Raw genomic sequence first — 144,179 nt, forward strand, 5'->3', positions numbered from 1 at the left:
AACATTCATAAAATAGCATCCCAACTGAAAAACAGCCATTATGCCACAGTGGTGACAGGGTTTCCTTTACACATAATTGAAACATTTATGCTGTGGTACAAATTGATATTCACGCTAACATCTTTACTCTGGAATGCAAGGACACTATCCTTGCATGCAGGTTATGAGGCTACTGTATGCATTAGAGAAATCCATCAGGAAGAAGGCATTGCTTCTGTTCAAGGCAGTATTGGGACTGCAAATGATAGCATGTGTGTTTCTAAATAGAGATTAATTAATCAATCTCAAAATGTTCATTACAATAAATGTACATTTCCAGATCAGAGAGTCTGGACAATCAGTTTGGAAAAAAGTCACCATAGGATTTTCAGTACTTGCTGATTTTGAGTCTTCAAATTACTTTAGGAATTGTGGTCTCAAACTGAGGCTGGGACAAGCTGAAGAAGACAGATTGTCAAGAGCAGCCAGTTCCCTGTAAGTGGCCACTAGTTTTAAGAGCCTAAATTCCATTTTCAAAAGTGACTTAGGTGTTTAGAGACTTCAGTCCCATAAAAGGTCAATGAGGTTTAGGCTTACAAATCTAAAATCAAGATTAGGTGGCTTTTTCCCTCCCTAAAAGGTATACTCTAACACAAATGAAAGTTGTGACCTATGTGCTGCTTTCAGTAACTCAAGTGCAGGGTTTCCAATCTGTCATATTTTTGGCAGCCCTTTGTTTATTAGAAAAATGCATTTTCCCTTTATCACAGTTTGGCTAAAAAATTACATGTAATCAAATATTGTCCTTTTAACTACTGTATAGTCTTCTCCAATCCATTCATGAGGCACAATTGAAGGCTAGATTGTGACTTAGATTAAACACCAGTGCAGAGGAATAAGGAGGAGTAGGGTCCTCCATTGTTTCCTTATGCACAGTCCCCAGACTATAGGTCTAGATGAGTAGAGAAACAGAGTTATCCAGCCCATTATTACCTCCCAGAGCAGATGAGTAGGAAGTGGAAGGCAGATAATGGGTAGGAAAATAGGTGAATCTTTGGCTTTACCCAGCTGACTTGCTCAACATAATAGCTGAGCAGTCCAAAGTGGCTTAACCCAGCCATAAATTATGCCTAGTCTTGCTCCCTAGGGAAGTACTAGAGTCATAGATATTAAGGTCAGAAGGAACCATCAGATCATCTAGTGTGACCAGTGGTGGCAGATGACAGAACAAGGAGCAATGGTCTCAAGTTGCAGTGGGGGAGGTCTAGGTTGGCTATAAGGAAACAATTTCACTAGGAGGGGTGGTGAAGCACTGGAATGGGTTATCTAGGGAGGTGGTGGAATCTCCATCCTTCTAGGTTTTTAAGGACCATCTTGACAAAGCCTTGGCTGGGATGATTTAGTTGGGGTTGGTCCTGCTTTGAGGAGGGGCTTTGACTAGATGACTTCCTGAGGTCTCTTCCATCCCTAAACTTCTATGACTCCATATATCTCAGGCCATCATCACCTTGCACACCAAACTCAACCACCACAATTAGACCGAAGTATTGCAGGAGATTAAAGTATTATGTGCCATGGGAAGAGAACAAGAGGGACTGAGGTGCACCAATGCGCGAGGCCACTGCAATGACAGGGGATTATTTAAAATGAGATATACCCAGAATATCCTAGAAAGTGACCAACACCCTATGCTTCATAGGAAGGTGAAAAAGATCCAAGGTCCTTGTCAATCTGACTTCAGGGAAAATTCCTTCCTTGCCCTAATATGATGATCAGTTAGACCCCGAGCATTTGAGCAACACCCACCATCCAAGCACCAGTATCACCTCAGAACACCTTTCTATCCTGTCCAATGTCCCATATCCAACTGCAGCCATCCCGGATGCTTCAGGTGTCTGAATCATAATGCCACCCTGATCTGTTCCTGCAGCTGTGGTGTGGCTTCCTCACTCCCCCTTACCTAGGACTATGCCTAGAGTCACAATCTAAGCCTGAAAAGGAAAGGGAAGATTCAGTAATTTATTAATATAAAAGCATCTGAGTCCATTTCCTGTTAATTGTCATGCTGTTACTAGCATTTAATATTTATATAGCAATTGTGCTCAGAGGCTGCGGTCAGGATTAGGGTCTTCTTGAGTTAGGCATATCACCAACACAATGGAAGACAGTCCCTGCTCCAAAATGCGTATAATCTTCATTCTGTCTAGAACAAAACAGAAAGCTTAAAGGAACATAGTGGGGCCCAGATGTTTTTTTATTAATTATTATTAAACGTTGGACTAGTCTCTCTCCGCTCACAATAGCATGGACCTCTCTCATTTAAATGCTATTGTAATGCTACTTATTATTATGGTAGGACTTATTCTGGTTAATAAAATAAGTTACTAACACAACACAGTATTCTAATGTTAGAAAGGGAAATTACTAATGTAAAAATGGGACTGAGAAAATGTGATGGATATTAGGAAACAATTTTTATCAGAGGGAGTCAGAGTGAGATGTATGCGAGACAGAGCCTAGTACATGGGGGGGGGGGGGGAGGAAAATCAGATGAGGCATAATAGCTTGTCAATTAAAATTATTTAAATGAAAATTCACTACCCCACCAGCTATTTATCTCCCAGGAAATTTGCATCACATTATTGTAAACTGAAAGTTCACCCTTTGAATTGGTAAATCTGATTACCTGAGGATTAAAGTAGGTGAATTTGCTTCAGATATCTTCTTGATGGATTTTGAAATAGCCATTTATATAGTCAAACTCTATACATTGTACATTTGTCACTCCCATATTGTCCACTTTTCTGTTCTTATTTACAAAGCTATGCATTGCTAGCAGTAAAGGAAAATGTCAGAGACTAATGATAACTATATTTGCTAATCATCATTAATTCTCTAATGTCTAAAAGCAGTTAAGAACCTACAAAAATTTGGAGCATGATAGGTTTTAAAAAAATTGCTAGATCGCAGCTGAAGGGTGATTTTTGCTAGGTCTATTTTATATGCTTTGACAGATCTTCAAGTTAATTCTGGAAGAAAGAATTCCCCATCATTTCATGCACTATCTGTCTCAGAAAGATCTCCTACTATTTTCTCCATTTCATTCTGACCATCAGCCTCACACAATATTCTCAAGTCCATGTTCATGCTTATTAAATGGTGATGGCTACATCAGAGAGATGTTTTTTCTGGAATATTAGCACTGGAGAGGTGCTTGGACAATTTTGAAGATTGGCTAGAAGTAGAGCTACCACTGTAGGGACAAAGTAGGGAGATTAGAGGGAAAATGTTCCACAGTCCAGTCACAGGCTGTTCTCATCTTGTAAGTCACCAGTGGAAAGGAAAGGAAGTTTTAATGCTGCAGAGTAATGTGATTCTCAAGTACAATTCTGCTCAGTTTAAGAGCTATATCACTGAACCATAATTTTTTCGTTTCTCACTACTTTTCATTTTTTCCAGTGCAGTTCCACCAAAAGTGAACATGTTATATGTAGATTTATATAGGGCAAAACTGTCCCTTGCCCTACTTACCTATGCTTACAGTACCTCCTTACTCCCCTGCATGGGATATGTGCCCTGTGGGTCCCAGCAAAGATGGGAGAGTAGTGTCCATGATGCTTCTTCTACCCATCTACTACAGGTGACTGGAATAGTTGCCCGAGAGGGACAAGGCAGAACCAAGGCTGCATCCCACCCAACAGATTGGTCAGCATAGCTGACCAGACAGAGAAGGATATAATTTGCTTTAGACTTGTGGATGATTAATTCCCTAGAGCAAAGGCAAAGCCAGGGATAGTTCGCTCCTGAATCTGCACCTGGACAACACAGCTAATCTGTCACTTGGCAACATGTTCTCAGTAAATCTAGTCCCTACATAGCAACCACATCAAAAAAGTAGAGTGAGCAAGCAGTAAATGGGATATTTGGTGAGTAACAGTATGGCTGGTTACCAGTGTTAAGTGTAGCGAAGAATTATTGAGAAGCAGGAACATGCTAGGAATGTTGCTTCAGATTACCAGATGGCAACAACTCTAATTTATATTCTTGCCAGGACTGCTAAAAAGTAAGTGAATGTAACATACTATAATATTGTTCATAAAAAAAGAAGAAGAAGAGCAGGGAATATCTCCAATAATTGTTCCATGATTCAGCAATTCAGTCAGTTAACTGCTCCCAGTCAAATACAACTTCAAATAAATTTGAGAAGGGCCTCACATGTATGCCATCTGTTAGGATAAATCTAAAACCCAAGGATATAATTGGAAAAGCTCATGAGCTCCATGCAAACCTCAAGAAGGAGAGAAGGTGTGTGTGTGGGGGGGAGGAGAATACAAATTTGCTGTGTTTGTTTTAACATTATGGATATGGCAATTTTATTATTATTATTATGGACTAGTGGCAACCAAACTCTCAGCTCCCCAAACATATGATTACCACTAATTCAACAGAATAGCTGCCAAATCTAGAATAAAACAGAAAATGGAATTTTTTTAAAACCACAAGACATATAGACTTTTTATATATGCCTGACAAAACAGCAATGGGATAGATTCTGCCACCCTTACTCAGACAGAGGAATATTTACTCTGCTTATAATATCACTGAAATCCTTAGGCCTACTTCTGAAATACTTAGCAGAATCTAGTGCTAGATTCAGATCTGAGTTACAATGTGTAACATTCTGATTCACTTCATTCATTTCAGTGGAATCACTCTCCTTTTACAATGGCATAACGGATTAGAATCTGGCCTCTAGAGTTTTAATACCCACTTATATTTAGTGAGCAGGAAGGCATTAGCTTCAGACAAGAATTGTTAATTTACCCTTCTTTAGTCAGACATAAAAGCAGATGTGCTTGTGTATATATTTATATACAGTTATGTGGCTGAGTATTATTCAAAATGCACATAAAGCTGCAGAGAGGATAGCGATTTTTAAATTCCTTTTTAATACTTGCAATTGAGGGTACAACTTTTATTTTGAAATACATTATTTCCATGTCTTTGATCAGCTTTTCAAAAAAAAGCTTAAGGGGATAATAATGTTTTCTGTATAAGTATTAAATGTTAACAGCAGTTTGCTTTTGAGAATATTCCTTCCCTGCAGAGTCTTTACAACTAAGTTATCAAGAAAGTTATCTAAAAATATTATTTAATTAAATGGGAACTGTAAAATTAAGTCCATCATAATAATATACTCATCTTTTTCAGCCCACTCTTAACCAGCCCTCCTGCTTTTATTTGAAGTATATTCTGTTCTCTATTTTGTTTAAATTGTGATTTTTTTTCCCTCATGATAGTGTCTAGTGAAAGGCTTAGTGGATGAATCTCTCTCTCTCTATTCCAAGGCTAAACCCTCTGACACCACTTCTTGGCTTCCTCACCACCCTGTTTTTCCATGACCCAAACTCTGTCCACGTCATCAACTTCACTGCAAACAAAAGTGACTGGATTCACCACTGTCTTTTGAGTAATATATACTATATATTTTAGTTCAGTGGGGTCTTTTATTGTAAACTAAATTCAGCTACCAAACTAACTTAAGGAGGAACCTCTTGGATCAGTTCTGGCTAGAAAATCACTAATCACTAGCATCTCTCTCAGCAATATATTTAGGAATGTCACACATGAGCAATGAAACCAAAGAAATCAAGGAGATGCCATGTAATGGGAACACTCTTTGGTCTTCAGATTGTTGGGTAGGCCACTGCAGCCTTGCCGCTAGTTAGAGGTGAATATCCTTTTGGAGAGCATTTCAGATGGTATGTGCGAGGACCCTGCTGTTTGCATGCTCTTTACAACTCCTAAGAGGAGCCTGAAGAATGGCTTGCTTTTAAAACACTATGCAATCTGTCACAAAGCCACCTTAAACATTGTGCCCTTAATCAGTACCTATGTCATCTATAACAAAATGCTGAGAAAAATAATCAGAAGGAATATTTTCAAAAAGAGAAGCAACACAGGGTCCCAGACATGGTTTGCCTAAGTTTTGTGGCTATTTTGTGAGACCTCGCAGGATTGCAACAACAGTGATAACATTGTAGGACCAAATGTCCCATCCAGGCATAATGACATGGCTAAATAAAACAGTGAAATACAAATGCAGAAATATGAAACACATGATCCTGCATAATGCACCACCCAGTGCCTGCCAAAATGCAGATACACAATTCCCCTAACAGGCTGTTATTTAGTCCTTTTCTATATAAACACAATGAAAATCAAGGTGGACTGGCACTATTACTCTCACTTCCATAGCAGTGCAACATTCATTATGTGGTCTGGAGCTCATCCATGTTCCTGTGTTCCAACTTATTGTTCTTCTCAATGTTTTATTTTGTTTTTTGTTGCTGTTGGTTTTTTTTCCCTCCTAGGAAAACCATTTATGGAGGTGCAGAAATGAACAAGGAATGAATTTTTTAAAAAAGGTTGAGGCTCTCACATTCACTTCAGCTAGACAGGCAGACCATTGGCCAAATGCATGATTTCATTCAGACATCTCCATCCTGCCAGAAACAAGGAGATGCTAGAGGGTATGATGCAAAGCCAGGGATTACCAATAAACTGATATTTGCTTGAATGAATATGAATTCAATTTGAAAGCATAGAAGCATTATTTTAGTAACATTGGCAGAAAAATATGGCTTTCCAGCTAATCCCTGAGTCCAAAATTAGTGGAATGTTTGATCCAAGTTTCAAGGGCAGAACTGAAACCGTACTTGCAGTAAATGCAGGCCAGTTAGGAAATTATCAGGGGATATTCTAATATAAGCAAAATATTACAGGTCATACCCAACTACCATTACCTTGTCATTCTCCTCAAATTTCTATTACAGGTTGAGTGCTTGTCAGGAATCCAAATATTTCCAGTTTCTCTGAAAACAAAAGCAAATGAGGGAATATTTATATCTCTAAAGATGCATCAAGACAGGGAGGAAGCTGTTACAATGGCATTTATGGGCATCATTAAGCACAAAACATTTTGCCATCGATGCAAAGCAGACCATCACTGTCAAGGCAAAGTCAGTCTCCGTCTCTGTCTGTTGAAGAGCATCTTCGTAACGATCAGGGTGCAAGTGAATTCCCTTTATCTATGTACTTGGAAAGTTGCCTAGGGGCAAGTTTTATGATAAACACTGTCTGTTATGTTCCGCACATACACACAGAGGTATTATGACATGTGACAGACTGAATGACTATTAGTGCAGGCAACGTGCAGTGTCTCATTTCCCTCCAAATAAAAATTGCCCAGACGACCCACATCTATCCTTCTGGCTTGCAGGGGAGGGGGAAAAAGAAAAATGGAAGAATAAATATGGTTCCACTCAAACTTCAAATGGATTCCCTCTACAGGAGCAGGTGCTTTGCTTCTTTGCCTGTTCCAATACTGCCAACCTCAAGCATCCAAAAATCATACATGAAGCCCTAAAAATTATGAGATTTTAAAAATTATGAATGTAAAAATAATACTTTTTTAGCCTTCTAATATTGGAATGTTTTGGGCTAGTGTTTTCAAGCTTTTTATCCGTTTCATGGGAAAATTTAGTTGAACTTTGAGACAGGAAATTATATTAAATTATATGTTTCATTGTGTTAAGGTCAAAATATTTTGTTTTGATACAGAATATTTTGACCTTAACACAATGAAACGTATAATTTAATATAATTTCCTGTCTAAAAGTTCAACTAAATTTTCCCATGAAACAGATTAAAAGCTTGAAAACACTAGCCCTAACATTTCCTTGATTTTATTGTTTTGACTATTATATTTACCACAGAAGTCAAAATGATAAAGTCAAACCAAAATATTTCAAATTATTTCATGTCATGAAAAATCCAGAGATTTTGATATTTTGTCTCAGTTCAGGACAAAACTAATATTTCAAAATCTCAGAATTTCCCATGAGATAGAAATTCCATTTTCCAACCAGCCCTCATTGTCAGAGATTTCTTGCATTCCTAGAAAAAGATAGCAAAGGTGTCATATTTATGGGATGGACTTTTTTATATTTATTTAACAACAGTGCTAGCATATTATACTCAGGGGGAGGTATTTGAAATAAACAGGCTTTGAGAGTCTCAGACAGACACTTTCTAAAGACCAGGTGTACCAACCCCACAGGCATTAGTCTCCTCTCCTGTGTGTGACTCCAGAGTCCTTCCCCTCTTTTTCCCTCCCCACCCCCACCCATCTCCCACAGCAGAATTTCACCTGTTCTGCTTCACATGCCTGAATAAGAAAGGGTTGGATTTGTCCCTAAGGGAATAAACACAAGGAAAAGGCATAGTTCATACATCATAGTTGGTCATTTAATTTTTCAGTTGCAGTTCACTTTTAAGTATTTATGATAATACTGCTCTTCAGAACGTACTAGTACAGGGGTCGGCAACCCTTCAGAAGTGCTGTGCCGAGTCTTCATTTATTCACTCTAATTTAAGGTTCCGTGTGCCAGTCATACATTTTAATGTTTTTAGAAGGTCTCTTTCTATAAGTCTATAGTATATAACTAAACTAGTGTTGTATGTAAAGTAAATAAGATTTTTAAAAGGTTTAAGAAGCTTCATTTAAAATTAAATTAAAATGCAGAGCCCCCCGGACCGGTGGCCAGGACCTGGGCAGTGTGAGTGCCACTGAAAATCAGCTCGCGTGTCGCCTTTGGCACGCATGCCATAGGTTGCCTACCCCTGTACTAGTAAATGTTCTTTAAAATATTTTGTAAGAAATGATGTCGTCTTAGGAAAAAAAAAATCTCACTACAATCTGTGTCAATACATCTTTTCTCAGAGGTGGAGCGAGATAGACAGTTTTGGAGCAGCAGTTTAGAGGAGTTCCACTGTATAATTGATATTCATAATTAACATACATCTTTCCTTTTAAAGATTTAAATTCACCCTTATACAGGTAGCCTTGTATGATTAGTTAGTTTTCAAAAGATTGGAAGTGAACAAAGAAAGATAAAATGTTTAGATAAACAATACATCTAATCTCTACATTAATCAGTCAGGCTTCCATAGTGCAGTGCATGTTATACGTCCCAAAACCCAGTACAGATAGGAATCTGTAATTAAAAAATGATAGGTAATTGGAGAAAACTAATTTAAGCAGAGGAATTGTGAAACCTTTGTTTTGAAGGTACTCTGGGAGCTAAATCTCTAATAGCAGCTGTGGAAACTCATGGGCTTTTCTGAAAATTGTAGATTTGTGAGGAGAAATTGTACATATAGCCAAGCTGAGCAATGGCCAATAAAATAAAATAAAATAAAATAACTTCCCCGTGGAAACTGAGGGAAGTCCAGGTTGCACTTAATAGGTCAAGACTGAAGTACAGAAATTGGACAGAAGTTTAGCATGAAGCTAATTTTTAGCAAAGTGAAAATAGAGCCATGTTTGTAGGGTCAACAGAGCCATGTGTATGTGGAGACTCTGGCAGTTGAAATGTGTCTGTGCAGTAACTTAACTTGCTTCTCATATTCCACTGCGGTGAACAGAAATATGCAGATAGGGAAAGCGATCTCTGGGCAAAAGACAACTTCAGTTATGTGGTGAATCTGGTAGATCTAAGAATAAGGAAAGCTTTTGTCTTTGAGAGGAATGGGCTGACCCAATTAAACTCAAATGGGAAGGGAGATGGTTTTAGCTTTTTCCCTTTGCTGAATCTGCTGAAAGATCATTAACCCTGCAGCCCACAAACAGAAAGGACCATAGGAAAGAAAATGATTGAAATCAGGGTGTGCTCTCTTCACAGCCAGTTTTTAGATGCCATGTTAATCCAGATCTAGATCAGAGGTACAATTTTGAAAAGTACCTAACTAAGCAATTTTCATAAACGTGACTTATGCAGTTAGGAGTAGAACTGTGTGAATAACAGATTGTTTTGTTTTGCTTGCAATTCTGAAAAATTGGGGGAAAATTTACTTCACATTGAACCATGAACAAGATTTTTAGAAATTTTCAGAAGATCAAAAAGGAAAAAAAAGTGTTTCAGGTCAAATAAAATGTTCTGTTCCAATTTCAACTTTTAAAATAAATTTGAATGAAATAAAGATAAAAAAGTTTTAAACCCCAAAATTTAACTGAATAATTTCAACACTTTCTGAAAAAAGATAAGATGTTTCACTTAGAAGGTATATGGTTTGTGGATCCCCCTCCACCAACACAGACAGTTCAGCAAAGCTGACACACATTCCCAAAATGTTTCTGCATTGCTGAAAAAAGATTTTGGCCAAAAAAAATGTACCCAGCTCTATTTAGAGAAATTAAATCCCAAGATTTATACTTCCAAGGGCCAGATTTACAAAGACATTTAGACACCTATAGCAGATTTGTAAAGGTATTTAGGGACCTAATTTGTATATAGATGCCCAGTGGGATGTACTGAGTATATTACGTACCTAAATCCTATTGAATCAATGTGAATTCGGTACCTAGCCTGCTTAGGCATTTTTGTAAATATCACTAGGCTCCTACCTTCATCTTTATGCTCCTATATACATTTGTCAATCTGTCCCAAAGTGCCTTAATTCTTTTGAAAATGGGACTTTGGTAAAACTTTTTCTGAACCTCAGAGATAATATGCCATATGTCTGAATAATTGTTCCTTTTGCAATTAAGCATCCTACTGCATTATCAAAATCTCTGGCTTAGCTTTCAGTAATATATGAGCATACTGGTACTCTAATCAGGGATCCATAAGCAATTTTACTCATATTGGGTAGTGCCTACCAATTCAATAATCACTTTGGGGGTCAGTGGAAATAGTTGCATGATTAAGTATCAGAGGGGTAGCCGTGTTAGTCTGGTTCTGTAGAAGCAGCAAAGAGTCCTGTGGCACCTTATAGACTAACAGACGTTTTGCAGCATGAGCTTTCGTGGGTGAATACCCACTTCTTCAGATGCATCTGAAGAAGTGGGTATTCACCCACGAAAGCTCATGCTGCAAAACGTCTGTTACTCTATAAGGTGCCACAGGACTCTTTGCTGCTTGCATGATTAAGTATCACTCAGTGTGAGTACGTGTATATTGGGCACATTTTACATATTTCCTTTACTGAATGTGACCTTGTATATAAAGTCTAGGATTTTCAAAGGTGAAGAGACATAGGCATGTACTTCCCACTGAAACTCACTGGGAAGAGTGCCTAATTCCCTTGGGCTACTATGACAATCCCAACCTGTGTAAATAAATCAGAGGTGAAATCCTGACCCCACTGAAGTCAATGAAGGTTTGGCTATTGACTTCAATGGACTCCAGATTTCAGGCCAGGAATATAACACTTTTGACTGCACACTTTAAGAAGTCTTAGCATATCACAATAGTACATCTATTGCAGGCATACATGTTTTTCCTCATTAACTGAAACAAACAGAACAGTGGTTATAGTATAGACAAATCACTTCAGGTGTCTCTTCATTGTAAGTTTAAGACAAGCCAGGGAATCTGCACTGCTTGTGTTACAAGCCTGGACATCCATTACCACAAGAAGATGACCTAAAAGGACCTGAAGTTGAGGGAACTTAGATAGAAGCCTGGGAGAATATGTAAGAGTGAAGTGGGACTGGATGTTGAATAAAAGTAGGTCTATACACAGACCTCAAAGAATGTCTACAAATGAAAGAGAAAAAAAACCTCATCCAGCTGAGTTATGATCCAAAATGTGGGGAAAGATCCACATACAGTTAAGTGCTATACAACAGAATATCTTGGTATCCACATAACAATAAGAAGCCAGAGCATGAATCTGTCCATTGAGCTATTTATTACCAAAAAACCCTCTAGGCTGTAATATATAATAGCAAATTCAGGATTGTGAATTCAGTTCCAAAGTATCAGTAATTCATTTTCAGTATTTTTAAACCCATTGCCAATTTAATTGCTCTGTTTTTATAGCAAACTGCATCTTTTTTTTAAAATATTTTCCCAAGTTGTCTGTGTCACCTGGGTACTATTTAAGGTCATCAGAAACCTCTTACATTTAGAGATACTTAAGTCTCCCAGAGCACATCTCTAATTGAATATTCTTTTTGGTATTCATGGATGAATAATGGTAGGCCCCAGGCCATTTATTGCTGAACTGTAGAATTATAAATGAGGAGGTTATGGTATAGGTATTTACAAGATCAAGTTCTGTGTAGTAATCAGAAGTTTGTCTGCAGAAGGATCGTCCCCAAGAGAGATTCAGCAGAGCATATTTAATAACAATAATAGTAATGAATGATTGATTAACAGTCTGTGTAGCAAAATGATTGCAACAAACCAAGGGGACATAATGATATTGATGTCAGAGAGCAAATTTAAATAATACGGGTAAAGCTTGAAAATTATTTTACAACACTAAAATGAACAAATCTTTGACATTCAAAGATGGTGCCCCATCCTGATAAACCAAACCAAAACTTCAGTAAAAAGGCATTGCTAAGAGACTATGAAGTACAATGGAGATGAAGGAAATATTCTTCAACCTCAATATATGCTTGTTATCCCTCATTTTCTTTATGGCTGCCCCATAGCCAGAGAGCACAGGTTCTGGGAGATAGCTGATAAGCTGCAGTTCTCCTCTAACCTGAGCAGTATTAATATCCCCTGGTCATGCCCACAGTATGCCAGCTCCTCACTGTTTGTGCCTGTGCGAGTGTGCTGGAAGCTAGCCGTGGAGCCAGCACTCTGGTCACTTAGGCCTCAATCAGCAAGCTATTTGGCTGATGTGGCTGGGAGGCAGGATAAGCCAGTTAGGCCATCAGCTGAAGGTCATAAGGAGGACACCGGAAGGAAAAACTGAGAGAGTAGCCAAGGCTAGCAGAGCCCAGTGTGTGCAGAGATCTCAAGGAAAGGAGGCCACTATTCTTCCCCAGCCTGGTGGAAAAGAGAAGCAATGCATATAATGTTGCTGCACAGAGACCTTATTGGAGTTGGTGATGGGAATAAAAATCACACAAAGTTGCCACTCAACAGATAGAGTCGGAGAGGTTCCTGGGGCATCTGAGGAGAGGGACAAGCATATGCCCTGTTATGGGGCAATGGTCTAATATAGTGCATAGAAGATACACAGTTCCCAGCACATAGTATATGCTCTGCTTGGCTCTCAAGCATAGCACAAATGTGGCTTTTCTGTTGCATTTGAGCCTCATGGAGAAATAAGTGTCACTTCTGATTTTGGCCCATTATGCCCTTATTGTTTTGCTTCACACTCTTAATATCTTGGGGAGGTGTCTGTATAAAAGTAAGAGAAACATGTAGTCTTTCTGCAGTTTGCAGCTTTCTAGAAGACCCTTCTTCAGAAGACGAACTCAGCAAATCTAATTCTATTTGCCCTTTGGATCCTTGCTCAGATGGGATATTCATATCCTTTCCCCCTTCCCCTCCGTAAAAGTATATCAACGCAACCCTGTCATGCAAAAAGAATTATCAATAAAAGAACTATCAAGGTAGATGGATATTAAGGCTGTGTGCACAGAAGAATTTTAATACCTAATAACACTGGTCTACAAATCAGTTAAAGCAGCTGATTTTGATGTATTTCAATAGCTAGCGCTTGGGAAAGGATTCCAAAGATATTCAGAAATGACATTATTATGGATGCATTTTACATACTTGAAAGGCTACATGGTAAGAGCCCCTCCAAGAATGCCAAGCTCTGCAAATTGTTAGCCTCTGTGCCTAATTGCTTTAGCTGCATAGGATTTGCATTTTAACTGCTTCTCTGCTATCTTGCTTGTCATATGCAACATGAAAATTCTCCTCTCTGATGTTTTATATCACTAATGTCAAAGGAGTTATTCTTGATTTACAGTAGCATCAGAGTGAGGAAAAACAGGCCTTTTTTATTTTGGGGACCCCAAGTTAGGACAGCCAAAGCCAAAAGTGTGTGAGTTTTCTGACTAGGCAGATTAACAGTGATCACCAAGCCTCAAAATGTTGAGATATTCAACTGCAGAGTCTCCCCTGGTGTAAGCTGTCATAGCTCCATTGACTACAGTTTAGTTCCAATAATTTACATCAGCTAGGAAGCTGCTCTTCAGTGTGCATAAACCCTTCAGACGCTTTTCCATATACATTTTGGTCTGGTTGCTTTCTTACCTGGATTTCTGGAACTTCACAGCTCTTCCTGAGCTGGAGCTACCCAGAGCGCAGCCTTGCTGTTTGAAATCCTATCCTTACAGAGATGTAGTTGCTTTGTGCCTACTGTCATTGCAGGTTCCACGGTGCTTAGGCGCTATTTTGATTCTGCTCTCTTTCTAGTAAAAAAAAACAGAAAAGACAAGAGCAAAGAACAGCCATGTAATGGTTTGTGCAGACTAAGGTTATGTGACAGGGTCTTTTGTTGTCATCATGTAAAAGCTCACTGGTAAAATGCAGAGTATGAAAATTGCAGAGGGACAAAGCTGGGGAGCCATCTAGAGCCCAGAAGAAACTAGCCAATTTTGTAGAAAAATCTTGTGTCTCTTTATTGCATGAGCCCTAATGCAACTGCCACACACCTACCTGCATCTGTTCTTTCCCCTATCTCCAGCCAAAGTACAGCAGGCTTGCTTAGTATGACTTATAAATAATCCCGTTAGCTTGAACTCTGGAAAATATTTAATCAAATCTAATTTCAAAACAATATTAGCTGTAATAGAGTAGCAGATTCACAACACTAATCTGTTTTCAAAGACAGATTTTAACTGAGGCAGTGCTTAAAAAGAGGCATTTTTTTTGAAGCATTGCAAGAGTACTTGGGAATCTGATTCCCCTATTTGTTCCATTTCACTGTTTTTGATCTGGAATAGAATGGTCATATAAATGCAATAAAAGGTGTATTTCATCTTGTTAAGATCAGGGAATAAGTGTGCATGTGTGTGTGTGTGTGTGCGTGTGCTTGAAAGACAGAGAGAGAATTGTCTTTATCCCCTTAGGCTAAAGTACATACTGCGGCCCTAGCATTTACTAGGCCTTTATAATGTACTTTGCTAGATTTATTATCTCCATCTCCATCTACTTCAGCTTGAAGAGAACAGTCCTGAAATTGCCCTTAAAAGAAGACAATCATGTTTCTTAAAATAGAGCATCCTTTCACAGCAAATCAAAAGTGGAGAACAATAGCAAGGGGGCTGCCTTTCCAACCGTACTGTGTGAAGTTTTTCTGCTGGAAGCTTTAAATTAAATAAAGTCAGACTTTGACTACACTGAACCCTCACAGATAATAGCTTTGGAGGAGGACTTTGTGGGGTTACCTCTTTTAAACTTGACTAATATTATGTTAGAAATTGCAGAGAATAAGAGACCCAACCTCCCCTTTGTGACAAGAGCTGGAACCCTAGCTGAATGTCACAGCAGATGCAGGAACAGGCACATGCATTGAATTATTCTCTGAACCTTATAAAGCAATGGTCTCATCAGGTCAGGCATGTTGACCCAGTGGGGCAGGAGAGGTTGAACTCTGGTTTGCCCCTGTTGCACCCATTCTGAGGACAAAGTAATTTAGGGAAGAGGGGGAAAAATGAGGCTGCAAAGTGATTTGTCTTATTCTTTACTCTCTCTGCGACATTTTGATAGACTCTCTACCCTTTTTTATATAGCTGTCTTCTGATACTCTTACACTGTGGCACCTCACTGCATGAATAATCCTATTTAAATCAATGGGACTTCTTGTGGGGCAAGTCGCTGCCCAGCATGATTCAGTGTGTTGGAATCTGTTGCTATTTTTATGAGAAGACTCAATAAGCCTTTTTGGTTAAGGAGATGCTGTAGGTGGTCTGAGGCATCCCACTCAAATGCATCTCCAAGGTGATCTGCAAGAGGGTAAGGGTTTGGGTCAGGTAGCATCTAGATGTCACCATGTTTCATCAGGACTTCCAGTCCTTGTCCTCAAGAACCCTAAAAGCTTGGTTGAGATTGCTCAAATGCCACAATGAAGCGGCAAGGCAGAACATTGGGATGCTGCTGGAAGAAAGCTAGATTAGATGCAGATACTCACCAACAGCATTTACAAATATATCTTTATCTCATCAGAAGTGATCACCATCATTTTTACAGGTGGTTGGGGTCTATTTATAAAGGTTAAACTTTATGGCCAACAGTGCCTCAATTTTGGATGACAAATCTGAGCTTTCTTAAAGCAGCTGAGCACCTGCCCTTTGAAAACCCAGCCCCTTTTAAACAATGTTGCAAATTGGGCAGCCAAAAAAATCACTAGCCGTTTTTTAAAATCTATGCCCACAAGCAATACAACCAGCATCTGATATATCATCATATATATTAACACTAGCTACTCTTGTACCACTTCTCTAATTCCAGAAAGAGAGTCATAAGGGAATATTCACATTATTCTCATTTATTCTCAGAACTGTAAGAGGCTAATTCTCAGGACAAGAGAGACTCCTCTAGATGCTCTTGATTTTATGTCTTTCCACTAGTGACAGAAGTAAAGAAGCCAAATTTCCTGTCTTGGGATGTAATTCTGTCCTAGAAATGTTAACGTCATCACTTTGAGATACTGATCTTTAAATGGTTTGTCCCGAGGCTTCCCAATGCATCAGAAATGTGCAATGTTGTGCTGCTTGACTTTTCTACAGTACATTTCTTTCATATTCACTATAATGACTGAATTTGCATCCCAAACAAGTTTGAATATTCTTGAATTCTCCACCCTTCCTCTACGTTACTGTATCCCACAGGGGATTCATCTTGCACTACAACATTTATTGCCAGATGATAATTGAAAACTGGAAGAAATGACTTGAAGGGTAAATGGAAGAGAGACAGATAATTTTAGGATTCAATTTTCTCTGCATTATTTTACTGGTAGGCACAGCATAATACTGTAATAGAATCCAATCAGAATTTCTCTTCTGTGCTCGTCAAATTTCCCTGAGCTAGCAGTGGCATGTTAAAACAGCTCCAAGTCTGGAAGACTTGTTTGCGCTAGAACTAGCAACAGGATAACTAAAACTTTGAAAGAGACTATGACAAGTAATTGTTAAATAAGTAAAGGTTTTCAAGTGTATTTATTGCCAGCTAAATTTGCTTTTTTTTCCTGCACAACATCCACAGCCTTATCGTTCATAATTTCTTCAGGTATTGTTAAGAAAATTAAATAATTCACCTAAATTTAAATGTTGACCGACTATTGTCACAATGTTCTCGGTTAGTTCATAAAAAATGCCAGAACCTGAATCCACCGAATCAAACCTGAATATTGGGACATTCAGTTAGGTTCATGACTAGAGCTGTCCAAGCAGAAAGAGGCCCAGATATGGTGTTCTCTCTTTGGCGACTCCAAAGATAAATTTCCAATCAAACCTGTGTTGTATGATTCATTTCCATCCCCTATCTAACTACAAGTTCAATTCACTAACTCTTTCATGAAATCAAGCCTCATGGGATCCACGTGGCACTTAATGACAAGAAGTGCATTTACATCCACCATAGGTAGGTGCACTAGCTCAGAAGAATCGGCATTCTTGGTTTTGCCCTCAGAGGCTATGTCTACACTGCACACCACTGGCGGTGGCACGTAGGTGGTGTGTGGCTACATGCCACAATGAAAAGCAAGCTGTAGCTATGCTGCGGTGCAAAACTACATGTGCTCGGGCAGGCAGCAGGGAAAGGCTCTACCAGGGGGCAGCAACTGGAGCCTTTCCCCGCAGGAGAGAAACACTCCAGCAACAGGACACCACACTGCTAAAAATAGCAGCATAGGTGGGGAAAGGCCCTGCTTGGGCACATAGAGAGCCATGTTTGGTACATACCCACAGGGCTTGGGTGTCTTTACTCTATTCACCCAAGCCACGCCTCACAGTCTATGCTGCTATTCATACCCATGCTAAGGGGGTATGTACTATACATGCCACAGTGAGGTGTATGCAGTGTAGCTGAAACCCAAAGGAAGGAGGGCAGGCTGTGTAGCTTTAAGACACCTTTATGGACTCCTGAGCCTGAGCTGTTGTTCTGGGGGGAGGGGGCTGCACAAGTCCCCAGAACAATTTAGATAGAAGGCTCCCAGGACTAAGTTTGATCAGCCTCTCCACACGGCCCTATAGATCATCACTCTGCCTAGAAGCTCAGCAGTGATGCTTGCTGCAATCCCACTCGCAACATCCTCCTCCCTCCCCCTGCACATCAAGACTTGGAAGGGGGTCCTCAGGATTGCCTACACTGGAGCAATCTTCCTTTGGCTGGGCATTCCAGGGTTTTTACTAGCCACAGAGGAGCTGGAGTGGGGAAGAGAATCTTCTCTATGGCACTGACTCTCTCCTGCAACTAGATGGGTTTGTGAGCATGGACACTTCTGGGCCAGCAATGCAATAATGAAATCATGACAGAAAGGAACTGTCATCCAAAGATGTAGCTTGAGATGATTGACAAAGTTTGTGACAGATCCTGTCCCACATTCCAATATTCTGCAGGATTATCTACACCTAATATGTCCCATCTATAATGTTAACTGTGCTATCTCTTGTAAACATTTATGAACATTCATTTCAGAGACTTCAGAGTTTTTTTTTTATACAAACATCCTATATCCTCTTTGTGAAAAATACTACATAACAATGTAACATCATACATTAATATTTAAAACTGAAGGAAAGAACACCAAAACAAGGATTTTATTTCTCACTTTGCTAACTGTCTTAAATTCATTTGTGAGTAGAACGGGAAAACACTGGAAGAAAATGTTCATGTTGTTCTGCTTATTTTAGCAAAATGGATATTTTGGGGGAATGTTTGCTAATTATAGCTTTTTTTCCCCAACACTAAAGAATTTTCATGGAAAATGAATTCTGAATTCAGTAGCTGGACCAGTAATCTGATTTATTATGATTACCTAATCAAGAAAGGAGGGAAAAATACCATATAGCCTATGTATCCCACCAAAATTAAACAAAAAACTGCAATTTGAACATCAAATCAAATACTTGCTATTAGAACTAGTTGGGAAACTTCAAGGAAAATAAAATATGGAGGAAATATGGAAACACTTTTGTGACACTTTTATTTCATTTTCTGACCAGCTCTATTTGGAATTAATTGCTACAGCAACATATGGACCAAGAAATACTAAATGAGATTATCTGGAGTATAATTTTGAATAGCTGTGGAAAACCACAAATCGGTCTGCAGACACTTCAGACAGATAAATAAGCCTAGTTCTTTGAATAAAATATTTGCTATGGATTGTTCACCCAGCACTGTTTGTTGGAATATGATGACATATCAATTGTACTGCTTAATGCCCAAACACCAGCTTATTTGGTAGCTTGGCCAGATTTAATTTACTGCTGCTAGATTTCCTGTCTCTGTAAAGATTCAAGAAAGCCTAGGAAACTCAGAAGGAAACAAGATGGGGTCCCAATTCCCACCTCTGGCTAGGATCAATGGATACAACCTGTGGTGAGGAAGAGGTGGTAAGCTTGTCTCCCTGAGCAAACTGTTCCCTGTGGAAACTGAGAGCAGCCTGGAAAGTGCAACAGCTGCAATGAGCCATTTTGTCAGCAATAGCCTGGCTGTGGCCCTTTTCCCCAGGCTTGGGGAGTGTGTGTAGTAGAGGATATTAGATTGGCTCTGTACCACTCAAGAATCCCTGTATGCTAGGGGATCTTCTGACACAGCATGTGCCAACTACATTGCAATGGAGAGTTGAGCCCTATGTTGAGCTTGCAAAGTTAAAATTAACATTTAATTATTAGAGATCTCCCTGGCTAACAGCACTGTAACTACTGGGTAGGTCCCAATTAGATTCTAGTGACAGAACTCATTTTCACAAGTTAATTTTAGTCTTTTTGTTTTTAAAGTTTTTCTACTTCCTTAGACTTACATTCCTGCATAGTAATTAAAATACTTTTTATATATACACTTTTGTTCGCCAAAAGCATTTATGTGTTATTTTCTCACGCCAAAAAGATGGAACAGTATCCATTCTCAGAGACATTCAAAGTCATCCCAGAGACATAAGACACATATGTAATATTTTAACATGTTCAGAACTGAATCTGCCTCTCTCATGTTCAGTAGCCGCTTTCTTGAGGACTTCATTCTGATATCTCACATTTCTACCAAAGGTGGTTTCCCCCAACCCCAGTATACGAAACCCTTTTTCAGGAAGGACCAAATTCTTGTAGGTGCTGATCAACTGAGAGGCACTGAGCAAAACTCCAATGGACTTCAAAGGGAATTGCAGGCATGCAGTCTCTTCAGGAATCGCTGAGCACCTGGCATGACAGCCTCCTAGAACTGTCTATTTTTCCCCCCCTCTGCTTAGCTTTTAAAAATAAAATTTTTCTTTTCATTTTCCCTAGGCTCCAGTGGGATCACTAAAACACAATTTACAGTTACCGCAAACCCAGGGCAGTTTCTTCCATTCTTACTTGGCTGCTTTGGGATTTGCAACTTATTGCCTTTTTTTCCTTTTTTCTTCTTACAGGAGGCAATGTGTCCCCCTAGATGACTGCCTACATAAAACATATTTTTGTTTAGACCTAGGGTCAGTATGCAGGTGTTTCAGATGGTGTTTAGATTTGGAATTTTTTTTTAAATGTATACTTGATTAAAAGAAAAGGAAAAATTGGATCTAATTTTACTTAGAGATCGGCCCAAATCACAAACATGTATTGAAATACCCCTGAAAGGTAGGGTGTTCTATATTTGATTTCTGATGAGCTGAACAAAGACTGTGGATCCAAACATGCATGAAGCTTTTTAGACGGTGAGCACTGAAATTTAGATTTCTTTCCAGAATGTTACTTGTTTTCATTTATATTACAGTAGCACATAGAAACCTCAATTAAAATCAGAGACCCTTTGCGTGAGCACTGTAAGAGACAGTCCCTGCCCGGAAAAGCTTACAATCTCCGTGGACAAGATAGACTAATGATGGGAGGGGATATAGAAGCACAAAGAGGTGAAATGATTTCTGCAGTCACACAGCAGGTCAATGACAGAGCTGAAAACAAACCCTCGGTCCCAGACTGTTGCTGTGTCTATTTGACCTAACTCACTTTGATGCTGCTTTTTAAATGAATGATTCTATAGATTTAGCACCACCTCAGATAGAGTTTGTAATTTAAATGGATATGGTAATGTCCACATTGACTCCTCCATGATGTGCATAGAAAGAAAGAATGCAGCTGCATCACTATATCAGCATCAGTCTTCATGAAGTGTCTCACATATATATACGCACAATAAAATTATTAATAAAAAATGGTCCACTGAATATGCAAAATTATATTAACAAGAAATAACGTTACTCCTTGGGGAAGGAGGAAAAATACAGCGCATGTCAGCTGAATCCATAAATTAACTTGTGTCATGCTCACTTAGTCAAATATACCTTGACTTGGCTTTTACTAAGCATCACCTCTACTATTCCTGTGTCATTGTTTGCATCATTGCACATAATTATATTTTAATGCAGATGGTATACAGAATGGTCCTGCATCTTGGAATCTCAATAAGTTTGTCACATCTTATTGCTATCAAATGGCAATTAACACCAGTCCCACTTACGTGAGACACTTCATGAAGAATGATGCTGATATAGTGATGCAGCTGCATTCTATATATATAAAATGTATATTATAAAATTAACATTAATGCCTGGAAGGCCCAATAAACATCAGGGCCTCACTTCATTAGGTGCTGTACGTTCACATAGTAAGAGACAGCTTCTGCCCAGAAGACTTTACGATCGAACTAGACAAGTCAGACAAAAGCTGGGGAAAAGGAGGTGGTATTATCTCCACTTTACAGATGTGCAACTGAACCACAGAGAGATAAAGTGATGAGCCTAATGTCCCACACGATTTCTGTTGCGGAGCTGGGAAATGAACTCCAGATCTCCTGAACTCCAGTCCATTATCTTAATCAAAGACTATGCTTTCTTTCTCCCCGTTCAGGGCACATTGTCTTCTACATACCTGATTGCTCTAACCAGTTGTCCAAATGACTCTCATTGTGCCTGGTCTCAAGTTTCAGCATTGAAATATCTCTAATCCATAGATATGTCTTCCTCCATGGCATACTGCACCTATATTTGTTTGCTAATGCATGCTCTGGCCTGTAAAATGGGATAAAGAGGCAAATGGATTGCTCATCAGAGGTTGGAAGGAACGGGCTTCATATTTCATTCAGCAATCTGATTTTGATTAGATCAAATAGTGTTGTAGTTTATGGGATGGAGCAGAATAAGAAAAGCCAGGGCATGGGGATCAAATGATTGGAAAGGGACAGAAAACAAGAGAGAAATAAAGCAAGGGAAGGACTGGAAATGGACAACAAACTTTATTGCTTAATGACCCTACCATATTCATGACATAGCTTTGAACATTTGAAGAAAGAAACTCCTTCTGTGGCATACTGTGGAGAGTGAAGTCATACTGTGTTAATCTCCTATGATAAAGGAACGTACTCTGTTTTTTAAAATGCCAGGCCAAAGTGATTTCAAGCATTGATTTGTGATAGGAAAGCTTTCAAAGTAATAGGAAAAAGAATTGGACTTAGAGAGGCAAAAGGAATGATTAGTTCCACTTTGCCTGCGTTCAGAAATCCACCTCCACCATTTGCCAAAAAGTCTCAAAGCTACCCCAGCCACAATACTTCTAGCTTCTAGGATGCAAAAAGAAAAGGATTAATGATAACTTCCTTGCTCAATTTTTTTTTTCCTAGGAGAGTGATTGGGTCAGGGGCATCTACAGGGGTACATCTATGCAGCCTGCAACAGCAAGCCTCCGAGCCTGGGTCGATACGCTTGAGCTCACGTTACCAAGCAACAATAGCTGTGTAGGTTTTGTGGGTCGGGCTGGGGATAGATGAAACTCTGGAGCTTAGGAAGGGGTGTGGGTTTCGTTTCAGAGCCACAACTTAAAAACTGTCTACACAGCTATTTTTAGCATGGTAGCAACACCTTGAGTCCGACGACCCGGCCTTGGAGGCTCACAGCTGCTGGCTGTGTAGATTTACATTAAGAGGTCTGTTTATTCAGGGTACTTATACTAAATGGTCTGATGCTGCAAGGTGCTGAGTGCCCCCAAATCAGTGGCTGTGTCCTGACTTGGGTGGAAGCTGATATAAGCACTTCCACAAAAGGCTAGAAGTTGGAAGAGTGCTCAGCACCCACAAATCAGGGGCCAGCTTTTCAAAACAGCTCAGTGTATGTAGCTATATGCAGCACACTCCAGCTATCCTCCTGCCCACTCCCAACAGATCCCTTGTGCCAAAAGCTGTCGGCCGTGCTATGTAGTAGCTGGTTACATAGGAATCTCCAGCAAGGGATTTGAAGGAGGTTTCCACTCCCATTGTGCCACCCGAGTGACAAATACAGGACAGATTCTCTATCCTGTTCTGCTCTTTAACACTGATTGTAGTCCCTTAATCTTTTTAAAGTAATAGATTTGGCTCTTCGGCTGGAAAGGTTGGACACCAGTGGTGTACTTCCTATCAATATGTTCTTAATAGAACTGACTAAACCAGCAGCTGAGCCCATCCTTAGTATCATAGAGAAAAAGTATGCAGCACAATAGCAAGAGAAAAATTACACAAAACACAGTAAGAGTATTTTGCAAGACACATTGTAAAGAAGAGGTTTAATGCCAGCCGTCAGATTACTTCTTGCATAAATTTGTTGTTCTTTAAATTTATATCATTGCAGTCACAAAACTGTAATTAACAGCCACGTAAATTATTGTTTCCATTTTTTGCATAATGGCAATTTTGAAACAATACATCAATATGGAGCACCACACAGAAATTGACTGTTTTCAAAAGAGTGGAGAAAAGATTTCATTCTATGATCCATGTGTGTATCCCAGCATGAATTATTTTACGTTTCTAATGGCACCTCATATCAAACTAGTCCAGTCTGCTTGCTGATCATGTTAAGTTGTTGCCATGGAAATTTGAAGTCCCTATCACACTCAGATGTTAACTATTAAAGCACAGTATTTTACCCCTGTGTGTCTTATTTGCTAATAAATTATAGATTAAAAGAGCAATGCATAGCAAAGTGGAATTTAGGCCTGGTCTACACTAGAAAATTAGGTCGGTTTAACTATATCAGTCAAGGATGTGAAAAATCCATACCCTCAAGTGGTATTGTTATGTTAACCCAAGTTGCCAGGTAGACAGCACTAGGTTGACAGAAGAATTCTTCTCTACATAGCTACCAATTCTCAGAGATGCTGCAAAGACAATGACATGCAACCGTAAGAAAATCCCACCCCACACCATGAGTAGATTGTGAGAAAATTGGCAGACAGCGCCACAGATAAAAGATTTAGTGATGAATTAGTCCTAGTCTTTTTGTGGGCATCATGTCAAATTCAATGGGGAACAGGGCACATGAAGGGGAGGGAGACAGATACAGCAGCAGCTTCCATGGCACACTATTGTAGCCATTAGATTTGGAATAAATTCTAAACAGAAACTATCTGCTTCTGTAGATTATTTTAAAGAGACAGAGATGGAAGGTTTTTCAGAAACAATCATCAGTGAGCTGCCCTTGAGGCAACAGATGATTCTGATGTGGTACATAAAGAAAGGCCACAGTTGAGACAGACGTTCTATATGAAGCCAAATCCACAAATTATTCAAGTGCATAGTAATTTTATTTACATACTTATTGCTATCCTATCTGACAAGAATCTGAAGCACAGAGAGATTAAGGTCCAGATCCTCAAAGGTATTTGGACACCTAACTCTCATTGAAGTTGAGTGACCTTGCCTAAGTGATTTGGCCAAGGTCACACCAGAAGCCTGAGTCAAGAACTGAACCCAGATATTCTGAATTCAGTCCAGTTCCATATTTACAATACCATCTTCCCCTATCTAATGGGATCTGTTATACTACTCACACATGTAAAGCAAACAGGATTTTGCCATGGTCTGGAAGAGGAAAATATCGCTAATCAAAGCCAGCTGGCCCAAGAAAGCAGAGGTAACAATTACTATAAATGAAGACTACAGAAATAGATGAATGTGGTTACAAGGTGTTTGCAAAAATATCCACTGATTCTTTTCAGGGCAATTCATGACGACTTGTTTGTCTCCCTCTTTCGAATGGGTGGGGGGGCAGGGTGGAAACTGTGCTCGCTTGTATGCACAAGAATGTTGACCCAAAAGGCAAAAAAAAAAAAACCTGATGAGTGCTAACATGACCAAAAATTTGTTAGAGAATTCACACAAGAGGTGTGCGAGATGTCTGGTTTTCAAACACAGCCTTATAAAGGGGGGAACAATGCACTAAATGTTCAGCAAGTCATGCTGATCTATACAAGTAATGTTACTGACAAACAAAGCTTCAGCAGCCTATTCCAGGCACAAGTCTCACTTTTTAAACATTGACAATATGACTAAAGGGCGGGGGGGAAGGCCTATGTGTTCTTGGTACATTTAATCATTTTTAATATTTCTTGCCTGTTCTTTCTTGTATTACATATGATAAACACATGCTCATATTACTTCATTAAAATTTGCACAGACCAATTACAGAGACAGTTCTGAAAAGAGAAATCACCTTGGTGATTTACAAGTGAGTTGTATACTTACTGTATGTAGTAAGCATAAATCAACATGGTAGGTCTCTTGATGCTGAGATAATTTGTTTTACAATCTTTATCTTCCAAAAGCTAAAGAATTTGATTTAGAGGACCCTAAAAGCTTAAATGAAATACAACCTTGGAGAGTGCTTTCCTCAAAATGTATATCAACTCTTTACATGTAGTGAAAAGCCTAAATCTTAAAAGTCTACATTTTTTTCCCCCTGGGATAAATGCATTGCAGTTTTGGGTTTTTTTCAGCCACAATAGAAGTTTGGCCTATGTTGTCAAATGCTACCGGTGTGGTGCTCTGCTCTGTTCCTCGTTAATATCACTCGGCTGCATGCGTGTGTTCCCTCTTTGTGCTGTCCCAGCTCTTCGAAGATAGCTGACACAGCAGACCCGAAGAGAACCCCCAATGACCACAGACTCTAGTAAGGTATGAAGGCACGTCGGCCAGGTTTATTGTCGAAGAGAAACACAGTCTCCAGCTCCCTGGCAAACGTAGTCCAAGGTGCTGCTAAGGTGCAGCTAGCCAGTACTTATGTGCTCCCTGGCAATGGACTCAGCTCAGTCAGTGGCGGGACTTTCCACTGCCCCCTAGGCTGGACAAAGACACCGCCCCAGGGATGCATTCTTATACACAGGTACAAACAAGTCATACATCACTCCTGACGTATGAGGTGCAACCCCTCTACGCAGCAAGGTACAACCCCTCTACGTAGTAAGGTGCCGCCTCTCACCTTGTACATGTCGGTTCGAACAAAACAACTCTATCATATTACCCTTTTGCCCCTGTCATTGGGATGGGTTAGCCTGTTCCTTGTTATCTGTGGAATGTTCCAGTATTAGAGTGTCCTGGTACTGTGTTTATACTTCAATACACTATATGGATATACGTTTATGCAACATCAGCCCTTTTCTTGCCAGCTTCTGTGAGCAGGGCCTGCCTCTAGCTCACAGCTTAACTTTGCTTTATGTTAGCCAAGTCTTGACCATTACTTTACCTCAGGCCTCATACCGGGCCTTTGATACCAAGGTTTATATCTCAGGGCCTCTTCTTACTACAGCCTGCATTCTCTCTGAGGAGGAAACTCAAGCATTTATTAATCAGTTTTGCCAATCTATACACATAGCCATGACTGGAGACTTTGAGAATGACCCTAATTGAACAGGTTTTGACAATGACCCCTCACTATGATTCATGTCACCAAAGGTCTAAATGCAGCACTGGGAGCCAGGAATCCTGTCACACATTCTAAACTTGGATTTGCCACTGATTCTGTCTAAGTCCTGCGAGGGGTTAGGGGGAATGTAATTTCTATGGGTCAGTTTCTCCATATGTAAAACGAGGGTAAATACATTTCCTTATATCAAACACATATTGTGGGGATTAAAAGCTTCTTATCATAGCATCACTCTTGCAAGTACTCCTCTAGTTTAATACCGTTTCAAACTGCACTACATTAGAGCAAACCATGGAATTTTAGTGTGTACCAGTAAGGACTACACAGACCAATTAGCGCACAACACTTTACTGCACTAAAAAAAACAAAAAACAAACCTGTAGTGCACATTCCTGCACCATGCAAATGTGCCCCAAGTGACTAACCAAAAGTCACACAGGAAGCACAGCAGGAAGTTGAATCCAGGTCTTCTAAATCCAAGGCTAGTGTTCTAACCTTCGGATTTCCTTCCTCCCCTCAGGAATAAGGCTCAGATCCTTGGAGGTATTTAGGTGTTGCTACCCTCAGCATTACAAGGCCTAAGTGACTTAGGAGCCTAAGCCACATTTTCAAAAGTGACTTAGGCATCTAGGGGATTGACTCCTAAATCACTTCAGCTGAGTAGAGCAGTACCTTTAAAATGTGGGACTAAGTGTTCAGACTGCAGCTAAAAAGGACACATACTTCAATCTATTTTTCTGCTGCATGTACTGAAATGTTTTGGAATACGACTTATTAAACAACACACATTTATGTGATTCTCTATAGTGAATAGCATTGGATTTTGTCAGTTTTAGCTCAAGTTTTAGCAAACATCACAGTAAGAGGCATAATCAGCATGCTAGGAAGTTCAGGATGCAGCTACAAGAATATTTCTAGTGGCTTTCACAATATGGTCAAGATTTTCGAAATTGGGTGCCTAAAATTATGCTCCTAAATATGTATTTAGACAACTAAAGAAATGGCCAGATTTTGGATTAGGAATTGCTCAGCACTTTTGGGGAAAAAGATAAATAAATATAAGCTATTATTTAAATGCCTAAATATAAACTCGAGTCCAGCTTTAGGCACCCAACTTTGCAAAACTTGCCCAGTGTATTTAGATTTGTATTTTACCACTATCTGTAGCACCTAAAATGCTTCCAGAGAAAAGGACAATTGGTGACAGGGTGGGAAGCACAGTTTGTAAAAGCTAAGGATGGAATTTAAATTAAAATAAACCCAGTCTAACTGCTTTTTTAAGTCTGTTAAAATGAGAGGATTGCATATACTAATCATATTTATTGATCTAATCATTTGAAGGTAAAAGATAAAAATGTGAAAAATAAGGATTAAGCAGAATCCTATATAATCATGCCGGAGGGATTACTTAGGGCACAAGATTTTTTTCTGACTCATCTTGAAATAGTAACTTAAAAGTTTTGAGCTTATATGAACAGATTAATAAACTGCATTTGAAAGAGTTTATTAAAAAAATAAACAAAACAAACCATTCTGGCTACATGGAACCTACATCTCATTTTAAGAAGAAACCCTAGGGCAGCCCCAGCACATTGATTACCTCCTATATCATTCCTTTATGTTTTTCCTGCGTTCCAGATGAAAATCAATGTGATAATTTGTCTTTATAATAGCAGAATAACAGCATGACACCAACTCTATCAAGGTGTATAGTCAAATACACTCCTCTGAAATCTCAGCATTAAAATAATTTGCACACACTCAGAACAAAGAGAACCAATCTGTTTTCAGAGAGTCTGTTCTGTCTAAGATAGAAATCAAACACACTATAAATAAGCTGTATGGGCCAACATTTCAGGAAGTGGACGTTGGCATGAGAAGGGGACAAAGATGTGATCATGTAGGTTACAGATGCATTATCTTACAAAAAAGCTTAACTATATCCTGTTCATTCATCTAGAATGGAAACATTTAAAATTGTAAATACATATCTCAGACTGAATTTGGCTGGGGGTCAGAACAGACACAGGATTGGGGGATGAGAAGGTAGGAACATATTTTTAATGAATATTTAAGCTGAAGATTTTGCAAGCAGGGTATAATTGAACACACTAGGGGTGAGAGATTGTGGATGGAGAAGCAGAGAGATGGATAAATCCACAGGATTCTCCAACAAAGAAAAATATTTAAAATGTTATTCAAGTGAATAAGACAGACAGTCATTTATCCTCACCTGCACTTATCAGCTGCCAACATTTCAAATTGTATTGCTCTTACTGGAGTGAAACTTCCACTGTCCCTACACTGACTGAAGCTTATCTACAATGCTAGAGCACAATGGAACTACTTAAAGATGCAGATTCTCCTTCAGTTAGCCTTAATTTTGTTGGATTGAAGTCAAACCCTGAGGGGTATCTTATACTCCTAGTGCATGCACTTGCTTTTGACAGGTTCATCAAGAATAAAATGTACCCCTTTATTATCAACAATACAATACAGGGACAGCATGAATAGCTGATATCAATCGCTGTGTTCAGGCAAAAAAGGAAATATTTCCAAATAGTTTTTAAGGGGGATTGACGGTAACAGCTAATTCCCAGGTGCTGGGTAAACGTGCTCTGCACATTAAGAGAGTATAGTGTAGTCTTTCAGATACCAATACCTCAGCTCCAAAAAGGAGAAAAATTAGCATTGGGAGTGTAGAGACATATTGTGTCTCTTTCCTTCAGGAGAAGACCCACTCCAAAGCCCATTCTCCTTAATAATCTCCTGCGTCAAAACAACAAGCAGAAGGTTAAGAAGCAGCCCCTTGTTGCCCAGACCATACTTAACTGACATACTGCTTTCTGGGTTTATCATGCTGCAATCACTGAGAGGCAGCCAAATATGACAATGTCTCTGTTTAAAATATCTGGCCATTACTTGCACTGCCTGTCCTGCAGGCAGATTCATGGGGAGCATAGATTGTGGCAGTGCTCATCATACCACAAAGAAAAACCCTGGAAAGGAATCTATTGCTTGCTCTGGTTTACACTTCTGATCCCAGAGAAAGCTGTTTTGAATGTGCAGCCAGTGGCTTAGCAGTTCCTATTATACTGACAATGCGCAAGATTTTCAAATTCACACGGGGGGGTGGGGAGAGGGGTGATTGTCTCCCCACTATCCAGGAACTGCAAAAGGGGGCTTCCCTATCTCTTTTACAGCCATGGATCTGACCCAGTAGCTCAGATAGAGATTTCAGAGAATTGTTATAAAAATGAAGCAACTGTACTCTATGTACCTTCCTCATAGGCTGATAAAGCTACATTAACAGTCTGTAAAGAACTTTAAGACACTAGATAAAAGACTTCCGATAAATACAAATGATTACTACTGAAAGATGATGAAATACAATAGATTTTTCTCTGTGCTTTTTTAAATTCAGCATACCGCCTGCTCTCCACCTGTGCCCTACAACACATAAAATACAACTCTGTGCCACTAAGAAAACACAACCCAACAATTTGAGTGTATGTAGAACTGTCTCAACATGAAAATGGCATAATTAACTGCATGTTTTATATGACACCCTTATAATGGATCTAATGGCCCAATTTATTCCTTACTTTTGTCTGGTAAGAAATTGTATCTGCAGAATCAATCAATATTTTGCATACATAAACCACCTCTCCCCCCGACCCCATCCCCAGCCCTGTTAATTGGACTGCTGTAATGCAACTCTTTCTCCCTCAGTGCAAAGTTGAACTGAGGTCACCAGGACAATGACCAAGCTTGCAAAAAGATACACTGAGAATAATGCGCTATTCACTCATTCAGAGCAGTTTTCCACATAGAGCCTTCATGGCCATACTGTATTTGCATTCACTTCAGGCAAATGCCAAGGTCTTGAAAAAAATAAATCTATGCCTGAATGTCCAAGTTAAATTGTTCACTTGCTCCATGAGAGAGAAATTCATCGTAGTGTAGAGGGTGAGCACAAGGATCTTTGCACCATTTTAGTACCATATTGGGTAGAGAGGAGGGAATTGTGAAGTAGAGCTGCCATGCCCAGAAGCTTTCTGCACAGGTCTAACCAGAATCCTTCCGTCTGTATCCCTGGAGCACAAACTGTGGTAATATTATTTGAAAAATTTGATGAAGAAAAACCTCAAGATTTTTTCACATTTTCACCACCAAAATTTTCCATTTTAACAACAAGGCCAAATAGTCACAGTCTAGTCCAGAATACAGATGTGCTGTGTAACACCAACCAACAGACCCTGGTCGTCAGCAGGATTGAACCTAGAGCTTTTGGAGCTTAATGCATGAGTTTCTACTGCATGAGCTAAAAGCCATATGGCTGTTAGCTAAGGCTGTAGAGCAGACTCATTAATCTCTCTCTAATTGGCCTTGGTGCCACTAGATGGGACAGAACACCACACCCAGAAGGTGTGTGGGTTACAGCTGCATCAGCACTGCAGAAAATGAGCAATGACATCTCATCAGAAGTTTCTAAGACTAGCAGCAGTATCTTTTGTATACATCTATTCAAAATTGTCAGCTAACAATACGAAAGTGGACTGACCAACTCTTGAATAACTTGGGCTTCATTCTCCTCTCCATTATACCAGCGTTAGCAGGTCCACTGAAGTCAAGGGAATTCCACCAGCATCAGACCAGTGCAACAGAGAGGAGAATTGGGCCCTTAGAGTGAAATTCAATATAGAAGAACTAAGTGAGGCTTTGCAGAAGATGGAGAGTGGATATGACAACTGCTAACACTCTTGTAAAACTGTTTGAACATCAACATTATTATTTCTCAGACTTTGTCATCTTCCCTCAGATATGGTTGCCGTGATATTCCCTGAAGCGATTGACCAAATGTTACAATATTAGATTCTAAAAAAAAAACGTTGTGGTAAGGAGAGAGGAAGTCTCCATGAGATCAGATAGATCAGCTGTTACGATTTATTGGATGGAACAAGCAGATGGTTCTAACATAATGTACAAGGATTTAATCTTTGCATTTCTGTGAATCTGTGTCCACAGCAAGTCTGGTAAATTTTCACACTTGAGTGGCAAAATTTCTTTGCTATGGCAAAACTGATTAATAGTACTGTGTAGCATTTAAACATTCAAGGGCTATGTTTTAATTAGAAATGATCAAACACTGATCTCCAGTCACTGGAATATTTGCAAGAGTAGTACTGAAATGGATAGTAGAAGTAACAGATTTAAAATTATATGTTAAAACCCCCAAACCTTAATCTAGGCCACCATCTCAGATAACAACTAAATAATATTTTAAAATAAGATCTGTATTTAGACTATTTATGCTCTTTTACTCTCTGCATCTTCTTTGCTTTGATTTCGTCTTACATAAGGAAAGAAAGGAGTGAGAGCAGCGCATAAGAATAAAGACAATTAACTTCAAAAAAGCAGACTTCAGTGAAATACAGGAATTGGTAGATATGGATGCAGGGGAAGAATATCTAAGGGAACAAGGAGTTCAAGAGAGCTGACAGTTACTAAAAAAGAAATATTAAAGTCTCAACAAAAAACTATCCCAATGTAGAGAAAAGCTAGGAAGACTAGTAAGAGACCAATATGGAGCATCAGGAGCTCTGTAATGACCCGAATAGCCAAAGGAAATATCCAAAGTGAAAAGAAGGACAAGTTGCTAAGGTGGAGTGTAAAAGAATAGCACAACATGTAGGGATAAAAATCAAAAAAAGCTGAGGCAGAAAATGAATTACAACTAGCAAATGGACATAAGACGAAGTTCTATAAATACATTAGAAGTAATCAAAAAGACAAACAAAAATGCAAGTCAAACAACAGTAAAGGAGAGCAAGCCACAGATAAGTCTGTATTTAATGCCTTTTTTCCCCTTCAGTTTTTCCTAAAAAGGTTAATTGTGACCCAATGCTTAACACAATATTAATAACAAGGGGAAAGAATATTCAAACAATGATTAATTTTAATGTTCTCTGACTTTCTTTGAAAACTCTGCATTCATATGCACTCAAATACATGAAGTAAATAACTTAACTAGAAATTAATAACAACCAAAAGCAGTGGGGAAAAGAGATACCTAGAAGGATTTTACTGAAGACCTAACTCAGAGTGTTTCCAAGCAGCAGTCTGGATTTTGATTAATATTATAATACAGCTTGCTAAAACAGCACCTTATAAATATCCATGAAGCATTTTATTTGAGATGATTGTAAATACTTAAAATCTTGTCTTGCAACCCATCAGACTGAAAAAAAGGCACCTGAAAGCATTGATATATGGAAATAAGGTAAATTTTTAAGTGTTGTTTCCTTAATATTACAGTACACCGGTCCAAGTTATACAGGAGAGTGTAGACCATTACACACAATTGAAAAGTGTGTTGATTTGCTTTATAACTGAAACAGTAGGCCATAGCAGAGAGCTGGACAGCTGCAAAGAAAGATTGGGAGAAATAAGGAGGATGAAAACATGACAATTACCCTCACCCCCCCTCCCATTGCCCCCTTACTACAAAAGGTAAATAAATAGAACTCTCCAAATGAGAGGTGGGGGCTGGGAGCTTGAGACTACCGAAATGTCTGTCCCAGCAATTTACTTTTACAGTCTTTCACATCTTGTATGTCTTAACAGTATTACTACAGCTAAGCATCCTGTGACTTGTAGAGCCAAAGAACTTTAATTTAAGGTCCATCTATTTGAAATTTTGGTCATCTATCCTCCAATTTCTTGTCCTATAGCAAATATTTATGTGGCCATTGATAATGCCATTCTGTGCAGCACTTCCACTGTTTCCTCTCCATTTTAATTCCCTTAATGCAAATTTAGAGTTCATGAAAGGTGTCAAGTAGACAGCCCAGAAAACCAAAGTTATAACTTCTTAAAACTTCAACACCCATATTGTGCCTTATCTCTGACCAACAAACCACTTCCAGTGGTGAGAAACTCTATGGTCTATTCGAGTCGTCAGCATCACTTCTGAGACTGACAGACATTTATGATCAAACCTACACTGTTAGAACTGAATTGTGATGGTCTCATTTCATAAAGCATTGAACAGTTGCCAGAAGGTAATTACTGGAGCTGGCCAAATAATACAAATAGGACCAGGTTGTGGCTGGACTGTGTTGCAACTGCAGGAATTAAAGGAATTTGTAGGGTTTTTTTTCCAGATGCTCTGTCCCTCCCTAAGGTCCCCAGAGAAAAGTAGATTGCTGATGCTTTGCTGTTGGCATCAGACCGGCACCATGAGATGGAGTCGTGGAGAAACGGGGAGTAGAGTGCCCTATAGGAGACGGTGTTTGGTCAAGTGGTGTACAGCCACCTCTTCTCCCCACTTTCTTTCCCTTAGATCCTGTGCCAAATGCAGCTTAGCCAGACTTGAGGACAAGGGCTACTCTATTGGGATAGATGTTCCTCATGCCAGTCTCTGTAACAGACTTTCTATGGCTTATTAATACAGGTAAAATAGCCGTTAATATTGATATATCTATCCAAGCTGTTGGTTGGATGACGACATTAGTGCTTATGAGTTTTAGTCAAGTCTCAATACAAAAATTCTCCCCATCTGCAAAACCTATAGACCCAGATTCACAAAGGTACTTAAGTTAGATACAGTCAAACAATTCACACACACACACACACACACCTGTGCACAGAATTTGACCCTAAGGTATTTCAGTGCGTTTTGCTAAAAACAGTCCATGAGCAATGCAATTTTCCTGGTCTTTTAAGCCACTTACCATCATCAGGTTTGTCTCATCCTTGAGTTCATCATAACACTCCTCTAAGTCTAAATCCTACTTTTAGGCTCCACTGCAATTCACAAAACTTCCGCTGAACACTGTAGGGGCCTAAAATCACTCTGTGCCTGAATTTTCAGAGTACAATTTCTCTAGGCACCTATGTTTCTGCCTCTGAGCATGTGTAGTGCTGCCTCCCTCTAGGCATCTGGGCACATATCTCCTGCCTAAACCCCAGATGTTCCAAGAACTGGAGAAGCTAGGCATTCACCTGCTTAATACCATGAGGGGCCTGATCTGTTGGGCATGCTCATAGGCCGCTTACCAGATGGGGTTCTAACTTTTAATACAGTGATTAAAGCACTCATCTAGAATGTGACACCCAGTTTCAATTCCCACTTTACTAGAGGGGAAGAAAGGATTTGAACCAGGCTCTCTAACCACTGATATCATTCTCATATTTTCTCTGTCTCCACCGGTGACTAAATATTGGAAGCTGTTCCACAGTGTATAAATACTTAAGAGTCAGTGGTCCAGAGAGAAAGAATGACTCTATAGCCTTGTGATTAGGTCACCCATCTGGGAGGTGGGAGACCCAGAGTCCAGTCCTCCTGTTCCAATCACACTAAGCATTTATCCAATCCGTCATGTTGAAGCTGTTCTAGATTGGGTGAGCCCCACATCTGAATGTCTTATAGCTCAGTTGTTAGAGCACTCTCCTAAGAGGGAGACGATTTGAGGGGGAAATTGAACCTGGACTTCCCACATCCCAGGCAAGTGCTTTAACCACTGGCTAAAAAAAAAGTTAAAGTGGGCTCCTCCTCCTCAGGCTATTTTGCATGGAGCAAGGCAGGTGCCCAATTCATTCACCAAAGAAACTCCTAAGGCACCAAAGCCATCTAACTCTAGGTATCAGGTTCCTGTTTGTGAATCACCATTCATTGTACAGGAAGCCTAAATACCCAAGTTGGCTCTGTGGATTGCATTGCTGTTCCTTTGATTTTCTAGGCACCTAGAAGTTAGTCCTAGTGTTGTGATGCCTAAGTTCTTTGGTAAATCGAAACCTGTATGCCAAATGTAGGCTCCCAAACCCATTACTGTTAGGATAAACACCTAAACAAAGCTGCAGACAGGTATCTAGGCACCTAACGGCCATTCATTTCACTAGATGTTAGGTGCCTAAATACCTTTCAGAATTCAGGCCCTGGGGACCAAGAACATGGTCCCCTTTACATTTTCTATACTTAGATGCCTAAATAAAGGAGTTGTGGATCTGCCTGGTATCTAGATCTTAGGTCATGTCCTTCTAATTATGAGGGCTTAAAATCGACCTGTTTTATTTTCCCTAAATAAGAGGTTTGCATCTTTTAGAACCATTAGATTCATAGATTCTAAGGTTGGAAGGGAGCTTTGTGATCGTCTAGATGGATCTCCTGTGTAACATAGGTCATAGGACTTGCCCTGAATAATTCCTAGAGATCTCTCTTTAGAAGAATGCTCCAATCTTGATTTAAAAATTTAAAAAGTAATGGAGAATCTACTGCAACTGTTGTTCCAATGGTTAATTACTCTGTTAAAAATGCACCCCTTATTTCCAGTCTGAATTAATCTAGCTTCAACGTCCAAATATTGAATTATGTTATACCTTTATCTGTTAGAGTGAAGATTAAATGTTTGTTCCCCATATCGGTACTTATAGACTATAATCAAGTTACCCCTTAGCCTTCTCTTTGTTAAGCTAAGTAGATTCAAGAAGCTAAATCTATCGCTATAAGGCATGTTTCAAATCCTTTAATTGCTGATAATGCTGCATTTGGCTGTTGACATTGCTTCAACATTGAGCAGCAGTATTCTCGGGCCTCAAGACTCTAACATGGTGGGGGGAGGGGTGCAGAGGAGAGAGACAGAGAAAGAATTGCATCCAGAATGTTGGCTGTCAAGAGATTCAGTCCTAGAAAGAACTTCAAGTGTGGTCAGCTGGTTGGATCATCAGTTTCCCTGGTATGAACCAAGTACTCCTGGAGTACCCAATGAGAATGCTGATCCATTGCCTCCCCTCCCTCCATCTTCTGAATGTGTCAAACACCCCAAATGAGAAGCATGTCAGATGACAAGTCTATGACTATTGGTGTCCATTCCTTTGGGAAATGCCACTTGACAACTCATAGAGCTGTTCACAGTCACAGAGTTAGACAAAATATTGAGCGATATTAGGAGTGCCATTGCTGCTGGCTATGACAAGATATCACCAGAGTTCTTGAAGCATCTTGGAACTTGTGCTCATCAGTGGCTGGAGCAGTTCTTTGTGTGAGTGGTCAACAAAGAGTGACTTGCAAAGATGCGGTCAAAAGGCATTGCTCTCCTGAAATGGGGGAAAGGCCCACATAATAAGCTATCAACCAATATCTCTGTTGTCTGTGCCACTCATGCTGCTGGAGCAACTCATTATTCAGTGTGTTTCCCCCAAAGTGTAGTTAATACTCATCATTGGCTAAGCAGGCTTTCAGAAAGGTCAGAGCACCAGCTATCAAGTGCTAGTTCTGACAGCATTCATTGAAAACAGTTTTCAGAAGATGGGAACCATATTTCTGTGTCACATGCTTCTGTCAAGTCCAGTCTGGCACACTGGGCTCTACACAGCAATTAAACACCTGTGGCTGGCCAAGGTCAGCTGATTCAGACTCCTGGGGTTTGGGCTAAAGGGCTGTAAAATTGCTGTGTGGACATTGGGGCTTGGACTGGAATTGGAGCTCTGGAACCCTCTCCAAGGGGGGACAGTCCCAAAGCTTGGGCTCCACCCCAAGCCCAAACATCCACACAGCAATTTTTAACCCAGCATTCCAAATCAGCTGACCCAGGCCAGCCAGAACTGTGTTGCAGGTCTTTTATTACAGGGAAGTCATATTCCTAGTTAAATTGTCAAGAGAACTCCCAGCATGGATAGTCAACATCATCGACCTTCTCCTCCACAACAAACATTTCTGAGTACACATGAGAGACAATTAGCTTGTGGAAGGGACAGACCAACGATCTACCCCAAGACTCTGTGTTGGCACCGATGTTGTCCAACCAGTACACAATCTTTTGCTTATACAGTCCCACAAGTTCACATATACAAATGACTGTGCTTTGATGCCTAAGCAAATGTCATTCCTAGAACTGAAAGATGCCCTAATCATTGACTTTATTAAGATGGCAGAATATTGCAGTTGGTGGCATCTGCAACCAAGTCTGATTAAGACAGTTTCAAGCGTTTCATCTTTACAATGCTAGACCAGTCCAAAAACTGAATATCTTTCACAATGAACATTACTTGAAACATGAATCACACCCAGTCTACCTCAGAGTACTTCTAGATAGATCTCACACATACCTTAAATCAGATGAGGAAAACTGTAGCTAAAATGAGGTCATGTAACAACCTTCTAAGCAAATTGGCTGGCACTTCTCCAATGAACCAGTTTAGCCCTCTGTTACTCTGCTGCAGAATACTGTGTTCCCGTCTGGCTCCATTAGTCTCACCTCAAGTTGTCTGACACGCAACTACACTCCACCATGCGCACTGTAACTGGTACAATTCGGCCCACACCTGTGTTAAGCAACATCACTCCTCCTACACATCCATACTTGACATGCTACAGCCAGAATGGTTGAGAAAATCGGGGCAAATCTGAGCCTAATAAACACTGTATAAGCATCTTTTCAACCACGCAAGAGTGCATTTGTCATTGAGGATCCCATTGTGGGCCCACTTGCCTTGCCTGGATTTATAGGAGACATCAAAGTGGCACGAAGAATGGTTGCACTGGATATCAGAAACAAGTCTTTTCAGCCTGAGCCAACCATACAGGTACCTGGCTTTGATTTGCTACAGCACTCATGGGACTTTCTGAACCAATTTTTAATTGGGTCAATGTGCAGCCATCCTTCACACCCAGAGCCAATAAGAGGATTCCGCATGCAGTCATGACCACAGATAGACATCATCCAATATCAGTGATGTCTACCATCACATCTGGTCAGAGGGCAGTCTGAGGGCTCTGCACTTTACAGATGTGATTGCCACAAACTGGCTTGGCAAGCTCTGCATCTGATAAGAAGAATAATCCTTTAATCATTCTTATGGCTCTTCTCTGTACTCTCTCCAATTTATCAACACCCTTCTTGAATTATGGACACCAGAACTGGACAAAGTATTCTAGTAGTTGTTGCACCAGTGCCAAATACAAAAAAAAAATGACCTCACTGCTCCTACTTGATACTTCCTTACTTATGCATTCGTGCTTTGCATTAGCCCATTGCTCCACAGCATCATACTGGAGAAGCTCATGTTCCACCAACTATCCACCATGAACCCCAAATCTTTTCTGAGTCAGTGCTTTCCAGGATAGGAGCCACCTATCCTGTAAGTACAGCCTACATTCTTTGTTTTTAGATGTATACATTCATCCACATTGAAGCATATATTGTTTGTTTGCACCAAGTTTACCAAGAGATCCAGATCTCCCTGTATTAATGACCTGTCTTCATTATTTACCACTCTTCCAATTTGTGTCATCTGCAGTGATGATTTTTATGTTTTCTTCCAGGTTATTGATAAAAGTGTTAAACAATGTAGGACCAAGAACCAATCCCTAAAGGGATTCCCCTCAAAACATACCTGCTTGTTGGTTTCCTGTTTACAATTACATTTTGAGACCTATCAGTTAGACACCTTTTAATCTATTTAATTTGTGCCTTGTTAATTTTATATCATTCTAAGTTTTGTTATTTTTAATCAAAGTTTCATGTGATACTAAGTTTAACATTTTACAGAAGTCTAAGTATACTTCATCCACAGAAAGATTTTTTTTGAGGTTGACACAAATTTCCATATTTGAAATATAGCCACATAAAAAATGTTCTGTCTGAAATTTGTGCCAAGCATATGAACATAATGACTGTGTAATAGGGCTTATTACTTGAGAAGTCTTCATATTGTACAGTATAATTCTAATCTTTTTTGTGAATTAATCTATTCTGTCTCTTATAACATACAACCCCATCTGCTGAACAATCTTACAATTGAGCAGTAACTTTGTATAAAAGCCAGCACTTTTCCTTTTACATCATACAAGGAAAGCTAAATCCCCACACAGACCTGTTGCAAGATTGCTGGACTATTCCTTGGAAAGAATAGAAAAAACGGAAAGGACAAAAGTCTCAGTAGAATGCAGAGGGGCAGATGACTGGCAATAGGATACAAACCTCTAGATCAATGGTTAAATAGGGCTCAGACTAACAAGAGCCGGTTGGAAAGATTCTGTTCAACTTTTTCCAGTGAGAAGGCGGAGAATGGTAGCATTATATTTCCCAAGAAAAAGTGCTCATATTTTAGCCAGCTGTATTAATTATGAGTATCAATACTGTGTGATGACTCCAGGATCACTTCCCGGACGCTCTGTTGGTGGACTCAGTTTATTCCTTGTACACCATATCACAATAACCACTATTTAAACTAGTGCTAATTATCATCCTTGTCAGTCTTAGTAGGCAATCTATCACTGGAGTTATGGGCATGGAGGCTGACCTACCTATCCCATCAACTATTTATAGGTAGTGCCTCCAGATGAAGATCAAGGTATTTTAGTTGGGAGCATGGGGAAAATTCACAGGACAAAGGGAATGCTGTCAATCATTATTATTTTGTATTTGTTTTAAGGAATTAAGGTGAGGAAAGGTGGAGTAACAATAGTCAACTGCAAATGTAGCCTTCTTTCCTGAGCAATAACATTGAGTTTTAAAAAAAAAGTAATTCAAGGGCTTGTACATGGACAGTGCATCCCACAGTACAGTTCTAAGAAGGGGTGCTTCAGAAAAAACTACTTCAGGTACAGCTATAAGCAAATAGAAATAGCTTGTCAAAAATGTAGCACAGGAGGAGTTAACTCACGATTTTGGAGCATTCTAATCTAACAGACTGTTAAACAGTGTGAGAGAATTAAGTGACCTGAAAATGGCATAACTAATGGCAGAATCTTGAAAAAAATAATGGTAACGCAGAGGTTCATGAAATGTGTATGAACTGTATCACATATTCATGCCCTATTACTGTGAATTCTGAAGTGTCTTCCTGTTCAAGATAATAGACCTTGATTCAATTCAGTCTGATGTAGAATGAATTTCATGCGCTAATTAGTAAAGCATTTCTTAATGATTAGGAAAAAAGTAGATAATATCTGATTGAAAACCTAACTGTCAGAGATAAAACAATGATACAATTCAGGGTGGAAGCAATGCCAGTCATGCTGAATTCAGGTGTCTTAATTATCATAATTAATGATTGTATTCCCTATATAAATGAACTCAACCAACATGAAAAGCATATTGTAATTAAAGTGCTTTTGAAAAGTAACATTTAAACAAATGTCATTGGTAATATTAATTACTTTTCTCATTTCAGTTTCACATTTAATTGCCTTGGTTCACTAAGGAGCTGATATGGAAAGACTTTGAGTTACCACAGTTCCCATTGAAATCCCACTTAGCCTTAAACTAATAACATAAGAGTATTAGAGTACTCTAGTGTTACTCTAGTTCTGATAACAACCTGCTGCTATGTCACTGCCCATAATGACTGGATTTCCTGAAGTATAATGAAAACATTCTACCATTAAAGAACTAATGCATGACACTTTCTATTCCAATGTGCTGTTAGAATAGGTTTCCTCTCAGTCACTAGTCAAGCTGCAATCAGGTGTGATTTCAAAAAGGCTAAAAGAAATGTGAATTGACAGGTTGGAGGTCTGGGTCTGTCTATAGCAGGGGTGGGCAAACTTTTTGGCCTGAGAGCCACATCTGGGTATGGAAATTGTATGGCAGGCCATGAATGCTCATGAAATTGGAGGTTGGGTGAGGGCTCCGGGTGGGGTTGGAGTGCAGGAGGGTGCTCCTGGCTGAGACTGAGGGGTTTGGAGGTCAGGAGGGAAATCAGAGCTGGGGCAGGCTCCAGGCAGTGCTTTCCTCAAGCTGCTTCCAGAAGCAGTGGCAGTATGTCCCCTCTCCGGCTCCTAGACAGATGCCTGGCCAGGCAGCTCTGTGCACTGCCCTGTCTGCAGGCACCACGCCTGTAGCTTCCATTGGCTGTGGCAAAACTCCTATTGACTTCAGTGAAGCCAGAATTTGACCCAAATGGCACAGAAATATTGTGTATGTGTTTCAGTGATGAGATCTTCACTGTGAGTTGGTATATAGCTGTGACATGAAAAAGGCCCAACTGACCAGTATGAGGAAGGTGGACTATGGGTTTAGCATCCTTCTTCTCCCCAGGAACAAGCCAGCTGAGCTGACTAGGGGCTAAAGGGAGTGCATAAGACAGAGGATAGTATACCTTCCACTGCAATGTGCGTTCCCTTAGAGCCCCCAGGAGGAATTTTGATCAAGTCAGTACTGTTCTTCCCAGGTGCTTTCACTGTAGCACAGACCTTCTTCACCTCCTCCAGACTGGACCATGCCTTACCAAAATAGCCACTTTTATGCTTATTGTAGAAAAGAAAAAAAATTACGTATCACTAGTCAACAATCAGAGAAAATGGGTATATGTGGAAGATGATATGTCTTACAGACAAAGATCTTTACTTTCAGCATCCTAGCAGCAAGGAAAGGTTTTTTTTTTTCCTTTCTCCCTGACCAGATTTAGTCCTCCTGTTGCCCTGTGTATCAAGTAGTTTCAGTGTTCATTGTCTAAATCCTGTATTCTGTTTGAAAGGACGGTGGTGTTTGTCCAGTCCTAAGCCAACATTTACCAATTAAATACCATCCTAGAGTCAACATTTAATCAACCTTTGGCTTTGTCATAAATCCCATCAAGGAGTTTATATGTTCACTGCTGATTTGCATTTTAAAAGTGTTTCAGTTCTGCAAAGAAACAAACCACCATTCTAATTATTCACACCAACTTCCAGGCTAGAAAGACAATTTGAAAGACTATTAATCACACCAGAAGGGCATTTGGAGGTTATAGTCTTGATTTACAGATTCCAGATACTGATATTAACCTTTACATATCAAAGAATATATAGGCCTTGGTCATCAGGTAAGTAAATGAGTTGGGGGAGGCGGGGTCTGTTTGGTGGACAGAAAAGGATCAGTGCAGGCTGCAGTCCCTAATCATTACAGCAAGAAAATCCATTCCTTTGTCACTAGTAAATAGGGATAGATCTTCATCCTGAACTTTCTGCTTAAAACATAAAAGTGCAGAGAAACTCACAGTTTACAATAGACTGCAGGATCAGAATCAGAAAGGTAGCATTCATCAGCAAGAGGCTTTAGACTGTAAGGTACTGAGTAGCTTCAGTAGGAGTAGAAGGCACAGAGCACGTCACCATATCTGCTCCTTAGTAAAATTTCAATGCCACTAATTAGTAGCATCATTCTCTTCCTAAACATTATCACTGTCACCTTAGGCTAATCATCCCATTTGCCTGAACAATGCCTTTGGCTACAGCCTCCAGCTAGGGTACCACAGAGTTAATATTGATCCAGCAGCAGTTTCCTTCACTACAAATAGTAACAGCTAAATGTTCTTTCTTCATAAATGATGTTAGTGGATTACTTAATGCATTTGTATGAAAGGAGTGTTTCACACCATAGTGCTAAAAGATAATTTCAATTTCTGAGAAATGTACACATTCGCTAAAAGCCATTTGAGATGGAGGGTGTGGAAAACTGACTGAAATAGATGAATAGATGTATTGTTCTTTTATACAACATCTGTATATTTGTGTTTGTGAGTGAAAAATAATATTGCTTATTTGAGGCATATTTCACTCACAGACAAAAACAAGAGTCCTAGAGCTTGTAAGCAGAAATCAAGGATGTATTTGGAAGCAACTTCAAAAATGCAGAGTGCCATTTGGTGCTCTATTTTCAGGTGCTTTTCAGTACAAATCTTCAAGTAGAAACAGAGCACACATTTTTCATATTGCATCCATCACACAAGAGGAAAAAGAGCCATTGCCTAAAAACTTTCATTTGTCAGAGCCAATAGCACCCTAGACACTCATGTACAATTCAGGATTTGTTGCTATGTAATGTTAGTCATTTATTTATTTATACAGATATATTAGTACATGGAGAAAATGCAGATATTTGTGGGTGATATACTGAAATGTATGTTCAAAAAAGACAGTGTACCAGACTCTCAGCAGGCCCATGAGTTCGAAAAGTTTCTGAAAACATAACAATAAGGAAGCTGTGAGCCTTCTTTTTATATTGATTTGAAAAACAATCTGTTCCTATTATTTTTTTCTAAAACAAGTTTGTTAAGCTGTACGGTGCTGTCTCTTTAAAACCTTCTAAATGCTGTAGTCTTTGAAAAGGTGGAGCAGTTTAAAATTGCTCCCTTTCTCATACCCACATTTCTCCCTCTATCATTGGTGGATGCTGATGCTTTCATTATGGTTTCTCTTGCTACACAAGTGTTTTCAGCTATTATCTTTTATAATTAAAAAAATGTGTTCATATACTCCCATACTCCCAATTTAACCTTTGCTAATAGAAAACAGGAGCAGAAAATGGCCTATCCACTAGTACAACTGCACTGAATGGGAGGGCAGGGCTGGCAACACAGCAGGAGGGAAATTACTTTGGTGCTCATGTTTGCAATCTGAGGCTTCTATCTTGCAAACATTTAGGCCTATGAGTAGCTTTACACAAGTGAATAATCCCATTTAGTTCAAAGGGACTCCTCACATGTGTAATGTTACTAACTCGCTTAAATGTTTGCAGGCTTGAGGCCTAAATTATCACTGGGCTGTCACTTGCAGAGTAGGCAGCTTCACTTGTGGGAACACCATTTTTTTCATTTGTTCTTAATTGTACCCAGAGCAGCAGTATTGAATTCCCCTGACTAGCATAAGAGACAAAACAAAATTCTGTATCGTCAGAGTGCACAGGAAGCTAAACTGAAAATAGCAGCTGGTCTTAAATTTGAGAAGGAAACATGATTGTAAAGAAAGTAAAAGAGGCTGGCTAGGTCAGAGCACTCTCTATAGCAGCATCACTAATAGTTAAGGTTGTATTATGATGTCTGTTTAAAGATTGACTTTTCTAAATGCTCTAAAATTGACATGCTTAGTCAGATTCCTTTGACACTTAGTATGCCTCAGGAAGGTGGAGAGTAGGGTAAGTGACCCCAATTTGGGGTTATTTGAGCTAGGAATTGCAAAGATATAGGCGGTGGCGGTGGGGGGGTGTAGGTAGGTATTTTTTTCAAAAGTTTTCCAGGTGTTTTTGCAGAGCTAGAGATCAAGCTACTGATGTGCTGTCAAGATACTCTAAAAGCATTGAGTTTTGCTCAAAATAGTGCATGTCACCCACTAAATCTTTAGGGGACCCATGCTGAGAACAATATTTAAGAAAATGTACTTTTTTATGTACTTTTATAGGCCATTTGAGAAAAAGAGCTAGAGGGTTTCTATTCTCCCCATTTTATGTGCTTTAAAGCCTGACTCTTGTAAGTTCTTTAAAAGCTGAATTATTAGTTGGATTGCTTTGAAATTTGGCATGCTCCTGGGAGCATTGGATAGCATTAGGGACCCGAATTTGAGGTCATTTGACCAAGGGATTCCCAAATTACAATTACCCAAACAGTTGTCTACTACCTGAGAAGTACTAAGGACTGAATGGATCAAAGGCCTTGTTCAGACTGATGGCGGTGAACACACCCTTCAGTTCATTAACACTGCTAAGGATAAGTTACTCACAAATCCTCACTTCAGATGGAAGGAATGTTGGACAGAGTAGCTGGCTGGCTGTTGCTACATTTTGTGAGTCATGGGTGGCAATTTTATTTTGATGGGGGAGGGGGAATGCAATCAAAAAAATTTAGTGTGGGGAAAGGGAATTAGACATGTGAATGCTTCCTGGGAGTAAAGGGTTATTAGAGGGTGGAGTACTTTGGGAATAGGGGTTTGGGGCTGCAGAAATGGGAGGAAGTTAGGGGGACGGTTAGAGGCTCCTATGAGGGAGGTATGGGGCTAAAGGGGTACACTGGTAAGGGGGGTGTGGGATGAAGTGGCAGAGGGACTGGAGGAGATTAGGAGGAGGGGCACTTGTCAGCCCTACATTCTCCTTTGTTGGGTGAGTGTCCAGATCTGGGGCAGCTCTCTCTTACCACTTCAAAAGTTATTTTTCCTCCCTTGGTATCCTGCTGTTAATTGATTTATCTCATTAGACTGAGCTCACACTTGGTAAAGCAACCCCCATCCTTTCATGTATTTATACCTGCTCCTGTATTTTTCACTTCATGCATCCAATGAAGTGGGTTCTAGCCCACAAAAGCTTATGCCCAAATAAATTTGTTAGTCTCTAAGGTGCTATGAGGACTTCTCATTGTTTTTGCCCCTCTAGAGGCATCTGAACACCTCTCCCTGCTCCCTTACATTATATGGGATCCTTGTCCCTATAGGGGTGTTTGAGCCCCTCATGTGGTCCCCTGTGTGTATGTGCCGGGACCTAACTTAATATTTAAGAAAATATTCACTTTGCTTGCGTAGATGTGCAGTCTGGAAGGATTACAATGTACTTGCACCAATAAAGAAAACAACAGTGAGAGGACTTCAGTGCTTGCGTGGATAGTTCAAGGGAATGTGTTGATACCATTTTCCCCTTGGTGAACACATTGCCACTGAAGTTTTTAGTTTGAACCTTTGTACACCTGTGCAGTAAAGATTTAATATCTTGTTGCTTGCTACAAGTTGTAATATATATGGAGAGGTTTACTGTGAACACAGCAGAATAGTCAGCAGCAGCTGGTCTAACCAAAATTTGTGTTATTTTGGGTAGAAATAAGCCAGAGAACTGGGGTGGAGGAGATGCAGATAAAGTGTTGTTGCTGGGAAATGAGGACCAGTGGTTCTTGAACTGTATGCATGTAGTATTATTTCTTAGTAGTTGGTCAAGTGTGTAAATGAACTCCAGGATCTGGAACCACCTTAATTTTATAGTGCCAAGGTCCAGTTAGAGTGTGTGGGTGCATTGAGGCACTGCTTGAAGAGGGTAGAGGGAAGATGGCATGGGCACTTTTTTTGTCCTTTAATAATGTTAGAAGGAATATTGTGGGTGAGAGTGAATGGGTTGCAAAAGGAGGTGAAGAGCTTGTATTGTGGGGCTGCCAGAGTAAACATGTTTGTGTTAAGAGGCTTGGTCTACACTACCAACTTATGTCAGTATAACTACATTGCTCAGGAGTGTGGAAAATCCACACCCCTAAGTGACCAACCTAACCCCCAGTGTAGACAGCACTATGTCAACTGGAGAACTTCTCTTGTCAACATAGCTGCTACCTCTTGGAGAGGTGGAGTACTATGCCAACAGGAGAAGCTCTCCCATCAATGTAGGTAGTGTCTTCACTAAGAGCTACAGTGCTGTAAGTGTAGACAGCCCCAGAATATATTGGAGCATTGCTGACAGAAGCTGGTGTTAAGGTTGCAGGGGCATCCTTAACTGTTAATTTCCTGGTTTTCAGACATTTTGAATTTTGTTCAACTTAAAATCCTACCAAACAACCTTAATGCTGCATTAATGTAGTCATTTTGCCATTTAATATAGGTGGTACCTTCAGCTCCCATTGACTTCAGTGGCAGCTGAGGATACACAATACTTTGCAGAACTAATGGAATATTTCTGGAGAATTTTGTGCTTCATGCAAACATTACACTGAAAAAATGATGATATACACAAACACCGCTCCTCCTTACCACTTACTATGTTCATTATCTAATAAAATTAACCTGGAGGCAGGATATACTTTTCCTGCAATTGTTTCTGTAGCAGGAAAACAGATGAATAGAGGTGATAATGGGCTAAAGTGATAAGTCCAATTAGTTAATATTTTTAAAGGAGCATACAAGATTTCTAGCAAGGTGTTCTACAACAAAATATAAATCTATCTTGGTTTGCTTATGTCTACGGCATACCAATATTTTCTTCAGTCACTCAAATACCTTGGTGGCAGGTTCTATATAAACACATTGGATTGCCACCACCTAGTATGACTCAAAAAGACACGATAGCACACTTCATATTTGAAACACCTTATTCTACCTTGTTTCTCTTGTTGGATTATTATTTTATAGTACCTCAGCAACATGAGGTTCTTCCCTTGCTCTCAGATATGACTGAAGTAGAATCATTACCATTCAGGCTCAACCTGTTTGGAGCATAATAGGGAAATTTTTCTTTTTTGACTATTTATTTATCTATAGTGTGGGAACAACTTCGTTATAAGCTTGTCCCTCAAATGCAGTGAATCAATACTGTCACCAGAAAAGACAACAAAATTTGTTCTTAAACCACCACTGAGAAACTATCAATGAAATGAAGAACACAAACAGGGCTGATTCTCCTCTCAGCTGCACTGATTTAAGTTGGGAGTAAGTTCATTGCAGTCAATGGAGTTCTACTGGTGCAAAACTCCTATAAGTGGGAGGAGAATCAGACCCACCTGTAGGGAAATATTAAATCAGACTTAGGAAATGTTGGAATGAATACTATCAGTCTTACATAGAGATTGATGCATTCAAAATCACGTTGGCATCCAATTTTCTGTTTCAGGTCATTTGGTAGTTGCCTTGTACATTAACTGCTAATACAATTAACATTACATAAACACTGACACTTTTAATTTTATTTTACTTGGTTGATCAATATTAAGCATCAATGTAGCTTTATGTTATAATCACTGCTGGAGGAATTATAGGGCTTCTTTTTGAGCTATTCTAAACTCGGGTTAACAGTGTGGCTAGAGATGCTGCATATATACTAGTTCTCCACTGCTTTGCATTTACACCTGTGCCAACTGGATGTAAAATATTCCCCTTCCAATTTGGTTAGTGTTTGAGACCATCTCTGCACAGGTGTGAATGACGACACAAAGGTGCAAGACGTTGGAGGATCAGCTCCTGGATGTGGAGATTATGATCAAAGCAGAATGGAAACATCACTGCTGACATTTTATTATTACTACCATTTATCTCAGGATCTGGAGCCCATTAAGTAATTTTCTAAAAGTGAATTTTGTAAAGGTCTAAATTGTGTCCTTTCCATACTCATGCAAGGGATAGGACTAATCTGGCCCTGAATATTACAGGGAAACTTCTTGTAGCACCAGTTGTTTAGTTCTAGAAACTTTTGTATCTTAGGGGTCCTTCTCTCCATATTCTCCTATTCTGGTCTTTTATAACTGTTCAACAAAAGTGATACAATTACAAAGAAATATCATCTTTGCCACCTCCATTCTCATCAATATTTTATCACAGTAACACAAGAGCCTTACTGAAGATATAATTGTTTTGATTCCTACTGTGACCAAATGTCTCTTATAAATATTGTGCAAATAGCTCCTGAGCTGAGTTTAGCATCTTCCTTGCTACATGCTAAGGGCTACATGCTAAAGGCATTAAATATAACTAAACCCCCATCTCCAGCCCCTCAAACTCTTGGGGGTTGGATACAAGGGGGCTCTCTCCCCTTCTTTACATTCAGTCCCAGTCTCCTTGTCCAGCCAGTCCCAGTTCCTCCCTCTTGGCTTCTCCTCTGATTTCTCTCTCTCCTCCTACCCGGCTGGTTCCCGGGCCTAGTCTCCCTCCCTAGGCTCCTTATTCAAACTTACTCACCCTTCCCACCATCTCCCTGGCTCCTTATCCCAGTCTCCTCCCTCTCTGCTCTCATTTCCAGTGTCCAGCCACACCGTGGCCCAAAGCAGCCATTACAGGTAAAATCCAGCTTTTCCCTGTGATCCTGGGCTGGATGGAGCATGCCGGAGGATCTGGGGATGGATCATGTGGAGTCTGTTCAGCACTAGGAGCTGGGAGGCACTGGTGTATGCTCACTGAAGACAGAAAGTTTGCTGATTTTAGCTGCTAACATCAAATCTCTACTGAATGTGTGAAAACTGTGATTTTCCAAAGGCTTAAAACTTGGCCAAATTTGGTTGATTTTAACAAGGATGGCAAAAGGCACCTCCCAAAAGACCGACCTCCTTCCAAATCCCTGCTCTAAAGTATGGAGTCTCAAAAGCTGAAAAGAAAAGGTCACTAAAATTTTTTATATGGACAAAACATTTTCCCCAATCTTGGTCTAGGAAACAGTGGATGCGTTTTGGTTGAAATTTCCCCCCTCGCCATTCCTGCCAAAAATAAACATAAAATAAAAAAAAATCAATTGGAGGCAGACACCCAGAGTGGGAAATTATAGCCCAAATGATTAAAGCTTCGAAAAGTAATAAGCAACTGAAAACAGGATCTTATGATGGTAAGTGTTGAGAAACCTTTATAATAAGCACCATCGATAATAAATGCTTAAGGCTAGAAACTTCTTTTCTTCTTTTTCTTTCCCCCCATGAAAATTGAGATTTTTCTGTAATCCATTGAGACTGGGAACTGGGGCTATAACAAAAGGGGGTTGGTAATATTGCCACTAAAAACAAACAAACAAACAAAATCCCAAATCCTGGATTCTCTCTGCAATAGGTGGATAGACTTTTTTCTAGTTCCTCTCATACCTAGCCCTGGCACAAATGCTATCATCACTCTTTTTTCCTGTTCAGTTTTCTCTCCCTCCTGTCTTTTCTATCTCTCTTCCTCCCCTTTTCATCCTGTTTTATTACTTTACTGTTTGTTTGTCTATTAAAACCCCAATAAACTCTTTGCCTTCTAGAGGACTCCCAGTCCTTGCTCCTCACTTCCCAGAAGGCTGGAGCCTTCCGGAGATGGAACTGGAGGTGGACCACATGAGATCTCTGTGTAAGGGGAGCTGTGAGAACAGAGGACACAAGTTCGGGGGTGGGCTGCTGCCATACAGGTATTGGTATAATTATAGGGAGAATGAAGGGGTCATCTTCCCTTCCCCACAACTTTCAGTCAGCGGGAGACAACACAACCTTTTCCCCCTTTTGGCTGGTTGTAAAGGAGAGGGAGGAGAGTCTAAGGCTTCTTTGGGAAGCAGCATTCTCACAGCCCTGCCAGTTGCCAGTAAGCTGCAAAGCTAATAGGCTCAGTAGGTGGGAGTCAGCTCCAGCTCCAATCTCGTGCCATCAGGAACTGTTATTTCCCCCCTGCACTATGTGGAGACTATAGATGTGGCACCTGCAAGCAAGGGGGATATGGGCACCGGGGGAGGGGAGGAAGGGGCACTTGTAAGTGGTGTTTGAAAAGGAGAAAGAAGGTGGCAGCAGCATTTGTGAGAGGGGAGAGGAACTGGAGAGAGATCAGCTTCGGGACAGGAGAACTCTGGTGAAAATGCCATACAGTGAAAGATTTAAAGAGCTCAATCTGTTTGGCTTTTCAAAAAGGGGATTGAGAGGTGACTTGATTACAGTGTACAAGTACCTTCATGGGGAGAAAATACAGGGTACTAAAGGCCTCTTTAATCTAGCAGAGAAAGGCATAACAAAAATCAATGGCTGGAAGCTGAAGCCACACAAATTCAAATTGGAAATAAGGCACCGTTTTTTAACAGTGAGGGTGATAAACCATTGGAACAATCTGCCAAGGGAAGTGGTAGATTCTCCATCTTTTGATGTCTTCAGATCAAGACTGGATGTCTTTCTGGAAAAAATAGCTTGAGCTAAACAGAACTCATTGGGCTCACTCAGTACAGGAGCGACTGTAATTTAAGGGCCTGTGATATACAGAATTTCAAACTAGCTGATTTGAGGCCCCTTCTGGGGGAGGGAAGAATGTGATGAGTTTGGAGAAAGGGAGAGGATACTGGAGCGAGATGAGGGGGTTCACAGAGAGGGGAGACTGGGATCTGGGGAGAGATCAGCCTGGGAAGAAAAGAAAGGTGGCTGGGGGGAGCCAGAGGAGACATGGGAGGAGTTTGGGGCAGTTTGGGAGTCTGGAACGGTTTCACACAGAGAGGAGTCTGAAGGGGGCAGAGCAGGGTCTTGGGGGATAGCAGGAGGGTAGAAACACTGAAGATGGCTGCAGCATAGGATAGGAGCTTGTAAATTGTGTAAATTTATTCTTTTTTGTAGAAATTGTCTGGTTTGGCCAACATAAAAAAATAAATGGACACAAATTGGACATCAGGAGTGGTAACATACAAAAGCCAGTAGGAGAATACTTCAATCTCCCTGGACATTCCATAACAGATTTAAAAGTGCCTATACTTGAACAAAATGCTTCAGAAACAGACTTCAAAGAGAAACAGCAGAACTAAAAATCATTTGCAAATTTAACACCATTAATTTGGGCTTGAATAGGGACTGGCTCATTATGAAAGCAGCTTTGCCTCTCCTATTGACACCTCCTCATCTATTATTGGGAGTGGACTCCATCCACCCTCATCGAATTGGCCCTGTCAACACTGGTTCTCCACTTGTGAGGTAACTCTCTTCTCTTCATGTGTCATTATATAATGCCTGCATCTGTAATTTTCACTCCGTGCATCTGAAGAAGTGAGGGTTTTTTACCCACAAAAGCTTATGCCCAAATAAATCCATTAGTCTTTAAGGTGCCACTGGACTCCTTGTTGTTCTTATGGAAACAGCTAATTCCCTATCATCCTGATAGCAAGAAAACTCAATTTTTTTAACTAGATTCCTTATAACATTATGTCTAATAAATCCTCTTCCATATTTTACATATACACAAGATTTATACACAGGATTGATAAGTTGCCTTTTATAATATTTTTTTTCCTTGAACTAAAAATATCACATTTCCTATAGGAAGAAAAAGTTTTCCCTCCTTACTTTTTTCAGTAGCTAAGTTCTCAAAAGTGTCTGAACTCTGAATCCTATAAGGAAAGAGTCCTCAGTTCACAATAACTTCTTTAGCTGATTCAGTCAGTTAACCTCTTCTTTTCAGATAATATGTAGATCATAGGTTTGAAAGTTTCAGTTTCTAGTTAGCACCCAGTTATTTTTGTTTAAATAGTTTCCCATCAGAATTTCACATATTAAAAAAAACAATGAAATAAAATTATTTGAATCTTCTACACTTGACTTTTCTTCTTCTAAGACAAAACCAAGAAATGGAGGAATGGATGCAGTAAAAATGTATTAAAGTAGACTTAGAGGGGGGGCTGAATCGATCAAGGCACAGATGTGATGCCTTTCACCTTTAGTCTACTGGTTCAAATCCAGGTAAATTCACTGAGGATCAGAGATTTTGTAGTTATTGAAATAGGCCCAAGGAGAGAAGTTTGAGTCCAGGTTCAGATCCCAAACAAAACTCTTGCAATGTTCAAGACCATCATGTTGAGTTTGGTATTGTTTGGGTCAGCAAATTGAAGCCAAAGCTTCAAAGCCTGGATCCTGTGCTAAATCTGGATCCAGAGTTTAAGGGTTTAGATCCCGATCTAATGTTCCTGTTCAGTTCCATCTGTAGGCAATTCCTCATGTCATAAAGACAACAAGTGTTGTTGTCACACTTCTTAGTCTCAGCAGGTAGGAAATGGACTGAATAGGCATAGAAATACTACAGAATTACTGCAAGAGTCTAGAGCTGTATGTCCATGGTGTAGCATCTGCAGAATGCTGTCCATACTTTATTTGTAAAGGAATTCAGGTTTCAAATGTAAATAAGAAAATGTTCATGAGCACCAAATATATATTTATATAAACATTTTCATATTTATATTTGAAAACTTAATTCCTTTACAAATAAAGTATGGATACCATGCTGCAGAAGGTACACCACTGATACAATTCTGAGATCTTGCAGCATTCTCTCTCTCTATTATTGTGATATGCTGGACTCTTTCTGTCCTAGATGGACGTTACTGCCTTTAACATTTTCTGCATTGATTTCCAACTTGTTTTCTCATTCTGTGAAGGCAACTAGAGGGTGTTTTCCAATGGCTTAGAAACATTTAATATCCTGGCATTCCTATGTCAAATGTAAAGCACTCAGCTGAATGTCACCTTTACACCGTATGTCTTTACAGTGCTGTGTAGCTACCACAATCAGTGCATGTTCAACATACTTCAATAGCCAAAATATATATCTGGATGTCCATATATTCAGTTTTCATGGGTATTAAGAAGTTATTTTGTGATGCATAAAATCTGGCACTATATTTGTGGCAGCATTCCCTCCTTCAGTTGAGGCTTCTTTTCGCTGTCAAATAGAATTCAAGTTTATCTGAAGACTAGCCTACCTAAAGGAGCAAGTGAGACCTGTCTGAGACCTGTGTACATATTCTCATTAGTTACATCAAAGCTTTCTTTGGGATAAGAAGTGGCCTTTGGCTATTTCCCATAACTCACAGACTGCTCTCCAACACACAATAGTCTCCCCCTGTAAAATGCTATAGAGAAATGAAATATCACTTCTACTTTATCTGCAAAACATGCTGCTTCTGTTGACTTATTTCTATTGTTTCATAGTTTCTTTCCTTAAAAGAATGTCACACCTTTCCCCCCAAAGAATCATAAATCATAGTTTTTGTTTTGTTTTGTTTTAAATATATTTAATAATTCTTCCTAGTGCTATAAATTAAGTTGGAGTAACAGTTTGATGTGGCAAGCAATAAATGAACTAGCCCATTTCTGTTTCTGTTTATGCCTTCTCACTTCTCTGGAAACCAGACAGAATTATAAAACTTCTGAATGTCTCATCATTTTATCATTTCATCTTAGATTAACTGCCTAGAGTGCTTAGGTCAATGGAGACGCAGAAGCAATCTTTTTTTCTTGGAAAGCCTAGAGGTGAAATGCCCTTTTTGTTGACCCACTGTATTTTGATTTCACATCTGGCTGCAAATACACTGCACTAAGAGGAGAATGCTATACCCATAGGTATCACTCCTAGCTATTATAAATATTTCCCTTTTAAAAAACTTGGAAAGGATTTTTTTCAAATTTTATATTTTGCCAATTCTTATTAAAAGAAAACAAGTCAGATTTTTGTGGAAGCTTAGTATGGTGACAGACCAAAGAGATTTCTCTCTAGACAGTATATCTAACTGTCTGTCTGGAGATTACTTTTCAAGTAGAAAACTTTTAAGAATGCTTGTTGAAAAACTGGCTGATGGTAAGATGTAACCAGGGTTGGAAGAACCCCTCAGCGTTCCCCATTGTGTTTCAAGGAACATTTTTAAAAGCTACGTGGATTTCTAATTAAATGGAAGACTGTGCTACGAAAACAATAAATTCTTGTTTGAAAGTAACTCTTGCTTCCAGAACTACTGGAAAATATAGACCTCAAACCAAATGGAATTTTATCTTGTAAGTTTCAAGTTCAGTTCTATGCATACACCACATAATGAATAGGTTCGAAACTTGGCAAGATGAGGTCTCCTTTCCCTACAGCTGCAGGCTGGGTGCATTGCTGTTTGCTGGACATCACCTTTTCAGCTCAAGGGAAAATCATTAGCTAAAGAGAAAATTCCTGTCTTCAAGGCTATAAGCCCTTGAAGAGTAATGGGCCACATATTCAACTCGTGTTAATTTAATGGTGACTTCAACTAAATTATGCTGATTTACACCAGCTGAGTATCTGCCCATTTCTCATCTCCACAATCTGATGGTGGGTCTCCATTGGTAGGGGGCTCTCCTTTCTCTCATCTGTGTGAAGGGTTACCTATGAAGGAAATATTTCTGGTTGAATTTGCTGGATGGGAGAGTGGTCAGCCCATTGACACCCCTCCTGCTCATACTAGTTGGGCTCAGGAAAATGTATGGAGGTCCTTGGGAATGTCATCTACTCCACATACATTTTGATTGACTTAAAAAAAACCTGTTACATGGACTCCATATTCTGGTATAAAATACCTTCCCATCGGAAGTACTGTGCTCATGCTTATGCAATACAGTAGACAGACATCAATGGAGTGACATCAATTTACATCAGCTGAGGATCTCACCGGCCTGATTTTGCTTGGTTTATATGTACATCTCTTATTAAAACCCAAAGGTCATTAAAGGATCTATAGTGCAATTTTTTAACAGTGAGGGTAATTGACCAGTAAAACTACTTATGAAGGTTTGTGGTGGCTTCTACATCACTAGAATATTTTAAATCAAGATTTGTTTTTTTCCTCAAAAAGAATATACTTTAGTTCAAACAGGCATTAATACAAAGAAGTCCTATGGCTTGTGTTATACAAGAGGTCAAACTAGATGATCACGGTGGTCCATTCTGGCATTAAAATCTATTAATCTATTTCTGCCATCTTTGTTCATGTTGAGTAGTACCTTACTCCACGAATCAGCTGATTGACATTAATCAGTAAGTATTGCTCAACACTGATAAATGCAGCAGAATCTTGCCCTAGATCTTTTTTTCCCCCAAACTTGCCTTAAAGCACATTCTTCCTTGAGGATTACAATGCAAAGTTTTATATTTTTTCAGCTGTTTTTGAGCTACCCAGGTGTTGAAATAGATAGTCTGCTGAAAATAAAAGGGGGAAACAGCTTAAGAAAGAGCTCTCTTTCAGCTAAAAAAAAAAATCTGACCTAATTTTGTTCAAAACTTCCTTTTTTTTAAGAGCCCACCTCTGGACCGAGAGAGAGCCTGGGAAAATTCATCATGAAAGAATCATTTTCTAGTAAGTTATGCTCAGCTGAAAATAGGGGATTTTGGTGGAAATACCCTCTCAATGTTAACTCTGTTTGCTCTGTATGCTATAACAAAGTAAAATCTACAATTATACAATATTACTCCAGGGATTACAGTTTCTTTTTAATGACTTCTGCAGCCACTCTCCTTTCCTTTTTACTGCTCTTGAGGAGCTTCACATTTAGTACAAAATGAAAGACAAGATTGTCACAGATAAGGCAACTTTCTGCAATATTTTTAGACGTCCATATTGTATTAAGTGAATGAATGGTTCATGTAATATTGTGAGTCAGGGATTATAGTCACTCCATGGGAGTGAGGGCGACCATGTCTCCTTCAGGAAGTGAGAACCATAGGGGATGATTAAGGCAAATCACTCAGGATATAACACCTACAGAGAGCTACCACCTCCTGGGGATGTGAGCAGATTCTGGTTCAAACCAGATTCTCCAGAGACCAAAAGACAAAGAAAGGATTTGTGGATAAATAACCTACTCTTGAACTGACTCAGGGCCTTCTTCCTAATCCAGCAAATCAATAGGACTTGCTGCCCGGGGTGTCCCATCCCTTGTGGAAGGGTGGTTTAAACTAGAGGGGGCTAATGTCAAGACAGTCTCACACGGAGAGGTCCTAAACTGTGGAACTCACTTTCCGCTCCCTGGGACGATCAGAGTAGATTTAATGAACATCAGGAGGCAAGACTTGTATTTTTTGTTCTGGTAGATGGCATCTTAGGAGCCATATTCACTACATGTGCCCTGCTCCACCTAATATTCTGCTACACCTACACACACCAATAAACACACGCACATGGAAAAATAGGTTAAGTCTATTAAGGCTGCTTTGTTCAACTGATGGCAAAAAACAGCCCATGTGTGAACCAGGCCCATTGAAAATTGCAGTGTGTCTATATCCTGTTTAGAACAGGTTAGGTAACTCAGAACTTATAGATGGGCAGGAGTCTGTGGCAGGCGTTTCTTTGTTTCCTATGAGAGAGACAAGGTGAGTGTTTTGGGTTTCAGTTTGTTTGTTTCCTATGTCATTCCCAAAAGAAGTATTTTGAGTTATGTCACTGTGTTGGAAAAACTAATTAACTAATGTGTTGATAATGCATGTCATATGGGTGTATGTACCCCATGCTCCCCTGGCAACCAAGGAGTTAATGCAGGAACTGTGGCCAGCAGTGATTGGCAGCCTTCCAGAATCTGGGAGAATAAAAAAAACAGAGCAGCAGTGGGCTAGGGTGGCTGTCAGAGGAACAAGCAGGCTTGAGAAGGAAAGTCTTGCCAGTAAACTGGTGAGATGGCACCCAGAGAATGGATGACTGGATCTACAGGCTGGAGAAGTCTACAGACCCAAGAGAGGTAGGAAGGAGCTCAGGGTACAACAGGAAGAGTTGTTGAGGCCTGATTCCACCTACCTGGAGGTGGAGGTCCCTGAGCTAGAACCCAGGGGAGCGGGTGGGTCTCAGTTCCCCTACCCATCCCCCAACAAAGACTTAAGCACCAAAAGGGGTTTCCAGATCCCCTGCAGAGCAGGATCAGTTAACCCTACCAAGTATAAGGGGAAACCTATACACCCCAGCAGGGCTGAAACAAACATCCTTCATAGCCAGTGATGAGCTGCCAAAATATTAACAACCTCCTCCTCACCCAACGAGGGGGTCATGCCCCCACCCCAGGGACTTCTGCCCCATCCAACCCCCCATGTTCCTTGACAGCACCCCCCCCAGGACTCCTGCCCTATCCACCCCCCTTCCCTGTCCCCTGACTGCCCCTGGAATCCCTACCCCTAACTGCCCCCCACCGCCCCATCCAACCCCTGCTCCTTCCTGACTGCCCCCCCGGGACCCTTGCCCCTGTTCAATCCCCCTGTTCCCTGCCCTCTGACCACTCTGACACTAATCCACCCCCCCAACTCCCCTGCCCTCTATCCAACACCCTCTCCCTGCTCCCTTACCATGCTGCCTGGGGTGGGGGCCAGGCTGGGGCTGGGACCGGAGCCGCCCGGCCGAGGTCGGGGCTGGACCTGGGGACCAGGCAGGAGCCATGCCGCGCCGCCCATCCGAGTTTGCAGCCGGACCCGGGGGCTGGGTAGGAGCCGTGCCGCACTGCCCGGCGAGGTCGGGACCGGACCCGGGGGCCGGGCATGAGCCGCGCCGCCCGGCCTCCGGGTAGGGCCGTGACCTCGCCGGGCAGCGCGGCGCCTGGAGCCCTCCTCCCGCTGGCACCCCCGGCCCCAGCTCAAGCTCACCTGGTGGAAGCCGCTGCTTCCTTCTCAGCCCTCCCAGGCTTCCCGCGCGAACAGCTGATTTGCGGGAAGCTGGGGAGGGGGAGGAGAAGCCGAAGGAGTGTTCAGAAGAGGAGGCAGAGGCGGAGTGAGGTGAGCTGGGGCCGGGGGAAGGGCAGGGAGCTGCTAGAGCTTTTGTTAAATTTAAAAGCCCTTTTGGAACTAGTTGTCCCTCGCGGGACAACCGGTTCTAAACGGGCTTCTAAATTTAACAACCGGTTCCCGCGAACCAGTGCGAACTGGCTGCAGCTCACCACTGTTCATAGCCCACAATGGGACTACCAAAGACATTCAGGCAAGAGGAGCTCACTGACAACCCTGACAGACTGAATGGACTCTGTGCAATTCTCTGTTTTAGCAGAGGGGGTGCTGTTGTGTTAGTACACCAACTCATCTTGTGCCTCTGCCTTTCTGACTTCCCTTCATTTCCCCACCATTAGTGTATGTTTCTATTTGTCATGTCATCTCATAACTCTTCTATAAATAAAGGTAAGATACTGGTAGATGTTTCTAGCCTCTCTAGAACCATTGTAGCTTTTAGCCACACAATGGCTGTGCAAGTGTAGTTTGAAATGAATGTATTATGGAATGAACCATGCCAATATATGCAATGCATTCTATTCATTTGCTCACCGGATATGAATTTTGGGACACTGTCAATATGCCTGATAACAGTGCTGGAAGCACTCAAATTTTAAACTAGCTTCAGAAGGAACGGTTTTGTTATGTAGATTTTTCTTTTTGTTCCCAAAGATTTCACATACTTTCTCTGTGTTCCTTTAAATAGCTCCCTAGCATAGGCAAGTATGTTTTGCTTCATTTTAAAATCAGTATTGGATGTCTTTCTAATTGATTCTAGGTCTAGCTCAGCTGAGAAGTTATGGGGCTAATGGAGGAAATACTAGGTGACATTATCTGGCCTGTGTTATACAGAAGGTCAGACAAGCTGATCATAATGGCCCTGTTTAGCCATAATATCTATGAAAATGTGCTAGCTGCAGATTAGTATTTTCTACCTCTTGTGCGTTTCAAACTTACTTGGCCTTCAATTAAAGCATTGACTCTCTTTGGTCTTTCAAACAAATTCAACCAATGTGCTCATCTTGTGCTATGAACCAAAAGGCAATTGTTCAATATCATCTTCTTTCTGTGTATAGTTTTAAAATTCAGTACTATTTCTGTGATGGGTAATTTGTGATGGATATGTAATTATATAAAGCCATGATAACCGCGGTTTAAATGCCATGTTATTTCTTCTTTAAACTAAAAGAAGTAATTGGCATGTCTCTATTATAAACATTCTCACAGTCTAAGAAAATATTAGCAATTCTTTTTAAGCTTGGAAGAGTAGCAAAATGTTCAAGCTTTATGCATTTAGTGCCCTTTAAAAAATATCTTATTGTTTGTTCCTGATAGGAATTCAGATGTATTCAAATATATTGCTATAACATATACCAAATGATAATTTTATTAAATTACTAGATGTCACAAAGAAATGCTTGATATTAATGGCATAAAAATGGTTTGCTGAATGAGTTTGTGAAGGAGCTGCCACTTGACCCATAGCAGAATTGGAAGTTTGAGAATCAAATGGCTAAGAATAACACTGTTCCATTTTCAGTGTACTAAAAGCTTTTTACTCAGTGGGAAACTAAGTTATTAGAAAGGGCAGTCTGAAAATGTACTGCTAGGAGATTTGGGAGTAGTAGTCCTTGAAGTGAAGATTTAGTTTTGTAGATTTTACAATTTATCCATTTTTGGTGGTTGTGATGTGAGAGTCACAGGGGTAATAAACTTCAAATAGGTTGAAGTAAAGTTAAGCACTTCCTGGTATCTTCTATTAATTATCTGTGGGATAGAAGAAAATAAATTAATGTAGAGACATAAGCTCATCATGGAATAAAAGAGGAATACATTCTTATTGTGGTGATTTTTACCAGAATCCTTTTCAGAAAAGGCTGAATGATCCAGAAATATTTAATGTCTTTAGATTAGTGATAACATTCTTTCTTATCATTGTTTAAATTTAAATGATGAATGTAGCAAAAAAATGAGAGGTGGTTGTTACAGACCCAGGGTACAATCCAGACTAGTGAGTAGCTATGTCAACCCTGCCATCTAACCTGGAGTACCCTTCACACTGCTTTGCTGTGGTAGCCTCCAGTCAGGACTGCTCACAAACCGCCTCCAGCATATAAGTAACACCCAGCTATGTCTCTGTGTGCGCTGCATACACATTGGCTCTTAGTAGCCTGGTTATATTGCAGGGTGATCTGAAAACACCTCCAGTGTTGGATTTCCCCCTACAAATGTATGTCCTATACTGCCCAGCACTCTCCTGCACAATGCACGTTTATATAAAGTCCTTCATTTCATTAACAGAAATGATGTGCACAAGTCTTGTCACCTCAAATGGAATTTCCCAAACATTTCAACTGAAACACACTGGATTAGATAAAACAAGTTTTTAACAACAGAGAGAGATATTTTAAGTGAATACAAGTAACGAGGCATAAAAGTCAGAAATGGTTACAAGAAAAATAAAGATCAGACACAATTTATCCCTAACTTAACCAACTATGTTAAATTCAAAGTAAAGATTTTCTCACCGATGTTCTCAACAATCTTACTGGCCAAACTTCTGTATAATGGCTGCTTCCTTTGTTCCTTCTGATGCAGTGATTCAACAGCCAGACAGAGCGAGTAGGAGGGGGTCCTTTGGGGTGTCTCCCCTTTCTCTTTATAGTCCTCTCTCCCTTTTTGATAAGCATCTCCAGCTGGGATCATGATGACTGGAAGTCTCACAGGAACCCCACTCAGTTTCTTTGCTAAGATGTAGATTTTTCTCCTCTTTCCCATTTCCTGCAAAAGAATGGCCATTTAGCAGGTAATGGCCCATTGACCTTGTTTACACCTGGCTAGGCATTAGTTTGCCCTTTGTCTCCGAGGAACTAGTTTGGCTACTCCTCAGACTTGGAACGTGTTTTAGTAACACCATACAATGGAATCTTCTAACTCTACATTCAGGCCATGTCTACACTACTCACTAAATCGGCACCACTGTGATCGATGGAGCGGTGTCGATTTAGTGGGTCTGGTGAAGGCACACTAAGGGAGAGCATCTCTCATTGATATAGTGTGGCGTAGACACCGCTGTACGTAGACCTAAGTTATGTCAGCTTCAATGATGTAACTTACATAACTGAATTAACATAACTTAGATCGACTTACTGCATTGTGTAGATCAGCCCTGAGTGTTGCTATACATATTTTACCAGGACAATAATGATGAGTAAATTATTAGTTTTTGAATGATACGTGTACAAAGATTATTACAATAGTGTGCATGGGGTGAATGTGGTTGTATAGTTTGTCACTGTGTGGACTAAGAATATCGTAAACAGATCTAGTGCAAGCTTTGTGAATTCATTGTGCCAAAGCTGCAGGTCAATCCTAGGCAGCTGGGATTACCCACTGGAGATTTTTCAAGACTATTTCATGCTTTTTTGTTCTTTTAACCCCAGAGTTCTTTCAACCAAAGGTAGTAGAATGAGACAAAACTTTGTCATGTATGTGAAGGTCCTGTAATCTTGGAGACAGTTTGTGTGCCATTGATCTAAGATAGCTCAAAATAATAGGATTGGTGATATCCCAAAACTAACTGACCAAAATAATAAGCAGGAAGACAGGAAGAAAAACCACACCACCCATCATGTTACTTAATTCTAAAAGAGAAAGTCAGATTTCTTCATTTCTCAAGGACTCAGCATATGAAGATGTTTTAATAGTAAGGGGGGGTTGGTGAGTTCTGTAAGGAAAGAAGGCAGTAGCTATATAAACAGTATCAGACTAGGTCCACAAACTGCTCAGAATTTGCTGGATGTCCATAGGGTTGGGTAGAACCTGGATCCATCCTGACTTTGTATAGAATTAGAGTTCTATTTCACTTGTTTGCACAGACTTCTTATGCACTTATATGCATATGCAATATGCATATGCATGTAAATCAGTTATTCAGAGTCTCACTTACTCGATTTGCACTCTAAAATACGGTGTTTCCATATGCCAAATATGTGCATGGTAGTGTAAATACCTGCTTCAGATTAACTGAAAATTAGACTTTATGGTCTTTCATTCTTCAGCTGATCAACATAGCTAAGATCCTACATTTCTTTGTTCAACTTTGTAGCTCTTCTCTGGATAGTCTCCAATGAATTCACTTTAATCTACTGTTTGTAACTTCTTGGCAACAATAAAAATATTTACCTCAGCCTTGCAGAGATTTGGAGAGCTGAAAATAAACCATTCCCTCCTTCGTCCCAGATTTTTCTTAAGTACAGCAACATTTTTGTCTGTTTTAATCATAATCATATTTTGTATTAGGATCTGACTTTAAATAACCCCCCAAATATGAGTAGGGTGTGAAGAGAAAACATCAATAGACTTGTAATCTCTGTTATTTGATATCCAGACAAACATGTTTGGGTAGATTGATGTCATCTTTTCTTTCCCCTCTTAGAAAAAAATCCTATGTCCTATTTGGTGGTATTATTTGTCTAACCTAGAAAAATGCTTCTAGTGGTTGACAATTGCCATAGACACATAATACGTGTATTGCTTTGTGTCCCTTGAAAATATAAAATATGTCCAGCTAGGTAGACCCCTTACAATAACAGATGTCATCCTACTCCATTATATTTAGTGATGTCTCTCTAAAGCAATTTACTTTTCCCCAGAGTGTGTACTCCATACTGGCTGGTACATTGGGTAAAATAGAAATGTGAAGATCTGCCAAAGATTCCTAAAGTTTTTGATGTTTTTTCAGTTTAGAAAATGTATTATGATGAGGGACCCTGACTTTTTCCTCCATGTATCTTTAACATAGTCTCACACAGAGCTGAAATTAAACTAAAGTCTCAGTAGAGTTTCCTTTCACCTTGTTAGGATTCCTAGATCAGTCTTCCACATCCCTAGCTAATTATCAACATCATCTCTCCAGATAATCTTATCAGAAGATAATGGTGTCACAAGATAATCTTGTTAGAGGATAATTTTGCCAGAGGATCATCTTGTCACAAGATAATTACATTTCAAGAGTTACCCCATCAGTATCTCCCAGGAAGATGGTTCATTTTCAAAAACAGTCATACAATGGTTTTCTGGAGTGTAAATACATGCTAAACTACATGCTGTTAGGCTGAATACAAATGAAAATCAATGTACTGATGTTTTATTCTCTAGGTCTTCTGTAAACCATCCCATGCAAAGATGTTTATATAAAGAAAACTCTAAAGAGTAGCATTTCCGGTCCAATATATCTCTATTAATTCATAGATGCCTATGCCCTGGTTAATATTAGTACTTTGCTTTTAATGTTCCTTTCAGTTGAATTTGCACAAGCTTATCACAAAACATAGGGATCACAATGCCTAGATGAGGTAGGTGTATATATAACACCTTTTATGTATATACATATATATTCATGGCTAAAGTGGCTTAAGTGATGTAATCAAAGCTAATCACAGTGGAAAAATTCACATTGGTGCTATAGCCAGATAAACTGCAATGGTAGTAGCACTAAGGGGATTCCTAGTGGAGATAAAGCACCAGCACCTTTTGGTGTTTTCACCACTCTGTCAGACCTCCAGAGCTAGTGCCCTGCTCTAAGTGCTAGACTGTGCTGCCTCCACTTAGGGCTAGTCTACACTTACGGTGAGTTCGACTTCTCGGAGTTCGAACTATCGCGTCTAATCTGGACGCGATAGTTCGAACTCCGGAAGCGCCGCGGTCGACTCCGGTACTCCACCACTGCAAACAGCGGTGGCGGAGTTGACCTTGGAGCCGCGGACTTCGATTCCGTGGCGTCTGGACGGGTGAGTAGTTCGAACTACGGTACTTCGAATTCAGCTACGCTATTCAGGTAGCTGAATTTGCGTATCCTAGTTCGACCCCGCTTCTTAGTGTGGACCAGCCCTTAGACATAGTGGGAACCATGCAATCAGATGTCACATTTTAAATTATCTTACTTCCTTCTAGAAAAAGGCTGACATTAGTAATCAACCGTTATACCTTAAGAGTGGACAGATTTCCATTACTTTAGCAGGTAACAGGTTTTGTCTTTCTTTAGTTCTATCAGGGAACACAGGACTTAAACACCAGTCCACAGTGTCTTAAGGGCTAGTTGGTTCCAACCTGCCACCAGGCGACCTGCTAATCAGAAGCTGAACTCTGACCAAGGATCCAATGTGGGAATCTGATTGGTTCCCAGCTCTTATTTAATCCAAGCAGAGGAACATGAAGTTGTCCATGCAATTGGGTTCTCCCTGCTTAGAACTGCTTCCCCTGCAATATTTGCTCCTGATCTCCTGGTAATCTGACACCTGAATCCCAGTTTGCCCTTTGGCCTGTCTTGGGAGTATTTAGTCTGCAGAACAGAAGAATGAGGGGCGATTTGATATCTGCTTTCAACTACCTGAAAGGGGGTTCCAAAGAAGGTGGATCTAGACTGTTCTCAGTGGTAGCAGATGACAGAACAAGGAGTAATGGTCTCAAGTTGGGGGGTGCGGGTTAGGTTGGATATCAGGAAAAACTTTTTCACTAGGAGGGTTGTGAAGCACTGGAATGCGTTACCTAGGGAGGTGGTGGAATCTCCTTCCTTAGAGGTTTTTAAGGTCAGGCTTGACAAAGCCCTGGCTGGGATGATTTAGCAAGGGATTGGACTAAATGACCTCCTGAGGTCCCTTCCAACCCTGATATTCCATGATTCTGTGGACTCTGACCTTCTGGTAACCTAACCCAGCCTGACTCCCAGCTCCTGCTCCAACCACTAGATCAGGCAGCCCACACTTTGGTTATGACAAGTTGTCATAATCATTTGTTAAGTATGTTGCCTTTAATAGAAAAAAAGGGAACTGAAGATAAATATTTATTTATTTATTTATTTTTCCAGTTTGACAATAATTCCTTAGGAGTATTTCTATACATTTCTGGAAAGAATCTCATTAAGCTGTACCACTATCCTGTTGATTTAAAAAAAAACAAAAAACAATCCATCTACTTAAGCAACTAGGCCCTGATCCTGAAAAGACTGATTCATGTGCTAAACTTATGTACTCTGAGTTGTTCCATTGACTTGACATCAGTAAAGTCACAGGTATTCCACACGACTACAGTCATACATATATGCAGACCAGAGCTTGCTTATTATAGAAGCTTCTTTGAAACTTTAGATTGGAACTCATTTGTGTTTCTATGTTTACCTGCTTTCACCTTGTAAATAACTTTTGTTTCCTGTTCCTAGTTAATAAGTCTTTAGATCGTTTATTATAGGATTGGCTACAAGTGTTATCTCAAAGACCAAAGGTGCAATTGACCTGGGGTAAGTGACTGATCCCTTGGGACGGGCAGTAACCTGGATATTGTTGTGATTTTTAATGTAAGGGACCAACTATCACAAAAGCAAGCTTGCCTAGGTGACAGGATAGGAGTACCCATGGTTAGGCTGTTATAATGCCTGAGGCGTTTACACTTGATATATGGTCGGTAAAATCATGAAAGCATGGAGCTTGCAACCACTTTGGGGGTTGTGTCCTGCTTCTTAACACTCCACTCTGAGTTTGGTACTTGAGCCACTGCAGGACAGCTTGACAAACTCTTTCTATTATCAACACCTCTTCTTTGTGAATCTGCATGCATCCTTAAAAACATACGCTTCTTATCCCCATTTTCCCCTCTTTGTTTTACCCATCTTCCAATTATTCTTTTTTTTTTCTAACTTTTCCTTCAACTACCCAGCAGTTTGCACATCCTAGTGTTCCTTTATTAACTAATGCGCTGCATTTCTACCACAGCCCTCACCTCTGCTGAGCCAGCTGCCCAGTTTCAATTTATTTGGGGATAGTTTCTTCTTCTTTTCCCTCCTGACCTTCATGAACCTATTCATGCTACTGTAAGAAGTAGGAAGATTGTCTCACATTCAGGAATGAATTCAGCTTGATATTAAACAACTGACTCTTGAAAACACATCAAGTGGTAGTTCTCAGCCTTTCTGACTCAGTTTGTGCTCCGTCTTTCTCTTGTCACACACACAGTCCCATTTTACTTTAACAGTCTTCATAACTACTGTAACTTTTGTGTTAAGTAGTGCACTTCTTTGTAATATTTTTAATGATTTAAAGAAAAACCTATAGTTTGTGCTGAGTAACTGTTTACCTTGACAAGCTTCTGCAATTCATCTGGGATGAATAATAGTTCTTTCTGCATCTACTACCTTTCTAATAACAAACCTCAAGAGAAATAATGAAAATCTAAAAGAAAGAATGCTTGGAATTGTTTAAACATTGTTTTTCTCTTTTTTGAAACCCGTGTTTGTAAACACTGTCTTTTGTTTACATTGGACCAGTTTGCTAATATTAGTTGGTCTTGGCTATAGAATAAGTAACATTGCATTCTGGCATCAAAATGAGACTACAGAAAGAAAACACAAAATTGTCATTTGAAACAAAGGAGAGAAAATGACTATTCACTCCTGCTAGTGTTTCATGGGTTTTTTTTTGTTTTGTTTTGTTTTTGTTTCTTTGGATGGGGGTTGCATTTTATGAGGAGATGCAGAGCTGTACAAACTCAGAAAAAATATCTCAGAAGTCTTACAGAAATCTCTGTGTAAATGCAAAAATGGCATCATAATTAGTCTTAAAAAACCCACCTAAATGTTTTCTTTTTACTGTGGGTTCATGCATTCTGTATTTCACCAATGAATCCCTTTTGCTTTACTGACAGACCCATTTAGCACTGAACCCTTCTCTTTGATATTCAAGCTTCTGGTGTATCTGTTCATATTTCATTCATTTTAACCCACTTATTTGAAGTTACTCCCTAAAACTGGATGGCTCTGATTTTTCATAGGTGCAAAACACCCGCAGTCTTCATTGACTGCAGTTGGAATTTAGGTTCTCAGGGGACCTCTGAAAATCAGGAGCATTGACAGTTCAAATGTAACCACACCAGAAAGGAAAATTCACTCCTGTTTTGTTCCCTGCTAATACTTTAACAATGTATGAGAGAGCATTATTCTATAGAACAGACACACAACACGCCACCAAAACTTCTAGAATCCTGGCCATGCTCAAAAGTCTTTGTGTCTCTTTGTGCCCCACTATACTTAATTGTGATTTCTCAAAACACCACTTCATGTTTACAGAAATTCCCCTTTAGAATTCAAATCATTCTTAGAGGTGCTGACATAGTATGACCCTGAAGAGTTCTGTGGCACTCGAAAGCTTGTCTCTTTCATCATCAGAAGTTGGCCCAGTAAAAAATATTACCTCACCACTTTGTCTCTTTCAGAAAGATTTCAGACAATGCTGTACAGACAATTAAAAGTAGCCGAATAGACCATAAAATAAAAACTGGACTGAACTTAAACTCAACCTTTTGCAGTTTGTTTAACCTTCTTCATAGATTAAAATTCTTTTTGTTAGAATACTCTTTAAATATTAAAATAAAAAAGGAAATCGTTTTGGCTGGTATCTTCAGATCTTCTAATCTTGCATGCTTCTGTGGGTTAGAGGAACCTCAGAATGTGTTGAATTCCTCTGACCTGAAAGTCTGAAATGTGAAGCCAACAAAGGGGCCCTTTAACCTGAAAACAATAATGTCCATTTAATTTGTGTAACTTTACAGAGTATTCTAAAAATGTAATTTGAACTTTGAATACATTTTTACAGTGAAGTGCCATAGGTTCCATGCAATGTAAAGGATGCCAGCTAATTGGAAGGATAGACAAGAAACAGATAACACTGAACACTCTCATTGAAGTACACATTTTTTGTGACAACCTGTAAATACAGAACACTTGCAGAATTAGTGTTAAAATCACAGTATTGGTACTACTTAGCTAAACTTCTAAGATCAACAAGTCTGCCTTATGAAATCATCAAGTATTTATTTAGGAAGATTTCACAAAAGTCCTTGGATCACATTTTTTACAATAAAGGTTTCATAAAGTGAGTGTGCATCCTAATTGTTTATTTACACAATATTAATATTCAGACAGAAGGATCATGGAAGCTCAGTTAATTAAATATAAATTAATGTGGTGGAATATTTAATTATCTATTCTACACCTCACAACTAATGATTATGTAAATGCCTTGCATTTATTCTTGTTCCCAGGAAATTAACTTAATGGCCTTCAACAAATGAACATTTTGTATGCATTGCAGGACACTTTATCTAAATTTTAACAGCATGGTATTAGTTTCAGATAATAACATGATTACACAATTTAAAATGTAAATGTATACAACACTTTTTTGGTTTTCTTGCTTTTACACTGGAATATAAAGTAGAACAAAAATCTTCTTATGGGAGTTAAACCCTGAAGTCCCATGGTCTAGTTTGTGGCCAGCCCTTGGATTTCTTTCTTTTATCCTCTCTTCAGAGGCCATCTACAGCTGAAATCCTTGTGCTCTCCTACTCACAAGGACTGGTCCTAGTAATTGCTGCTAGCATTCTCATAAGGGCCTAAGTAGCACTGACAAGAGGGACAGGGAGAAGGGGAGAAAATGGCCTACCCCACCATTCACCCATTCCAGTGGAGCTGAGCAGTCACAGAGAGATGTCTGCACAGAGTCCTCTTCAAGGGTGGCACAGAAGGTAAACTTCCTAAAAGCTCCAGAACACATAGTGGATCTCTGAGGGTCAGTGACTTCCAGAGTTCCTGCTAATGGCTCTTCACCACCCTAATGCAGGGCTCTGAATTAATGCTGCAATTTACTGTTAAATATATTGCTCAATGGGCTTCAAAAAGAGCCTATGTTTGCAACAGACAAGGAAACTAAAAAAATTTTTTTGAAAGGCAAGTGTGTTTTCCGTAGATAGTTAAATCGGTGCTTACACACAAAGTCATCCATAAAGGAAACCATTTGATATTTACGTATAGAAAATACATCAGCGCACTGCAGTATTTTCATCCTCCAATTTTTTTTTTATTTTTTTTATTATTTTTTTACGTTTTATTTTTTGAATTATCAGGCAGTTTTGCATGTGTTCCCCTTGGAACCAAAAATACTTTCAACTAATCTGAGGACGAGATTACTGTAATTACTACAAGTACCATTAACTGCCACTAAAGTACATACCGGATATAGATTTAATTTGCCAGGAAAAAAGTTCCTTGCTACAAACTGTTGTAATTAATATGCACTACATCACAGAAATTAATATAGAAAAGTTATGCTGCTCTAGAGGGGAGGAGTGGAGGTTATTTAGGTCTTATGTATGACTCAAAAAAGAAGACTGCTGATTACAGGCTATACATCTGTAGGCCTAGAAATACCAGTGCAGACAACCAAACAGAGCGTTTTCCATCCCAGAGAAATTATTGGCTGGATGCACTACAGTGAGAGAGGCAGACTACTGAGGGCCAGATCCAATACATATTGGAGTCAATAGAAATACTCCAACTGATTTCAAGGGGCTTTGAATTAGCCCTTCCGTGACTAAGCTGAAAATGTAACAGAAAAATTATACTTACATTTTCAAAGCATTTTCCTTATTTTACCATAGTGTCACAATGCTGAAGTGTCTTTGAGCATTGGGATCCAATTTCTTAGATAGGTGTGAAAAATGTGTAATTCCTTCTGCGTGGTGCAGTTCCTCACCATACCAGGCAACTTATTTCAATGCAATCATTAGTTTAATATTTTAATTGATTTTGCTACGATATTGCTTCATATCTGTAAGATGGCAAGTGTTTGATTTATTCAGGATACCACAGGAGTATGCCAAGCGCCTATCCTCTGAAAATCAAGCCCCACTAAAGCATCTCAAATGGAGCTCCAAAAATCACTAGTCACATCTGAAAATATGTCAAATCCCAGAGCTAGAAGGCTTAGAAAGATAGAAATCTCTGCTCTGTCTACAGAGGATGCGGGAAAAGTCCGCTCTGGCAGCCTCATTTACATGAATTACAATTAGGGCTTTTGATTAATCACATGATTAACTAAAAAAAATTAATTGCGATTAAAAATATTAATTGCAGTTTTAATTGCACTGTTAATAGAATATCAATTGAAATTTATTAAATATTTTGGATTTTTTTTCTACATTTTCATAGAGATATTTTGTGTTGTAATTGAAATCAAAGTGTATATTTTTTATTCCAAATATTTGCCAAATATTTGCACTGTAAAAATGATAAGCAAAAGAAATAGTATTTTTCAGTTCACCTGATACAAGCACTGTAGGGCAATCTCTTTGTCATGAAAGTGCAAGTACAAATGTAGATTTTTTTTTTGTTACATAACTCCACTCAGTCCTACTTCTTGTTCAGCCAAACACTCAGGGTAGGTCTATACTTACCTGCCGGGTCGACGCGTAGAGTTCGACTTCTCGGAGTTCGAACTATCGCGTCTAATCTAGACACGATAGTTCAAACTCCGAACGTGCTCCCGTCGACTCCGGAACTCCACCACCGCGAACGGCGGTGGCGGAGTCGACAGGGGAGCCGCGGACTTCGATCCCTCGGCGTCTGGACGGGTGAGTAGTTCGAACTAAGGTAGTTCGAGTTCAGCTACGCTATTCGCGTAGCTGAACTTGCGTACCTTAGTTCGACACCCCCCCCAGTGTAGACCAGGCCTAAGACAAACAATTTGTTTACATTTACAGGAGATAATGCTGCTCACTTCTTGTTTACAATGTCACCTGAAAGTGAGAACAGGCATTTGCATGACACTTTTGTAGCAAGAATTGCAAGGTATTTACATGCCAGATATGGTCAACATTGTATGCCTCTTCATGCTTCGGCCACAATTCCAGAGGACATGCTTCCATGCTGATGACACTCATTAAAAATATGTGTTAATTAAATTCGTGACTGAACTCCTTGAAGGAGAATTGTGTGTCCCTTAGTCTGTTTTACCCACATTATGCCATATATTTCATGTTAAAGTAGTCTCAGATGATGACCCAGCACATGTTGTTCATTTTAAGAACACTGCAAATTTGACAAAACGCAAATACGGTACCAATACGAGATTTCTAAAGATAACTACAGTACTCGACCCAAGGTTTAAGAATCTGATGTGCCTTCCAAAATCTGAGAGGGACGAGATGTGGAGCATGCTTTCAGAAGTCTTAAAAGAGCAACACTTCGATGCGGAAACTATAGAACCTGAACCACCAAAAAAAGAAAATCAACCTTCTCTGCTGGTGGTATCTGACTCAGATAATGAAAATGAACATGCATCGGTCCACACTCTTTTGGATTGTTATCAAGCAGAACCCATCAGCAGCATGAAAAAATGGAATGTTGGTTGAAGCATGAAGAGACATATGAATCTTTAGCGCATCTGGCACGTTAATATATGCCATGAGAACGCCTGTTTTCACTTTCAGGTGACATTGTAAACAAGAAGTGGGCAGCATTATCTCCTGCAAATGTGAACAAACTTGTTTGTCTGAGCTATTGGCTGAACAGGAAGTAGGACTGAGTGGATTTGCAGGCTCTAACATTTTACATTGTTTTATTTTTGAATGAAAGGTTTTTTTGTTTTTTTTGTCACATAATTCTACATTTGTAATTTCAACTTTCATGATAAAGAGATTGCATTACAGTACTTGTATTAGGCGAATACTATATACTATTTATTTTGTTTTTTTATAGTGCAAATACTTGTAATAAAAAATAAAGTGAGCACTGTACACTTTGCATTCTGTGTTGTAATTTAAATCAATATATTTGAAAATGTAGAAAACATCCAAAATAAATGGTATTCTATTATTGTTTAACAGTGCAAATAATTGTGATTAATTTTTTAATCGCTTGACAGCCCTAATTATAATATTGGTTGCCCATAGTTCCACATACTGTATTTTGTTCCACTAATAAGAATTTATCAAAATTGTTACTGTAACTGCATTCAGGGAAAGGCTTGGGAATTATTGTGTAGATCACCCTGATGTTACAGGGAATGGACTCTGATTTGGAAATGGAATTTCATTTCAACAAGAGTGGGCAGATGTCTCAGACTTGGAATGCAGGATCTCTGTCCCAGGAAGCTGAGACTATGTGCCAGGGTAATGTTTTGCTATGGGTTCCCTGCCTAGAGATTCTGAACCCTGTGTGGAGCAATTCTGTGGGCCTGGAACAGCAGTTGTAAAGAGCTGACATCACAGTGAGGCCTCAGGGGACCAGTGTTTGTGGCACAGACCTGGTCTTCATAAGATGGCCTGACCAGACCAGCAGTGGAAGAACTGGATTCAGCACTGGACCAGTTAGCTGCACATCAGAGTGGGACCTGGTGGTGTGGCCTTTGCTGGACTGAAGTAGACAGGCAGAGTACAGCAAACTCCTGATGCTGAAAGATTACAACTCAGTTCAGTTGGACTTATCAGTGCAGTTTCTGTGGGTGGGAACTGCTTTGTGACTCAGGGGTTTGGATGTCAACAATCCAACAATTCCTAAATTGGAACTGTGGGATTGGCCATCCTCCTGATACTCTGATTGGATTGTGCTCCTTTCATTGTATGCAAATATAGATAGCTATCCTATTTTTTCCCTTGTTGTTCCAAATAAAAGGTGTTTGGAAGTGGGGAAGAACTATTTGCAAAGATGATCAAGGAGGTTAGATAGAGCCGGTCAAAAGAATTTTTGGAAAATGCAGTTTTATTGAAATCAGAACACTTCACAGATTTTTTTTTATGAGAATTTCTTCAGAAAAAAAATGAGAGGTTTTGACCAGCCTTAGTTTAAATGGTTGAAGTTGCAAGGAACCAGACAAAAATAGTAGAAAGAGAAACTTCTTTGTCAAAACATCCGGAGTTATATCATTGGTGGGACGGCCTGAACCACAACTCAAATTCTTTGAAATAATGGACTCCTCTACGCCACAAAGTTAACAGTAGTCAAGCAAAAAAGATTAACCTGGTTTGAGTTGAACTGTATTATAATAACATAGACAAGATAGATGAGGTAGTAGCTTTTATTGGACCAACTTCTGTTGGTGGAAGGTACAAGCTTTCAAGCTACACAGCTCTTTTGGTCTAGGAAAGAAAGCAATCAAGCAGAGTGTCTGAGCTAACTACAAGTTGGGACAGATGGTTAATCAGAAGGGTTAATGTGGGAACTGGTTACTTGAAATGAAATGAGCAATCTGGGGGTTAGATTGTTGTACATAAAAGGTTGTACATAAAAGGTTTGAATTGAGCAATTAAGGGTAGCAGGCAATGTGGTATGTTACAAATTGTTGTAATGAACCATAAAACCAGTGTCTCTGTTAAGTTCATGACTGATGGTGTCTAGCAGAGTTATGAATTTAATTTCCCAGGCTTGCCTTTTGAAGGTGTTGTGCAGGTTTCCCTTGAGGACAAATATTGAAAGATCAGATATGGAGTAACCATTTTGTGAAAAGTGGTGATAAGGTGTTTTTGTCTTCCTTCATTTTTCTATGCGAGTTCATTTGAGAGTGTAGTGGTTGTCAGATTTCATCCATATAGTTGTTGTTGTTGGGGCATTTGATGCACTGGATGAGGTACACCACCATTTGTGATAAGCATGTTTAGGACCCATGAATCATGAAAGGCTTATTGTAGGGGAGTGGGGTATTGATCATTGTAGCAGTGGAGTTATGTCTGCAAGTTTTGCAACTGTTTTGACAGGCTCTAGCACTGTTTTGAGTTGGTGTGCCCTGGTCTGTGGGGAGCTTGCTTCTGATAATGAGGTGGGAGGATGGGATTATTTGAAGGCCAGAAGACAAGGGTTGAAAAAGATTTCTTTCAGGACATTGTGCCCATCAAATATGGCTTGTAATTGTTTATGTGATACCCCATATAGGTTCCAGTGTGGGGTGGTAGGTGACAATTAGGGCTGTGGAGTCATTGAAGCAGGTTATCCAGGAGTATTTGGTTGGCCCTTCCAATAATGTGATCTAGTTCTCTGGTGTGTCCTTGTTTAATGAAGGCAGTTTTAAGTGTGTTTGTGTATCCCAGACTGTCTCCTCAGAGCAAACTCTGTGGTATCTGAGTGGCTGGCTGTAGATGACAGAGCTTTGGTGTGTCTAGGGTGGTTGCTGGATCTGGGGAGATGTGATGGTGATCAGTTGGTTCTTTGGAATGTTCCTTCCATTTCTAGCATTCCACTGTTGAAGCCGATCATGTTGTCCAGGAAGTTGATGCTTGTGTTGGAGTGTCATGGCCGGGTCATGGTCAGCCAGACCAGCTAGTCAGAGCCACAGTCTGCAGTCACAAGAGAGGAGTTGAATCAGGCCAGGTCAGGATATCAGGAGGTCAAAGGCAGGAGACAGACTGGAGAGCAGAACCATGAGTCAGATGTCAGGAGTCAACTGAAGTCAGAATGCCAGGAAATCAAGGCAGAGGAGCGGGAGTGGGAGGCACAGAGTTCAGAGTAGTGTGGAGCCCAGTTGTTTGGCTAGCTAGCTGCTGCTAGCTTAAGTCAGGTTGGCCAATCAGCTGCTCTGGGAATCTGCCAGTTGGACCTCAGGAGCAAAGCCTCACACTGGGCCTGGGCTTAGTGGATCATAGGTAAGCAATTGTCAGCAGGGGAGTGTTGCCAGAGAAGTGTTGGAGTGTGGCCATTCCCATAAATGCTGCAGGCTCCGACTGAAGACCCCTCTGTCATGACAGAGTGTAATGGGTGGGTGGTGGCTGTTGAAATTGTTGTAGAAAGCTATGAAGGAGTTTAGACCTGTCCAGAGGATGAAAATATCAATGATGTATCTTAGGTACATTGTTGATTTCCTGGTGCTTTTTTCCAGAAATTCTTTCTCAAGGTGGGCCATGAAGAGATTGGCATATTGGCGAGCCATCTTGTTACCCATGTCTGCTCCCATGGTATGGGATTAAATGGATGAGTTTGCAAATGTGTTTTGGGTGGATTTCCAAGTGTTGTGCATTATCTTGGTTGTATATGAGGAAGACAGCAATTCCCACGTGGGGAGGTTTCATCGCTGGTGGCAAAGATAGTGTTCTGGGGGAGATTGGTAATGCTGTGGAGTATAATAACGTAGTATGTTTCTGTGGGTGGAAGTAAACTGTGTGTTATCTACAGGTTAAAAAATTGTGCATTAACTTGGGTAGCTAAAGCCCAACTTTGTCATATTTCTTTAACCTGGTTATAAAATAGTTTGAGAAGCAGGACATAAAAACCCTGCATTAATAGTCAATTGTGCAGCATAGACAGGCCTAAACATTGCCATTTGTCTTGATAAAAATAATAAGTGATTTCTCCTGTTTTGTTCCGGACCAAAGAATGTACCAGTTCTGTTTGCCATGTCCTGCTGACATTTGGATCACACTGGTAGAATAGATGTAAAACTGATTTTTACTGTCATTAGCAGAAGAGGTGGGAGGGCGTCACCTGGCCCATTCCTTTGCACTTTGTGACTAAGCTTTGACACAGATGGCTTTCCCCTGCATGGCAGTAGCCTGTGAAACCCATTGAGAAAATGGTCTAGGTGATGTTTGATCCAAGACAAAGGATAGAGCAGCTTGAAAGTGAATTCTCCACACATGTCATGTCAAAAGGCGAAGTATTTTTACAGCTATGAAGCATGGTTTGGGGAGAAGGAGGAATATTTTTTTCCTCCACTTTGAAGTGATATTCTTCATCTTCTTTTTTGTTTTAAGATGCAATGGCTGTAATTAGAAAGAGGAATTCAATTGGAGATAAAGCTGGAGAACCAAGGGACTGAATTGGTTGAATACTCACTTTTTAATGTATTATTATTTATTATTAATTATTATTATTATCTTATGTATTTATTTTGTTAAAACATAAACAATGGCTGAGATATGGGGTTATTTTGGAGTAAAGGAAATTGGGTCAACACTGCACTTGTAGAGCCACATTTTCATAGGCCAATGAACCTGTCTTCTAAATCAATTAACTGTTATTGCTAATAATAATCCTTAACCCTTCTATACTTGTAAGTGTTTTTCATCTTTAATGCACTTTACACTAGAGATTGGCCCTGAAAAGATTACTTGGGGATATTTGGATTTGAAGTTTGCAAGTCAGGCCAAGCTCATTAATGGGCCAGTCCAGAACAACAAATACAAACACAACCAAAGTTAGGGAGGTCTGGATTCATATTCAGTTCTGTAGACAAAGTTTGTAAGTGTGGCTATTTTACACATTATAGAGAGAAGGTGGGTCAGATGGTATTTTTTTCTTTTACCTCTCTCTCACTGACAGAGGTTTGTCCAATAAAAGATATTGCCTCACCCACCTTATATCTCTAATATCCCGGGACCAACATGGCTACAACAACACAGCATACTTTTACACCAGTTAGCTAATTACTAGAGATGATCAAAGATGGTTAACTAAAATATTTTTGTAAGAAAGTGTTGATGACATTTCTAAAATTGAAAAACCTTTGACTAGCTCTACTAATGAGTTAATTTTCTCCACATCTTTTAGAGGTATGTCTGTTACCATTTTACGGATGGTTGTCTAATGCAGATTGGTAAAAGCTGGGTGATCCCATTCCCAGTTTATTCATAGACAAATCATTCAGACCGACATTTTCAAAAGTGCTCACTAATTTGAGGTGCTTTTTTTTGTCTTTTTTTTTAAGAAGTCAAAAATGTGAGAAATTTGAGAAACTTGGTGTCTAATTTTCAGAGATGCTAACCACCCGTATCTGAAATTAAAAGGATTTAAGAGTGCTCAGCAGTATTTTTCAAACTATTGGGCCCTAGGCATCTCAATTTGAGGTATTCTAAATTAGTAGATTATTTTAAAAAATGGTGCTAGTGATTTGTCTAAGGCCGCACAGAGACTTGGTGTCAGATCCAAGAGAGCGCCTATGAGCTCATTGTCCTCAGAACCTGGGTAAGATTATTCCTTGCTTTCATCTGCATGTGCAAAATCCAGGGTTTTGAATAAACAAATGCTGGAGGCATACACAAATCTGGGCTTCTGTATATGTATGCAAATGATTTCACCTGCAAGCCTTAGGTTGTAAATTTGGAGAACATTTTTTAATTTTTTTATGTTGTATGTTCCTAAAAGCTCATGCTTCATTGGCCACCTGCAGGGGTCAGGAAAGAATTCCTTCCAGCTGTCCCTCCCCAACATACTCTGTTTGGTTGGTTTTTGCCTCCTTTCTCAGAAGCATCCCACCAATTTATTAACAAAAGAACATTGGCTAAGTGATCCAAAGTAGAAGGAATAAAGTTAGAAAGAGTTACAAACAAAAGTAAAAATACACTTTCTCATGGCTAAGACCTAACTTAACAAGAACAATCTTTCTTCAAGGTTCTTACCAATCTTCCATTCCCAGAGACTTCAACCCCCAGGGTTGAAGGACCCATCTTTCTCAGAAGCATCAGAGATGACCATGGCTGTAACTGAAACACTGGGTGGGGTGGGCCAGTGCTCTGAAGAGCCACCAACCATTCTTTCTCTCTCTCTCAGGTGCTTGGCTGGTTAGTTCTCTCTTACATGCTCAGGGTTTGACTGCTGCAATGCTTTGGTCTAATGTCTGTTCTTTTGTGCTGGGAGTAGCCTGTGATATACTGGAGGTCAAACTAGATAATCTGGTGGCCCCTTCTGTCCTTAGCCTCTGCGATTATGACTCTAAAATGTGGACTTAATGTCTTGTCAGTTTCTAATTTTATTAAATCTTTTATTAATCAAACCAATTAAAACACTATGTAACACAATTCTATTTCAAAATATTACAATTAGTTCATTACCCCTTCAAAAGGAGAGAAGGGTCAAAGCCTTCACATGGTCCACCCCCAGCCTCCAGCTGTGGGAGCTGTTGTCTCCATGAATTAACAAATCCATTTTTAAACTAATATGAAGAGATGACTATTTTTAAAGCCTCTTCACTAGAACCTGATGCGCTGTTCTAGGGTGAAATAAAGGATAGTAGCTTTTTGATTAAGATCATTTTTGATAATGCTAAGTACATGTTGAAAACACTTTGTTCTTCAGATTCAGAAAATGTACACATTTATACTCATTCACTTGTCATAATTGTCATCCAAAAATCAGTTGAACAATCACAGTGAAGTGCAGCCCATGAAAGCCCATTGATCAAATTAAAATTAATTAGTTTACATTGTATTCTTTATGCAATATGATCCATCCCAGACATCTTGTTCAGGGTTACACATGTGTCTCTGAGATAGCTGTGTGTCTCTGCAATACAAATGAGTGAAACTACAGTAAGTAACACACAAGGTCCAGAATTTTACATCTTGCCTCTTCTGAATCCCTTGCTGATTATGTTACTTGGTGTATCTACTATGCATTCAGATGCTAGAATAACTTCCATTTTCTTTTATTTTTGTGACAAATGAATGAGTCGACTAGTTCTTTCTGAAAGTGAGAAATGTTTATCGTAATATTGCTTAGAGATGAGCAACCTCTCGTGATGAGCTTAGCAAACAAGACTTATCTCTCAAGGAGAGCTGAGTGCATGCAACAATCCTGTGGGGTACTCAACGCTTTGCAGGATCAGTCCTCAAATGAGAAATGAAAAGAAGGAAGCAAATGACAAAGAGGAGAAAAATAATTGTTTTGCATGTCTGTTTTAGAGACCAGTTCAACTTTCACTCTAGTCAATGGGAATCTTTCCACTGAGTATAATGAGAGATGATCAAGCACTTAATTAACTTTCTGTAACTCTGAGTGCTGTACCACTTAAACATCTACCTATGCAGAGACTGTTGTCGGAATGGCATGGATTTAAGGCTTTGTCCCTTAGATATTCTGAAGTGGGAGTTCTGTGTACAGAACAGCTACAGATGTCGCACTCATAATGGATTGTCAGGGTAATATTTACCTGACCCCTGTTCCCCTAAGTGTTGGAACTCTGCAGAAGAGATTAAAGGGGACACAATAGGACAGTAGCAAGTGATCCCAGGAGAGTTTAGTTTGAAAATAAGTAGCAATGAGGCTTGGGCAAATCTACATGGCAAAATGATAAAAATGCCATCACAAGACTAGACGAGAGCTCACAGCATTATTACCTCTGGTAGTATGGTCTATTCCCGGTTCTCTGGCTGAGGCATCAGTCCTACACTCTGATCTGCACAGAGTCCCATTTTAATGTTAAATGAAATATTTCTTCACAGTTGATAACTCTGTAAATATTTTGCAATATACTTTAAATTCCCCCAAACAAGCTAAGGCTCAGAGGCAGGAGCAGGTTGCAAGAAAGTAACAGTTGCCACAGTGCTGTCAGAGAGGGTACATGTTAATATCAGAGAGAACTCCTAGCTACCACTGTGATGATAGTTACTCCCTAAAATATAATAGGTTACTATTACACTTTTCATTTCACATTTGTACATAGTACCTATTGGACTATGAGGCATTTATCATCCCTTTTCATACATATCAAACAAGCAGAGAGTTTATCAATTCCTATGATTTCCAAGGGGCTCGCTGAAATTTAATGAAATCCCCATTTAAATTTTGGACCAAGCCCTGCAATCATTTCATATTTGTAAGTATTGGACTACTAAATCAATATGAGTACTGAGCATAGATCCTGACCTTGCAAATAATTACTACTAGGCATAGTGCTTATTACTGTGAATAGTTTTATGGAAGTCAATGCACTATTTACAACAATGTGGTAAAATCAATGGGAAACAGGATGAGGCCCTATGCCTGATAGTAAGTATTTCTAGGATCTGGCCCAATGAGACCAAGGTAAATACCTAATTCATATGAAACTCTTCACATTAAGTTTTGATGGTGGTGGTGGGTTTTTTTGTTTTTGTGTGTTTAGTATTGTTCACTCAAACACAGAGCTAATTCTGCACACACATTCTAAGTGACTCTTACTTAATCAGAAATAAGCTGAACTATGTATTTCATAATCAACCAGCAGAACTCTACTGTATGTGTTCATCTTGTCTAAATGCTAAAGTAAACACCAAACTTCTGTTCTCTGACTTGCAGGAGCTAGGCAGAGCAGTGGGGGTTTCAATTAAAATCCACAGGAAAGGAAAGGAATATGTCAATAAAACCACAGACTTGTAAGTACTGCATACTAGTTTGCAAACAAACACAGCAAGCATTCTTGGAGTACGAGTCTATTACTGTAAATTTAGACTGAATGCACGATGTTGAAGGTGACTGTCCCAGCATGATCTTCCTTCATTGCGTGTACAGTGGAATGCTCTCTAGCTTCGTTCAATAGCTCGATTTAGACATAGTGCAATGAGACTATTAGTAATCGGGAAAAACTCCATGAAGAGGAAGAACCACTTGAGGAAGATTAGGACTGTCTTGTTCTGTTTTAAAAGCAAATGCGAAGTAAAAGAATATGAGATGTGGATTGATTTTCAGGCACTATTGATTGTACATTACTTTTGTTTAATGTAGACATTGGTTGAACAGAAATGTAAATGACGTGATTTGAATGATACCTCTTTTGCAAATATTAGTTGTCATTAGAATAGATTATGTTGATAATTAATTAGTTATAGAAAGGGTGTAATCACTGTGTAGAAAAGATTGCATATTTTACAGTGACGGAATCTTGAAGGAGGGCAGCCAAGGTGAAGGGAGTATATCAACAATTTACAGTTTATAGAATACTATATACTCTAATGCATTTTTTAAGTGCAATGCACCCTATGGTGTTTTTTATTGCAATCATATTAAAGAGATGAACCATTTAGAGCAAACAATATGGTTTACCTAATTAATTAAGTGCAGCTTAGGCTTAGTGCAGGTTAATAACTAGCATTAAATATACTGGCTTCACATTATGTTTGAACTATTAATAAAGTAAACTTATTAACTGCCTAGAATATTACAATTAGTTCTGAACTCATAAAGAAAAATTAATCGCTCCTATAGCAGAAAAGGTATAGAAATATGCAACTGGTTTTTTTTGTTTGCTTCTCTTTAAGCAGTCTTTCTTTCTTTCTTCTAAACAGCTATATTTTGAGGAATTAAAAAAACACAAATAAAAAAAACTCAGCTTTGAAATTGGCAGTACAGCATTTGACGCCACTGTGGTTCGATCTCCCTAGTGATTTAGGGAGTCATTTTCAAAAGTGCTCAGGCTTGGATTAACTCTGCTCCCATTGAAGTCAAATTTACCATTTGCTGGCTCACATCTGAAAATCTGTAGAGGAGGTGTAAAATCCTGCCATGTTAAGACCTCAATTTTGCAAAGATTTATGCATGTGCTCAATCTTATGCACTGTGAACCGTCCCATTGGAATCAACATGCCAGTCTATGCAGGAAGCCTAAAATGTCAACACTCACTTAGCACAACAATAAATGATTTGACAAGGTTCAAGGTAGTGGAGGAAAAGGCCCTGTGACATAGGCTGCAAGATCTCTTGAGATCAAGAATGTAACTCATGTTCTGTCATAATCTAAGGAGAGTCATGTGTAGTTATTTTATGAAACTTCTACATGAACTTCCACTGTTATACAGATGGCCAAGGGAAGCAGCTTCCTATGCACCCCATAAAATGATGGATATCAAAGGGCAGTATCGAAACAACATCTTAGTAGCATGAGGGAGCACAGTCCTGATGGCTATACTATGTTTCTGGTGAGATATAAAAGCAAAGTTTTGGCTCTGTGTAGTTAAATAAATAAAACAAAACTCCAATGTCACTTTTCATAAGAGTTCTAGAGTGGGTATCCTTGTCAAATTCCAGCTGGACTAGAATATGCATCCTACCTAAAATGTCACCTGATATTTCAGCTAGCTATGGCATTCTTCATGTTTTATCCCAAACTGTTGTTGTTGTACACTATTTAGAGAGTAGGTATTCTTCCTGTAGAGTCACTGATCCTCTGCAATTCAGACCTGTGGCAGGGTGACAACTCATTGGCATGGCGCCTCCTGCTGGTCATCTCGGGAATTCGCTCTTTCCAGCCCAGAGCACCCTCTGCAGGCCAGTGTCTCTTCTGCCACTGGCCCCATGTCCCTCCCAGACCCCGGTGCCCTTTACCCAGGGTTTCTGCCCTCTGCAGCACCCCCACAGTCTCTGGGTCTTCCCACCCAGGGGACCCCTCAACCCTCTATCCTCCCCTTGCTTCAGTGGCTACTGCCAGTCATTCTCTAGCCCCCTCTGCAGCCCTAGTACCCTTTTGTGGGCCCTTAACTAGGCCTGCAGCCTGGGGCTTTGCTAGGCTGGAGCTCCCAAGCGCTTCCCCAGCACTGCTCCACCCTAGATACCCTTCTCAGCTTCCCAGGCAGCCAAGTCCTTCTCTCTCAATGAAGCTAGAGAGAGTGTCTGTGTTCTAGCTTCTGGCCCACAGCCCTCTTATAAGGGCCAGCAGGTCCCTTTTTAAGCTGGCCACAGCTGTGGCTGCTTTCCCCATCAGCCTACCTTTTTCCCAGCTGCAGCCCTTTCCACGGCTGCTTTAACCCCTTCAGGGCCTGAGCGGGGTGACCACCCCGCTACAAGACCTAATATCTTTTCATTAATATTCTTGAGCAGGACTATTTGATGAACCTAATGCAAAGCACATCATTTTCTATTTTCATCTAAGTGATCTTATGACTTCGTTCTGGTGCACTGATGGAATGTAAAATCCAAACAAGTGCTATTTGACATTATTTTGGCCTCCCCTGTCCAGACTCCAGTGGCATTTGCCAATGACTCCAGTGCAGTTGCCAATATATGACAGCAGGGATTTTATTTAGAAAATTGGTTTCTTTAGTGGTACTTTAATATCTAGCACTATTGGTCCCAACCTTTTTCACCATATCAAGATTTCCTTCTCCATGGTGAGGCTGTCCCAGGATTTCCTTCCCACCTATCCAGGATCCCACTCCCATTTAGCAGTATAACAAGGGCAGATGGACACTAGTTCACATGCACCTGGTACTGTAGCAGTAATAAAGGTTTAGCTCACAAGAGTGCTAACAAGAAATGGAAACTTTGTTTCTTAGCTCAGTAATATCACCTTGGTAGGGTTCTGAAAGCAAATATGTTTATCACATTACAGGGGTTGGTATCCATTAAGACCAGCAGTTACTGTTACATCTTCCCTGTATTGAAAAGGCAAATAAAACATAACAATCAGACAAGGCAACTAATACAGCCAATTAATGACTACTCACTAGGTATGCAGCCAATTCTTGTTCCTACAACAGTTTTTTTTTTCTGCAAATTCCTGTTAAATTGAGATGGAGCCACTATCTCTGCTTGCTGACCCTGTTAGTTTTGTTGATGTAATCTCCACTTGTAGTTGGCCAACTCCTGGAACTGTGGACTGAGCCTCTAAGGGGTGCTACCAAATGAACTACAACAATAATGGCTACCAGAGCCCCCTCTCACCATTTCACAACATTCTGGAATTCAGGAGCGGGGGCAGAACAGACTAGAAACTCCTCTTGAAGCCAGCAGGGATGCTTCTGTATGGGTTGATATGGACGAGGAGTTTGCTGGGCCATTGCTAAGCCCAGGGCTGCTCAATTCCTCAGCGGGCTGGGACAGCTAGACCTTAAGACAAAGACAATTTTAGTATTGATGTTTGACTTTGGGAGCTCAGAGAGAAGCAGAGCAGCTCAGGGGTCGCTGATTAACTCCCTGTTCCCACATTTGAGCTTATGCTCAAATAAATTTGTTAGTCTCTAAGGTGCCACAAGGATTGTTTCTTGCTGTTGTAAACAAGGGTGTTGAACTAGAACCTAATGGTGTGGTAGGGCCTGGGCTACCCTATCTGCTCCAGCCAAGGACTTTGGAGAAGAAGACTCTAAACCCAGCAGACCTAGGGCTGTCCAGCCCCACTAGAATGAAACTTTTGACTCAACATTATCCTGAAGGGAACAGATTATTGAGGATCTGGCCGGACGGCTGGGTCATAACAAAGACTTGGTGAACACAGAAGTCAGTGGGGTGGTAAAAGGATGGAGTAATTCCTCATTTTGCTGCAAAGGGGTGCTACAGGTTAAGGCCTATATGCCAAGTACCTTTTGTTTGTTTGTTTAAGATGGCCAAAGGTCATAGTGCTGGAGTATTCATCTTTAGACTCATCCTCAGCCTACCACCTGCCAGGTAAGGTGCCAGAGAGAAGTCTGGAAAGAATTTTGAGTGTTGGGAGTGGGAGATTTGGGGTGGGGTGGGGAGGGCTTAGCATTTATTAATTAATCCTAATCTTTCCTTCATCCAGATCCTATTTTCCTCATCCTAACGGATTTCCCCTTTGTTGTGTTTGTTAGCGTTGTTGTTTCTTTCCTGGGATTTGCGTTTTTCTTAGTGTGTGCTGGGTTTTATACTTTTTGCCAGCAGTGATAGTGTTATTCATTTTCCCAAGGGATAGCAACCCTTGTATCCAACCACAGTTTGGGTGGAGGCACCAGGTGTCACAAAACAGAACCCAATGGAGGTGAGGAGAGGGGAGAAGTCACTCCAAGTAACAAGCCTTAGAGAAATATAGGTATTTCAGTAGTATATAAGCAAGAACACAAGAAGCATGAAAGGAACTCTACAAAAACAACAACAAAAAACAATTAAATGTTAGTGAACCTGAGTGGGAACCTTTCCAGAAGAGAAATGAGACAAAAGACTTTACAGGATCTCTTGATCTTCCCACAGGACCCGTTTGCCTAAAATAGGGTTAATCTCTGAGATGAAAAAGTCATCCACGATACACAACCTACTGTCTTACAACCAGTTCATGTGATGACACACTGTACCTTTAAAGTGTAGGTCAGAGTTCACATGTATAATGAAAACACAGGGGTCTTGGGAAAGCTCATCTTTGATCATGAAATAACTGTGTATATAGCTCAGGGAGCTTATCTATCCATTGTTTATAAACATAATTATGTATTTTTCCTTTGTGTTCAAAGGCTGTGTTGTAACTGAAGAACTAACATGACCTGAATCTCTTTATTAATATAATTAAAGTACTCTAGAGATGCTTCAAATGCCTCTGATTCCCCAAATGGTGCCCTTGGTAAACTATTGGTCTTCAATACCTAAAATATAGATTATTTAATCAGTTATTAAATAGGTAGGTAGATAAACTATTGTGACAGAGTCAGGCCGGATGGCTACAGGAGAGTGATAGAAGGCAGATATATTAGCCCCAGGTTAAGTAGGGCCCCTTTCCCTGGGTAAGGTAACAGGGAAGGTTCCAGAACAATCAGGAACTTTCTGGAATCAATTAAGGCAGGCTAATCAAAGCGCCTGGGTTTAAAAGGGAGCTCACCTCAGTTTGTGGTGTGCGTGTGAGGAGCTGGGAGCAAGGAGCTGAGAGTGAGAGGGTGTGCTGCTGGAGGACTGAGGAGTACAAGTGTTATCAGACACCAGGAGGAAGGTCCTGTGGTGAGGATAAAGGTGGTGTTTGGAGGAGGCCATGGGGAAGTAGCCCAGGGAGTTGTAGCTGTCATGCAGCTGTTACAGGAGGCACTAAAGACAGCTGCAATCCACAGGGCCCTGGGCTGGAACCCGGAGTAGAGGGCGGGCCCGGGTTCCCCCCAAAACCGCCTAACTCCTGATCCAACACAGGAAGATCTCTGAGGCTAGCAAAATCCACCAATAAGCGCAGGACCCACCAAGGTAGAGGAGGAACTTTGTGACACTATGTAGGTTCCCTGGGGCCTCTTCTCCTTCTGCCCATGTATCTTTCTGTTGAATTGAAGACCAAACTATGTGAAAAATTAATTGGTGATGGTAAAATCAACCCTATTCAATGGGAATATTCCAGAGTCTGCTGGGTTGGGTTCACAGTTTGGGACCAGGGCACAAATGTTGCCTTTTTTTAAAAACATGTGTGGCCAAAGTTGAGTATGTATTAGCTAACAGGATTGTCCCTGTATTTCCAAAACTCCAAGCAGAGAGAGATATATACTTTGTTGGCTGTACTCTTTTTAAGATATAAAATGAAGAGGCTTTACCTAGGGGGAAGTACAGTATGTAGGTATTCGTAAATATCCCTGAAATTGTTCCTCATTTTTCAAGCATTTAAAAAAAAAAGATATTGTAAGACATTGTGCCCACACCAGGATACGTCATTCAATCCCTTGATGGATAAATGGGGAAGAGTTGTCAGTAGTCCATTGAAATTTCAGTGTGAGAAGGCCTGCCAGCTGGCTAATCACAACGGAATAATAAAAATTGATATTCTGTGAATATCGCTACAGGAGCAGCCATTTGCTAAAGGACATTCAAAATCAAATGTCCAATTGGCAGCTGATACCTACTTGACCCTTGAAGGGTTACCTCATGTACACAGAAGGTAAAAAGACAATTAGCTTATTGCTGCAGCAAGCAGTACATTTGGCTGTGTGGTCACAGAAAGAAACATCTACTATTCCACTGAGAATAACCACCTGGCAAAGCAGCCACTGTTGGCCAATGGGATCTGAAAGAGACCAACTGGCATCACTGTTTGCTTTATATTTCTCCTTGGTTTGATGCTTGCCTGCTCATTAGTGGAGGAATGTTTGGTGGAGTGTGTAACAGCGCAGGCTTCGGTAAATTTGCTAATGACTAAGTACTGTATTTTGATGTTGTTTAGCTGAATAGGCAAAGTTAGATAGCGGTTGATTAGCCAAATGACTGTGTCAGTTAGAGTTTGTTGCTAATGGTTCGAGCCAGTCTGTTGCATATGGGCAGCACAGAAGGGCTTTGCCCAAGTCAAACACAATGCACACAAGAGAAGGGGCAGTATGGGTGCTGTGACAGCCTTCACTGTGTACTCCATCCCATGTGTGCACACACAGTCATGGCTAGCTTGACAGGCATGACCCTTCTGCGTCTCCTCTGGGATGCTTAGATTTCAATGTGTCAGTCAGGCCACACTGGAATGAGAAGCCCTAGCATTCAGAGCAGTGTAATGATGCTCTGACTGACCCCGGTGTGAATGTATGGGATCGGGAGGCTTCCTGAGTCCTATGGCCACTTTGTACTCCTGCACAGTGATGGAGATAGTTTTGCCTTAAGGTTATTTGAAAACACACCATTGACAGGCAACAGCAATCAAGGAAAGCATGGCTTTGCATTTAGTCTGAACAATTGGGCCCAGATTCGCCAGTACCTCCTGGATGCATCTGGTTCTGGCTCCCTGATCCTGAGGCCAAAGTTTTGCCAGCCTGGTTCAGGTTGGTGTTTACAGCAGCCTCTACGATGCTCTAAACTGTGACTAGCTATGGCAACTGAGGTTGGTACATCAGCTAGAGCCTGCCAGAGTGCAAGCAGTGCTCTGGTCACACCCACAATATGTCCCCTACACTTGGGGCTGAGAAGATGGCAATGAAGGAGGCTACTTCACAAGCTTTATATTAGCTGAGGATTTCCCCCATGCAAGAGAGTTCTACCAAATTTGCTACCCCACTGTAACAGCAGACTGGTATAAGTGTGGGGACTTCTGGCTCTTGAGTTTTAGATTTTTTTTTTAATTATTTAAAATGTAGTTTGAACAGGTAAACTTCTACCTGCTGTACCCACTAACACATGCAGAAGTGCAAGAATAATTTGAGGGCATTTCACAACCGCTCCAATCAGTTACTGTGAAAATGAATAATGACTGCTTACTGGACCATTGCTTGATGAATTGGAGGTATATATTTACACCCACTTTTCTGTAATTATGGCTGTCTCTCCATTTATTTTGTTAGTTTAAATGTGCTTCCTGTTATCTTACCTTGTGCGGGGAGGGGGGGGCAATAAAAAGCCTTACATTAAAATGTATCTTACACTAAAAAATTCTATGGTGATGTCTTAAGTTGCTCAGTAGTTTGAAGCAATATCACATTCCTTTTTTCCGCACCACCTATGATGAGAACATCTATTGTCTGCTTTTTTCTTTATTTAAAATTCCAGAGTGTAGGCTTATTTCCAAAGAGAACTTCTCTAAATTGGATCATTAAACCATTTCACAATTCAGCAAGGGATTCTATCTGTGGCCCCAATTCTGCAATCTGACCCAGGCAGGCAGAGCCGTGTGCCTGTGCAGCGCCCCCGTTGAATTTGATGGAAGCATATGGTCCACCCACACAGATCAGATTGCAAGATACAGCTTAAATATCCATGTCATAACATGCTGCTTAATGCTATATATATTACAGAACATTTCAGCGGTTGAGGGAGAGCTCACAGTATTGTTAATAGAGTTGCATGTCTAGTTCCTTCCACCGTATTTATCTGAATATAGACACACACATCTTGTGTTAGGTTTCCAAAAGCAGTGATGGAGATTTAGGCCCGTGCTTTCCATGTATTTTAATAGAAGATGGTGACTAAATCCCCAGCACTGCTTTGAAAACCTCAACCTATATGCATTACAAGGAATTTATGTACTTGCATGGACATGCCCTGGGGAGTATTTTGCACGTATACGATTAAAGACGTAGTATTACTTTAAAAGTTACTAAGCAGTTACTGATTTTTATCTTGTTCACAAGCTATTTGTACATCCTAGTTCACTGGAAGATTAGGCATATCTCTAGTATTTTAAAATATTACAGTCCTAGTTCAGGGGCCTCATCCTGAAAATCCTTAATCATGTCCTATTGAAGCAAATTGGACTAAATAGAGGGCCTAAATTAGCTGTTACCACTCAAGAAAGAGATGTTAGGGTCATCATGGATAGTTCTCTGAAAACATTCACTCAGTGTACAGCAGTCAAAAAAACTAAATGTTGAACCATTAGGAAAGGGACAGAGAATAAGACTGAATATATAATGTCACTATATAAATCCATGATAGCGCCACACCTTGAGTACTGGATGCAGTTCTGGTTGCCCCATCTCAAAAAAAGATAGAGTAGAATTGGAAAATGTATAGAAAAGGGCAACAAATTATTAGGGGCATGGAACAGCTTCCATATGTGGAGAGAGAGACGGGGACTGTCCATCTTAGAAAGGAGATGAGAGTGTGGAGAAAGTAAATAAGGAAATTGTGTTTATCCATTCACATAACATAAGAACCAGGGGTCACCCAATGAAGTTAATAGGAAGCAGGTGTAAAACAAACATCAGGAAGTACTTCTTCAGGCAACATATGGACCTCATTGCCAAGGGATGTTATGAAATCTAAAAGCATAACTGGGTTCAAAAAAGAATTACCGGTAGATAAGTTTGTAGAGGATAGGTCCATCAATGGCTATTAGTCAAGAGGGTCAGAGTTGCAGCCCTTGATCTGGATGCCACTAAACCTCTGACTACCAGAAGCTGGGACAGGATGACTAGGGGATGGATCATTTACTATTTGCCCTGTTCACTCCCTCTGAAGCATTTTGGCACTAGCCACTGTCAGAAGACCAGATACTCAGCTAGATGGACCTTAGGCCATATTTATATTCTTAAATAGGGCTCTTTTGTAGGGATGGACCTCTGTATGGTTCAGACTCCAAACATTATCACATCAGATATCAATCCATGAGTTTAGCTATGCTCAAATGAAATGTTCTGAATCCAGTACCATTTAGAACTAATTGGGGCAGGTAAAAAAGTGAATACTCAGAGCTGCCCATTTTACAAGGGGAATTTTTTTATTACCTTCACCTTTAAAAGTCTTAAAAAACTTGACTCTAATGAAAAACCTTTAAATAAAAATCTGATCATTCTTCTCAGTCCCAAGTCAACCAAGTTCAAACCACAATGAGAATGTTAGCAGTTGCTTGTTCTACACGCACAAGGGCTTTTTAAATGATTCATGAGGACATTAAAGTATTTTCTTCATTCAATCAACTTTAAAAATAATAATTTGATTATTTCACTAGAATTTCCATTCAGTAATTAAATAATAATTTCATTTGATTGTAGTTAACTCCTTAACCAAATGCTCTCAAATGTTTAAAAATCAGTCGTTTCAGGTTCTAGTTAAATAAATTAAACATTTGTGTATTTTATTGGTTGAATAAAGTGCGAGGCCTCACATGCAGCTGCATGGTATTTCTGTTTGTTTGTAGCACAATACTTTCTGAATGCTACACCAGATCAACTCCAAATATTCAGGGAATGTTCTAGGTGTCAATGGGTAAAACTCTAGTGAAAAAATATAATAATAATCAGAAAACATAAAAGGAGGAGACACAGAGCCCCTGGCATCAAGTTAGTAGAGCCAGCAGCTTTAACCACCTCTGTCATTGATCAAAGAACCCATTGAATGGAGAAGTGTCAAGGTGAGATGCAGGTTGGTTTCATGCAAAACAAGCAACCATATAATCTTATTTTCTGTATCCTTCCTCCTCATTCACCTCTCTTTCTCTCCGTTATGTCATGATGAAAACCTGCAATACTTGTGGACCTCAGTGGCACTTGGCTAAGGTGCTCAGCCGGAAGCAGTAGACTCATGATTTTAACTCTGGACATCCTAAGTTCAGTCGCTGCTGTTGGTCTTGGCTGTCACACTCAGCAGCTCACAAATGCTGCTCAGCACCTTATAGGATTGTGGATGTTATGAATCATGCTTCCAGGTTGCTCACTGCAGTGTGCTACTTGCATCTATAGTACCCAAAGAGCTAGATTTTAAAGGTAGGTGCCTAGAGGGATTTTAAAATGCATCCAAGTGCCTAATGCTTAGGTGGTCAGGCACTTTCGGAAATCCCACTAAGTACCTATCTGCATCTTTTGGCTCCTAAATACCTTTTAAAATGTGGCCCAACATGCTTTGAAATGGGCAAGCAGTTAGAGTGCAAAAGTTAAGAATCAGACTTTCTGACTAGGCACTGCAGGATGTAGCAGAGAGGAAAGAGAATACAAGGAGGTCCATATCCTAACTCTCTATTTCTATGCACCCCTATGGAAAGGCTGACCAGAATCCCATTTGGTTATATAATCTCTACTCCTTTCTAGCATCTCTGTGGGGAATACAGGTGAAAATGCTGGCCCCATTTAAGTCAATGGGAGCTTCCCCAGGATTTCACCCTAAGTTTCTGCAAGGGAGGAAGGAGAGGTGGCATGAGGGAGCAGTCATGGTGGTCTCTCACACACCAGTGGAGTCTGCTGCATCTGTTTAAAGGTGGCCCAGAGGCCATAAGGTCAGCCAAAGTTCTGAGTTGGTCATGATTCATTTCGGGGAGTTCTGCTACAGCCTAACCCTTGCATACTTCTAATGTGCCTGATGGCACCTAGGACATAACTGTGCACAAAAAGAGGGGGAAGCCCCTTTCATCTTTGTGGAAAACACAAAGTCTAATCTGGCACACAATGCTACAAACATCACCCAGTCTTGATTTTTAAAATGTTAATTTATCTTCCCAAATTACCATGCTCACATATGGCTCATAATTGCAGTATCATGGAGTGTCAATTGAGCAAAACAGATGTATTTTTTTTTAAGAGTGGCACTGTTTGCAAAAGCACTCTATTCTCCATGGGTGTGCATGCTGCTTCTACCTTCTGCTTCAGTACCTAGATATTGATATTGCTGAACTAAATGCAGTTTTCTGCTTCAAGTATATAAAATATTAAAACTTGGGCCAGCAAAGGCCTTTATTTTGAGAGCATTTAGAAGATGGGGATAGTGCTGAATAAAGCTAGTTAAGGCAAATGTTTACATATGCAGTAACCAACTTCCATTTCTTATTGTGGCGCCAGTCAGACCAAAAGCCATGAGAGGTTGTCAGATTACCCACAAATTAGGAAAAAAGACCTGCATTTCTCAGAATGATGTATGAAATAAATGTTGTATTAGTCTCAGGAACAATAGAAGGGAATGATTCATAATGCCTGCCCTGGTAAATTAGGAACTAATCCTGTCAAGGGCTGAGCGCCGTCAGTTCCCATTGACATCAGTGGGAGTTATAGCTACTCAGCAGCAAGGATGAATTGCTCAGAAGCGCAGAAATGCTCTTTAATGGGGTCAGCATCCACCTCTCCTGAGTGCAGCCTCTAGTTGGGTGTATCTGCAGTCTTTAAACCAGTCCCAGCCCTGGTGTGGGGCCACATCCCCAGGGCTTCCTCCCTGGAGACACTGTCTTCCTGCAGGCCTCCCCAGGCTCAGTCCCTACAGCCAGCCAGGCACTCCTTCATTGCTCCTCTGGTCCCTGCTGGCAAACTGCCTTTGGCTCAGTCCTAACAGCCAGCCAGGAGCTTCTTGCTCCCCCAGTCTCTGCTCCCCACTTAGTTGTCCATTGCGCTGCAGTTCCTTCAGCTAGCCAGACATGCAGTCATTTCTTCTCTAGCTTCCAGCAGGAACTAACTATTGCTTTATTCTGCAGCTCCTTTTTATAGGGCCTTCCTGGGCCCTGATTGGCTGCAGGGGATGCAGCCACTCTAGCCTGCTTCAAGGATCTCTCCACTACTCCTTTCCTGGGATGGGTGTGATGGAGACCTGAGGCCTCCAGCAGGGGCCTTTGGGCCTAGTCCACCCCATCACAGGTCCCCATTGACTTCGGCTGGATTTTCAATTTAGCCCTCTATGAGGTGCTGAGCCCAAGATTTGAATGAGGTGCTGACCCCTACCTAAGGGACCCCCCTCAGCTCCTGATGAAGTCATCTTACAAGCTTGGACCCTTAAAACTGTCCCAAGCCTCTGGACACGTGAATCTTAGGCAAATTGTTGGCAAAACTTTATCCTTTGTCCATCATTTTGGCTAGTCTGCTGCCGTTCTGAGTCAAATGCGCATAGTTCCGTTTTTACATAAATCTCACCTGTCCTGCAGTTAGGGCATGTCTTTGTCACAAGAATTCAAAGTTATTCAGTGGAATTAATCCCACAGGACAGGGAAACTTCTTTAAGAGAGGTGGGATTTTAAGGCTCCAGGACTGTAGCAAACTCTTACTAAAAATGCCCAGGTAGTCATGGTAACTATATCCATGGAAGCTGCTGGCATCCGACACCCATGACAATCGATGTAAACAATGTCATTTTGTGAGCCAAATGTCTGAAAATGAAAAAAAATCATACACTATACATTTACCCATGAATTTGTCATCACAGATCACTTTGTACATATGTACCCACCCATCTGTATAATGTATTTTCATGATGTCAAAGATATACGCAAAGCTTTAGTCTTATGTTTGTATTGTCAAAGGTTCATTCCTTTGTTGGGACTGATTGTGTTGGAGAATTTCAATGGGAATGGAGGGTGTCAGTGTCTTGTAGGAGCCATTTAGCCCTGCACAGAATCAGGTCTACTATCCCTGCACCATCCTGACTAGATCAGGATCAAATCCGGCATTGGAATTCTTTTGTGTAGGAGCTTCCTCAATATGCCTTGGAACCTTTTTCTCCTAGTTAGAAAGCATTCCCTCATCCTTAACTTCTGTGAAATTCCTGCTTTCTTCATTCTGAAAAAGAATTAGCTCACAAAGAGTTTACCCGAATTCCTTGTTTGTCTCCATATTGTTTAATCCATTATTTCTTTACTGACAATAAACTAGGATATATCTGGCTTTAAGAAAATCTGTAACTAAAAACACTTCCTTACACTTTGTATGAGTGTCAACCTCTAGAAATATTTTAACCAGTATCTTTAAAAAAATGGAGAAATACTTGAGACTTAGTTTTTATGAAAGCTTCTGAGAATTGGACAGTTTTAACTCCCTGATGGAGAGGAAGGCAATTATGTCCCCTACAAATATTATTATTCTGAATTAAGTTCTCTCAATTTCCACTGCTAATTATTTACAGCAACTTGTCTTAAAGCTCTGTAAAACAAGAGGTCTAACTAATCATTTTTGCTTTTGTACTAATTTAAAGTTTAGCTTTCAGATAGCTTCCTGTATATTTTTTCCAGCAGAATTCATAGTGGTATCTTCTTCATACAAAGAAGAAGTCTAGAGCCATGAATATATTTCTGAAACAGCATGTTATACTGCTGTTATCTTTCAGCTCTTACACAAGCAGAGCTCCAGTGGGAGTTATGGGAATGTGAGAGAGGATTTGGCCTATGTATACAAGCTAGGGTCTTACCAAATAAAGTCAAAGTAAGAAATAAACAAAACATTTATTGCTATAATAATACACTTGTAATAAGTTGAGAATATTTTAGAATATCCAATCAGACTCTCCCTTTCTAGCTGGTATATTGGATCACTCTAAAAGTGGCTTTTACTTTCAGGCTCAATGCTGGAAGTCTCTTCTTACAGGCCTGCTACAAAAATAGTCAAAAGGGTTGTACTTTGATCCTTACTCTCCCACTACACTTCCACTGACTCCAACGTGGGCTAAGCTGCTAAGCTCCTTTTAAACTTTGAGAAGGATGCAAAAAAATCACACTTGAAAATGGAACAGTTTCTAGAACTGTCCCTATTTGATGCAGCATCATTACCAAGAGCAAAGCTCTGCCACTCTAATTTGTACTTTAGGATAGGACTTTATTGGATGTGAGAGTCTGATTTCCCATGTTAAAATAACACCTTTGCAGACAGTCCGTATTGTCATTTTTACAGTTTGTGTCATTAAGAGATGTAAGATGCAATTACAGATTTTTATGCTGTCCTTCCTATCAGATATGAAAGTTTGAACTTTTGCAAAATGTCACCATCAGGAACAAAAGGCAAATCTGATTTATTGTATTGTATAATGTGTTACTATCTGGGGTGAGGTTTGATTCATTTTTTTACAATGCAGCATACCTATGTGGTGCAAGAATCTGATTTATGAGTCTGCATTAAAACCTCACTCACTTTTGAGATTCTGGTTAAATATTATATGATATGACACAAGTATATTGAAAAATAGCATTTCAGTTTCTTATAATGGACTATTGCTTTCTACCTTCACAGCACATTCACTTCAGTATTGTGCAGGGTGTCCTAGGTCTCTGGGTTTTAATATGTGTCTTTGGTAACTGAGAGTTCAATTAATATGACACAATGCATTCTCTATCCAAGAGCTACCACCTCAGATATGAAGATGAGTCTTCCTCTTTTGGAAGTGTCCAATGTATCACTATGTGCCAATCTAAATTAATATTTTATTATATGCCACTATTATGCATGAGCCTCTGGCTCTCTGTTAGATGGATATGTGTAATGCTATATTCTGCAGTGATTCTAGATGTGGCAACAGTAGTTAGCTGTGATTTTTTTGGTTCAGTACTTTACAATGTGTCTTGACAAAATGCAAGATTAATGCAATTTTAATTATATAGGAGGGTCCTGATCATGATTAGGTACTATGGTAATACTACTAATAATAGGGTGATTAGATTGTCCTTAGCACTTACTTGGCCATAGAGAGAATCAAAACCCCACCTTACTTCCCGTGCTCAGGTTGGAGTTCTGATCAAGGGTAGGGCAGGGGTAAAGCAGAGACTGTTTATCCCACATCACCCACTGCAAGTTAGTGGATGAGAGGCCTATAGAAATGGGCAGGGCCTCAGAGGAGTCCTGGCTCTGCCTTCCCTACTCATCAGCCAGAGTAGCTGGCTGGATGGACATGGGGAATAAAGCGGCACCTGGAAAGGGGGTAAAGTAACTTAACGACACATGCACAGAGCAGGGAAGAAAATATAATTACGCAGCATAATTCTTTCCCAGAACTCCGCCATGGATAGCACATGGATAGTATTGTCCCTTATGCAGGGCTGAAACAGTTTGTCTCTGTCTGGAGTCTTACTCATAACCCTGATCAAGATTTTAACCCAATACCTTTTTAAAATCTATAAGTAAAGGCTAACTCATAGCAGTACTAAGTGCACTAGCTACAGCTCAAATAAAAAAGTGAAGTATAATCAAACTATGATGAGGATGGGTCTATGGAAGCCATTTACTGTCAACCAAGCCAGCTTTATATGTGTCCTATACCATTGCTTAAGCCCTACATAAAGGGGGAGATCATTCCACCATTACTGTCACAGGTAGGGACATATTCAGGGAAGTCCAAAATTGAGGCCAAATCCTGCAGTCTATACTCATCCTTACTCAGGAATATGTACCACAGTCTTCAATACTTGCTAAAGATTGTTAGATGTGCCCAAGTTTATGCAGATATTTTCTATACCTACAGCTCCATATTTATGTGAGTAATCCTTTCTCACAGCAGTGGCTCCACTGAATGATAGTCATGGTGCTGATTTTGCCACCCTTACTCTCACCAAAGAATGGCTTGCTCCACTCACTCTCTGTCCCTCCCCAACCACTTGCTCCAAGCACATAGCAAAATGGAGTCTGAGGAAGCTGAAGGGAGGGGAAAGGTATCTTGTTGCCTATTATGACTCTGTGCAGGTGTGAAGTCCAATACTCAACCTGGCCCAAAGGGACAATTTGCAGAGAAAGGGTAGCAGAATCAGGACCTACAGTTGTATACATGGATTTTTGGAGGAAAGAAATAAATCTAATTTATGTTCATCTTGCTCACTCTCTGTGTCCACAAATAAATGGGAATTTGTTAGCTCATTTGCTGAAGTTACTTTCCTTTTTTTAAAAAGAGGACCACTTTGTCAGTACCAGCATGCTGAACTGGTAATAGTGATGGTTTTATTACCTATATTTTTTTTCCTAATTTTTAGTTGTAGACATCTTATTGTAATAGTCAATTGCAAGTAAACTGGTGGCATGTTAGAGTTAAACTGCAAGTATTTTTTTTGTAATTTAAAATCCATTAGCACATCATCTAATTACTTAGAGTTTTACACTTCAGTTGTTGTTGGTTCCCAAAAAGAAAACTGAGCACATGGAATATAATTTGATTTAATTTTGGTCTAGGTTTAATCTACCTGAAATATTGTTATATCTTAGGGAAGTTTTAACCACTTACATCTTGTCAAAATTTCCTGAGTGAGCAAAGCATTTAGTTAGTTAGTTTTATTTTAAAATACATGAACAATACATTTTCAATTAGTTCTTCATCCATTTTCAATTAGAAGAAAACAGATAAGCAAAGAACCTATGCACACTATATCAGAGGAATATGCATAATATTGCTGGAGCATATGACCATGCGGCCAAAAATGATAACTGTGGTACAACAGGACAATGTGTTGACATAAATGAACACTTAAAAATAACTGATAACATTAAAAGAACAAGGTAAGAGAAGTGCATTGATGAAATCCTTTTACAACTGTCAAGTAGTATGAGAAGACATAGGCATGCTAGTAGTATACGCTTATTGATAGGGGTTGTTCAATTAATAATGTATTACATTTTATTAAGAAAATATAGCCAGACTCTCAGCTGGCATTAATTGGTGTTGGCATTGCGCAGGCTGTGTTGTCTAAAGGTTAGACCATCTTCTGTGAATCAGATCTGACTTTTATTACTGACTGACACTCAGTGTTTGACATTGTTCATAGATTTTAAGGCCAGCAGGGACCATTAGATCGTTGGCACATTCTGGGGTGCAATCCAGACCAGTGAGGGGTTGTCACTGCCTGTCTTGTAATCCTAAGTACTTCAAAAGGCTCCGCTGCTGTGATTCCAGCAGCCTGCTTGTTACCCCCTAGCTGCACTCTGATTATACCTGGCAAGATGACCCTAACACACTCCCTGTCCCAAATTTCCTTAAACCATCTGCTCTGAAGTGTCCAGTCCTCTCCTGGAATCCTCAGAGAAATAATAAGGTTTGTTTGCTCCTTTTAAAGAGACAAAATCAAATTACAGGTTACTAATGTAACTGGCTAAATACACCTTTCCCTTCAAACACAAGATTGAGTTGTTTTATTATAAAAATAAACTTTATTAACAAAAGAACATAGGTTAAGTGATACAAAGTAGAAGGAATAAAGTTAGAAAGGTAAAAATACCTTTTAACAAAAGTAAAAATACACTTTCTCATGGCTAAGACCTAACTTAACCAGCAACAGTCTTTCTTCAAGGTACTTACCAATCTTCCATTCCCAGAGACTTCAACCCGCCAGGGATGAAGGACCCATCTTTCTCAGCTTGGAAGAACTGTGACCCCTTGTGCCTGTCTAGCGATGGATGCCAAAGATGGTTTCTCTCCTAGCTTATGTCTTCCAAAGTTCAGCTGATCAAACGGAATCAATTATTGGGCAAAGGTTACAAAGAATGTCAACAACAGGATGCGGTCTTGGCAATAGCAGGGTGTATAAGTCATGTAAAACAGCATGTGGTTTTTTGGTTTCGGGTTGTTAGTCTGGCAGGTGTAAATATATCCAGACTACCTGTTTTTCATATATGTTCACCCCCACACTTCAAGAAAAAAGAGTGTCAGGTTCACCTCTCCTCCCTTCTGGCTTCAACTTAACTATGCTAAATGACTGCAAATATCTACTAAATAACTATTCCTAGCAATAAGCAAAATAATTGATAGTCCATCCCGATAGTTGGTAGTGGCAGAGGCACCTAGTGGTTTGTTAAAATACCCCTGTACAGTACCATAAGCACAGAATAGCAGCAAGCATAATGACTCTGGGAGGAGTGAAGTATAGGATACATCTACACTAGAGGTGTAATCTCCAGCTCTAGTTGATGTGTGTGGGCAACTTTTGATCATTTTACTGTGCTTAAAAATATCATTGATATTGTGCGGAGGGGATGGGCTAGCTGCCTGAGTGTGTACCCAGCATCTAGGATAGGAATGTACTGAGGGTGGCTAGCCTGTCCTGCTGCCCACATTGCTGCAGCTACGCTGATGTTTTTAGTCCACTAACTCAGTCAAAGCTAGTGCATATATGGCTACCCAAGCTGGAAATTACCCCTCCGACATGGTGTATGCACACCCCATCCCCCTTTGGGACAGGACAGGGTGGTGATCTCACCATGGTTCATCTCTCTGGTGGCCCTTGGGGCGACCTCTGTAAGGCCCAGAGGCCAGGGTTATAGCATAATGGCCAGAGTCAAGATGGTGGCCCTCGGAGGCAGGGCAGCACAGCCTAATGGTCAGAGTCTAGATGTCTGGGAACCGTGGGGGCTGCCACCAAGGGGTGACGGTCCGGGTAGGGGGGGCCTGGGCCTGCCTGACTCCACCAGGCCTCGACCCAGGGCCCTAAGAGTGATGGTGCAGTCTGTCACTGGGTCAGCGGGGAATACCACTGAAACATGCTGGCCTCACTCAGGTGGGAGAGACCACTTACTCACTCTCGCTGGTCACTTCCTACCGTAGTTCCAGAAGCTGCTGTCCGTGGGGTGTCAGGGTCTCTGAGCTCATCAGCATGGAGGATCCTCCGGGGCTCCTTAGGCTCCAGGCCTCCATCCCAGCTCCCAGGGTCTCTGGCTCTTGCAGGCAAGGGCTGTGGCTGCTCTTCAGCTGGAGCTTCAGACAATGGTCCTTCCCCCTCTGCAGTCCACCCAGAATGAGCTGGGCTGCTCCCTTTTATACTGCCCAGCACAGCCTGAGGTGCGGGACTTCTGCTGCCCATAGTGTGAGGTTAACCTTTTCTTATGCACACCCCATTGCACCCTCCTACTCCAGGGTAGATGTGCCCATAGGGCCCTCTCGTGCTTACCATCCCGCTATGAGGAGACTATATCCTGCCCCCACCACCCTCATACATACCCTCTCTAGGGTGTTCAGCATTTCTGACAACATGAGCAGAGCACTTGTGGAACCGGGACTGCAGTAGACAATGACTTCTTCCTGTTGAAAGAATCATGGGGAAGGGGAACAGTAAAATGCTCCCTCTCCAGCCTCCAGCGCTGCCAGGTAGGAACAGCAGTACAACATTCATTTTGTGAATGAAAAGCAATTCAGAGTCTTCATCTGGGGTGATTAAATCTGAGAAAGAATCTGTAATTCATCAGTTCAACAGAAGATATTCTTAAAAATGACTGTTAGGTACATTATATTTTTTCACAAGCTCAGCAAATGAGTAAAAATGTTCCTGTGTTATCATATCATTTATAACCATTATGCTTCTAGAGTGAGTGGTTTGTTGTTAATTCTCAATTTTACACTGTTCCAGAGGAGGATTGAGAAGAGAGAAACATTAGACTGGACTGGAATATGTGAGCATCTCTCAGCAAGGCACTGTCTTTGACCATGCCCACAATGCCCTATGGCCTGGTTTATTTTTTAACAGAATAGGTCTAAGGGGGGAAAATAGAAGAGGAGCAGGAGAAGTTTTAGGATATAAAGTAGCGTAGATAGACAAGGGCTCATTATCTGCCGACAGGAATAATGTTGTCTACCTTCAAGGGAATAACCAAATACATTGATTCTGATGGGTCTTCTTTTCTCAGTTAGATATCGCTTGATGTTCCAGATTTCCATGAATCCTTATTTTGGTTCCTAAGCTCTTTGTAAAGAAAATCAAGTTGCCCTTAAAAAGATGGGGATAGAAAATCAGGGTAACAAATATGTGCCCCTTTTGAAAGAAATTACAGAATTTACCAACATATTAGTAAATATGAGTATACTGTGAGCATATTTGCTTATGGCAAGTTCTCATCAGATAACCTGTGTAAGGTTTGGTACGTTCATTCCAGAGGACCCTAGTGCTGCTGCTGAGCACAGCCTATAAGAAGGTATTATATGATAGGACTTGTAGTAATTTCTGTGAGCATTCAGCATTGAATTTTAGTGCCTAGGATCACACTTAAGTACCAGTCATCTCATTCTGCCCAATGACACTGCCATTTTGGCTACTCAGTACAGCTGGGGCTTTTTTTTAGGGTGACAGAAGGACAGCAATATGGGTACCCTATTCAGCAGAGAGTGGCGGCTGCTGACCGGGCACCCATCTCTGAAGGCAGCACTACCACCACCAGCAGAGCAGAAGGAAGGGTGGCATGGTATGGTATTGTCACTCTTTCTTCCATGCTGCTGCTGATGGTGACACTGCCTTCAGAGCTGGGTGGCCAAAGAGTGGCAGCAGCTGGCCGGGCACCCAGCTCTGAAGGCAGTGCTGCCACCACCACCACCACCAGCAGCACAGAAGTAAAGTGGCAATACCATGCCCAGTGCAGTGCTCTACCCCTGCCATTTTTTCATCATTTTTCTGTCTCCTCCGCTCCCCCCCTCCACCCAGCTTTGTGTCCTGGGTGACTGCCCCACTTGCCCTGCCCTGGTTATGGCCCTGTCTGAGTGTCTCACAATTTTATAGTGTTTTTAGTCTCACTAAACCCTGGCCAGGTAGGAAAGTGCTATTAGCCTCATTTTCCAGCTGGCAAGGTGAGGCACAGAGAGGTTAATTGTCTGAGTTTTAAAAGTATTTAGGTGCCAAAAGATGTAGATAGGCACCTAATTGGATTTTCAAAAGTATTTTGACACTTAAAACTTCATCAGTTGAAACCAGTGGGAGCCAGGCACCTATCTGCATCTTTAGGTGCCTAAATACCTTTTAAAAACCTGTCCCTAAGTGACTTACTCAAGGTCACACAGGAAGTCTGCAGCAAACTTGGGTTTGGTGTGAGGTAGGCATTGGTGGCCAAAGAGATAGAGAAGGTCAGACTAGATGATCTGATGGTTCCGTCTGGCCTTAAACTCTCTGACTCTATAAAGACGTGAATTCAGGTCTCCCAAATTCTAGATTAGAGCCCACTCTAGACAATTGCTGCGCTGTCTCTGAGTAACAGTGCTTAGCACCACCAACTCTTCGGTGTTCTATGTCCTGCAGGCTGAGACATAAAGCTGGTTTGTTTGTTTTTTCAAATCAAGAACTGTAACAGAAAGCCATGTAGAACTTAACCTGCCCTATTTTCAGTGATACACTGCAGCAGAATTGTAAAATGTCTTGGTACAACGGCTTTGAAACCATTGATCATTAATGAAAACATTATGGGAAGTTGCAACTGTGCATGCCCAGCAGTTCTTTTAGAAAGTTAACATCTTAGTTCTGTCAAAACCACTTATAAAATATAGCAAATGAGACTTGTCTCCATGACTGACTAAATCCTGCAAAATCTGCTCATTTTTAAAGTGAGTATAACATTTTTTGGTATAACATATCTAAAACAGTGTTTCTTTTTCTCCTTCGTTGCTGTCAACAGTTAAGCTATTGGTCTCCATTTTAAAATAAGATGCATTTTCAGCTGGCACCTCATATAGTAAACCAAGCACCAGCAGTATTTATTATTCGAGAGCTGTTGAACATCCCAAATTGAGGTTTACATTGATAGTGCTGATGCACATGTGGGACAAACCACACTTAGCTCATGAGGGCATCGCTGGTCATAGCCCTGGGCCTTGACCAAATGTATAGGAAAGAAACACATGGGAAGGTAATTTCTGTACACATCAGACCAGGTTCTCATCTGTACTTGGTATCTGGGGCTGGTTCAACGCCAGCCCCAGCATAATCTAGAGAAGACTCAGCTAAGCTTTAAGGTACACTCACTGGTAGAGGCCCCCAAAGCATTGGTTGCCTGGTGGAGGATTGCCAGAGCACAACAGTGTTCCAGCCATTTCCCACCTCTCTCTCTATATATGTGCACTCCTATAGCAAGAATGGCACAAAAGGCCACAGAGTCTAGCCTATCGTCTTTTTTAAAAAATACTGTGTGTATCCTGGCCTTTTTTAATGACTTCTGTTCCTGTAACAAAAGGCACTTGTGAACATTAAAGATTAGCAATAGGTGTGTCAATTTGGCTAGATCTGGTGCAAAAATAAACTGGAGCAAATAAAACATATCATATCACGTAATTAATAAAAGGCTTAGAAACATAATCAAATTACATACAATCTAGAAAGCTGAGAGCGTGACCCTGCCACCTTTGAAACGGAGTTCAGCACAAACAGGATCCAACCTGTACCTCAAGTTTTCAAAGAGGATATATTAATTTTTAAGTATAGTGGTATAAAACTAAAATAATTGTTCCATCTCAGTCTCTGAATTCTAACTATTGGTATCTGCTGAGTCATGGACAATAGTCTGGTGAGCAAATATTTGTAGAAATTGCATCTCCTTATTTCTGTGCAGCTTTTTTTTTTTTTTTTACTAGGAACTTGTCCTTGCAAATGACCCTGGAAAGAAATCTTTGTTTTAGTTTATAACCCATTAATCACCACAAAGAGAGGGAGAGGGGAAATCAAACCTTTCAGGAATTAAAGTTCTCATTTTAGTGACACTTGTTTTTATATGTTCTTTTTTAAACTCTATTTTAAAGGAAAATTTTATAATCATTCAGATTAAGTATATTACATTGTTTTGTGGAAAGCTATTTAAAGGATCAGTGGCCAAATTAGAGAGCTAGCACAGAAATTAGAGATTGATTAGGTCTTTTCCATTACATAGTTCTGCCAAAGCAGGATTTTCTCCACAGCATAATTTACACTTCATTCATTTATCAGGTCAATTTTTAAAGACTTTCATAGGGTTTGATCCTTCTTTGATTGACGTTAGTGGTGGCAGATCATGCCCATGATTGGGCTGTCACTGCCTCTTTTGAGGCACATTTCCATTCTAAAGGTCACACCATTAAGAATATTTCCTCTCTATTCATCCTAAATTTACCTCCTCTTGATTTTATACCATTCCTCATAGTGTGATGCCTTCATGTACCACAATAAGCAGTTTCTCTCCTTTTTTGTGTTTGCAGCCTTCAAACCTTTATAGATGTTTATTATAATCCTTCTTCCCTCTCATCCTTTATTCATCAAGAACAGTAGACTCAAAGTCATTTATTCAAAGCTAGACTGTGAACCCTTTAATCCCACTGGTGAGCAGTGATACACGTGACTAATCTTTTAGGAATAAAGTACTACACAACATAAGTAAAGGATGTGGCCCTAAAAAGAAACTATTTTATTCATTATTTGTTTTTAAAAGAAACCAAATATTTCATAGTGACAAATGAGACCAAAGGTGAACTAATAAAGTACTAACACAATATGGAATAGGAAAACAGCATGTGAATGAATTTTAATAGACACTAGTAGTCCTTTTTGGGTTATTTCTTTTCTTTCAGTTGCAAGGTTGTTCTACCAAAATGATTTTCCAAGAGGCTAGTGACAGTCTCATTTTTCACTATCCAGTAAATCTGCATTATCTGATTATGAAGTTGTCTGTCTGTTCCAACAGTCCATTATGATATTGTTAGGGGGAAATGGCATTGTAGAAAGCTTACAGCAATGAAAGAATCACTTCTTTTAATAACATTTCTATAAACATAGTGTTAAAATTCAGCACATCAGAGGCAAATAATTCAGAATAATAAAAGTAGATATGCCACGTATGTGGAGGAGAGAGATGAATTTAGATGTAACAGGCCAGCTCCTGAGTCCTGCTCTGGCCTACACCGTAAGAGGGATCACTATTCCTCAGCAATTCCTCGGTGACAGAATGCTCTTCAAGGCTGCTTTAACTTTTGATGGGGCCCAGACCCTCACTAGCCGCAAAGCCCCTCCTGAGCTGTATAGAGCACAGCTCTCATGCCAGCCAAGACTGAGGCCAGAATGTGGTCAGCTCTACGCCCTACTACCTTAACTGTTTTTAATGAGAATGTTTGTTTGAATTTACATGTTCTTTTTTGCTTTGTTTTTAGTCAACTTAAAATTGAAGAAACTGTAAAGAAGATACAGAGACTGATTGTCAAGTTCAATCTTGTTCCAAGGTTCCACCCCATACCTTCACCATCCCTACCATAAGTCTGGGTCAGACAAATCAGGTCTCAGGTTTATGAGAGTGAGATTGTCCTCAGAGTGTGAAAGAGGAAGCTGTTCTCAAGTACCATATCTTCCCCCACATAACCTCCTTAATGGATCCTGTAATGTTTGAATGGGGTGGGAAATCTCATCCTCGATAGACTGCCAGGTGTGTAACTTCCAACTGCACAAATCTGTTAGCAGCCTTAGCCCCTAAACTGTGTGGGGCTCACTCACTCTGATGAATTGTAGATGTTTCACTGGACCCAGACTTGAAGCAGAGAGGTTGTTGGGGGAAATTTGTTGTCTTGGCTGCAGCTGGTCACAAAATAGCCTCCACCACCCTCCAGATGGGGTGCCCATCCTACACAAGGCCTGAATTAACCTACAGACTGCACTGGCCCATGACGTCCAACTGGGGAAGGAGCTGGGTTGCGCTTCTAAAGCCAGGAAGCTGGCAACAGAAAGGGACTGAAGCATAGGTGCCAACTTTTCCCAGCGCCGGTGGGTGCTTGACCCTCGCCCCAGCCTCGCCCCGACTCCACCCCGCTCTGCCTCCTCCCACCCCTGCCCTGCCCCCATTCCAACCCCTTCCCCAAATCCCCACCCCAGCCCCACCTCTTCCCTGAGTGTGCCGCATTCCCCCTCCTCCTCCTTTCCTCCTAGTGCTTGCTGCCGCAAAACAGCCGTTTTGAGGCAGCAAGCGCTGAGAGAGAGGGGGAGAATCGGGGATGCGGCATGCTCAGGGGAGGAGGCAAAGGTGAGCTGAGGTGGGGTGAGGAGCTACCGGTGGGTAGCTCCAGCCCCAGAGCACCCACGGAGTCAGCTCCTATGGACTGAAGGGAAATAGTCTGCAGTCACTCCATGGGAGGAGGAAGGTGTGTTTGAGGCTACAGGGTTCAGTAGTCTGTAGTTAGTCCCTAGGAGGAGAGAGATTGAAATGGTACACCCGGGAGATGGTACACCTGTGAGACGGGGGAGGCAGCAGCTGTAGGAAGGACTCCAGGGAAGGAACAACTGGGTCTGAAGGAAAGCAGAGTCTTTCTTTCAGACCCAGGTGCCAGGTATAGGTTCCCTGGACTGAAACCTGGAGTAGAGGACAGGGGTGGGTTCCTCTACCAGCCACTGTGGAAGTGGCACCATCATGGCAATGCTGGAGAATACTGCCTGAGACCATTAGTGCATCAGGGCTTTGGGATACACCAAAAGGGGAAATCACATAGTGACCTGGCTGGAGACTGTGTCACTAAGAGAAGGCTGCAATTCCTGGAATGAGAGAGGGGCCACAGAGAGTGAAGAAACAAAGAGACAGAATGCAACCACAGGAAGAGGCATTGGCCTGGCAGAGCTAATCCCCAGAGCTGCCTGGAGGTGGTTCCACGCAGTGGTGATTAGAGCATCACATCACAGCTCCCCTGGAAATTTTGACTTTTCTGTGAAAAATTTCAGCCAAAAAATTTCAGTTCAAACTACATCTCCCAGCACTGCTGTCTCCTCTCTTTTTCAGGGTAGTGCATGTATCCTTGCTCCTTTGGCCATGGAGCATCATGGGGGATACAGTTTCACCAGAGCATTTGGCCTCCAGAGGAGAAGGGGAGAACAAGACACCCAGACTACAACTCCCAGGAAGCTCCTCAGTGCCATTGTAAATCAAAATATTTGGGGCTTTGGCTAATATATACTGGTTTTCAGTTTTTTGATGACATAAAGAAATTTTCTGCAGAAAGCAGAAAAATTCCACAATAATTACTTTGTCAAAAGCCCAATTCTCCATCATAAAGCAGTTTGAGCTTGTGATAAGAGACTGTTTTAAATCTTTGTGGTAATATTTGATGAAACATCAGTTTTCTCAAGAATTATTGATGTTGTGTGAACATAAGTCAAAGAATGCTGACATGCCAAATGCCCTGCCAGACCCCATATGTGAGATTCTCATTAATTTCAACAAGGGTTCCTTGGTCTTATTGGGCCTAAGTTACATTCCAACACTTTTACTTGTGTATACAATAGAACACATTTTATCACATGTATGATGTGCATTACCTAGACGTGCTAACTGAGACATATACCATAATTTACATCTGACCTTTGTAAGGCACATTAGCACATATACAGTCTGAGAGCTATAAAAAAGATTATCACAGACATGTTATATATGTTACACTGAAACCCTTTAAAGTGTGAGGGAAACGGGATTCAATAATCTCAAGCCAAAAGACTGGAGCTCCCCCATTTATCATTATAAAATATATGTATATGTTAACTTGACAACTTTATTGTCTCACAATTGAATCTTTCAACTGAAAATTAGAATAATGAGAATGCAAGGCAATAGCGATTTGTATTTATTTACTAAAACTTTGTGTTCAAATTAGCTTAGTATTATCTGCCAAAATGCATAAAACACAGCTTGATAGGATGAATCCCTTTAAATGATGGATCCAACTTGAACAAGCTGACTGCATTGTTATATCAACAATTCATTTTATGATACATAACCTGATGAGAAACACATTAAGAGATGATGACAAACAGACTTTTTACTAAGCTCAGTAATACTCTAAAGCCACATTTGGGCTTCTGCTGCATAACTGAAAAGTCAATATCAACGGTATATAATAAATTGTGCTCATTATGGGCCCAGACTTAGCTATATTGAAATAGATATACTATATTGCGATCCTGGCATACCAGGTGCCAACTCATGCCAAAGTCCCCATGCATCAGCTGAAGACTGACAAATACATAGCTGGAACCAGTCTGGTGTCAGCTGTGTGCTAATATTGTTAAAATGTGTATTAGAATTACAATATCTTATAACGTCTGTATCCCATACTGAAGGTAACATCTGAGTGTTCATATTGTAACTGTGTAAATCATCTGATAGGCAAGAGACATTAACTGGTGTGAAGTGCTGGTCTCCAACAGGGGGCGTTATGTCCTGCCCAAGAAGGAAGGTCCATCAACATTGGATGAGCTAGAGTGGAATACTAAAGAGGATGAAAGACTTTGTTGTTTACTCTCCTCCTACATCCGTGAAGATGAGTCTTGCAAGTGAATTCTGCCCATGAGCTGGGTTTGCAGCTCAAAGTGGAAAGGGCCAGGGGAGAGGAATAAAACTCCTTAAGAAAGAGGAATTGTATCTCTGTGCTGCTTGGACTCTGAGGGGCAAGGCTTTCTAGGCATAAGGAAGAGAACCCCAGTGCTTAGCCTGATTTAGGCCTAAAGGACATACAGAGTTTGCTTATTTTATAAGCTTCTATTACCTTTTGAAACATAAGATTGGAACTAATTTGTGTTTAACTGCTTTAAGCTTGTAAATAACTCTGATTTCCTTTTTCTATTTAATAAATATTTAGATAGTTTATTATAGGATTGGTGATAAGAGTTGTATTTGTGACATCTAAAGTGCAATTGAGCTGGGGTAAGTGACTGCTCCTTTGCGACTCGGAGTTACCCGAATACTGCTGTGATCCTTGGTGTAAGGGACCATCTAGCACAAAAGTCAGCTTACCTTGAAGGCAAGACAGATTGGAGTATCCAAGGGAACTGTTCATGAATCCATGATTAGGCTGTTATAGTGCCTGAGGCACTTACACTTGATAATAGGTTGGTGAAATCTAAGTATAGAGCCACAACCACTTTGGGGTTTGTGCCCTGGTTCTTAAGTTTGCTCTGAGGTTGGTACCTGGGTCATTTAAGGTTCTGAAAAAAAATCAGAATTTCATACATTTTTTGTTTTAACCAAAAACAAAATAAAGGAGGAGTGGACGTAGCTACGTAGCTACATCTTTTCTAGCAGATTTTATACTGCACTCAACAATGTAGCATCTCCTGGATGGCTAAAGAGATTGGAAATTGTCTCAGCCATTCTGTTTCATACCTAGATTGGGGGAATGGCAAATAATGAAGAGGCCAGGTCACTGATATAGAGTGATCTGGATCACATGGTAAACAAGTAAACAATATATATTCAATATGGACAAACATAAGGTCATACATCAAGGAATAAAGACTGTAGGCCATACTTACATGATGGGGAAACTCTGTCCTTGGAAGCCATGACTCTGAAAGTCTTTGAGGTCATGGGGGATAATCAGCTGAATGTGAACTCCCAATGTTGCCGTTTTTTGCTATAGTGCAAAACCATGCTCTGAAGTGTCCCTAGCCTCTGTTTGCCAGAACAGAGCAACAAGGGATAGATCACTTAATTACCTGTTCTGTTCATTCCCCCTGGCATTGGCTGCTGTTGGAAGATGGGATGCTGGGTTAGAAGGCCATTGATCTGACACAGTATGGCTGTTCTTATGTTCATGTGATCCCTGGATTCACAAACACGGAATATCAAGCAGGAGTCGGTTATACTCTGTACTTAATATTGGTGAGACTGCTACTGGAATACTGTGTCCAGTTCTAGTGTCTACAATTTGAAAAGGATGTTGGAAAAATTGTAGATGGTTCAGAGAAGAGACAAGAATGATTAAAGGACTGTATTAAAGGACAGTGAAGGTAAATAACTATTGGAACAACCTACAAGGGATTATGGTGGAGTTTTCAGCAGTGGAAAACTTTAAATCAAATTTAGATGATTTTCTAAAAGATATACTTTAGTTCAATCACAGCTATTGGGCTTGAAATAGGAATTAATTCAGAGAAGTCCTACGGCTTGTGTTATGCAAGCAATCAGATGACATGATCACAGTGGTCCCTTCTGGCCTTAGAATTTATGAATATATGGAGAAACACTCTTCTCTCTACATACTAATCAAATCCATCCATCCCAGGTGTAAAATGATCAAAAGTCACATGCATTAGAAGGCTGCTCAATGACCTATATGGAATGAGATGGTGCTTTCAGTTCTGTTACTAATGGAAAAGTATGCACACCACATCAACTCCATCACTCATCAGTTCACTTCTTCCCTTTTATTCCATCCAATTATTGTCCTTGCCAGCTTTTTTCGGAGCTGACACGTGTCATCATTATGATAATGAGGTTGACTGTCCAAGCCAGGAAATTATCTAGGTCATTTAGAGAAATTCTGAAGACCGATCTTTCCTACCAAAGAAGCTTGTTTGAATTTTTCTACTCACATTACTGTAAAAAAGGAATGTTCCTCCTTAGATGTGAGGTAGAGTAAGTGCAGTTCCACTGCCCTAAAGGAGGTTTGTGTTAAAAAAATGGAAGTGTCTTTTTTTCCCTTAAAAGGAGCCCTGCTATCTTGGCAGGAATGTTATTGCCACGGGGAAAGTCTGTCTAGTTAAAAATAAACCCCTGTTCTCATCTTCTCAACAAGAGCTTCTGAAGTAGGATAGTGTCATCTCAAAACAAGTCTCACAATTTCTCAGTGAAGAGCTTAACAGAGTTTGTCTATATTTTGCCATCTAAAAATAGACGTATACTATGCAATTAGAACTCATTTCCCTTTTTTGCCCTGGGCAGCCAGTCTAATTACTGAGCTTCAAAAGTTAGGTATTCCTCCATTCTTCCCTAAACCACCATCCTCTTGAGGGGTTTCTGCTCTTCCACCACTGAAGTTATTAGGAGTTTGCCAGTGATTTCTATGGAAGCAGAACTGGACCCTAGATGCTCAGTTGTCACCTCTCCCAGTGTGAACTCTACAGAATAACCCATTAAGTTTTGTAACTGTTTGCTGCAGGAATATGACAAAGCATTAAACTTGAATGAGAACTACATCTTGTATTTTCTTTTTGATGGCTTCAAATGTATTTTAAACTCTTTTTATTCCACACTCTTCATAGAGAAGTTTTGATGTCTACATTTTTTCCAGTTATTGCTTGCAATGCATTGGAGACTTGCATTAGCTGATCTGTATGAAAAAGTACATACACAAGTACAGTGGGTAAAACTTAAATAGATTAAAAGTAAATAAAAGCAAAAATAGAAATTGAAAGCACACATCTCCCAACAAGAGAATCTGTCTAACCAAAGAAGAGGTAGAGAGATTAGGTGGGTGAGGTAATATCTTTTATTGGACCAGTTTCTGTTGGTGAGAAAGAGACAAGCTTTCAAGCTTACCCAGAGCTCTTCAAGCTTGAAAGCTCTCACACCAACAGAAGCTGTTCTAGTAAAATAGAGTACCTCATCCGTCTTCCTAATATCCTAAGACCAACATAGCTACAACAACCCTGCATAGAAAAATGCTATACATTTCTATCTATCTGCACTACAAATGTTTGTATAGCATCATTTTTATTTTTAATGAAAGAAATGTTTGCATCTAATTGCATATCAAAACTGGGGTCAGTATTTCACCCTGCATGTCTATTACAAAGTGATATTCTCACTTTCCAATGTTTCAAGACTTGGGAATTAGATATTGCTCTGGAATATGTATTCTGGAAGAGTTCCTGTGGTGTACAATAGCACTCTAAAGTTTTATTAGTCTAATATCAAATTCTGTATATACTGCCCCTCCAACTAGGGGTGCTAGAACAATCTGTATAGTGGGGGCACTGAGAGCCATTGAACCAAACTGTAAGCCCTGTATATAATGGAAATCACTTCAAGCCAGGGGGTGTGGCAGCACCCCCAGCACCCCAAGTTCCAGCACTTATGCCTCCAACAGGACTTTGTTTCCTAGTTTGAGCAATTACTTTTGTTTTACTAGTCACCACTGATTTTGTGATAGACATGGTTGAGTCTTAGAATGTTTTTGCCTTTTTTTTTAAAGCAATAGGCTGGTGCTGATACTGAAACTTACAAGTCTCAAGTTGGACTATTACTATTTGGAGGTAAAGACAAGTTAATGGAGATTCTTCTTTGGTTCATGTGGTAAGAGGTCTTTTTTTTTTTCAATCTGTTGCTTATTTGAGTCCCAGCAGTGCTAGATTCCTTGCATCTGAAAAGTTAACTGGGGATGGGAAGGGGGAATTACTAACATAGAAAAACCAGGAGGCTTAGAAGAAATTAAGATATAACTAAGTGTTCACAGACCAATTACCACTTTTTTAGAGCTGGTCATATTTACCCTTTTGATTTTGAGTTTTATATTCGTTTGATGAGCCACTGGTGCTTTGTAAAGGTATGAAAGAAGTCCATGCTCACACATTAGAACAAATTATTTCAAATCCATTTTTCCATAAAATTGTGAGGATTTTAACAATGATCAGAGTGCTTTAAATTATTCATTCAATAATTAATCATAAAACCCATGCAGGAAGTATTACAAAAACTATCACAGCTTGGTACCTTCCAAATTTTACTTGCTAGATGTGTATTAATTTTCAGAACTGGCAACCCAAAAGCACTAAGTGATGGAAACCTGTGGGAGATGCATGCACATGAATAAATAATTGTATGTGGAATGAATAATTGTCACAGCCCTGTGCTCTGAAGTATCCCTTGGTCTGAGTAGGCTCCAGCACCATTTCTTTCCTTAGTCTCTCAGGCATACTTCCTGAGCACAGGCTTTCTATTTGTTACCCCATCATAACAATAGGATCTCATGGCCTAGCTGCCCTATATCCCCAGGACTGACACTGGCCCCTCACATGCCCCAGTGGCTTAACTGCAACTTTTTGCACAGAACTCCAACCTTGCGGGCATTGTAGGTTTACAGTTCTCCCATTTAGGGGAACAAGATAGTGAACATAGACAGATGAATGGGTTGTGTAAGGGTTCCAAAAAACAATCACTCTTTACTTTAGCTAGCATAAGATCTAGACTAAACAGTAACACCTCTATCTGCATCTCCTGGCTTCAGTTTTCTCACAACTCTTGAGTCTGCTCCTGTGAGGAATCCAGAATTCACCCTCCTGCACATGGTTTCTCCTCTGAATTATAGTGTGTCTCTCTCCTGTCCAGCCTATTTCCTTGGCCAATCTCTAGTTAAACGGATCTTATCTGCTGTGAAAGCAAGTTCCTCTCTTCTTCTCCTCTCCTACCTAAGCTTCCTATGTGTCTCCACATGAGTCCTTCCGAGTCTTCCCTGCCATCCCCAAGTCCCAGATTCTGTGGCTTTTAAAACTCAGCATTAACTAATCTTCTATTTGTTCTGCTTCTGGGGAAATCCCACTGCTGTAAAATCCATCCCAGCTGAAAAACTTGATCAGACTTGTTTCTCTAGGCTTCAGCCATCCCATTGTCCTAATGAGCTCCCACACGAATGGAAGTCATTCAAGGTTTAATGGCCTTTCATAGTCTCTGGTCTGGGGGGATCCATGGGAGCATATGACTCCCCTTACACTTAGGTATTCAGTGATACAGCAATTTCATAATATGAGTGAGAATTCCTAAGTTGTACATTAGACAGATTCCCAAAATTCATAGCATCATAAAAATGTAGGGTTGGAAGAGATCATTAAGTCCAGCCACTTGTCCTGAGGCAGGACCAAATGAACCTAGACAAACCCTAGCTGGTGTTTGTCCAACCTGTTCTTAAATACCTCTAATGATGGTAATGCCACAACCTCCCTTTTGAATTCTATTCCAGACTTTAACTACAGTTAGAAAGTATTTCCTAATATCTAACCTAAATCTCCATTGCTGCAGATCAAGCCCATTACATCTTGTCCTATCTTCAGGCAACATGATGATGTCAGCATCCTCTTTATAACATCTCTTCGTGTATTTGAAGACTGTTATCAAGTCCTCCCTCACTGTCTTTTCTCAAGATTAAACATGCCCAGTTCTTTTAACTTTTCCCCACAGGTCAGGTTTTTTAAATCTTTTATTATTTTTTGTTGCTTTCCTCAGGACTGTTTCCAATTTATCCACATCTTTCCTGAAGTGTGGTACCCAGAACTGGACACAGTGCTCCATCAGTGCTGAGTAGAGTAGGACAATCACCGCCTGTATCAGTTTACATATGACACTCCTGTTAGTACACCCTAGAATATTAGCCTTTTTTTTGCAACTGCATCACATTGTTCATTCATATTCAATTTGTGCTCCTCTATAGCCCTGCTCCCACCCCAAACACTTTCAGCAGTATTACCACATGGCCAGTTATTCCCCAGTTTGTGGTAGTGCATCTGATTTCTCCTTCCTAACTACTTTGCACTTGACTTTATTGAATTTCATCTTGTTGATTTCAGACCAATTCTCTATTTTGTCAAAGTCATTTTGAATTCTAATCCTGTCCTCCAAAGTGTCAGAATAATGTTTCTGAAGAAATGTGTCGTGTCACAGTGATTTGTGTTATCATTCTTTTAAACATGCAGATTTGTGGTTTGCATAGACTGGGTTACAATTCCATCTCAGGACTTTTCATAGGGAGGAAGAGCTACACACCATTCCTTAGACATGGATGGTACAAATGGCTTAATCTTGCCCTTTTCATTTTAATAAATATCAAAGTTAATATGTTCATATACATCCATATTTTCAATCCATTAATTCATTAATTTTCAAAGATGCTGATTACTTACATGGGTGCCCACAATTTCTGAAATCATACTATTATGGGCAGAGAGATGGTGTTGATCTTAATACAGTATAAGTAATCTTACATACAGTACAAAATGCTGTGGCCCAGATTCTCACGGAGTGTAGATTGGAAACGCTCCTTTGGCTTCAGTGAAGTAGTCCAATTACACCAGCTGAGGATCTAGTCCCACATTTAAAATCACTTCACATTAAACATTCACCGTTTTAGGTGAGTCCAAAAATCTGAAATTTCAAAAAATAAGAGCCATTACTGACAAGAAATCAGAAAGATCAAATTAAACTGGCAGAAGAACAAGATCTAAAAAAAGATAAAGATTTAAATACCTGATCTCCCAGCTGTTCTCTGAAAGAATACTCCTTTCCTCTCCACTGCAGAGGGAAAAATAGCAGCAGAGGATAATTTGTTACCCTGACCTGCCTGGAACAATACCTGAAATATTGCAGGTCAAATATTCAAGGTTCCAGAAATTACTAGAAAATTGATTGTCTGGAACCAAACCATGTATTGTCTCATCAGTATTCAACAGCACTGCCCTATCATAAAGAAGATTAAAAATAAAACTAAACCACAAGAAAGAGAAGAGAGCAGAGATGGACTTTGAGAAGAAAATAGGCTTCTTAACCGTCCCTGCTGTGGATTCTCTCTATGGCTATTGTATACCTTTCTGAGTCAAGAAGCTTCTATATTCTACATTCTATAAATGGACCAGCAGCAGTAAATGTACAGCTGTGCACATGTGGCATACGGAATCAGCGTGTACTTGAAAACTAGCTAGCAGCCACACTTTTTTAAAATGTATTATTTATTTTATATGTAAGTGACTGCTAGCTAGCATTTGTGTGTGTGAAAGGATGGACAGTTTTTACACAAAAAGGGAGAGAGTTGTAAATATCCTCTGGCACTAGCTATAATAACCCTTCTCCTCCATTACAGGCTCAATGATTCAGATTCGCAGCTCATCTATTTTCCCCCTCCCTATTCCCAGTATCTCACGGATTTTGCTTCTGTATTTTTCTTCATTAACGGGATGTAGACTGTTTGGTTGGAATTGAATAATTCTGGCAAGTGTAGCAACATCTGCTGCATTTTTAAAATTCCTTGCATGAGCTATACAACAGCCTTTATTTTTGCCTTTTGTAGTTAGCAGTTTATTAAATCAAGGAGAAAGAAAAGTGTATAGACAAGCCAGGAACAACAGGCAAAGAGGGCCACAAAGTAGACGTTCAAAAGGCAGCCAGTGGCACTGGAATAAACTACCTTGCAGGGGATCCAAATTCATATCCCAGGCTCACGCTCTTGATTCTTGGACACTCGTTAGTGACCACTGTGTAGATATGTGTTCAGAGCCTAAGGAAAAATTGAAAATATATTCCTCTGCCTTACGTAGGATTGGCTTTCACAAGTTCTCTAGGAGCCCAATACAGCTTTCCTCAGTCAGAAGGATAGCTTAGCTTATTCTGGGGTCTTTAAGTGGGAGATAAAAAGCTTTTTTAATTACTTTTATTTTTAATTTCCTCTTTCCCCAAGATCTGGTCTCCTGCTGACCAATGGCAGACCAGAAGCTCAGAGGGCATTAACCTCTCTTACCTGCATGATCAGGTGGAGCTGGGTGGGGAAAAATAGCCCGGTGATGTGGCCTCTTGTGGCCCCTTTTTATTGAGCAGTCCTGCTTCAATTTGTTATTGTGCAAATGCATTAATGTTCTAGGTATTAAATAGCACTTCCCTGTTGATAGTATTTGAGTACCCCTGTGTTCAGGGGCACCCAGATATTTCTGAACTACATTCTCATCTGTATTTTGACATATGTTGGCTTAGTTGCATGTGTCTTCATGGTTACCATATTAGTATTACCAGCACTGCATGTCCGTGATTCCAGAGCACTGCTCTCCCTCATTCCTGGGGAATTTGCTCTTTGGGGGAGTAAGAAAAAGAGGTAGGGTTAGACATTTCCACGGCCTTCCCTCTGGAGCACTGATCTGTAAAGAAGGCAAGAGGCCATACGGAACCTTTATGCTCCTTTGAATTGAAGACAGAATTGCAGTGGGGAATCCTACTATAATGAATTCAGAAACAACATCCCAAAAGGATGATGTTCTGCTTTCTAGGATATATGCCTGCCCAGATAGCTAGAGATAATAGATCTGTCAGCAGCACATACTAGCCAGGACTTGATGCCAAACAACAACAGCAAACCTGTTGCACAACCCAAGTTCTGCACCCAAAGAATACTGCCCTGGTTTAGTAAGAGTCCCAGAACCAAAGCCTTATCTAACAGTATCGCTACCCACACCTTGCAGCACACCTTGAGACAGGACCTGACTCCAAGAGAACTGCAACATTGTGGAGGTGCCTGTGGCTTCTTGACAGTAGTAGTTAAGAGCTTAAGTAGTAAAGTGCTTAAGAATCTCTCTTATAAACATTATTTTGAAGGTGTGAGGATTTCTTACCACAAAAAAAGGGGAGGGGAGAGATGGAAAGGAGGAAATGAACTTGAAACACTTTAATTACAGATTATTTTCTTGCATTTTAGCATAAATACCTTAGCAGCTATTGCAAGAGACTTATTTCTCCTATTTAAATGCATGCTATGTGTGAGTGATACTATTTGTAAAAGCAATAAATCCAGCCATAGCAATAAAATGTAATTACAGTATTCTTCTGTGACAGAATTGATTCTGGCTAGGTACATTAAACTCATTTGTAACAATGGGCACAGAAGTCATGCAGCTAAAATGTTTACATGAAAACATTTGCAAATTCAGGCAAATTTTTCCTCCATCACAAGGGATTAACTGTTTCAAGGTTATTATGAAATGTTGAGGAGTCACTGCATGGCAGGCCAAACTGATGGGAAAATAAATTTTCTCTTGGAGGGTGGGGGGGGGCAGGGCAAAAAAGGGACAGAACTTTTTTTTAAAATGTCCATTCATCAGTCGGTGTTAATCTCCTATCAAACTGGAGGGAAAAAGCCCTCTACCATTTATTTTCCCATGATCCAGTGTATAATGGCCATCACCATAAGGGCATTCCATATTAACCTTGTTCTAAAACCTAAAGTCATGTTGCAGCCTGATCCTGAGAAGTGGTAAGCACTCTGTACTTCAGAATTCAAAAGGCAGTCAGCACTTTCTCACAATCTGGTCATAACTGGGCCAGCTTTTCAAATGCTCAGCTCCCAGTTAGGCACCTAACCAAAAAACAGATTTGAAAAATAAATGTTTTGGCCTGCTATATTCTTTTTCAAATGCTGTCCCTTAATTTCAAATCATTTATATGTCTATACTTGCTATATTCAAGTCTTGTCTACTTGACAAGAATATGTGTTATTTTCACTGCAAATGCTTCCATTTGGTTAGAAATTCTTTTTATTTTCTTTAATTATTTTCCTTTGGAAAATAACAGTTTAACATGAAGGGACAAAAATACCTTTGGAGAAACTCAAAACTGTTTGATAAAATCCAAAACTTAAAAACATAAAAATTCTTAGGAACTATTATAAGAATGTTTACTTTCCTCGCAAGGCTTTACACAGGTAGAGATCACAATGACTTGGGCTCTTAACTGCAGCTGAGAATATGCAGTTGTTTCCATCAATTTGTCCTTCAACACAGTAGTCAGGTGTCATCTTGACACAGTCTAATTGTTTCAGACAAAATAGAAATACTCAAGTGCCATCACTATAAATCCATCCTCAAGCATTTAAAAGTTTCCCCATCACTCTTTTTCAGTTAGTCTACTAGATTCTTTTACGACACTCATCATCATGGTGTCTAAGCATCTTCTGAAATCATGAGGTGGACACAAAGATGTAATAATCACTTTATAAACCCTCCAGCCATCAGGTAATAGACTTTATTTCTATTATATTTCATTTCATTCATTTGATCTGCTGGCAGCCCTACTAATGCAGCCCAATATACCATTGCCTTCTTGGCAACAAGGGCACACTGTTGACTCATATCCAGCTTCTCATCCACTGTAATCCCCAAGTCCTTTTCTGCAGAACTGCCGCTTAGACAGTCGGTTCCCAGCCTGCAGTTGTGCATGGGATTCTTCCATCCTAAGTGCAGGACTCTGCACTTGTCCTTGTTGAACCTCATCAGATTTCTTTTGGCCCAATATTCCAATTTGTCTGGACCCTATCCCTACCCTCCAGCGTATCTACCTCTCCCCCCATCTTAGTGTCATCCACAACTTGCTGAAGGTGCAATCCATCCCATCGTCCAGATCATTAATGAAGATGTTGAATGAAACCGGCCCCAGGACTGACCCCTTGGGCACTCCACTTGATACCGGCTGTCAACTAGACATCGAGCTGTTGATCACTGCCCATTGAGCCCGATGATCTAGCCAGCTTTCTATCCACCTTATAGTCCATTCATCCAATCCATACTTCTTTAACTTGCTTGCAAGAATACTGTGGGAGACTGTATCAAAAGCTTTGCTAAAGTCAAGGTATATTATGTCCACTGTTTTCCCCACGTCCATAAAGCAATTTATCTCATCATAGAAGGCAATTAGGTTTGTCAGGCATGACTTGCCCCTGTTGAATCCATGTTGACTGTTCCTGATCACCTTCCTCTCATCCAAGTGCTTCAAAATGGATTCCTTGAGGACCTGCTCAATGATTTTTCTGGACTCTGAAGTGAGGCTGAATCTGTACTTTCCCGATTCTCCTTCTTCCCTTTTTAAAAGATGGGCACTATATTTGCCTTTTTCCAATTGTCTGGGACCTCCCCTGATCACCACAAGTTTTCAGAGATAATAGTCAATGGCTCTGCAATCACATCAGCCAACTCCCTCAGCACCATCGGATGTGTTGCATCTGGCCCCATGGACTTGTGCATGTCCAGCTTTTCTAAATTGTCCTTAACCTGTTCTTTCATTACTGAGGACTGCTCAACTCCTCCCCATACTGTGCTGCCCAGTGCAGCAGTCTGGGAGCTGACCTTGTCTGTGAAGACCGAGGCAAAAAAAGCATTGAGTACTTCAGCTTTTTCCACATAATCTGTCACTAGGTTAACTCCCCCATTCATTAAGGGTCCCACACTTTTCTTGACCTTCTTCTTGTTGCTAACGTAAGTGTAGAAATCCTTCTTGCTACCCTTCACATCCTTGCCAGTTGCAAATTCAATTGTGCTTTGGTCTTCCTGATTACACCCCTGCACGCTAGAACAATATTTTTGTACTCCTCGCAGGACATCTGTCCAAGGTTCCACTGCTTGTAGGATTCCTTTTTGTGTTTAAGCTCACTGAAGATTTCTCTGTTAAGCCAAGCCGGTTGCCTGCCATATTGCTATTCTTCCTGCACATCAGGATGGTTTGTTCCTGCTCCCTCTATAAGGCTTCTTTAAAATACAGCCAGCTCTCCTGGACTCCTTTCCTCCTCATATTGGCCTCCATATTGGCCTCTCATATGCTCTTTGTAATTAAAAACAACAGCAAAAAAACCATGAAAATCCAGCATACCGCTATGCTGGAAATGCTTTCCACCTGAAAATTTATAATTGTGGAAAGTGATAACCCCACATGCAATTAGCAGTTACAAAAGATACAGGAAACTGAACCAGAGTGTAAAGGTCATTTTAAATTGGTGTTCTGGAGTAGCTGGACACTTTAGGCACTGCAAGTTCTGCTGTAGTTTAAATAATTGAGAGTGGTATTTGAACTGTTTTCTGAACCAAACAAATAAACCTGCCACTCTCTGAATGGAAACTAGTGACTAATATAAATAATGCACAGGTTACAGGTTGGTCAGATAGTCATTTTTTGCTTATCTGATACTGCTTTCCAGCCTTCCATACAATAGCTCAGATAGCCCCAAGTTGGCCCTCCTGCTGTAGGCATTATTCCTCGGCTGTGACCATCATGTTCAAATGAGAATCTCCCCAGGTATATTTAGCTTTCTATAAAATTCATTCCTTCCCCCAATATGGAAAAGAGGATAGGACTAAATTGTCTATTTCTCAGTTGAATTTATTTGTAAATGAGATCAAACATCTCATTTGTCCTTTCACTGGACACTTTGTGTTAAAATTTGCCACAGGGATAGGCATATCCACCTATCTATTTTAACTTCAACATGAGAGGAGCTTCTCTGCCTATCCCAGGGCTCACAGCATAATTGCTGCCTAAGAGCTAAGGCAAAGTTATGCTGATTAGCTTCAATGCTACACTCAGCATTGCCTGTGAATCAATGAAGGAAGCTGTGTGTGTGTGTATCAGACCGTTAACTCATCACAGTGACACAGATGGATTGGCAAACTAACATCAGCAGGGGCAGCAGAGCGGTAGGTATTAAGAACATTAGATGTGTGAAACTTCGCCCTTTTTATAGCTTTCTGCTGTCAGGGGAAGTCAGGAAGCTAAACAGGACTCAGCAAGAACCTGGTAGAGGGTATGGTATTGGATCAGTAATGCAAGGCCCCTTAAGGAAGGAAATGAGAGATGTTCCAGACTGAATCACATCTGGAATCCTGGGATGGTGCAGCACAGAGAATGCATTGGATAGATTTGTGCAGGGACTTTATAGGGAACGGCATAGGGCCAGATATCTGCTTTGGTTTCCCACAATCAATAAATAACACTAATGCTAATAATAATATTATTTGAAATTTATTAAATTAAATTAATTTATTAAATTAATAAAATTTATGCAGGGATAGGAGGGAGAGAGCCAGGGCTTAAACCACTGACTACGTTTTGCGGCTATGTTTAGCATTTAGATATGTTGGTAATGAGCACAGAATATATGATTAGCTAGTGCTAGGTAGACCAGTAGATTGATATGCAAGTAATATGTGCATTTTGAAAACTTGTAGACTTGCTTTTGTATTTCCCCTTCTAATATGATTTCAAAATATAGTTCTAAGAACTTCCATTGCCTTACAGGAAAAAATAAGTATGATGTGATTAACATAAATTATATAATTGAGATAAGAAAATCCCTAATATTTCTAGATTAATTAAGGTAATCAAAATACAAAGGCATGAGCTGAAGACTAGTAATTATTGAGAGAATTGTGACTATTCTGATGGAAAATTATGACTTGTGTCAGCTATAATGTATTTCAGGACGACAGATTTGATTTATATCTCAGTTTGGCTATGTGAAGTATTTACTTTTCTAGTTATGCATGGAATTATTATCCCACTCACTGTCAATTAGACAAAGAACATTAACAGATATAGACACGTGACACAAAAAATCAAATGTCAGTGATGAACAAACAGAAATGACTGAGCAGAAAAAAAAACAGTGCTAGCACATATAGAGTAGAATTAAAAATATTTATGTGGCTACAATGGTTAGCTATAACTGAAAGACCTTCATGGGGCCTTTTGATATATATTTGAGTGAGTTGGCAGTTTTTACAAAGTCAGAGCAAGCATTAGGGCCCAACAGAGATGTGTTGCAAAGAGATCAATTTAGCTAACCTCTTTTAGGAGTGTGTATCAGTTCTCACACTGGAGCCATGTCATTACTTCCTAGTCCAGGACAAGATTTATCCTACTATGTTCTGTGATATCATACCACATGCTGTGGTAGTCATTCTGGGAGTTGGAGAACTATAGGTCTCCATCTGTATCCAGCAACCTTAATAAATATTACTCCGGATTTGTTAGTACTCTCTCATTTGTATCCCGCTAGATCATAGTAGGTGCCGCCATATCTGCAACCTACTGGTATCACTGTTTTGTTTCAGATACCACAATGGTACTGATATGCCCTAGAAATAGGAAGTCCATGATAATGAACACAACCTATTATAGGCTGAGTATAAAGGAAAATGAATAACATGAAGCATTAAGCTGAAGTAATAACTGCAAGTTTCATCTTCCTTTGTGAGTTTAGACTCTATTGCTGTGTTGAAGTGCAAGCAGTATCAGACAGGACAACAAGGAACATGTGAGTACATTAGAGGTAATTTATAATCTAGAAGTGACCAGCCCTATTTCTGGGTTTAATAAGACCAACTATACAGTGTTAACTCTTCTAACTGCCTTTTTTTCTGTCAAGATTATTGGAGCCCATTCATTGTGGTCAGCAAATATGAAGTGAGAATTTAAATGATTATACACATTGTTCATTCCTTAATTTGCAGCTCTCACTTGCTAATTGACAATAGGTAGTTCTGGAGTAGGTGCGGCGGGAGATCTGCATCTTGGGAAATTTTAAACACACAAACTTTGAATTAGATTTTACTACTTATAGCTTGACTGTAAAATTTCACATGTAAAGGAATAGTTTAAAGAGAAATTGTGTGTTGAGCTGACTTTTTTCCCTTGTAGTTTTCTAAAGTGGTTTTAAACCCAAAGTCACAGGTTTACCCACGGTTGGTGTCACAGGGTGAGCTGATTCCATAAGGGGCTTGGAACTCAGCCTCATCTATGCCAAAAATAGCCTGACTCCCCAGGTGAAGAGAATGTGTGGGAGTCATATGGTGTGTGCTTGGGGGGGGAGGTATGTGGTTAAACCAGGTTTGCTGGGGGATAAAAGAGCAGCCTGTGGTCAGTTAGAGGATGGAAGACTATTTTCCAGAGCATCAAGGCAAAGAGATCTGCAAAGAACGGAAGGAGCCTGTTGATAAGTCAGTTAAGGGGTCTGTGGGTAAGAAGGCTCATCTAGGAGGGTTGCAAAAGATGGTGAGCCATAAGGGGTAGTCCTGATAAAGGACTGGAAAGACTTTGAGTATTATTTCATGTTAATAAACCACATCCAGAAGGCAAACAGTATTGTGGAAACACCAGAGGAAGTGAGTTGTTTTAATGTGAGATTGGAGGCAAATTGAGGCAATGGAAGAACTTGATGTCAGACCTAGTAAGCAATGCTACATTTAGTCTCATCAGAGGATACAGCTGCTCATTATTATTATTATTATTGGCTGAGTTCCAGAAACATTCAACTCTGTGCAAAAAGAGGAGACAGGATTTACCCTTGAGAAGACTGCACTCTAAGCAAAGACTGACCATAGACAATGCATTTGGTGCTTAAAACTACCACATGGCTAATACTTCTTTGTGAAATGCACTGAAGCTGACTTCCTATGTGAAAGTGTGTACTAGAGAGGGGTCTGAAGGAGGCCAGCATGGAAGCTAAGTACAGTGGATCAGGAAGGAAGTTCCAGGTATAGAAAGCAACATAAGGATTGCTACATGAACACAAGGAAGAAGGGACCTTTTGAGGATGTACTCAGGACAAATGCAGAGCCTGGTGAAGCACAAGGGTGAGGCAATTTACTAATGGAACAGTTTCACAGCAGGTTAGTAGTATTGTAAAAGCAGCAGAGGTTTATTGAAGCCAGGCTTCTGGGTAGCACATGCCTTTCCTAGATATTAATCTTCCCACATATCCTCCAGAAAAAAAGAGCTTTGATGTGAAGGAGCAGACTAATCGATGCTAGTCACATTGCTCAATGTACTAGTGGAAGGTGCTCAGACACTACACTGATGAGGGAGGTATAGATCTCCATAGAGGAGAACACATTCTCAGCGAGACAGAATATCTCCATATTCTGCAATGAAACTCTGGGTCAGGAAAGCTTTGTGTGACTCTCATACTCTTGCTTTCTCTTCCTAATTAACACACTTTCATTAGTCTTATATTTTCCCCTGTGGTTTATTCATTTAGGGCTAGACTGTGGCTAGCTTTTACATGGGGTGTGAGGAAAGAAGGTGGGAGAGAGAGCTCCTATACATCCTATGACCTTTCTTGCAAGGACCAGATATGTTTGTAGTCCATGTGCTTTGTACACCTGTAGGAACACAGGGAACAAGTGGTGTGTAGAGAGTACAATACCCTCCCCCACTGCTCTTTGTCTCAGAGCAGGGCTAGTGTAGTGAAGGGAATAAGCATCTCTCCATTAATTGGTGTAGCATCTGGCATACTCCCCTGCACACCATACACAGAATTCTGCCTTGAATTCCTGTGGGGTGATTCAGCTCTACATTGCTCCCAACATGGGGCTGAGTTAAATGGCATGTCTGAGCCCTTAGTGGTTTTTTTTCGTTTTTGTTTTTTTTTAAGCATTTCTATCCATAATGATTATTTACAATCTAGCCCAGGTATTTAAATGCCTAAAGATGCAGCTAGATGCCCAGTAGTATTTTCAAAAGCACTTAGGCATCTGTCTTCATCTTTAAGCTTCTAAATATCTCTAAAAATCTGTCCTTATGTCTTACAATGCAAGCACTAAAACATACACTTTATTTTTACCAAACAGTACCTAGAACTTTCATTAGCCATTTGTTAGCTAGCACAGGGGGTCAGATTTTTACACCTTTCAATGTAATATGAAATAAAGAGAACCAGTTTCAGAACATTCATGTTAGTAATGGGTGAATCGTTAAAATCCACTAGAGTTTGATTCAAAAGTTAAGACATTTACATTATATCCTTCTGAATCTCAAATGTGGGAAGCTGAGTTGGAGCATCCTTACAAGGTGAGTGGTACTGTCACCTCTGGTCTCATCTGGTAATCAAAGGTGAGATCTGAATATTCCAGAATCTCTAAAGGGATTTGATTAAGATCCCTCTCTTTTCATTCTCTGGTTTCTTTCTCACTAGTTGTAACATTTTTTCTCACTTACATTGTCTTACAAATACAAAAGAGCAACCCTTGCCAGTCAATCCACTGAACATCTTCTTCATGGCATCACCTCCTCATTTCAAGTTTTAAAAAGCATCCTCTCCTCTCCTCTCTTCTGGGCTGGGCAATATTGTTTTAAAAGAGGCCAGATACTACCTCAAACTAGTCTAGAGTGGGCTGGAAAGACCCACTGCAGAGATGTTTCACATGTTTCAGATGAATATTATCAGTGGAGAATAAAAGTAATCAGGACACCTCTTCAAATGGAAAAGGAAATCACCCTTGTCAAATTCAAGATGTTATTTAGCAGTATTGTGATAAAAAATAGTGGCCCAGATCCCGAGTCCTACTCAGGTGCACAAAAATCATTAAAGACAATAGATCCAAACCTCTATGGATTCCTCCTGCCTCAGAGACCCCATGATACTCCCGTCCTCCAGATTCCTGAATAGGGGGCATCGTTTGAGTCCATGGGTAACTGGGCATACATTAAAACAGCCCTGAGGCTGCTCTACATTATGCCAGGAGACAGTCAACAGCAGAATTGAATGTGTGTAAAGCAGCTCAGCCAAACTGAAAGATCTAGGCCAGTATAATTTCATTTGTGACCATGATTAAGGGTATTACACCATTTTTTAAGTACTCTGGACTGTGAATAATAACACTTTGCTACAAGAAAAAGTACACTTGTGGTAAAAATATATAGAATGGCATCTCACTAGCTAGCTAGAACATCAGACATGCCACATACAAGTTTAAAAAAAAAACTAATTAAACTCTCGGTCTTCTTCCATTACTTTAAGCAGAAGCGAATCTTTCTGTTTGTGGTCAGTTTCTTAATGGGCACGGATGTGAAGTCATTTATCTTACTGAAAATCCCTTCAGCCATATCTAAATTACTTTCTTACCAATGGCTGAAGAGTCTCAATTTAATCATAATGTTTAAGTGAGATACATAGCAAACTGTTTTAACGCAATTTGGACATTCTTACATACTCATGGCAATCACCTCACTGAGCTATCTATCAAAGAAAGTGTTTGCCGTCCTGCTCCATTCAATACCAGAGGAGAATATAAAACTGTGCATCAGCTCGACTCAAAGCTGTGACAAACAGTGGACTTTAAAATTTGCATTTCTTTTAAATTGCAAATGTTTTCAATTAGTTGATTTCCTATTGTCCAGGGAGATTTTCGTCACCTTTTGGTGGACAGATTTTCAAATATTTTAGATGTGCAATTACAGCAACAAGTGATTGTATGTGGGCATCTGAGTGTCCAGTTGCCCAGCTGGTACACACGTGACATAACTGTGCTCACAAATTAAGTGTGCAGTTGTGTGGCTAAAGATTTTTAAAATCTGATGGTCCAAGTCTGGTGGCTCATTGCTAGGATGATAAATCCTGTCTCTGGTTAAGTCAGTCTCATTCCATTGTTTCCGTACAATAACAACAAAGAAAATCTTAAACCAGATTCACTGGGATGGTCTGGCTACTTTGCACTGCTCTGATAATGCAAAACAGCCATAAAACCTTGGCCAACTAAGATGGCTTATGGCTGCTTTGTATCACAGCAGCGATACAGAACAACTGGAGCATTGAATCTAGCCTCTTACACTCAGAAGTTTTCATATTTCTTGCAACTCATAGTACTGAGAGATTTTTCATTTGAATTGTAAACTAAGGGCCTGATTCTTCACTCAGAGCTGCTTAAATCAGGACTAACTCCTTTTATAATCATAGCCAGTGTAACTGTTCAATAAGAAAAAAAATCAAGTCCTAAATAGTGTAACCAGAATAACAGATTAACTACTTAATATAAAATCAAAGAGTTTTATAAGTTTTTGGTAAATGAGAATTGTTGGGGTGACTTCTGAGACCTTATTTACTCAGAAGCCTCCAAGACGCTATTATGTCTAATGTTTATAGCCTTTTAAAAAAAATTACGCTTTGTAAAAGAATTGAGACACCCAAAGAGTTAACTAACAAAAAATGAGGGTTGCTAGTAGAGGTTGGCTACTGCCCACAGAGTGTCTGTGTCAACTTCGCAACCTTGAATGAAAGACTTGGGTGGAGTTTTAGTGATTTTTTTTAAGCCAATTCATTTTATACATACATTGAACATTTTTCAAAAATAGGCACTGGATTTTTTTTTTAAATTCTGCAGTCCCTTGCTATGTTGTAAACAGTTTATCACATTTAGTACATTTGGAAGCAGTCAAGCCATATAGAAATCTCTATTTCCTTTTTAGTGATTTTGACTAAATCATCCATAGTCCAATCATTCAGATCAGATTGCCACTCCACCTGCAGCAAACAGCACAATTGATCATTTCCAGACACCTTCATCTGGATGGGCCCATGTCCTTCAATGGCTGTAAAGGCTTGAGGGTGGGGGGAGCATATAGCACACCACCTACCCATCCCCCCCGCCCCCCGGCATAGATTTCACATGGTGTGATTGCACTGAGTTATACTGCCATAACTGAGTTTCATTATTAAACAAAGCATTCTCTTCTTTAACATCTTCTTTAGCACTTTCACTCTTTGACATTTCTCTAGCCCCAACTGTTTGATTCCCTCCTAACTCTTCACTGTTTATTTGCGCAAAAGTTCCTTTCAACTCCTCACTCTCTATTCTTAAATTACTTATCTTCCAAAGTGACACATTTCTTAGCCAAGTTTATTTTTTTGGCAGCTCTAAGCTTATCTTCTATGTTTTTTGCACTTATTTCTTAATTTAGTACACTTTGGCTGCAAAGTAATACTCATTAAATAGACTCCTTGAAGGACAGCTGCTTTTTATTTTGGATTTATGCAAATAGGTAACAGAACATTGTTTTGTCCCTGATCTTCCAGATATTTTTTCCATTTAGTTTGTTTCCTCTTTTACAACTTTCATTTGCTCTTTATGCTTTCCACATTCATGCCTCAAGGTGGCACATTTTGTTTGTAAAGTTTTAGCCACCAGACATAATCCTTGTGTGCTTTAATATGGACTTTTTGTCTTCAGTAAAAAAAAAAAATAGACACTATTTTTTCCATGACTGCCAATGGGTCCTATTTTTTAAAAAAAACAAAACCTCAGTGGCATTCAATAGACCTCTGCTGTGCTCTGCCAACCATTCTTTATTTTTTTCTCTAATACCATTCTCTGGAGTTCCTTTTTTACCCAGCCCCACTCTCCCCCTTACTACTTTTCTGGGGACTCCACAGCATCCACCCTTAGATTTAACCTACTTCTCCAGTGTGTATTATCTTTTTAAAACCCTTACGTCCTTCCAGGGCCATTTCCCTTACCGCTAGGTAGTGACTCTCACACTAAAGGGTGTATATATTACCTGTTCCAGATGAGTGGATTTGAATCCTGGCACTAGTATTTTGGGCTGGCTTCTGAGATCTCACTCATTCAGTGGCCTCCTCAGTTCTCAAGAACTCAGCTCAACTTCAGACTCATCATTCAGGTTTCTTTATTGGCATACAATTAAACTACACTTGAGCTGTTCAGGGCATACCATACATCCAGAGTTACACAGCAGACCTCTTCCCTTACAAATATTTACAACACATTACATTGCATTTACCGTACACTGCATTACACGTTCTAGGAGCAGCATGGTCACTTTGCAGGAACCAGTCCCTCTACAGCATGCTTTGTCCACACACTATCCATGAAAGTCTTGCTCTTTATCTTATCTTATGTTCCAGACTTATTTTATCCATTGTTATCTTGCCATTGTAAATAGTTCCCTGGGAATAACCCCTTATTTTAGCTAGTACAGACACTGTTTCCAGCCTGCTGATCCATTTACCTCCCTAATCCTGTCTCCCATGCCTCACCATGTCCAAGTACTCATGTTAAGCCAGGCCTACAAGAATTAGTGACTGGCAAAAGATTTGGCAATTAAGAAAAGCCCCAAACCAAGATTATTAATCCACAGATTACCTGAATTATTCAAGCCTCTTCAGTCTTCAAAATTGAACTGGAAATATCAGACAAGCAGATTTTGCCAACTATGTGTGTAGTAATGAGGGGAAAAAATTCCCAAAGAAATGTCCCTTACAAAATATCCCCAGTAATAAAAACAATTTGTGCACTTTGTGAAATAGTCCTGTCAATCAAATAGAAAGGTTATGAAAATTCCCCTGAAATAGCATTACTGTAGCTTTTGATGATACTCCAGAATGCAACCAATGGACATTTCTCCTGTTTATGTGGAAAAGTTTCTTCCTATTAGAAAAAGCCATTGAGGAGACTAGATAGTCCTCCACAGACACTTGCTCACACCACAAAAGCATCAGCACTAGTCTCTGTTTAAGAGAGGATTGGAACAGGAAGAGCAAAGACAATTCGGGCTAGAAATGGGATACGAACAGTGTCAAAGTTGCATGCTTAGTTTGCACAGCAATTCACCTGCCATAAAGCTTCATCTAGTATATGTTACCAGTGGCTGACTTTTCATGAGTGCTTGGAGTTTTTCCATTTAATTCATTGGGTTTTGGATTAGATGTTAAATGGAATAAGCAGTTAGATATTATGGTGACATATGCTTCATCAATGCTGGTGGATAGCTCACATGAATAAGATGAATGGAAGAGATAGATTTGTCCTGTTCAGATTTCCCATACGCTTCAGTGATTAATTAAAATAAAACTTTTTGATCCCATCATCTGGGGTCAGGTTGTCATGCAATCAGCTACCATCTTCATCTGTCCCAGGTGGCACTGATGTCCACCTGTTTACTATCTTCTTTGATGTAATCCATCCACTGGTTCCTTGGCTTTCCTTGGGGTCTCTTTCCTATCACCCTCTCCTGCCATGCTATCTTCACAAGGTCCTCTTCAATCATCCTCTGTGTGTGTCTGAACCAGTGAAGTTGCACTTCCTGGATTTTGTCAGCCACATCATGGACTTTGATGTCCATCCTAAAGCTTTCATTTCAAAATCTGTCCCTTTGGGTAACTCTTTTTATTGCATGAAGACAACTCATCTCAAACACCTGAAGGCACTTAATGTGCCTTTTCTTTACTGCTCATGCTTCTGCACCCTACAGCATTGTATGTTGCTCTGCTGTTCTACACAATTTGGCTGTCAGTCTCAGTGGTGTATGCTTGTTATATACAACATATAAAATGTTATTCCTCACTTTTTCATCACTCCCAAGTCTGAACTATGTCTCATGTTCAAGCTCATTGTCTTCCATAACCCAGCATCCTAGATACTTGAATAGCTCAGTCTGGTTTAGTCGTACTCCATTAATCTTTATATTCTGTTTCCCTGAATATAAAGGCACCTTTACTGACCCACGTGACCTCAATCTTAGTCATGTTCATTTTCATCCCATGTCTGCTTAGCTGTTCATACCACTGGATTACTATTTCCTCCAGGTCTTGTTTTGAGATGTCCTTATTGCTGTGTCATCTGCATATAGCAGCTTCTGACATTTTCCCATAGCGATCTTCCTGCTGATGTAGTTCATCAATATGATCGAGATGGACTGAGGGGGCTTGTTGTTCCAAAACATGTTTGGATCAGTTTTTCTGGTGCTCTATATAGTGTATTCACCATAGTTTTTAAATCCTCAGACAGTCCATATTTCCTCAGCACTGGTGAAAGTATCCTTCTGTCTCGTGCATCATATGCCTTTTCATATCTATGCCAGATGCTATCCTGTTGGTATTCTAGCAACTTCTCTATCACTTGCTGTATAACAAAAATGACATCTGTGGTTCCTCATCCTTTCCCAAAACCAAACTGTTCTTGTTTGAAGAGGGGTTCCCAGCATTCTCCTTAACCTAGTGCCCAAGATTAAATCCAGTATCTTCATGTCATGCAACGGTAACTTTCTCCCTTGATAGTTTCTGTATCCATGGATGTTTCACTTCTTATTGGGACCAAGTTAGATTTGCACCAATCTTTCAGAATTCTCATGTCTCACTATATGGCTTTAAACCATTTTATGCCTCTCTCACCCAGGATTTTCACCAGGTCCATGATCACTTCATCAGGTTCCGCTGCCTTACCATTCTTCATTTCTCACCTCTTCTTCCATTATGCCAGAATCAGGCAACACATTAGTCTCACATGTGGCAACTCCACCAAAAAAGGGGATTGCCTCATTTAAGAGACTCTCAGAATACTGTTTCCACCTCTATTTCACTTATTCAGGTGTTACTAATAGTCTCCCTGGTCATCATTTAAAAATGCCATTTTAATTCCCTTTGAATCTCATTTTTGCAATGCTATATGCTTTTGCCAGCCAGCTTACAAGCTCAGTGTACAGATCATCTAGGGTATTCTCTTCGGCTTTCTTCACTGCCCACTTGGCAGCTCACTTTGCTTTTTTCTATTTACTTTCACTTGATGGATTCATTTTCTTTTTCTTGTATGCACCATTTTCATGTTTCAAATTGCTAGCGGCACTTCATAGGTCCACCACCATGCCTCTTTCCCTCATGTTTTCTCCACCTGTCCCGTCCATCACCACAATGCATGTTTTTTGAGTTGGTGCTTTCTTTTGTTAAGCAGATATATATTACTGTAATTGCCTTTCTCTGCGCCCTTTGTGTTAAGAAACTCAGGAAGAATCACTTAACAGTTAGTCTGCTCCTTAACTTCAGTCCACAAACCCTTTCAATTAGATATTATCATGAGCACTTTATTGGCATTACTGCCTTTCTTTCCTTCAAGGATCTTATTAGAGCACTACTATTCATGCCATTCTAGTTAAGTTCATGTCAGCATTTCTAGTTATAAACCCCTATGCTGTATTCAGGGGTTTATCACAACCATAAAACATGGCTACAGTGTTTTGTTTTTAATCCCTTTGGTAATGAAAATAAAGCTGTAAAAACAAAAAGAAAGTAGTTCAGAATGCAAAGATGGCTTATGAGGTCTCAGCCCAAAAAAGTAGCTCTAAGAAAATCCACACAAAAAGAACCCTTATTTTTTTTAATAAAGATTTGCTGCTTTCTGATGCCTTCTAGCATTTTGTATCCTCAAAACAGAACTATGCAATCAACCCTCCTACAGTCTTTGTTAATGCTACATAAAGTTTGAAGAATCAAAAACTAAAGTCAGTACACTGCTATAAGTAACTTTTTCACCATTTTAACTCAGCTGCAATGCATAACTATATATTTAATGCTTTAGATTAAAAACATAAACAATAACGGGGTGAATTTCAAAGTCACAAATGGAGGTTAGGCAGCCAGCCTAATTCAGTTTAATTGGATGTGTAACTGCCCTGTGCCTTATAAAATCTCCCACTATGACACGAAAATTGACATTTAACAAGGGCACCAGGAATAGATAATGTTATATACTGTAACTGCAATATAGTCAAACATTGCAAGGGAAACTTTAAAGGTTGGAAGTTCATTATTCTCAGTTTGAGTTCTCAGCCTTAAATATGTCATATTAATGCTATTTTGAAAATGTATTTCGGAATGAATCAGTCTGGATTTTTTTAGGGAGAGGAGAAAATGGAGGGGAGTAGGTTTTATTTTATTTATTCATTTGACCAAATGTTGAACTGACGATTTCTGATATAAACAAACCTCAGCATATCATCTCAATATTGACATAACACAGATTGAAACAATCAGCTGGTAAGATAAAATAGAGATCATTTAGAATTAACATTAGTTCATTAAGGACCCAGAGAGAGTAAACCTTATGCTTTCAGGCCTTAACAGTCTCTGACTATGAAGGATTTCTTTTTGCAACATCTGTTTCTGGTCCCTGTCAAAGAGAGGATATAGATTACATACACCATGGGTCTGATCCCTGGGAGTCTTTCCTATTGACTACGATGAGGGTAGATCAGTTGTTGTACTTCATTTTAAAATGAAGACTAGAAAAAATTCTGGTGGCTGCAAGCAAAAGAATAATTTGTGTAATTCCTTGTATGAGAATGTAAATATTATGGAAAATAAGCAATTTTAGTGCCATTTTTATTATTTATTGTTAAAATTCTACTTTCTTTCCACCACTGAACTCTTAGACAATCCAAAATAAATTAAAGTAAATTGTTTATATGTTTGAGAGTTTAACAGGAAAGAAACTAAAGGTCCGATTCTGCAATGTTACATGGGAGTTTTATCACTGACCTCAGTGGAAACAGGATCAAGCCTGAATAATTGATAATTGGATTATAGTGTAGTTCAATTTTGACTAAAGTTATAAACACAGGTTGTCGAAGTGCAGGGTCAAAGGAATTTTTGGTGATATTACAAGGGAAGAAGTATTGTTTTCATAAAGAAAGAGCTCCTCAAGCAATAATGCTGTGGCAAATAATAATAATAAAAATAATAATGTATGTGTTTTATACAAAGGGCCCTAATAATGGGTTTTAGTTACATCTAAACCAAGACCTTCTATATCTGCTGTTCACTGTGAACGATAGCTTATGGTCAGTAGAAATAACCAAGTGTCTTCTAGGAAAGAATACGGATGGATTTTGAGATCTTGAGCAAATTTCACTGATTCAGCTTCCTGGCTTATTTTTTGAGAGTTGATTCCATATTATTGCTGATTTCCAAACAGTTTGTCTATAAATTCTTACTTGTAGATAAAGGAATTGCTCTGCTTTATGTACATGAAATCTAGAAGGACTGAACTTTAAAGGTTGCTCCTGGAGAACTTGTTAAGATGAAGGCTACATCTACACTTGGCACTGGGGGCGTGATTCCCAGTTTGAGTAGGCATACTCTCACTGAGTTAGTGCACTAAAAATAGTAGGATAGCCACAGTGTCACAGGCAGCAGCCAGTGGTGGGCATGATCTAGCCACTACAAGTACAAACCCACCTGGATCCCATAGGTACTTACTTGGGGTGGCTACTCACTGCTACAGGGTTACACTACGATTTTTAGTTCAATGATTACATCTACTAAAGCTGGGAATCACATCCCTGGCTTCAAGACATAGCCTCAGAGGTATGAGTCCTAAAGGTGCTCTGTTAAAGAAAAGTGACATTTATGGTGGGAACAAAATAGTCCAGTGGTTGGATGAAAAGTAAGTTGGTTGTAGCAACCCTGTGGCTTCTCAGACTTCATAATCATCAACTATTCTATACATTGTGTCTACATGGACTTCAGTCATAAGTGAGGATAAAACTCAAGAGCTTCTGCTTGAAGACTGCAGGTTCTTACCTCTCAAGCAAAAGAAAAACCTCCTTTGGCTACAGTAGTATTAATAACAGTACTATTCCTGGTTTTCCTCCTACCACTCTAATTCCTTCTTCAGTGCATCCTTTAGAAGATCATACTTATCCCCCCTCCAACTTTCCACAGGGTTCTGTTCTTGGTCCCCTTCTCTTCTCCCTGTATAATTTATCTCTAGGTAATCTCATCTACAAACACAAATTCAGCTACCATCTCCATATGTACAACTTACAAGATCTGTCTCTGTACCCCAGAACTCTCTTTCTGACATCTCCTTGTGGCTGTCTGGCTGTCTGCTCATGCTCAACAGTGCTCCCAATCTCCCCCTCACCTGGCAAATCATCCTTCTACCTTCTTGCTCAATCACTGTGGATAACACCACCACGATTTTGCTTTGAGTATGTCATCCCTCTTTTTGTATTCCTCTACTGTCTTCTCTGTGATATTAAGCATAAGCTACTTGTCTTCACATTCAAAGCCCTTCACAGCCTATCCACCACTCTACCTATGATCGCTGATTAGCTCTTAGAATGTTGATTCCTACCTCTGACTGGCCTATGATAACAGCTTCTATCATCCACTTGTTAATATTTCAAACAAGCACCTTCACACTTTCTCTCATATTGCCCCTGAGGCTTGGGAGAAGCTCTCCATACACATCTGCAAAACTAACTCATTATCTTACTACTCTCTTTGCCATAATGCTTACACAAAACTTAACACCGGTTAGGCCACTGGTGTGCTGAGACCACTGCCCACCATGCTGACCAATATTGCCTCACTGTTTCCTTATATTCCCCCATCGGTCCGTCTGTATCCATCTGTTATTCCTTGTCTTATACTTAAATTATAAGATCATTCAGATAGGCCTGTCATTTCGTTCTGTGTTTGTATAGCACCTAACACCCTGGGTGTCCCTGACTGGGACTCCCAGGTGCTCTGATAATACAAATTACTATTAATAAATAATTAATAAATCCTCATCACTTTTACATAATATAAAAATTCTCATAGACTTTAGTGGGACCAGGATTTCATTCATTAACTGCAGTAGGATGTGGACCTGTCATTGGAGAGCCATATATTCAAAAATAGTCTGTCGTTTTGTTTAGAAGAGGATAGTGGCTCGCATATGCACTAAGATTCCATGGTACATGGCCAGGGATGACATTTGGCTCATCTCTGTGTAACCTTCACCTTCACTTTACTCAACACTTTGGCTAAGTAATTTAAGGCAACACTAATGGGATAATATATATTGTTGAAGAACAAGTATTGCTTTCCAGACTACCATGAAATGTGAGTTATGGAGCCGATGAGCCGCAGCATTAAACTGAGGCATTTATGAAATCATGATTTTGCAAGAGATTTTATTTTTACACCTTTATTAGTTTGAAAAGCCATAAACTCTGAAAGATTGATATAAAAAATTATACTGTAATTATTTTCTAAAATATTTGTGTGGCATCTCAGATGTTGAAAATATACTGTAGGCTGTAAAACAATATGTCCAATATCATGTCTTTACACTAATGTGAGCAACCAAAGATAATAAGCGCTTCACAAAACTATAATGAAAGCCATATGATCACTTGTAGTCAGCACAAATACTTTCAATGATGGATGGCAAAATGGTATATAAAATGCATTATTCATACCTTCCCCCTATATGCACCTGAAAATGGATTCATTTGCTTTGCCTTGGAAATGTTTTGTCATGGTTTGTTATTCTATTCAAAACTTTCTAGACCACAACACTTTTTTGTTGTGTTTATAAGCATAAGCAGAAGGTGTTAAGAAAGAAACACAGTAAGTCTATGGCAGAGCCAAGCCTTCAAACTTTCAATTCTATGCTGTAGCCATCAAGACATAATTCCTTCTCTTGGTTATTCTACAAGCAAAGACCAGGGGAAGAGTCTTTTGGCTATTCTCCCAGAGAAAGTAGTAGCATTCCAATCTCTAGGTACAATTCAAACTAGACTTGAGAAAACACCAGTAAACGTACAGTATGGAATTACCCTGCCTTGATGGAAAGTTAAGCCAGGGAGATAGCTCTGCTGCCTTTACATACAAAACAGCTATTTGTACACCGTAAGTGCGAATGAGTAGCATTTGGCTCTAGAAGAGCTAACATGACTTATTTTTAATTTCAAACATGTGTTGTTCCACATTTTTTGTATTGTCTTGATAATGAATTATAAAGTGGGAGAGTTAACTTCTACTTCCTACATGACAGATCAGTCAATATCCTAGTCAGAGTATTTTATGACATTTATTTTGATGAACCCAGTGGATTAAAGTTGTCATCATTCTTCTAAACCATGATTTTTTAGATATCCTTTGCTGTTTCATTACCAGTTTACAACCAAAATGGTTTCTGACAAGCTTGCAGTTTTATTTTCCATCACAGAGTTAAGGGAAATCTACTGAGATTACTAGAGCAAGTGCTTACAGAAATACACAAGCCTGATTAAAAGGAACAATTTTCAACAAGGACTTTTTACAGGTGAGTGCTTTTAGCTAGTACAATAGCAAATGACACAGATGAAAAAGGAACCAGTTTTTAAAATAACCCATACAAACAACCTTTAAAAGAATTGTTACGCCGAGGCATTAGTCAGCATCCAAGCCACCACAGTTCCTACCATCCCAGGGATTTGTTATTAAAAGTCAGTAACCTGAAAGACAGGGTAATAGCCACAGCTCAAGAATACCATAATTTAAAAGAGCAAGTTTAGCAAAACGTTTTCCTTGGGCAACCATCAACAACCAGCAGAACAAGAGAGGATCAGACACAATTGACAAGTTAAGTTGATGTGGGAGCACAGCTTTTAAATGCAATAGGCTGGATTCTCTACTGCCTTTCACCTTGTGGAGTCATTCTGCGCAGCATGAGTGCAAATGCTACAATTCTGAGTTAGCAGAGTCTTGCACTCTGGACAGATGTAAATGGCTACATAACGCACAAGGCAGAGGAGAATCAGGCTCAATAGGATGTGTTTGAGCAAGCGCTAACCAGTGAATAAGCAGAATTTTACCAGGTGGGAAAGCAGAGAGTCCCTATATCAAGGGTTCTCAAGATGGTTGCATAGGGGTCATAAGCTGTCAGCTCTGTGGGGCTGACAGTCCCAAGCCCTCATTGAATTAAATTAATCCCCATTTTTAATGTATAAGGGGGATCACATTCAGAGGCTTTTGTTAAAGGGGTCACCAATACAAAAAGTTTGAAAACCACTGCGATCTGCTCCCATGGAAGTCAGCAGAAGTTGTATTATTGGTTTCAACGGAAGTTGAATCAGGCGCCTTAAGAAACCAAAACTTCAAAAAGAAATAGACTAGGGATTGGAGGCACATGTCAAACTGTCAGCCATTGCTATACTGGAAAAGTATTTCAAATACTTTTTTTCTCGTTGTGAAAATAACAAAATCCCTAGCAAAGTATACTATTGATAATGAAAAATAGCTTAGACTGTTGAAAATTAATTTTCTTTTCAAAATCCTAATTCATGATTCAGGGCACAATTTACTTTGATCCTTAAGACTCCCACACTCTGAAGTGTGAGAGTTGAGAACAGAGTGGAAGGATATGGCCATCAGTCCCATGGGAATAGCTGGCTGCATCACTTTTGAGCATTCCTTGCTCACAAAGTAACATTACAGTTTTGTACTTTTAACAGTCTTCTCATTTGAAGATAAGGGCTATGATCAGCTTGCATATCTGCCTGATGATTTGTGTGCTTGTTCCAGGACTGAGTAAGAGTTGGGAGATAGTTAGAGTAATGGGGAACAAAATCAAACCCAGCCAAGAAGGTTTTGCTGAACCAAGTCATATAACTAAAAGTCATATGCTGAACCCTCACAATTTAAAATTTGAAAGATCTATATATACCTCAAAACAACCTATGATCTTCTGCATGGGTATAAAAGAGATGGATTAAAAATAATACTAATTACCTGTAACCCTGTTAATAAAAAAAATGGTTTTAAATAAACTTGGGTTCTAGAACTTGAACCATTGAGGCTCTGCAAGAGCATGAAAATTTTTAAAGATGGGTGTATGTGTGTGTGAATACAAGGGTTGGTTTGTTTTTGTTTTAACCTTTTAAGGGGTGGGGGAAAAACCTCCAAAGTCTAAAAGAGTTTAAATCTAATATTGTTCACGTTCTAAGATGGAGATTTAAGTCATTTCTTGTATTATTCTTTTCATCCTGGTCACAAGTGAACACGTAAAACCACCATTTGCATTTGTTAAGACTAATAATGAATCACCTCCTTCATCCAGAGCCCCTGGCCTATGACTATGGCTGTTTTGCCAAGGAAAACAGACGCTCCAGTAAGCATCTGAGTGCTCCTTTCTTTCTCCCTAATCTCTCACTATTCACTAATTTCTTTGTCAAAGAAAAAAGAAGCCATCAGGTTTTTGAATGGTCATGTGCTTTTCATGTATAAGACCTACATTTCATATTTTTATGAATATTTTGTCCATTTCAGAGCCATTACTCCTTGCATGTCAGGAAGTGACAGATTCCTTTCCCTGTTTTTAGGTAAGACCCTTCGAAAGGGGAAGGGGGAGAGTTGTATTTTTCCCCCCTTCTAAATAGTTAACCATATTGCTGGCCTATTGCTACTTTCTTCAGTAATTCAACATCATTACTCGAGCTCCTTCCAGTGGTAAATCATAATGTGCAAAAGCAAAGGAATAGAACTTTTAATGTCCCTTTAATCATTTTTACAGTAGTGAAACACCGAGCAAAGCAGTCATTTATCTTTTCATTGTAAATCCATTTTTGTTTGTCTTAGCCTCAGGTTAAAGGTAAAGGGTAAATGAAGTTTAAATGTATAGTTCAAGTTCATTCAAAATTCTCAGTGTCACCTAGTTCAAGCAATCAAAAAAACCCATGTTCCATTTAATCTCCATACTAATATATGGCTTGTGACTTTCTGTGGGCTTTTTCCAAGCCTTGGTAAAATCCCAGCTAGATAATCACACACATACACAATATAATAGCATATATGCGACTTTACCAAAATGTTACTTCTTCTGACTGCAGACAGAGGGGAAAAAACATTGTAATAAATGCAGCAGCTGTTTTTACTGGTAGTTTTATGAGATTTTCAATGTGCTTAACAATCTATTTTTTTTTAAAAGTTGCGAAATTGGGAGAAAGGAAAAAGTTAAAACAAATAGTGCTATTAAAAAAGGCATTAAAACATATTAGATTCATAAATTAGGTTATATTTAGCTTTGATATGTAATGGATAAACCCAGCATGAGTTAATTGAATTGTAAACCATGAACATATCAGTGACAAAGAATAAAAACGTTTATGAATACCAATCATAATTACTAAAACTAAGTTGTAAATAAAACATGTTAGCCCAACTTTATCTCTGTGGTAATTGGAGAGAAGTCTCTATATAGCTACCATTATGGAATGAATTTGGACCATTATTAATTTCAGAGCTGAAAAAAATATTAAGAGCAAAACAAACTCACTGTAGAAGGCAAATCAGATATATGAGAGAAACGATTCGTTACAGAATGTTAGACGTGTTAACAGTACTCAGCAATCCTTTATTTTGTTATAAAGTACCTCAGAGTGTTCAGATGGTCAGACTGCTCAACTGGCTGAGCTTTCTAATAGCTCTTTTCAATCAAGGGATGTAGCTAGGCAGTGGAACCCTGTGCACAGGCACTATGGTGATGGAGGTCATAGAAGCACCTAGTTAGATAGAGAAAGGAATATCCACAGCAGCCTTAGAAACACTCCTGGGCAAAGGATTCTGTATTTAACACTGATGATTTTACCATAGCATGAGAACAATACAATACAATAATTTCTAGCTGGGTAGATGTACGGAACACTATTAACTTCAGTGCGGGTTCTACCCCTAAACTACATAGGCTGCAATCTTCCAAAAAGGCATGCAAATGTTTTATTTTATGCACACAAATAGTCTCCATAAACCCAATGGGACTGCTCATGGTCATAAAGTTAAGCACGTGCCTAAGTGTTTGCAGGGTTGGAATCATAGTTTCTAAAAGAATTTAGGATCCTTTGAAATATTCATTTATTCCAAGGCCAGAAGGACCATTTTGATCATTTAGTCTGATGTTCTGTATAATGCAGACAAAGAACTTCCCAAAAGTAGTGCATTATGTAGCTGTATAATATTACTATTACAATTAATTATCAGGATCAAGTTGGTCAAAGGAATCAATGAAAGAACGAACTTAATCCATGTCTTGTAATTGGTTGAATCTGTTTCCTATTAATCAAACTCAATTTACTGCTTTGTATTGGTTCGCTTTGGATTAATAGCTGGCTGCCCATTTGTTTCCTAATTCCACATTTACTCTTTCACAAAGAAAAGGAGATTTTTTCTCAATCAAACTTCCAGTCTCTCTAAGGAGAAATTATTATCTAAATGGACAACATCACAAAAGGACTTGTAAACCTCTTGCACTCAAGGGACCAAGTAATTGCATAGTGTAATACCTTGTATTTAGAGATAGCTGTGCATTACACAGCTTTGGAGGTATGGGGTGATTGCCATCTTTGAAAAGCTTAAATAACAGATAGGTGACCAGAGATAAAATCACTGGTTAGCTGGAAATCTTCAGCAAGCAAACACCATCTGATTCCTTATCCTCAGGACCACAGAAAAATGTGTCAACAAAGTATGGAAGTGTTGAAAAGCATGAAAGGTTAGAATTTGATTAATGGAATGATGTGTGGATACTATTCCATAATCCCTCTAAATTCTATTTGGTTCAATTTGGCCAGTATCAATCTGCATTAAAAGATTATTAAAATAGTCTTTCCAGGCCATCAAAGTAATATTTAACATATAAAAATAACAGTGCTCAATTCCTTGTTAATAAAAATCACATAAAAAGTGTGTTTAGTAAGCTAAAATAATTTCAATAATAAACTGAAATCAATCTGATAATTTTCTCTCAGAGTAAAAGCCTCTCTCCTCCAGCATCAAAGTTCCAGCAAGTAAGGTAGAAATTTGGGACATATCTGACCCCAAATGATGTAACTTTCCAAAGTTAATAATAATTTCCCAGATAAACTGAGAATTTCACATACCAAAAAAAAAAAATCAAGAAGGGGAGGAGTATACATACTGGTACCATAACTAGTATTCCATTACTGGTATTTTTTAAATTATACTTACACTATGAGTTGTCCATTCTAAACCAACATTTTAACTAGTAAAGAATAAACAAGTTACTTCTCCAATCTTGTCTTCACATTAGGAGTTACTTCTCCTAATCTTCAAGCTTCTCTCAATTTGCCAACACCAGTTTTCTGTCTGACCATGCTTCATTCAGTCATTATGACATAGCTACTGCAATCCAGTCATCACTTATGGGAAGGTGGGTAGGAAGACTTCTTGCATCATGCTAAGCAGAAGGCTATTGTCAGAGCCTGGGTTCTAGGGATGCGGTATGAAGCTTGTGGTTAGCCACTGAATCGCATAATCATATTATAAATTTGAATTAATTTATTTGTAGAATCAAGTTCTGTGTCCAAAGCTAAATCCATGGAAATAAAACTTTATGAATAACACACGATGCCATGAAATAAGAATCTTTTCCATGGAATTCATTCATAGAAATGAAAATGTACATTGACTACCTTCTTGTGTCTGCCCCAGGGAATAAAATGATTCATGTCCAGTGGGATTTTCATAATTAAATTCTTACTATTTATATTGTAGTAATATGTAAATATGCAAGGAGCTTTCCAGGAAGATGCACCTCTTGGCCCAAGTAGGTACAATCTAATGGCAAATATGCAACAAGTGAGAGCTATAATCATAGATATGGAAGATAGCAGCATAGGCAGATGAGGATTACAAACATAAAACTGCATGGTTACTTAGGCCCTGATCCAGGAAAGCACTTTTTAAATGAGTAATCTCACTGAAGCCAATGAGACTACTCATATGCTTTAAGTTAAGAACATGCTTAAATGCTTTGATGAATCAGGGCCTGAGATTTTATGCACATCTTGTTACATAGGCTCTGCCTAAATATGTACAAAGCTACCCCAAAACACTAAAATCTCCCTCGAGGACAAAATGTCACTTCACTCATTCCCTCATTCCCTCTGCCTACTATTCAACTGCCTTCCCCTTCCTCCTTCATCATCCAACTACCCCCGTTTGTGATCTGCAGAGAACCCAAGTGTAAACTGTAGCTTGTTGGCAATGCAGTTAATTGCAGTATGTGAGACATAGAGATTCATTTGTGCATTTGGTATTTATTTCCTGTAAGTTGCTTTCCTGTACTTTATGCTCTGTATGTTTGCTTTACCTGCATAGCTTCTTTAAAACCGAATCTTCCCAATTTAAAATGAGTGCAGCACAGAGAAAATATAGAGGCCACTGATTTTAAGCCTCCCTCCCTCCCCACATCTCTCTCTTTCTGTTTGTGAAAATTGGATCCATCCGTGGCATGTAGCTAAGCACCCATCTTAAGGACCTCTGAACTAGTCTGACCCACTCAGAGCTTTACAGAGACATAAATCTGCTTGTGGCTTGCTGAGACTCTTGGGCAATAAAACAGGTGCAATTGATCCTATGAGTTCTTTAAATTATTTGCTGAACTAAAGAAACTGCTGATTTCAGGGAAAATAACTATTCAAAGTTATTTAACATTGTATATCTATAAACTCTGCATTCCTCATTTAAAACATCAGTGCAGTTTTTGTATTAGCAGTAGGTGTCAGGATGGAGGTCAGACCTCTGTTCCAGTCTGAGAGTGCTCATGGCTAGTTGTCCATTAACAGGTTCCATGAGAATCTGTGTGCATGAGGAGGATTGAGCCTCCAGTGCTATTTTGTCTGTGACACCAATTTGTGTGAGCAATTTTCTATGCCCTATCATCTCTGCAAGAGACAAATAGAATTTACATTCACAAACTTAATCTGTGCATACAAGCTGAATGTGCAAGGTGTGGTAAGAGGGGTCTGATTACATTGTGCAATAATATTCTCCCTTTCCTCTGCTCTGCAGAAGAGAGCAGTTTGGAGTAAGTAAAGTAAAAAAAAAGATCTGGATAGGTCACTCTGCGAAGCAGTGCAGTTAGATGGTATTACACTATACAAGCCTGAGGAGCACTGTAGGATAAATAGATGTGTTGCCATCAAGAAACAAGAGATTCACTAAGTGTTTGTGAACCAGAACAAAGACCTAAAAAATCATCAGATTTTTGATTTGGGAAATACTATTTGACTAGCTCGAGATGGGTGTGATGCTTGTTGTTTGGGAGAAGCCTCTAGAGCAGAGGTTCCCCATTTTTTCTTATTTCATACCCCCTTCCAGATCTACCAGCTGCCTGCATACTCCTACCCTTCTCAGCACTGATACTTTGTGTGTTCTTCTAACATTCTGTCTTTAGCCATCTCTCCATATTTCAGTGTTACGTACAGATATAGTGCAACATATACAACTGAAAAAATCCCCCTGACTAACTTCTGAGCTCCGTTAGACTGGACGGTTGCTGGGCAACTGAACATGTGCTCTATGGTGACTGTAGGTGAGGGCTCTGTACATCAGTATCTCTGTATCTGTGTTCTCATTGGTACATCTTGAACTACTATATTTTATATAACAAATTCCCTCAGAGTTTTAAAGCTTCATCTGAGAGGCCTATTATGAAAATGCAATAAATAAATAATAAATATAATCCAACACTACACAATTTCTCATGTGTATACCCACCCACAGACATCTCACATACCCACAGGGTAGGAGTACCATAGTTTGGGAATCCCTGCTCTAGAGGAATGGGCTGAGGCAGTAAACACCCAGTTATATCCTAGGGGCAGCCGGTGTAGGAAGCAATCACTTGAGGCCAGAGAGCAGACAGCTAACCAAAACATCCATTTTATTTACAGGAACAGAGAGCTCACCCAGCTGGTTGAAACCGGCTGAGCTATCCCTTAATAGTCTAACTCAGTTGCCATAGTAACAAAACCCATGACAACCAAATACACAACACACCCCATCACCGAGGATGTTTCTGAAAACACCATAAACATTTTGTAGAAAGGGTTTGCACCTCTGGGTCCAGATAGAGCCAGTTGTGCTTCTGAATTCTCAGTTCCTTGTATTATTTACTGCTGGAGAGCAGATGGCAACCTCTTCTCTCTGGTGTGGAGAACACAACAGTCAGCACCTCCAGGTTAGAATACTCTAATGTGATTTGCTTAGAACTAAATGTGATGATGACACCAAAACTTGAGCGTGTAGCTACCTGTCTTCTTCATGGGACAAGGCATGAGTGAATAATACCAGTGCTCAAATTTCTGCACTGGCTACCTGCGTGCTATCAAGGGTTAAGATTCAGCAGAAAGTTTGCCTGGATCTGCTTATAGGTGTTTA

At 39.9% G+C, this 144,179-nt stretch overlaps 1 long non-coding RNA gene across 4 annotated transcripts; it reads left to right on the forward strand.

Annotated features, from left to right (window-relative positions):
* Positions 1-44,408: 44,408 nt before the first annotated feature.
* On the forward strand, positions 44,409-106,835 carry LOC123349638. Of its 4 annotated transcripts, none has more exons than XR_006573611.1 (5): positions 44,409-44,650; positions 55,893-55,952; positions 84,211-84,275; positions 104,511-104,779; positions 106,118-106,835. It is a non-coding gene; the product is annotated as an uncharacterized LOC123349638 (long non-coding RNA). The 4 variants fall into 4 exon arrangements; XR_006573609.1 differs by lacking the exons at positions 44,409-44,650; positions 55,893-55,952 and adding exons at positions 74,406-74,794; positions 80,199-80,275; XR_006573608.1 differs by lacking the exon at positions 84,211-84,275.
* Positions 106,836-144,179: the final 37,344 nt, after the last annotated feature.

This window comes from Mauremys mutica, chromosome 14 (genome assembly GCF_020497125.1).
Source record: "Mauremys mutica isolate MM-2020 ecotype Southern chromosome 14, ASM2049712v1, whole genome shotgun sequence".
Classification (NCBI taxonomy): domain Eukaryota; kingdom Metazoa; phylum Chordata; order Testudines; family Geoemydidae; genus Mauremys; species Mauremys mutica.